The 135,549-nt window shown below is 40.7% G+C and overlaps 4 protein-coding genes across 4 annotated transcripts; 3 read left to right on the forward strand and 1 right to left on the reverse strand.

The window, feature by feature from the left end:
• Window positions 1-270: 270 nt before the first annotated feature.
• Window positions 271-36,341, forward strand: LOC108695711 (ovostatin). Its single transcript, XM_041570166.1, has 36 exons — window positions 271-400; window positions 5,966-6,149; window positions 6,802-6,958; window positions 7,428-7,480; window positions 7,624-7,644; window positions 8,050-8,218; window positions 11,900-11,984; window positions 12,311-12,437; window positions 13,436-13,550; window positions 14,748-14,863; window positions 16,244-16,402; window positions 16,735-16,965; window positions 17,321-17,378; window positions 17,533-17,675; window positions 17,906-18,055; window positions 19,879-20,049; window positions 20,497-20,644; window positions 20,854-20,938; window positions 22,180-22,411; window positions 23,133-23,256; window positions 24,003-24,121; window positions 24,577-24,628; window positions 25,027-25,110; window positions 26,445-26,621; window positions 27,290-27,371; window positions 28,354-28,513; window positions 28,745-28,819; window positions 29,737-29,899; window positions 30,228-30,448; window positions 31,231-31,446; window positions 31,690-31,814; window positions 32,703-32,793; window positions 33,950-34,012; window positions 34,570-34,672; window positions 35,263-35,317; window positions 36,169-36,341. The coding sequence occupies exons 1-35, from the start codon at window positions 333-335 to the stop codon at window positions 35,304-35,306; spliced, it is 4,371 nt and encodes a 1,456-aa protein (XP_041426100.1). The 5' UTR covers window positions 271-332; the 3' UTR covers window positions 35,307-35,317; window positions 36,169-36,341.
• Window positions 36,342-40,029: 3,688 nt separating this feature from the next.
• Window positions 40,030-78,407, forward strand: LOC108696036 (ovostatin). Its single transcript, XM_041570167.1, has 36 exons — window positions 40,030-40,141; window positions 47,407-47,590; window positions 48,216-48,372; window positions 49,027-49,079; window positions 49,206-49,226; window positions 49,585-49,753; window positions 50,639-50,723; window positions 51,015-51,141; window positions 52,142-52,256; window positions 53,496-53,611; window positions 54,154-54,312; window positions 56,050-56,280; window positions 57,197-57,254; window positions 57,409-57,551; window positions 58,151-58,300; window positions 60,556-60,726; window positions 61,147-61,291; window positions 61,502-61,598; window positions 62,560-62,791; window positions 64,371-64,494; window positions 65,287-65,405; window positions 65,838-65,889; window positions 66,275-66,358; window positions 67,089-67,265; window positions 68,367-68,448; window positions 68,979-69,138; window positions 69,278-69,352; window positions 70,166-70,328; window positions 70,610-70,830; window positions 72,338-72,553; window positions 74,382-74,506; window positions 75,300-75,390; window positions 76,119-76,181; window positions 76,767-76,869; window positions 77,431-77,485; window positions 78,291-78,407. Exons 1-35 carry the CDS (start codon window positions 40,074-40,076, stop codon window positions 77,472-77,474), a joined length of 4,380 nt encoding a protein of 1,459 aa, XP_041426101.1. The 5' UTR covers window positions 40,030-40,073; the 3' UTR covers window positions 77,475-77,485; window positions 78,291-78,407.
• Window positions 77,661-93,349, reverse strand: LOC108696038 (C-type lectin domain family 2 member B). The gene is made up of 5 exons (XM_018225019.2): window positions 93,244-93,349; window positions 86,793-86,903; window positions 84,123-84,310; window positions 83,897-84,003; window positions 77,661-79,314 (listed from the first exon to the last, which is right to left on the reverse strand). Exons 1-5 carry the CDS (start codon window positions 93,302-93,304, stop codon window positions 79,185-79,187), a joined length of 597 nt encoding a protein of 198 aa, XP_018080508.1. The 5' UTR covers window positions 93,305-93,349; the 3' UTR covers window positions 77,661-79,184.
• Window positions 93,350-114,297: 20,948 nt separating this feature from the next.
• LOC121395746 (serine/threonine-protein kinase N1-like) lies at window positions 114,298-119,506 on the forward strand. Its single transcript, XM_041570031.1, has 5 exons — window positions 114,298-114,577; window positions 115,228-115,319; window positions 116,819-116,995; window positions 117,482-117,544; window positions 119,266-119,506. The coding sequence occupies exons 2-5, from the start codon at window positions 115,294-115,296 to the stop codon at window positions 119,504-119,506; spliced, it is 507 nt and encodes a 168-aa protein (XP_041425965.1). The 5' UTR covers window positions 114,298-114,577; window positions 115,228-115,293.
• The last annotated feature ends 16,043 nt before the right edge of the window (window positions 119,507-135,549 follow it).

A 135,549-nucleotide genomic window follows, 5' to 3' on the forward strand; every position in this document is an offset into this window, starting at 1 on the left:
GGCTGGTGTTTGTGCCGCTCATTGCTGGTGATACAATGTCACTCTCAGGTGTTGCACAGAATGATACAATTTGTCCCGGCTGACACGGCTCTCCGGCACCAACAGGAGGGTCATCTGACTCCTATTCGCTAATCCTCGTAAAGGTCACTCGATTTCTCCCTCCATGTCTCCCTGATCAGATCATGCAGTTGGCATGGGAGCAGTTACTTATGAGCAGGACTTGGCTCCAGGCTGCAACTGACTTAATGAAGTTGCCGCCCCTCTGTCAGGTGTATAAAGGCAGGGAGTGTCGGGCAGGAGGTGTGTGAGCAGCTGCAATATACACTGTCCAAATGTCTCCCAGGGGGCTCCTCCTGTGTCTCTCCCTTCTGGGGATCATCGCTGGAGGGGCATCTAAACCGTAAGTACAACAGTAATGATCCCACCATAATACAATAACTCCTTTACTCTCCCTATTACACACATTCTCTTTCCTCTGTCCCACCTGTACTGAATTAAAACCACACATGTCTATTTCACGTAACACTTGTGTCCAATGTTTCAATCCACATTGGGACCTTTATCATCCTTGATAAAGGTGCCAATATATACATATATACATATATACATATATATATATATATATATATAACAGGTGCTATATTTATCCTTCCATCTGCTCTGGGGTATTATACATGGAACTTGCACTGTATTTATCCTGCCTTTGTTCTGGGATATTATACATGTACAATTGACACTGTATTTATCCTGCTGTGTGTTCTGGGGTATTATACATGGAATTGGCACTGTATTTATCTGCTGTGTGTTCTGGGATATTATACATGTACAATTGACACTGTATTTATCTGCTGTGTGTTCTGGGGTATTATACATGGAATTGGCTCTGTATTTATCTGCTGTGTGTTCTGGGGTATTATACATGGAATTGGCCCTGTATTTATCTGCTGTGTGTTCTGGGTATTATACATGGAATTGGCCCTGTATTTATCTGCTGTGTGTTCTGGGGTATTATACATGGAATTGGCTCTGTATTTATCTACTGTGTGTTCTGGGGTATTATACATGGAATTGGCCCTGTATTTATCTGCTGTGTGTTCTGGGGTATTATACATGGAATTGGCTCTGTATTTATCTACTGTGTGTTCTGGGGTATTATACATGGAATTGGCTCTGTATTTATCTACTGTGTGTTCTGGGGTATTATACATGGAATTGGCCCTGTATTTATCTGCTGTGTGTTCTGGGTATTATACATGGAATTGGCCCTGTATTTATCTGCTGTGTGTTCTGGGTATTATACATGGAATTGGCCCTGTATTTATCTGCTGTGTGTTCTGGGGTATTATACATGGAATTGGCACTGTATTTATCCTGCTGTGTGTTCTGGGTATTATACATGGAATTGGCCCTGTATTTATCTGCTGTGTGTTCTGGGGTATTATACATGGAATTGGCACTGTATTTATCCTGCTGTGTGTTCTGGGATATTATACATGGAATTGGTCCTGTATTTATCTGCTGTGTGTTCTGGGGTATTATACATGGAATTGGCACTGTATTTATCCTGCTGTGTGTTCTGGGGTATTATACATGGAATTGGCACTGTATTTATCTGCTGTGTGTTCTGGGATATTATACATGGAATTGGCGCTGTATTTATCCTGCTGTGTGTTCTGGGTATTATACATGGAATTGGCCCTGTATTTATCTGCTGTGTGTTCTGGGGTATTATACATGGAATTGGCACTGTATTTATCTGCTGTGTGTTCTGGGATATTATACATGGAATTGGCGCTGTATTTATCTGCTGTGTGTTCTGGGTTATTATATATGGAATTGGCTCTGTATTTATCCTGCTGTGTGTTCTGGGTATTATACATGGAATTGGCCCTGTATTTATCTGCTGTGTGTTCTGGGGTATTATACATGGAATTGGCACTGTATTTATCCTGCTGTGTGTTATGCTGCAGCCACAATGAAATAATTATAATGCTCTATGGATGAATTCCCTTGTTCTGGGGTATTATACATGGAACTGGCACTGTATTTATCCTTAGTTAAATAAGTTAACCCTGCAGGTGATGGGCACTCTGCCTAATAATTAATTCCAACCTCACAGAAGGGTGTAACAATGAACTAAGAAATACTATACTATATACTATTACTTTATTTCTGTCTATCCCGAGCTTATAGCGCTGGTTCAAATTTAACTACTGTTTATCTGGAGGAGAACGGATTATTGGAACAGAAGTTCTGTAGAGGGAGATAACTACAGAACCGTTGAAATTTCTTTTATACGTTTATTTGACATTGTACTTATCCTGCCGAGTGTTCTGGGGTATTAGATATAGAATTGGCACTGTATTTATCCTGCTGTGTGTTCTGGGGTATTATACATGGAATTGGCACTGTATTTATCTGCTGTGTGTTCTGGGGTATTATACATGGAATTGGCACTGTATTTATCTGCTGTGTGTTCTGGGGTATTATACATGGAATTGGCCCTGTATTTATCTGCTGTGTGTTCTGGGGTATTATACATGGAACTGACACTGTATTTATCTGCTGTGTGTTCTGGGGTATTATACATGGAATTGGCACTGTATTTATCTGCTGTGTGTTCTGGGGTATTATACATGGAATTGGCCCTGTATTTATCTGCTGTGTGTTCTGGGGTATTATACATGGAATTGGCACTGTATTTATCTGCTGTGTGTTCTGGGGTATTATACATGGAATTGGCACTGTATTTATCCTGCTGTGTGTTCTGGGGTATTATACATGGAACTGACACTGTATTTATCTGCTGTGTGTTCTGGGGTATTATACATGGAATTGGCACTGTATTTATCTGCTGTGTGTTCTGGGGTATTATATATGGAATTGGCCCTGTATTTATCTGCTGTGTGTTCTGGGGTATTATACATGGAATTGGCTCTGTATTTATCCTGCTGTGTGTTCTGGGGTATTATACATGGAATTGGCACTGTATTTATCCTGCTGTGTGTTCTGGGGTATTATACATGGAATTGGCGCTGTATTTATCTGCTGTGTGTTCTGGGTATTATACATGGAATTGACACTGTATTTATCCTGCTGTGTGTTCTGGGGTATTATGCATGGAACTGACACTGTATTTATCCTGCTGTGTGTTATGCTGCAGTCACAATGAAATAATTACAATGCTCTATGGATGAATTCCCTTGTTGACCTTTCACTGCATTTCTTTCACAGTACAAGAGCTCCTCTATGCAAAGGACATGCCCTGTTTTCTTAACTTACTCTTTTATATCAAATGCCTTTGCACATGGCAACTTCTCTCTAAAGTGCTCTGCACTTCCCTAATTAAAGAGAATATTCAAAATGTTTCTCAAGACACTTTTTGCACCAACAGTATCTGGAGAATGGCACATAAGATGCCAATAAACAAGATGAACCAGTTTTATATATAAATATATTATAATTAAGATGTTGGTATATTGCCCAATGTTGGTGCCACTTACACGAATCTATTTGCACAGAATGTTGTAACTGAATGGATAAATACACCCAGATACAATGTGCGTGTCACAACCATCCTGTGTGTTTGGATGATCTCCCCTTATAAAATCCACACTCGGCAGTTTTGTCTGATGCAACTGTGACTAAGTGACTTGGATTAAGCCTTGAAGCAAAGTGGTGGAGACCATGGGTGAAGCTCTTTATGGTGCAATGGTGAAGAAATTGCTGCTGATTTTCTTATTTGGAGCCTCAGGTAGATGGGTGGGGATGCAGGATTGCTTCCTCCTTTGGGAGTAACCCTAGTTACAGTATACCTACAGTTATGAGACTTGATTGTAATATTAAAATGTAATTAGAAGTGGGTACATACAGGTAGTATGGGTAACTTGTTTATCTTTGCCTTTTATAAAATAGGACTTTCCATGCCCCAGACCTTCAGCTTGAGAAGAAACACCAAACAATTTTTGTATACATGAGCCGGCACAAGCAGGACCACAGTCAAAAAATGCTGTCCAAAGTTTTGCCAAAAGGTTCCAACACCCTTTAACATAGTGTAAATGAAACCTCACGCGTTTCATGCCTACATGGGGCACTGAGCAAGTAGCAGAAAAATAAAGCAACATACATGATTATTACTTATACAGTAATTAGTAATTATCTACTTACAATTAAACCAAAACTAGACGGTAATAAAATATAAAAATATAAAAATAAACTGCTCAGTGAATTAAAAACAAAAAAAGGAGCTTTAGGTAACTGAATAATATTTTCAGAAGATTGTCATATTATGGGAGGGATCAAAGACATCTAAATATTTAGACCAGAGTGAATAAAACAAAAGTACTAGACTTTTTATTTCAAAAATTAAATTCTAGAGCTTTCTGGAAACTCATTTGACTTATAGCAGCTCTTATCTCAGTGAGCAATGGGACATCAGCTATAACCGAGATGGATTATTTTGACATTTAGCCTCCAATTAAGTTAAGCCTTAAATTCTTGTTTACCTAATGTTATCTAATATTATTACAGTAGATTTAAAGGCTTCAATTGGTTTGGTTGGCAAGTGACAGGGACAAAACACAAGATTTTAGCTTAAATCTGGATTTCTCCTGCACAGGAAGGTTATCATTCAGAAATATATGTTACCAAGATTTCAGATGGCACTCAAGTAAAAGGAAGGCAGATTTATTGCAAAATTCGTACACTTTATACGTTTTGGGAATGCTTATGATTAAGGGATCTAATTCCGAAATGTGTAAAGTGTACAAATTTTGCAGGTTACTGCAATAAATCTGCCTTCCTTTTACCGAAGTGCAGTCTGAATTCTTGGTACCATATATTATGAGCAGTGGGGACATTGTTGACTGAGCTCCCGGAAGTTTGGGAGCAGTCTCATGGAATTATGGGCTTGTTAGCGGCCCAATTGGTCAAGGTGAAGTGTTTATCATTCAGAAATACACCAGCCTCTAAGTGCTCCCTAATTTCATCCATGTCAGAAAACATAAAAATCAGTGCATGAAGTTTTGAACTTCTAGTATATTCTGCTCAAACGGGGCTGTCTCTTCTGCTAGCTCCGGATGCATATCTTTTGGGCAAGAAGAGGACCTTACTAAGTCCATGTGAAAAGCATTTTTGAGCGACGAGACATGATTCTTATTTGAAGGCAGTGTAGAAAGAAACCCCAGGGCAGTCCCAACCACAGACCACTTTCATTCTTATTGTGGCTTAACAGTGCAGTGCAGAGTTTTCTGATCAGCAAATGTAGACACAGGAAAGTGGATCCACATGAAAAGCTTTTCAAGCGAGGAGGCTGTAGCTAGGATCTGATCAGCAGTTTCCCTGGTGAATTAGATTATGTGCCAGGAAATTCCTGGGTATGACATGTAGATAAATATGTTTCTCCAACCTTAGTCTGTGCAGTCACAACTGTAAACAATCCAAGGTGGGGCTGGGTTTAGACTTCAAAGACTGACTCTGCTTTATATTAAACTGCTGAACTTTCTTTCATAGCAGTTCATTTTCTTTCTTTGTTAACCTATTGTTCCAACATGTTAACTAATAAACCCAAACATTCCAGTACAGTACCTCTTCCGCTTCTAATCCAAATACAGGCTAACTGTAACATAATCCTTTTGATAACATTTTCATTTAACCATTCTAAAGAAGCCACTCAGATAAGTATTGAAACTGTGTTAAAATACTCCAACACACTGATCCCTGATGTTGGATAAGTAAGCCATTAGCTCTACATTGCTATAGGGACTTGGATATCCCCATAAAGTGAGTCTCCTGGTGGGGAACACACATCTATATAGTAACCATTTAGCAAATGATATTGTGATGTGCAAGAGTTGTGTTTTTGATGTAACATCTCAAGAAGCAAAAAACATTGATCAGAATCAATAATCAAGTATGTATGGCAAACAGTTCTAATGTTTTGTATGTCATTTTGCCTTGTCTGTAGACAATATGCTCTGTCTATCCCTGCTCTGCTGAAGAGCGGAGAGACTACAACAGCGTGCATCAACTTTGTAGGTTTGACTGAATCCTTGAGCCTTAAAGTTAATGTTGAAGTCAGTGGAGTCAACACCACCATCTTTACTGATAATATAGAAGGAGATGAATTCTTCAAGTGCAAAACTTTCCAGGTTAGTGATTTTTCACTAGGATGGGAAGAGAAGGTGGGTTTGGAGTACAGTTTTAAGCAGTGATCCCCAAGCAATGCCTTCAGAGCAACATGTTGCTCACCAGCCCCTTGAATATTGCTCTCAGTGGACTCAGAACAGGTTTTTTTTTTAATTCCTGGCCTGTAGGCAAGCTTTAGTTGCATAAAAACCATATGTTCTGCCAAACAGAGCCTCCTATAGGCTGGCAGTCCACATAGAAATTACCAATAGCAAATCACAGCCCATTTTCGCACCCCTTGAAACTTTTTCCATGCTTAGGTTGCTCCCCCGGAAAAAGGTTGGGGACCCCTGAGGTTCTGTAAAGATTCCATTACATGTTGTAGAAATTATTGACCCCCAAATCCATGTAAAGTGTAAGGATACACCTCAATTTAGGTATAGGGACCCAAAGCCACTGATCAGTAATTAGCTGTGATCAGCTGCAGTAAGCGTAATCTAATGTAATGTCAGCCATTGAAGTTCAGACCTTTTACGATAACTTTGAAGAAGAATTTTTGTTAGCATTGGATGAACTGAAGAAAAAAAGCCTTGAAAAGGTTGTTGCACAAGCTACCAAAGATAAAGTATGTAGCAGCTTTGTATTGTGCAGAATATAAGCTTGGATCTCTTCTAGGTGCCAAAAGTTGAGCAAACATCCCCTGTATTTCTTACAATGGAGGCTACAGGCGCAACTTCCAGCATAGTGGAGCGTAGATCTGTGGTGATTGACAAAATGGAAACCATCCACATCATTCAGCTGGACAAACCTATATACAAGAGAGGACAAAAAGGTAAGAAAGTTATGCTGAAGAGATCTGGTCTTCTCTCGTGTGTCACTGCTTCATTCAGTAGATGTTATTTATTTTCTGCCCCACGGGTGGTAAGGTTTAGTCATGTCAAGTCATGTAGGCACGGACATACCAGTACCATGGATAGTGGTTGCTTTGTTAAGGTTTAACACTTCAATCATTTGGCTCAATGAAACAATGACATCTGTTTGTGTACAGTCGATATGATGATGATGGTAGAATTACAGTGGTAGAGGTTGATGTTTCCCAAAAGTTACATTTGGACACATAGGCATGCATTGATCTTTCTAATGAAGAATCTTACCATACAATTGATCTTATGAACGGCCGTATCTCTAAGACCATGATCAGCCGGAACACTGAAGATCCCTGTGTTTTCACCTTGACAAATATCGAATCATCAAAATCCTTACTCATATATGCTCAGACTATTCATTTACATTTCATGCAGTGATGGCTCGTGTGATTTCATTGAATTCCCAGCTGAGGCCGGTGCCTGAGACGGTGAGTGCAGTTCACTTCAGGGTTGGGGGATGGGAAGCCATATTGAATTTATCATTTCTAGCCATAATGAATTACATTTGTATCACAGAGCTTTGCCTAAAAAAAACCTAATGTTCTCCTTTTTTTTTTTTGTCCTTCCCCAGTATACATTAATCTATTTAATGGTAAGTACATCTACATCAACCATCTGATCTCTATCCAAAGTGAAATGATAGCAGTCTTCTTCTTCTACCATACAATCACTCCCTCGTATCCCTACAAATACATTGTGCCCTACTTTCTTGAAACACATGAAACTTCTTGCTTTGTAAAGAGGGTGACATTGATCTGTAATGTACATCTGGCACCATTGGGTTACAAGGTTTATAAACGCAAGGAAAGGATGGAAACCTATCTTCTATTGTCACGCCATTTTGCCAAAACATTCTAATGGAGTGTTTGGCACAGTTACATGATTAATATACTTTCCATAATATAAAGACTCTTTCTTCCTCGCACATCCCATCATATCTGGTATTGTTTCAAACTGAATAAAGAAATAAAATAGAATAAATGTTTTCTTCCCTGAGGACCCTTATGGCAGTCGATTGAAACAATGGGAGAATGTGGTGTCTGTGAGAGGCGTCGGGGCGTTCAACTTCGTGCTGTTGCCTGATGCATCTTTAGGGGGGTACACAGTGATTGCAGAGAAGAAATCCGGGGGTTCCATCAGCCAAGTTTTTGATGTAGAAGAGTATGGTACGTGTATTTAATAGGATACAGACTCCCAAGTACAATAGAATCCATATGCATGGACACATTATTTACACTGAAAATCTGTTCTGGTGAAAGAAATACCGGAAACATGGGGGCTTAATAATAACGATTGGTTCTGTAATATGGAACATTGCACATAAAATATATTTAATGAAGTATAAACATTCCAAAATCCAATGCAAGATTCTACTAGTAACACAGATTAATGCTGGCTTAGTTAAGTACACGCTATTGTCTTATTATTATATAATACCTTATTATTACAAAATGCTGATTCACTAATAATTTTCCATTTTAATGAGCCTTTTGTGAAATTGACACTTGTAGCTCACAAGTATTGGATCCGTGACAAATAATTTGGGGTTTAACCAGAGCATCCGTGGCTTTGTTCCAAATCAATTTAGCAGGCTTATTTGCATAAAATATATAATAGTGAGATTTTGTTCTTTGTATATATATATATATTTATAACAGGTGGCATAAAGGTGATAACTAAGATAATCATAGCAAGCTTTCAGAATGTTTTAGTTCCTTTTTTAAAATGAATATAACAAAGCTGTGATGTTCTCTGGTATTTATACAACATTCAGCTCATAGATCAAACGACCAACAAAGAGCAATGTCCATATCTGTGTGAGGTGTTAACAAAGTCATATACAGGGGGACATGCAAGGAACAAACAGATAAAGTACAAGATAATGTGGATCAAAGTGGCTGTACATAAATTAGGGCTAAATTAATGGGGTGTATAAAAGGAATTCCATATGAGCAATTAGTCTGGTGTCCCAACAACTTTTCAGTCCCTTCTCCAGAGAGCTGAAAGTTTTCATTAATTTGTATTTCCTTTCGTTTTCTGTTTCAAAATTCCCCTTAAGAACTAAAGGTGGCCATACACATCCGCACATTTGCAGATTTCGCCAAACGATCGGATCTCTCCCCGATGTGCCCACATTGAGGTGGGAGATATCGGACTGATCCGATTGTGGGCCCTAGGGTCCAACGATGGGATCATAATGCAGACAATACAGGCGGTCAGATCGCGGAACCAAATCAACGAACAGATTGAACAGGTTTTAACCCTGCCCCATTGACATCTGGCCAGATATTGATCAGGGAAGCCTGTCGGAGGGTCCCACACACAGACCAATAAGTTGCTAACTTGGTCTGTCTGCAGCTTTTATCGGCCCGTGTATGGCCTGCTTACGATTCTGAAATCATTTATGGAGTGGTGAAGGCTGTTGAATTGGAATGAAAACTTTCAGCTCTCTGAAGAAGGGACTGAACCTGGGCCTTGAATTTATTACTAATTATGTGCAGGCCTGGATTTGTGGAAAGGCCACCTAGGCCCGGGCCTAGGGCGGCAGGATTTTAGGGGGGCGGCATGTACTGGGTACAATCATTTTTTAAATTTCCCGTGCGACAATCCCCATTGATTTAGTCCAGATGATGAAAATTTACACGAATAAAGGGGAGGGGACAGGGGCGACAAACAGCAGTGGGCCTAGGGGCACCCACTATGTAAATCCGGCCCTGATTATGTGGATTAATGCCTGCACCAAGTGACCAACACAAACAGTTGCTGGGACAGTAGACTAACTGCTCATATGGAATTCTTTTTATTTAAATCATATGAAAAGAACATTTTAGACTCCTAAACGTCTTTATTTAATCCCTGTGAATATAATGATTTTAATCTCTAAATCCACTGGACCTCACCTTTTTTGAAGGCTAAAAGCCAATCCTCAACTTTCTGTGGTTTGGGAGTATGTTCTATGATCTTCAGATGTATTGCCTTTCTCTAAACAATGTTTAGAAACTGGCAAAGTGCTGTTGCGAGTATTAATTGTTGATCTGTGAGATTCTGTCCTTCACCTTTTGGACTGTTTCTCCCACATGAATGAGATTACATGGACAGACCAGCATATATACAACAAAACAGGTGTCACATGGATTATATTAACTCTGGTTTTCAATTTACACCGTTAAATGTCAGATCCATTGGAAATTTGCCAATTTGCCAACAAGGAGATTTGTTGCATCACTGGAAAATAATTCAGGTTTTGCAGGTTCAACCACGCCAAGCATCATTCACTTTTTTGCATATAAACAAAATATAATTGTGCAAGTTGTATAGGCATTGGTATTGGTGCTGTCGTCCTCTTTATGGATAAAAAGGTCCCCTGCTATTTGTCTATAATGTCCTTTAATGTACTTGTAAAGTCTAATCATGTCCCCTCACAAGCGCCTTTTTTCCAGAGAAAACAACCCCAACCTTGTCAGTCTCCCCTCATAATTTAACTCTTCCCTCCCTCTAACCAGTTTAGTTGCACTTAGTCTCTGCACTCTCTCCAGCTCATTTATATCCCTCTTAAGGACTGGAGTCCAAAACTGCCCCCATACTCCAGATGAGGCCTCACCAGGGACCTATAAAGAGGCAGAATTATGTTTTCATCCCTTGAGTTAATGCCCTTTTTTATACAAGACAGAACTTTATTTGCTTTAGTAGCCACAGAATGACACTGCCCAGAATTAGACAACTTGTTATCTACAAAGACCCCCAGATCCTTCTCATTTAAGGAAACTCCCAACACACTGCCATTTAGTGTATAACTTGCATTTATATTATTTTTGCCAAAGTGCATAACCTGCATTTATCAACATTGAACCTCATTTTCCAGTTTACTGCCCAGTTTTCCAGTTTAGACAAATCACTGTGCAAAGTGTCAGCATCCTGCATGGAACCTATAGTTCTGCACAATTTAGTATCATCTGCAAAAATAGAAACAGTACTTTCAATGGCCACCTCCAGGTCATTAATAAACAAGTTGAAAAGCAAGGGACCTAGTACAGAGCCCTGCGGTACTCCACTAACAACACTGGTCCAATTAGAATGTTCCATCTACCACCAATTTTGTAATCTGTCCTTCAGTTAGTTCTCTGTCCAAGTACAAATACTATGTTCAAGGCCAACATTTAAAATTTAAGCAGTAACCTTCTGTGTGGAACTGTATCAAAAGTTTTAGCAAAGTTTAAGTAGATCACATCTACAAAATAGAATAAAGGCACACACCCTTAAACCACAATTGTGGGGTGCTAATCCATAGGGGACTCCCCATGAGAGTCTCCAAAAGGTATTACAAATATTACAGAAAACGGATTGCACACCCAATTCCAAAAATAATGAATTTATTACAAAAAAGCAAAAACAAGAAAGAATTACAAAATGATACAAAAATGATATAAAGAGGTGAGCCCAACGCGTTTCGACCTTAAGGGTCTTCTCAGGGGCACAAATAGACAACAAAAAAAGTAAAAAGGCCTTTTTTTGTCTATTTGTGCCCCTGAGGAAGACCCTTAAGGTCGAAACGCGTTGGGCTCACCTCTTTATATCATTTTATATAATTTTTGTATAATTTTGTAATTCTTTCTTGTTTTTGCTTTTTTGTAATAAATAAATTATAGAAATCATGTGATATACATTCTGGCATCACCTGTACTACTGTATATTTTATCTTTTTATATCTCAATGTTAGGTTTGTTTCTGCTGGTTGCCCAGGCACAAGATCAGCTATTGGTGTACAACAGAAAGAAACATATTTAGTCTTGCGTATAGGGCATTGTAGGGCCCCATACCTCTCTCTGATATAATGTTCTGTGTTACAGTGTTGCCTCGATTCAGTGTGACAGTGGATGCTCCCAACACAATATCAATCTTGGACCAGACCACATCTATCAGTGTTCAGGCCAAGTAAGTGAGCTTTCATGCCTATTGTTACATTGCAATTAATTATATTTCTCTCTGTATCTGTGTAGGCTTAATAGTTCCCATTCATCTTACTAATCCTTCATGCCCTGGGCAAGTTTACTAATTCTGCTGCCCTACAAACTGAGGCCAGTACTGGTGCACCGTCAGAACCACTAATGGTCATTCAAATGCACATCTTTTATTGACAGTCCATTGCATATTTTGCATTGGGGATGTAATCTGTAAAATTGCCCACTATTTATTAAAATGAAGTTTATGTTAATGTATCTCTTTCCTCTTAAAATAACACAATCCTTGCTCTTCCCCAGATATACATATGGTCGGCCAGTCCCAGGGAAAATAAGTGGCAGAATTTGCAGACAATATAGTTCCTATTATCCTGGAAACAACTGCAATAGGAATCCAGAAGGCCTTTGCAGTCCTATTACAGGGGAGGTAAGGTTTGTGTGAAATGTTGGAGTACAATTGATACATCTTGAAGCCTGCACACTAGCACATCCATAAGACATACAGTATCACAACAAGAGTTCTCAATCTGACATACTGTATATGGAGAAGTGAAAGTCCAATTAGACCCCGTAGAGGTCATTAGCTATAATAGTCAATAAACCACCAATACAACCATTTGGAGGGCTCACCTATGAACCAAGAATGATTGAACTGTATGGACAATTCATCCTACATGTGGGCAGTATTTCTTCTTCAGCTGTGTGTGGAACAAGGACTATATTGTCCTATTCTTAAACCTTCTTATCAGAGAGTCCCGTGGACTAAATATGCAGAGTTCAGGGTAAAATTGCAGGATACATGTCTAAAGGCATATCAAGTTTTGGCCACAAAGAGGATAGATAAATACAGGTGTAAGTAGGGTCAAAAACCTTAGTTGAAGGTTAATTAGCCCCTGAAACTGACCTTGGTGTAAGTATGATGCTATGCGTCTCTCTAAAGTAGGGACTTAATGATATCTGGTTACAATAAAAAAAAAAACTGTCAAGCTAAGATTCTGTGACTTAAGTATGTGTTCCTTCCTACCTTCTATCCAATTAACCTTTCTCCTATCCGGTGGGGTTCCTAACAGCATGATCTGTTCAACATCAAGCATTGACTAGAACTAATGCCATTTTAGACTTTATTTCTTCAAATATGGAGCAAAAGCAGATTGACTCCACTTCTTCCCTACCTTTATATCACAGTGTGAGACAGGAAAGGTCCTAGAATCCTGGATCTGCTCCAATTGTGTGGGTCCTGCAACTGCTTTCATTAGAGAACCTGCACAAAGTTGAGCTTCATTTGGGTCTTCCACTTGGAAGGTGTATTGGGTCAGAAATTGTTGAGTGCCATTCTCCTTTGATATGGAAGAACTTCATCATGTTTGCTTGCTTATGCTAATTGACTTCACAACACCAATCTGAACATAGTGCTCTGCATTCCAGATGGGTTCTGATGGGAATTTCATCAACAATATTGACTTGAGCCTGTTCCAGCTAGAGCGAAGTGGATTTTCAATGGGCCTTAACCTTGATGTAACTGTGATGGAGGAGGGGACAGGTAACAAGTTTGTGTGTGTGTAGTAGGACACAAAAACCTGGTTGTATCCTAATATGTGACTCCTACCTTCTTTTCAATTAACCTGTTAAACTCTTGCAAACATGTGTTACCTTTATGTTCAAGGTCTTTTTTTACCTCTCTGATAAGTTATTATGAGAAGTTAGGCTCTTCAGTTAAAGGATAAGTAAACCTTTCAAATAAGTGAATGCAGCCTCTTTCTCCTGACCACTTCCTTGACTACTTGGTGGTCAGACTGGTGGGAAACTGACCAGCAGGTGGCGCTGTTGTAACAGAATTCATTCATATTAAAGGGATACTGTCATGGGAAAAAATTTTTTTTTCAAAATGAATCAGTTAATAGTGCTGCTCCAGCAGAATTCTGCACTGAAATCCATTTCTCAAAAGAGCAAACAGATTTTTTTATATTCAATTTTGAAATTTGACATGGGGCTAGACATTTTGTCAATTTCCCAGCTGCCCCCAGTCATGTGAATTGTGCTCTGATAAACATCAACCACTCTTTACTGCTGTACTGCAAGTTGGAGTGATATCACCCCCTCCCTTTCCCCCTCCCTTTAGCCAAACAAAAGAACAATGGGAAGGTAACCAGATAACAGCTCCCTAACACAAGATAACAGCTGCCTAAGATCTAAGAACAACACTCAATAGTAAAAACCCATGTCCCACTGAGACACATTCAGTTACATTGAGAAGGAAAAACAGCAGCCTGCCAGAAAGCATTTCTCTCCTAACGTGCAGGCACAAGTCACATGACCAGGGGCAGCTGGGAAATTGACAAAATGTCTAGCCCCATGTCAGATTTCAAAATTGAATATAAAAAAATCTGTTTGCTCTTTTGAGAAATGGATTTCAGTGCAGAATTCTGCTGGAGCAGCACTATTAACTGATTCATTTTGAAAAAAATGTTTTTTCCCATGACAGTAACCCTTTAACATCACATGTATCCCTTAATATCTTGGAATAGAAGCAAAATAAACAATGAACGTACATTGCAAAATATCTTAGAATAGCCCCCACATCAATTTTACATTCACTTATTTTAAAGGTTTACTTATCCTTTAAATAACTATAGATTATTAGCACCAAAAAGTAGGTTTGCATAGCCTAAAGTGGCAAAACTTAATCTTAACTTGGTGGCTTGAGGTTATTTTCTAAGTCAATGTTTCCCTGTTACAGGAGTCCAGGTGAAAGAATCTCGATTCATCTCTGTAACCAGTCAAATTGCCCAGGTTACCTTTGATAATGAAGTCATGCTGCCCTTCTACAAACAAGGGATTCCATATTCTGTCTCTGTGAGTGTCAATGAACCCTCGTCTTCTGCTGGTCTCTGAATAAATGTAGAGATGTGTAGTAAGGATTCAGATAGCAAACGTGCAATGTTTTCATCTAAGAATTTAATTGAAGCAGTGAAGGCAAATACTACGGGGGCTATTTACTAAAATCCGAATTTATCTCATATTTTATTTAAAAAAAAACACAAACAAACTCCCATGCTCGATTTTAGCTTATTTATTAAAAAAACTCGCTTTAGTTGGATTGTGGAAAAACTTGATTAAATTGAAAGAAAACTGGAATCAGTCTTTTTCTGTCTTTTTCCCAATTGCTCGAATTTTTTTCCTGAAAACAGACCGACAGGTCTAAAATGGTGGAATTTCTAATTTGGGCTTTTTGCAACATTGGGGTAGAGGAAGTTTTTTTTTTTTCCTCTAAAAATTCGAGTCTTCTAATGACAAAAACTAGATTTTTTTCAAGATTTTAACATTTGGATTTAATAAATACATCTCCTACATGTTAAGAATCAGATATCCCAGAAAAAATGAAAATTTAGCCATGCACCCTACTAGTTATTCAAAGTGTTTCATGTACAGCAAATAATGATGGCACACGCAGTTAATTCAGGTTTTATTCAGGTGAGAAAAGTGTAGGATGTATGGGGGGTTATTTACTAAAATCTGAATTTATCTCATATTTTATTTAAAAAAAAAAACATGACCAAACTCCAATGCTCAATTTTAGCTTATTTATTAATAAAAAAATAACTTGATTTAAACGGATCATGGAAAAACTTGATAAAATTGTGTGAAAACTCAATTTTCCTTTTTTTTTTTTTTTCCGAATCGCTTGAATTTAGATTTTTTTTTCCTGAAAGCAGACCGACAGATCTGAGATGGCAGATCTTCGGATTTTGGCTTTTTGCAGCATTGGGGTACAATAAATCTTGAAAAAATTCAAGTTGTTTTTTCCTCTAGAAATTTGTCTTCTAGTGACAAAAACTAGAATTTTTCAAGATTTTAAAATTTGGATTTAATAAATACATCTCCTACATTTTTAGAATCCGATATCTCGGAATAAATTAAAATTTAGCCATGTAACCTACTGGTTATTTAAAGTGTTTCATGTACAGCAAATAATGACGGCACACACCGTTAATTCAGGTTTTATTCTGGTGAGAAAAGTGTAAGATTTATGCTCCGTATTTCAGTTTCATGCTGAGAATTTTGACAGGCAACCAGAAAAACCCTTGAGAACAAATATTTACGCCTTATTCCATGAAACCTAATCAAACCGTAACCGCAGTATTATGCCGTAACAAAGAGCAAGTATATGGCCAACCATTACACGACGGCTCAGATTATTTATTTCTTTTATGTCTATATGAATTACTTTTCCAGATGACACTGGTCGATGCTTTGGGAAAGCCAATCAAGAATGAAACCATTGAGTTGCGTCTGGCTGGGAATTTTCTTCAGAATCTGACCACAGACAGCGCTGGCAAAGCGACATATGAGATTGACACCTCCAAATATGAACAAACCCAGTTGGATATTCAGGTGAGAATCTTCTTTATTCCACAGTTTTACTTTTACTCAAACGTCAGTTGGTCTTCATTGTATATGGTGTTCAAATGATTAACCTTCTGTTCTACCTCTTCTTTCTATCTGGTTATCAAGGTCACACCAGAATACCTGTAAGACTTTGCTTTTATTATTTTTCTTCTGTTTTATTGCTTCCTTCTTCTATTCATTCCATTCTGGTTACCTGGAGGCAACATCACCCAGCTGTTCAAAACAAATGTGTATTTTGTCTCCAAGAAATAGTTACTATATATGTTTTAACAATTGTGAGTAAGTTCTTTGTCATCTTTACTCTCTACTCTTCCCAGGCCAATTACAAGAACACTGAGACATGTTATGATTCCAATTGGGTGATGCCCAGTTATTCCAATGCTTATTATTCAGCCATGAGGTTCTACTCACGCACGGGAAGCCATGTGCAGTTGAACGCTCCCCAACAGGAATTGAGCTGCGGGACAGGACAAAGCTTGCAGGTGTATTACTCCCTGAGCAAAGAAGGTCTGGGGGAGAAAAGCGACAGGATTTCTTTCTACTACATGGTAAGTGATGATCATGGAGCAGAGGACCCTTGTAGATAAATATAGCAAGGGCCCTCATGATCTGGAGTGAAATTCTTTCTCTAGTACTACTGTGAGTGAGGGATTGGATAGGGTGCTTGAGAAGAAACAAAGTGTAAAAGAGTAATAGCCTGAAAAAAATCCAGTACAGCTCCATAGGTTAGACAGGCTGTATATTCATCCGCTTCAGATTCCGAACCACCTTCCTCTAGAACAATGAATGTGAATCCTTTGTATATACTGTGTTGAGCAATGCGTTTTGTACAGAACATTCCATACTTTTTAAAGGACATTTATTGGTGGTTTTCTTTAATCCACCCTCCATTTAACTCTACAGGTGATGTCAAAAGTCAAGATTGTGGATTTTGGAAGCCGCTCGGTTGATGTGAGCAGTTGTGAGTATATCATCAAACATCACTTGGAAGATCCTGAGAAATTATTTTAGATATTTTTATTATTATTATTACCATATATCACTGACATGATAGGCTGGTCATAAAGTGCCTATACAAAAGTCTCCTCTTTAAGAGTCTTCCTCTCTTCTGGCAGCTCAGCGCGGTTCCTTCAGCTTTGATGTTCCCGTGTCTTCAGAGTTGGCCCCCGGTGCTGACGTCGTTGTGTACAGTATACTGGAGTCTGAAGTCATTGCATCCACTGCCCGTCTTAATGTGCAAAAATGCTTTAAAAACAATGTACGTGATAATCACCACCTTTTTAACTCTTTTGCCACCCAGTAGACCGTAGACAAAATAGGGTGTTTAAGCAAAATACCTGTTTAATATGAAAAATACCTTATAAGGATTTCTTAAGCACACAAAGTACAATAAGATTTGCTAGAATTGATAAACCCATGTCCATGTTATGACTAAATGGGAGGGTTGCCCCGTTTTTCTTTTAATCTGCAGTGTTTTGTGTTCTAAAGGTTTCCATGAGTTTCTCTGAGGCTGAAGGAATGCCGGGATCAAAAATTATGTTGAAGCTAAAAGCCGATGCCAAATCCCTGTGTGGACTCCGCATTATTGATTCCAGCCTTCTCCTCCTCAACCAGAATGGACAACTTACAGCAGAAATGGTGGGTATGGAGAAATCTGGATATTTCTGGCAGTGCACTTGCACCTAATATATTTACTATACCTGCTATTCCACAGTCACACTCACTTCCCAGAGACTATTATCCCACTGTTACTATAGACACATCTCTCCCTACTATACCTGCTATCCCACAGTCACACTCCCTTCCCAGAGACTATTATCCACTGTTACTATAGGCACCATCTCTCCCTACTATACCTGCTAATCCACAGTCACACTCCCTTCCCAGAGACTATTATCCACTGTTACTATAGACACCATCTCTCCCTACTATACCTGCTAATCCACAGTCACACTCCCTTCCCAGAGACTATTATCCACTGTTACTATAGGCACCATCTCTCCCTACTATACCTGCTATCCCCACAGTCACACTCCCTTCCCAGAGACTATTATCCCACTGTTTACTATAGGCACCATCTCTCCCTACTATACCTTGCTATCCCACAGTCACACTCCCTTCCAGAGACTATTATCCACTGTTACTATAGACACCATCTCTCCCTACTATACCTGCTATCCCACAGTCACACTCCCTTCCAGAGGACTATTACCCACTGTTACTATAGACAACCATCTCTCCCTACATATACCTGCTATCTCACAGTCACACTCCCTTCCCAGAGACTATTATCCACTGTTACTATATGGCACCAATCTCTCCCTACTATACCTGCTATCCCACAGTCACACTCCCTTCCCAGAGACTATTATCCACTGTTTACTATAGGACACCATCTCTCCCTACTATACCTGCTATCCACAGTCACACTCCCTTCCCAGAGGACTATTATCCACTGTTACTATAGGCACCATCTCTCCCTACTATACCTGCTATCCCACAGTCACACTCCCTTCCCAGAGACTATTAATCCACTGTTTACTATAGGCACCATCTCTCCCTACTATACTCCCTACTATACCTGCTATCCCACAGTCACACTCCCTTCCCAGAGACTATTATCCACTGTTACTATAGACACCATCTCTCCCTACTATACCTGCTATCCCACAGTCACACTCCCTTCCAGAGACTATTATCCCACTGTTACTATAGGCACCATCTCTCCCTACTATACCTGCTATCCACAGTCACACTCCCTTCCCAAGAGACTATTATACACTGTTACTATAGACCACCATCTCTCCCTACTATACCTGCTATCCCACAGTCACACTCCCTTCCCAGAGACTATTACCCACTGTTACTATAGACACCATCTCTCCCTACTATACCTGCTAATCCACAGTCACACTCCCTTCCCAGAGACTATTATCCACTGTTACTATAGGCACCATCTCTCCCTACTATACCTGCTATCCCACAGTCACACTCTCTTCCCAGAGACTATTATCCACTGTTACTATAGGCACCATCTCTCCCTACTATACCTGCTATCCCACAGTCACACTCCCTTCCCAGAGACTATTATCCACTGTTACTATAGGCACCATCTCTCCCTACTATACTCCCTACTATACCTGCTATCCCACAGTCACACTCCCTTCCCAGAGACTATTATCCACTGTTACTATAGACACCATCTCTCCCTACTATACCTGCTATCCCACAGCCTATGACTGCAACTGTAGGTGCTGCTGTGCTTGTTGCACAGACAAGAGGTTAATTTGGTGCATTACTGACCTATACCACTTTCTACCTGCAGTCGGTGCCATGCATTTATACTAAGTCACAATTTTGCCTTAAAAGCAGTTGTTTCCACTGAGTTTGACTTAGGTTAAAGTGGGCCAAAATTTAAGAGTTTTGTTTTATGAAATGTTGACCGTTTGTGTCTCTTTCAGGTGTACAATTCTCTGAGATACCTCAGCCTGAATGGATATTATGTGGGAGGATATAGTGTAGAACCACCAGCTCCACCGTGTATTGATCCCAGCCAAAGAGTCATGATGAATGGTTTATTTTATCAGCCTGTGAGCTTTCCAGGGGAAGGATACACATATAATGACTTCAAAGTGAGTTTTTGCTTAACATATACACATAATATATACCTGCAGGGGATCCTACTGTACCTCTAAAATAACAAATATGAGGCCACTACAGGCTGCCTGTACTTCCAGGGTTTCCCTGTACCTGTACTGCCTGCCTGTACTTCCAAACGGATGACTTTGTGCATTTCATCTGAGCACTGGAGCAATTCAACAGCCACCACTGCCATGCGATCTTCTCTTCCAAACTAGAGACCTCTGTGGGCCTGTGGTGTTACACCTACTCACACTTTAGTGGCTGTGTCTCATTCTCATTCATTTGTTTTGGTCTTCAGTAGATGACAAAATAACTTTCCTTCCAGTGTTCTAGAATATAAGTTGTTGAAGTGGGTGACTGGTAGCCAAGTGCTGAATAAAATGTATTATTCTAAATAATTATATCTAATTAAATGAATTTTTCATACTTTTCCCTAGAGTATCGGCTTGATATTTGCTACCAATGTATCACTGCACAAACCGGAGGTGTGTGGGGGAGACGTGTGGGGAGGTGGCAGACCGTTTATAAATTTGGCACGGCCGATGGCAGAGCGATTTAGTAGCGTAGCAGATGGAGCCGTCACAGGTAATCTATACTATGTGGAAGTGGGTAGGGAAGAAGAATGTGGGTTCCTTTTAAAGAGGATTTATGTGAGGGTAATAACAGGGTCAGATACTATAGAGAATCCCAAACTTGTTAGTTGGTGGGGGTGCTACAAGTTGGAAGGCAGCAGTAGCATGATATACCTGATTACAAGGACCAGTGGTCATGACATTATTCTTTGTCTTTAACAGGCGTCTCTGCGGCCAAGGCCTCACCAGTTGCAACAGTGAGAAAGTTATTCCCTGAAGTCTGGAGATTCGACTTGGTCAATGTTGAGTGAGTATCTGTACATTTCAGAAGCCTGATACACATGAACGGACAACACTGAAGCTCTGACCCCTTTCAACAGCTGGAAAACATTGGACATGTTTACCAGAGAGGGAAAAGAGAGTTCAACTCAGTTTACAGTTTTCACTCTTTGATCAGCATCCCCTATTGGGTGGATTCCAGTGGTGATAGATTCTTCTGGCTCTCCAGTAAATGGAGCTCAACAAAAAACATATCAACATGTTTGACTGTTATACAAGGCCCCCTGTGGTGACTGCCAACCAAGAGCATGTGCTCTGAGAAACAGAAAATACAAGGGGTAGTGGGAGCACTCCAGGCTAAAAAATATGTTCAAATACAATGGAATTGCAACTGACGTTAATCAATGCACATTTCCTGGTCCCCTGTCTCACAAGTTATTCAGTATATATACAAGTGCCTGTGTGAATAAAACAAGGGTTTTCAGTTACAAAGTTATGATCATAAAATTGATAAGCCCCCATACCACGTCAAGGTAAACCCCATACGGTGGTCCCTAACTGTTTACCTCTGGTCATAGTGTAAAAGTAGTAATCCTTGGGAACAATGTCTACTGACCTGACTTTGGTTTTAATCAAAGGGCTAGATCAGGGGCGATCCTGGCACCTCCGCCGCCTGAGGCAGAAGCAGTTGCTGCTGCCCCCCCTCCCCCGGAAATTCGCTCTTAAAGTACCAGGAGCAGCATTTTTGCTGCCCCTGGTACCTAGTGGGGCGCTGCCGCCTGAGGCGACAGCCTCAACTTGCCTCATTGGCGAAGCACCCCTGGGCTAGATCCTCCCCTGCCGCTGACTAATGTGGTGATTGCCAACCAAGAGCATGTGCACTGAGAAGCAGAACCATGTCAGATTCCATTGGTCCAAGGTTAACTTGCTCTCAGCATGGGAACCTTGGACCAAATGTGAAGTGGCCAATTATGGTTCCACTGAGAAGTTCTGCATTTGCAATCTATGGGAGACCCTTCAATTTTAACCTGTTGGGTTGATGTAGCTGAGAAGGGGGGCAAAAAACCTTTTATCAAAGTCATTCAATTTTGAAATTATTTTTTAAATAGTGTGTTCTGGCCTTTCATTTTCAATAATCCTTTTCCTGAGCCAGAAGAACGATTAACAAGGACTTCAGAAAAGATCTTCAGTTCTTCAAAATGTAAACCTTTTCCCACACTGCAAAGAACCACTATCTACTAATACTTCAATTTGTGTTTCCTCTCTCAGCATAACAGGTTCACTTTCCATCCCAGAGAAGGCCCCAGACACGATTACCCAATGGCAGGGTTCTATGTTCTGTGTTTCAGAAAAGACAGGATTTGGGTTGACCAAATATCCATCCAACTTCACCACCTTCCTCCCTTTGTTCCTGGAGCTTTCGTTACCTTATTCCTTCACTAGGGGAGAAACTTTGGTGCTGAGGGCATTTGTGTCCAACTACTTGAATCAATGTGTCAAGGTAATTGACTGCAATTTCACCCAAACACATCACTCTGGGTGCTCTTTTGGCCTATGCATCTACAGTTCCTTGTGTTTTAAGAGAAGGTCAGGTTTTGTATGTTATAGATCATGCGGGTTTTCTCTTTTGATATTTTTTTTAAATATTTGCCTCTTTAGAATCACAGGTTTGTTTGGTCAGTACAGTAATCCAAAGCAACCAATCAACAGTGGAATATTGAAGACAAATACCTGGTTGTTGGTTTAGACTTTGCATTTTAGTCCATCCCAGTTTACTAGTTTTACTGTGTAGAGCAAAATCATGTTAGTTATATAGATTTAATATGGTTGTTTTTTATTCAGGCACCACTTTAAGGTCTAACCTTTGGCCAGGCCCCCCTAATTTCATAACTCGGTCACAAAAATAGTAAAACATCAGTGTATCTGCCACTTAGCAATAGTTAAATGAATGTCCAGTTCAGTAAATAAATGTTCATCTTAAATCACTCCCTAATTGACCTTCAAGCCTGGTTCTTAGTTGGTGTATCCAGGACAGCAAATAGGTTCTCTCCTGTTGCCCAAATAACCCTTCAGGCTGGACCCACCCAGCTACTACTTAATGCCCCTCAGGGGTGTCAAGGCTCATGGTTTGGGAACTACTGCTTTATATTCTAGTGGATTCCTGCTCCTCGTTGTATACCCTGCTCTATATCAGACTCCCTTTGTGGCGTGTTTTCTTGTAGGTCAGCGTGACACTGAAGGCATCAGCAGATTACACGGCCACTCTACAGGAAGGGAAACAGAACGCATGTTTGTGCCAAAGAGAGAGGGCTTCCTACTCGTGGAATGTGAACGCTAAATCTCTTGGTAGGAGGCCGTACATCCTCCCCACTATCTACACTGTACCCTCTTATATTTTCAATGACAGAAGCATCATGCCCACCTTTATTGTGTCTGCTGGTGGCTCTGTACCCTACGAACATCCTTGCAGTTTTATCTGCCTCCAAGAAAATGGAGCCCCGTGTAAAACCGTGTCATAAATGACCATCCTTGGCAATCAAGTATAGTTATAAACTATGCCCATCCTGACACAAGGCTTCAGTTACTGTCTGGAGAACTTCTGCCTCTATAACTGTTGATAGGTTGAGCATTTTAAAACAGTTTATCCATCATGTCTAGTCTTACATAACGAACTGACCATTCTAGAGCCAATTCACAATGAACTGTTACTGTTTCATTGTATTACCTTGTCATCTCTCAAGCTCAGTCATCCCCAACCAGTGTCTTGTAATCAACATGTTGCTCACTACCCCCTTTGAGGTTGCTCCAAGTGTCCTTAAAGTTGGTGCCCATTTTAAATCTCTGGATTGGATACATAGGCACTGTTTCACTCCATGTAGAGCTCTCAGCAGGCTAGCAGTCCACATGGGGCTACTAAATAGCCAATCACAGTTCTTATTTTGCATCCTCAAGGAACTTTGTGACTGTGTGGCTCGTCAACACGTTTTCATCTGAGTATGGCTCCTTTAGTTCTTCATTTATCCATCCCATCCTGTAATTCTAGTACTGAAGCGCCTAAACATAACATGCACCATTTCTTTTTCACCTTATAGGAGTGATAACTTTTACCATGACAGCTCAGACCACCCATATCGGAGCCACATGTGAAGGCCCACCGGACACCACCCAGCCACCTCGGAGTGATACTGTAATACAGACCATCATTGTAGAGGTGGGAATGAAGATTCTATACAATTACAGTAAATGTAACAACTGGATCCATACCTAATCAATGGACAAAGAGGCAGCTAGACAACACTTGTCTGTTGATAAGGGCCACCGGTTGCCTAAAATAACTCAATGAGTAGGGTTTCCTTTGTTTTTCATGTGGCAAGTAAAAGGCATAGGAAAATACTTTCTGTGGTCATCAGATTCCTAACATACACAGCAACTATACAGTATTTTTGTGTCCATGTTTTTATGGTGGGTTCTCATGAGTAGAAGGTCTACATTGTACAGAGCTTAATTCTACTGAAACATGCCTTGGTCCCCCATACAAGTACAACATGGCTGCACTGTTAAGGCCTTTGGCTGGTGTGACTGGACAGGGCATGAACAAAGAGCACTAGGGATTATATAAGGGGCAGTAGGTTTCAGAGATGTTATTTTTCTTTCCCTTTTTTTCAGGCGGAGGGAATTGAAAAAGAAATTACCTACAGTAACCTGGTCTGTGTGGAAGGTGAGTCCCCACTGTCGACCACTGTAAACTTTCCATCATAGTATCAGTACAGTTTCAAAATTCTGTTTATCCACCATTATAAGCCCCATGGAAACACAATCATCCATACTATGGTTAGGAGGACACATTTTAGCTGAATTTTTTTAGCTGAATTTTGTTAAACCTATAATATCATATAATTAATAATAACTTGTGAGACAGATTTATTAAACACCTCATAGAGGGATATTTTATTGCAATGATGGCTCCTTTGTTGATTGCAAGACGTGCCAGCCATTTTAGTCTATAGTATTTGCAAATCAAATTCCATAAAGTGTCTTTATTAATTGTCAGCTCTTCATAACAAGGTCACCAATGTCTGGTTGCACCTTCATGATTATCTCTCCATTCTTCTGCAGGGACAAAATCTGTGATTCCAATCAGCATTAGTCCACCACCCAACGCAGTTGCAGATTCCGTGCAGGGATCCGTGACCGTTATGGGTGAGTAGTTCACGCTTCCAGAGAAATATCTATTTATATATCTAGTTATTCAAGGCATTCGTTAGCACTAGCAGCTCAGGAACCTTGAAAAGGCACAGATATTTGGCTATAACAGGCCAGGTATTTAGTGGGCCATACACTCTCTATGGATCCTGGGTTGCTCGAAAATGCTATTACAATAAAATTGTTGAAAAAAGACCAGCCTGCAACTTTCAATAACACCCAAACAGCCAAAAACGTATTTAAGAATAAATAGAAAAACTCAGGTGAATCCCTCGCCAAACCTGGATGTGGTGCACCCCTAGTTGAAGGCATCTTTCCCAGTTAAGGTGACTATTGTCAGGCATGGCTACAGGTGAGTGGCTGGCAGATAGGAGCCTTGGTGCTTGGTATCATGATGTCTCAATGTTTGGTGTTAGAAGAACCAGAAAAACATATGAACTCAGAAATAGATTTAATAAGGAACTTAAGCAGATGAAAATGATGAAAAATATAACCTGAAGATAAGTCTGCATAACAAGCCAAAGGTCGGGGGCAGGCTGCAAGCTGAGGCAAGTCCATGTAAACAGGTGAGAGGTCTTTGGTGGGCAGCAGGCAATACAAGTCTGTGGAATAGGCCAGAGGTCAAAACAAGGAGATCAGAATAAAGACTGGGTAGCAGGAACAAGGAATTAACAGGACTGAGGGGCAAGCAGGAACTAGAAGGCAAATCTGGAGCAAGGAACAAGGCAATCAGGAACTTGGGCACAAAGGGGGCTAGAACACAAATATGAGTCAATGATCCAGCAATAGCTGGGATGCAGGCAGTGGCTTTTATAGGGTCTTGATGGTAAGATTGTTAGCACCTGGCCTTAACAAGATTAGAGGTGAAGACCGAGGAAACAACAGAGAGAGATTATGGTTAATTAGACTATTATCAGCATTCAACATCAAAAGCCTCTGGTGGCTCAACAGGAAAGTGCACTGTATAATTACCAAACGGGCCAGGGGTTGAATCCGCAAGAGACCTGACACCTACACAGAATAAAAATTGCTTAGACAGTTAAGTTGATTTCAGCCTTACAGTCCTATCATTACTAAATGTATAGATCAATTGGGAGGCTGTTTAAATAGACCACCCTATAACCCCAGCTACTGTCTGCATCTATAGAGGCATCGACATACCCAAGCTGTCACTTTCTTGCTATTGAGAGCCACTAGTCTGGGGACCTCAATGTGGGTTGCCAAATGGTATAATATTCAACCTTTCACACTGTGTGCCATTTTGTGTGATGGAAACATTATTTATTATTTGTCGTTGTGTTGTTGAGTTATACAATTCTCCCACTGTGCAGGGGACCTGTTGGGTCACGCTGTTAACAATCCAGATTCTCTGATCCAGCTGCCAACGGGCTGTGGGGAACAGAACCTTGTTAAGCTCATGCCCATACCATCTGTTCTGGGATATCTAAATTGCACAGGGCAACTAACAAAAGAGATCAAAGACAAAGCACTGCAGTACATGGATATTGGTGAGAGAATATTTACCTGTTTTAATATATACATTACTTCTTATTTGCATGGAATTTAATATTCTGGTTCTGAAACAAAAATAATGCTACTTTCTCAGACTATTGTTGCTCTTTAGAATTCCATTTCATATTAAAGATGAAGAAAACTTTGATGCACCCAATGCTTATTGGTTTACTGACTCCATTGAACTAAAAGCATAAAGTCAACCCTCTATATAGGTAGGATTATTTTCAGTCTTCCATTGGACTGCAGTGGTCCCTGGTCAAGCCATTTCAAGCATGAAAACAATAATTAGCCTTCTGGTCATTATACTGTACAGTAGGTGATGTCCATAAAAGTAATCTAAAAGTCTGCTGGGCTTGGTCACCATAGTTATGGATGGCCACAGCTCTTTTCTCTCAAGGGAATTTGCAGGATGTTAATCTTTTGTGGGTTGACCAAAGATGGGTTGCATGGGTTGACCAAAGAAAGAAAATGCAGTCAAGGAGACAAATGCCCATTTTTTTCATTCATCACAGTGGTCCTAATGGGATTTGTCACCATGAAAAGGCCCTAAAGCATCCAGTAACTAGTGCAAGGTATCCTTATCACTGAATAAAAAAAATCTAAGGTTCATGTGCAGGAGAATAATGTTCTATGTGCTAATTGTTCCTCTTTACTTTCTCAGGCTATATGAGGCAGCTTGGCTACAAAAGATGGGACGGAACATTCAGCGCTTTTGGACAAAGTGATAGTGAGGGAAGCTCATGGTGAGTATGGTGCAAGATAAGCTGATCATCCATGTTCTGTAAACTTCTATGACTAAGATGCTGTAGAGACATTTGAATGTGGCTCATGGGTAAAAATGATTGGGAACACCTGTGTCAAGGAAAATAACATTCTGGAAAAGAAACATGTTAAGGCTCAAATACATATTTATTGTAGGGGATGTGAGGTGTTAATCATCCCTACTATGAGCAAGTGTAACCATGGGGCCATGGGTAGTCATTGATGTTCCTATTTCCTAGTCTATATAAGAGGAGAAATAGATCTAATGTAACTTTACCCTTAGTGAAGTAAGAGATCCGGGACCATGTCAGTGAGGTACAGATAGTGGCAGGTAGTGGAATTATAGAATGCTCTAGGAGTGGCTGGTTAGTAAGGACAGCTTTAAGCTCCGCCGAAGAAGCTTAGGGTAGAACATGGTGAAGTCTTAGGGGCTGATTCAGTAAGGGTCGAATATCGAGGGTTAATTAACCTCGATATTTGACTAGGAATTGAAATCCTTGGACTTCGAATGTCGAAGGATTTAGCGCAGATAGTTCGATCGAACGATCAAAGGATTATTCCTTCGAATGAACGATTAAATCCTTCGAATCGAACGATTCGAACGATTTAAATCCAACGATCGAAGGATTATCCTTCGATCAAAAAAAGTTAGCCAAGCCTATGGGGACCTTCCCCATAGTCTAACATTGACTTCGGTAGCTTTTAGATGCCGAACTAGGGGGTCGAAGTTTTTTTTAAAGAGACTAAAGATTTTTACTACGAATCCTTCGATTCAAAGTCGTAGTCGAAGTAGCCCATTCGATGGTCGAAGTAGCCCAAAAAAACCTTTGAAATTCGAAATTTTTTTACTTCGAATCCTTCACTCGAAGTTAGTGAATCTGCCCCTTAGTGTAATACCTATGGTGGGATTAATACCATTTGTGAAGTGTGTGTTTGTATAATTTTTGTTTTGTTTTCCCTCAGGCTGACAGCCTTGACATTTCACACTTTTGAACAAATAAAGTCCTATACATTGGTGGACCCAGCAGTCCAGAATCAGGCACTACTTGCCCTAGCAAAAATGCAGGACCTGAAAAGCGGGTGTTTCAAAGCCACTGGAAATCTGTTTCACAGTGGACTAAAGGTGAGTGTAGAAGATCAATCTGGGCACTCTGGGAATATGGGGGACCTGAGAGTCCAAAGACTGAGAATGTTATGGTTATTATAAGGAGATCAGCTAAGTGATGGGTTTTGTACAGAGATAACAGGCCAGTCCAGAATTTAAGTCCAGTTGCTAAACGATTACTAAATGGTGAACAGCAATTAAGGAAATCTGTGTCTGCTGGGGAATGACTTGCTGTATTTTATTCTGCAGGGCGGTGCCGATAATGAAATCAGCTTCACAGCCTATGTTACTGGAATACTCTCGCAAACAACTTACCCAGCAGCGGTAAGTTCTAAATAGGAATCTACCTCTTCTACACACACATTCACCACTGTAGAATTTACCTCCAGCAAAAAATACCCCTATGAGTATTCTCTGAGTTTTTTATTCCTTTTGAGAAAAAATTAGGTTTCCGAGCTTAGAGATCCATGGGACAAGTGGATTTCTGGCTGAGAAGTCTGGGAGCCATTGTTCTTTCAAAGACCAGGCTTGGTTGTCCAGCATCTGCTGAAGTTACAGCATGATGTCTGCATTCATAACATGGAATTGTAATGGGACTGTGTATGGGGAATTATTATATATTTATGAGCAGTGATCCCGAACCAGTGACTTGTGAGCAACATGTTGCACTATAACCCTTTGATGTTGCTCCCAGTGGCCTCAAAGTAGGTGCTTTCTTTTTCAATCCTGGCTTGAAGGAAAACTTTAGCTGCACAAAAACCATGTGTACTTCCAAACAGAGCCTCATGTAGGCTGCAAGTCCACATAGGGGCCACTGTCCATAACTGGCACCCCCAAAAATTGTTTGAATGCTTGTGTTGCTCTCCAACTTTTTTTTACATTTGACTGTGGCTCACAGATTGGCGATAGCAATAGATTGGCGATCCTTGTTGGATGTCAAACTCAACCCAAATGGCGGCCCAGCCTGGGTTCATTTGATCTTTTTTGACATTCTCGCCAAAGAACCAAATCAAACAAGAAGTACCTGCCACCTTGTCAGATTGATATATAAATAATTAATGATCAGATATTTATTGATTTGGGTCCCAACACATGATTAAATAGGCATCCAACCTGATCAAACCTGCCAGTCCAGTTATGGGCATTTGTACTTCATCTGTTTCTATTTTATAACCGTGGATATAAATATTTTTTATTCCATGTCTCAAGCTATTTTATTCAATTTTGTTCTCTTTCTGTAGCAAACCCTACTGCGTGGAGCTGTGGGCTGTCTGGATGAGGCTTCTAGGAGAGAACAATCACTGTACAACTTGGCACTCATGTTCAACACATTCGCTGTAATGGGAAATTTAGAGAGGCGCAACTATATTTTGGCACAACTGAAGAGTAAAGCCATTCAAAAAGGTAACTTAACCCATGGATATGGTCTCATCAAGAGCAAGATCCTTGTTAACAATCCCTATGTTTCCCTCATCTTGGCATATTCTGTTCCTCAAGATGTCCCAAAATGATGTGGTTTAACTACTAATGAGCTGTAGGAATTAACAGCCATAATGAATGCAATTTGTTTAATGTTTAGATGTTTAATTTGTTCAATAGAAATATTTTGATCCTTTATCCATTGCATTCTATGGTTTCTGTAATAATATTAGGTCATTTGGAAGAAACTTGAGATGATGAAATGACATGGTAGAGACTGATTATGTTTGTTTGTCTCCCCCTCTCCAATCAGATGGTAGCATCCACTGGGAGCGAACTGACAAGCCAAAAGCAGAGATGTACCCATTCTTCTATGCCCCGGCTCCTTCAGCTGAAATAGAGATAACTGGCTACATCCTAATGGGCATGACATATGGGCCCACCCCATCCCAGGATGATAAATCTTATATGGCTCAAATAGTGCTATGGCTCTGTCAGCAGCAGAATTCACAAGGAGGATACCGGTCAACTGCGGTAATTAATTATTCTATAATACTATAACAACTGGATGCTTTCTGAAGTCAGAGGGGTGCATTATCCTTTTAAATACATGAATGATAGTTCCCTGTATAATTTAGCCTGCAGCCTTGTGCCTTTATATGGTCACAGAAAAACCCTCAGTGACTTCTAATATCCTTATCATTTACAGTAGGGGGTACATTATCCCTTATAATACATGAGTGATACTCAGAGTTCCCTGTATAACTCAGCCTGCAGCCTTGTGCCTTTATATGGTCACAGAACAACCCCTCAGTGACTTCTAATATCCTTATCATTTACAGTAGGGGTACATTATCCCTTATAATACATGAGTGATACTCAGAGTTCCCTATATAACTCAGCCTGTAGCCTTGTGCCTTTATATGGTCACAGAACAACCCCTCAGTGACTTTTAATATCCTTATCATTTACTCTAGGGGGTACATTATCCCTTATAATTAGGGATGCACCGAATCCAGGATTCGATTTGGTGTTAGGCCGGGATTTGGCCTTTTTCAAAAGGATTCGGATTTGGACAAATCCTCGTACCTTTGTCACAAAACAAGGAAGTAAAAAAATTTCCTTTGGTTCGGTATTCGGCAGAATTTTTCATGAAGGATTCCGAGGTTTGCCCGAATCCAAAGTAGTGGATTCCATTCGTCACCACTTATACTACACGTACATGAGTTCTCTGTATAACTTAGAATATATAAATGAAAGTGAAACATTTTTTAGCTTTATCAGTATTGAAACTAAAGTGTTGCCCCTTTGTACAGGACACGGTGGTGGCTTTGCACGCTCTCGCCAGATATAGTTGCCTTGTATACAAGGAAGGGGCCACTAACCAAATAAAGGTGACTTCAGGAAATACAGTCATCGCTAACTTCAACGTACTACCGAAAAACCGCCTTCTCGTCCAGAAGAAGCCTCTGCCGAAAATACCTGGAAATTACGGATTAGAGATCAACGGGAAAGGCTGCTGTCTGGTGCAGGTAAACAAGCAATATCATATTAGAATATGAATCTCCTACTGGGGGTAACAGTGTCATATTAGTACAGGGATCCAATGCTGGGGGGTAACAGTGTCAAATTAGTACAGGGATCCAATGCTGGGGGGTAACAGTGCCACAGTTCAACTGGAATTCCCTGCTGCAGGTGTCAAACTATCTTCATTGTTGATTATGCACAATGTTCTATACCAGAATCCTGTACAGGTTGTTTTTGGTTTTTTCCAGTGCTCTGTTCAGTACAATGTGCCCGTGATTAAAGGAAACTCCGCCTTCTCTCTTTCTGTAGAGTCAGACCGTAAAAGTTGTATTGATGGAGTGGCCTATACCATGCCCATAACCATGTCTCTAAGGTACAGTGTCCAACCTGTCCATATGACTTGTCTTAGTGATATTGTGTGTGATACACCCTGTGTTGTAAGGTAATTGGATCAATGTAATCACACATTTGGACCTGGGCACTGCGAGTTCCTCTGATTATCAGACTGGACACAATGGAGAGGTCATATTGATGCAATTGATGTGTCCAAGCACCTCCATATTGTTGCAAATTGGATCCATCCTGACTTTCTATGAATAAATTGCGTGAGCGCCTGTTTACACTAGAGAACCGTGGAAGTTCTGATAACCTTGGTTGGGGAGTAGCAAGAAGGTTCCCACAGTGGGTTGTGCCAACCCCAGACATGCACTCGCCACTTTGATGCAACCTGTACTCTAGAAATACTAAGACGTTGCACCCAATCAAGTGCAAAAGCAGCGACACAGGTGATCTGTTTGAAAGAAGGTGCCTATCATGTGGTGGTAAAAATACTGGCACAGGGCTGAAAAGTGCCTGAAACTGCCCAAGGGCACACAGGATAGTGTTAGTACATCCACTTTAAAGCCCTGAAAAACAGCGGATGTGTCATTAGCCTCAGGGCAATGGAACACAAGCCTTTTCTCTAATGGTGGAGTTGGTGGAGAAGCTCCTGACACCACACATGCCACCTCCCTTTGACTTTATAGTAAATGCTCCGTCTGTAACCTGAGTATATTAAGCATATATGATATACTGTTGTATGATCTAGATCAGGTTGCTATTTAATGTTAATCCAATGTCTATATACTGTATAAACATGGCACCAGTAATGGACATCTTGGCCTGGGCCCCTCCACCACTACGGGCTGCCCTGTATGAACCTTCCTACAAACATGTTTTTCTTCATCTGCTTTTTATTTATATCTGACTTTCTCTTTGACAGTTACAATGGCAATAAGAATCAGTCCAACATGGCTGTTATAATCTTCAAGTTGTTGTCTGGATACACACCGGAATATCAGTCTTTGCAAAAGGTATGGTTGGGAAAAATCAAGGGCAGGTCATTGATCAGAGCTGCAAACATTACATTGTGTCAGACTTGCAGGGTTAATGCACCCAAGTGCTGAATCCAAACATCTCATAAACCGGGCTCACCCTCAGGTCTTAAAGGGGCTGATCACCGTTGAGTTAACTCTTATTATGATGTAAAGAGTGAAATTCTGAGACAATTTGCAATACCCTAGAAACCACGCAATGACTTGAATAAGAGACTGGAATATGAATAGGAGAGGCCTGAATAGAAAGATAAAAAGTAGCAATAATAATACATTTGTAGTTGAAAGCTGCAAAGACCAAAAATTCTTTGGAGCAGGCAATCAATAGGCTGTGACTAAATGTTTGTAACATGAAACGCATAAGGCTGTGGACACCATAAATTATTTCACCTTGATTCAACTGCCTGGTGGAAGATTGCCTTTATTGAGTGCCTGCTCCAAAGAATTTTCAGTTTGCTACTTGGAGAACCCACCTTTAGAGTGAAAGCTGGAAAGAGTCAGAAGAAAAAGGAAAATAATTTAAAAAAGAAATAAAAAATTAAGGTCAATTGAAGAGTTGCTTAGAATTAGCCATTGTATAACATACTAAAAGTTAACTTAAAGGTGAACTACCCCTTTAAACTAACATACATTTATTCTGCTCTTCTGTTATTCTGATGTTAGAGGTTCATTTCTGCTGGCAAACTTTAGCAAAGCAATAGTCTACTGGCATTCCACCTGCAGGACAGTAAACCTGCCACTTGGTTATTTAGTTAAGATCCATGAAGGAGACGGATTCTATCAGATGTGTAATCAGATGTTCGTGAGCTACAAGTGAATGTTCTACTACAAAAAGTCTTGTATGAGTGCTGTAAATTGGGGTGCAGGGCGGTTTTGAGAAGTAGTGCAGCATTAGTCAAAGACTTAGTTCCTTCTACACTGTGTATCTTTGGGTTACAAAGGACAACACTTGTGAAATAAGTTCTCTAAACACGACTGGAAGTTCTCTAGATCTGTAACTACAACCTACGTTTCTTCAAATCCACTAGATCATTAAACTTCCACTAGAGACTTCCAAGCGAAACGCAGACTAGATAAAGTCTTTTCTCGATAAAAGCTGTACCTTCCCTCACTGATCTTTCTGTTATTTCCACAGCTAAGGGAGACGGTTTCCAAAGTTGAACAGAACAATAATCGTCTGGTTATATATCTGGAATCTGTGAGTTAACTAGAGTTGTTACCTCTATTACCCGGCCCAGTACATCATTCTACTAATCAAGTTTTTTAGCTTACAACTCCTGTCTGAATTTCTCCACCTTGACCCAAGTTAGACTTGCTTTTACTTCCATGGCCTTTAAATTCCATTGAAGAGCAATTTCTGATGACATCTTCCCCCAACATTCTTGTGTCTCTATGATGCCCTGTTCTTCTCAAATCCATCATACATTCATTATTTATTGGTACATAGCTACTAGCTGATTAACAATTCTACAGATTCATTTCTAACCTACAACACCTGCTTGAATTCTCCCATATTGACCTTATCATTGAGTTAGACTGAGTCAAAATTGTTCTTACTTTCATGGTCTTTATATTCCACCGAAGAGAACTTTCTAATTATGACACACATGACACATTCTTGTGTCTCTATGATGCCCTTTCTCAAGTCCATCAAACTTTCATTAAATGTATTGGTGCCTAGCGATTAGCTGATTATGAAGAAGGTGAAGACAATGATGAAGATGGCCAGGGATTCACTTTCTCCTCTTTTTGCAGGTCTCTAGCAAGCTCATTACCTTGTCCGTGACTCTAGAGATGAATAACAGAGTGCAGAACTTCCAGCCGCAGTTTGTTTATGTCTTTGACTACTATGAAGCAGGTATTTATTACAGTGTATTAGTGATTGCTGAGACAAGGGCCACATGATAGGCTGTATGTAGCATCATTATTACAAAAAAATTTTTAAAAAAAGTCTGCCTGGGATGAGACCTGAAAAAGATCAGTTTAAATTAGGAATCAACTCCATGAAAAACCATGTCTTGCATGAGTTATACAGTTCAGTTCTCTGATTCTCTGCTCTTTTTGTTTCTTGACAGACAAGAAACAAAAGTGATGGTCTTTGGTCCTGACTCATAAGCAGTGGGTTTACCCATTGTGTAAAAACAGGTTGATCCCACTGCTGTTTTTGAAGCATAGAGAGATCAGTGTAATGGGTGAACTCCAATTAGCCATTGAGTTGAAGACCATGTCTTGTCCTTTGTTTGAATATGAAAGAGAGCAGCACAACAGTAGGAAGTATAGGGAATCGTACATTGGCACCACAGAGAGACTGAAATGACCTACCCACAGTGGGTTCTTTTAAATGAGTTTGGGTTTCATCCAAAGTAACAGGACAGTAAGACAATTACTTTAATATTTGCCAGTTTCATCTTAATTTCTTATATAATGTTTTTTCCTCCTCTGTCTTAGATGAAAATGGAGTTGCCGAGCTCAAACATTCGTGTGCAGCGTAGTGAGCACAGAGGTAACATGTAAATAGTTTAATGAAATGGATTCCAATGTTAAAGGCAGTCCATATAGTCACTAGAGGATGACTGCTAAGATCATTACAGTACAGCTCTGATACTGGAGCAGAATGCCAGTCATTAATTCAAATTAGACTGTTGTGCCAAAGTTGTAGCAGGGTGTAGTAAAAACAATTCGAACTTGCTTCAAGTGCTGTTGAGTGTACAACTCTATCCAGTCCAACTACCATATTGCCTATAAATGTTGACATCTGGTTCAACAACAAGTTGGATCTAAAAGTAAGTCATGGACATGACTGAAAAGATGGTGGTGGGGTTTCCACATTGCCCACATGAAGAGTAACACTCTGTAACCCTGACCACAACAGCTCTGCCCTTACTTGAACTATAAATCAGAAAGCTCCCAGAAAAAGGAGGAGAGCTGACTATTCTGTTTATTTCTGTGGGCAGCAAAAAGCCATTGTGGTAACTCATTATTTTAACCTCGTATTTACTGACTTGTTTTGAGTCCAATGGCATATTTCTTTGAGACCCCAGACTGTGACAGGGCCCCGTGGCAAGACAATATCATTGATAAAATGTGAATGAATGAAATATATTGATACTTAGCTCAGTAATCTGTGGTTCTCCTGCAACTGAGCCACTACCCCCAACATCACATCACATGTTGAGGGAGATTGGGAGTTGTATTTTAATAACAACTGGAGGGTGTGAGGTTGGACACCTAGACTGATGCTGTAAATGTAGGCCCTTACCAATACGCATGACTTGGTAACCTGTCTCCTCTAACTTCATCCCTCATGTTTACTAGTATTTCTGTTAAATCACTCTGCTTTAATTATCCCCCCAGGAGAACTGGATTGTGACGATATGATAAAATCTGAAGAAGGAGAATGTTTCATGTCATGCCAGTTTATGTTGCTGCTCTAATAACATTTGCCAGTGCAACCAGATGCCACAGACTTTAAGGCCATTCCTCCTGTGCCAAAATATCCTCTCCAATAAACACCATCTGACAACGTAGTCCTCTTGTCCTGTTATTATTAGGAGCTTCACATCAGAACCTGCCACTGCTACTAGTGATTTATAAAAGTAGAGGACGGGGATTTGTTAATCATATAAATTGTGGTCTCTGCACTTGAACTTCAGCTCACAAAGTTCCTCAAAAAAAAAGGCTGGTTGTTATGGGTAACTGCATTGGTGCAGTTTAAAGCTAGTGTATGTAAATCAGACCCAGGACTACAAAATCATTGGCAGTTAGCACAGATGTCCAATCGAGAGGGATCTGTGTACAACTAGCCAGGCCAGATCTGCCCCAACCATGTCCCAATTCACCCAGACCACACATTCCTTTCGGTGTCCTGCTCAGGCTGCTTCTGAGGATTTTTGGGTACATCTTCTTTTGACTTCAGTGGAGGGGCAAACAAAGGATTTCTGAGGAAATTACTGACATTGGGAACTTGGGCTGCTACTGTGACAGGGTGAGGGAGAGTTAAATCAGGGTGACTGTCAAAAATTCCAGGTGACTGTCTGAGATAGGTAACGACCAATGAAGTCATGTGCTGCAATGGTCCTGGCCTTGTACATAATTCCTTTGTGCCAAACCAACTACAGATCAAACAGGAACTGGATTTTGTAGGCACCTGTGAATAATTAGTGTTGCCAAAGACCCATCACCTACAGCTGTAAGGATATGGTACCTTCTCTGCTATTATGTAGAACATCTCTAGAAGAATCTCACCCTACTGGGACCCATGGGATGGGGTAATGATAAAGAACCTACTTATACTGTAGGTAGCTATGTTGTTTCATTTTTTCATGCAATTTCTTCAGGGATGGAGAACTCATTTGCAACGTTCTTCTGGGTCACCCGGACCTGATTATCTGCTGAAGCCTTTAAAATCAGAAAGATGTTGCATTCATGCTGAAAGCAGGGTTATCCAACTAGAGGCCAAATGTATCGGCGCTCCAAGAGATTCTTAAGTTCTCCAACATGCCTAAGCCCTGCATTGAGTCAAGCATTTCAGTGTCACTGTATCCATGTCCCAAATACCGGTTAATTCCAGCAGTCGCTCCACCCCATGTTTTGTGTTAGTAAGGAGAATCTGCTTTTCTAGAGCCTTGCTTGGTTCTATGTCAAAGTTACAAATACGGTGTCCTTAATTTGAGAAATCCCACTATAAATCTGGAGTCCGGATTGAAGGGGTGAATTGTGCACAGCAATAAGATGGTTGCATCTGTTCAAATCATGTTGCCAAACGTTGTGTAGTTTAAAAAGACAGATTTTTTTATATTTAATTATGAAATTTGGCATGGGGCTAGACATGATGTCCATTTCCCAGGTGCCTCAACCATGTGACTTTTGCTCTGATAAACTTCAGTCACTCTATACTGTTTAAGTTGGAGTGATATCACCTCTCCCTTCCCTCCTCCCACAGCAGCTTTTTTTCTGCGTGGGTGCTATTCTCATATCTACCACTAGGTACTACTAGCACAACTTGGGTCGCATTGAAGTACAATGAAAAGGGGAGAAACAATAGCTGTCTCAAAGCAGTTCCACCACAAAGTGCTGGCCTCTTCTCAGAGTCAAGCACAATGCACTGAGATGGTGACTCCACACCAATATTACAGCTAAAAAAAATACATTTGTTGGTTCAAGAATACACATTTCCATGATAGAGTGAATTATTTGCAGTGTAATTTAGAAAAAAAAGAAACCATAAAAATCATGACAGAATCCCTTTAACATAAAACAAACATACACTGGATCAGCAAAGGCTGATTGACTTAAAGGAGAAGTGTTAGGCAACACTCCTACATGTGAACTAAGAGCAGGTACAATTTTAAGCAAAGATATAGCTCAGAGGAGCACTGGTCTAGGGTCTCGGGTTAACAATTATAATCAAATAGGGAGGTTCTAACCAACTGGCCATCCCCAGTGATAATGACTTTCCTTCTCTTTTCATTATTTTATTTAAAATTTGTCAAGATATGAGCAGTTATTTTCACAGCAAATTGAAACAAGAATAGCGGTAGTAGTTGGTGATTGTAAGCAGAGGAGCAGAATTTCGTGATTGTAAATGAAGCCATCAAGGAGTGGAGCTGAAAGAGGGAGACGTTATAGAAGAAAGTGTAAATATCCAAGGGGATTGGTATGTGAATCAGTGGAGTACAATTAAAGAAGCGGTGATGTCTCTCATGTGCCCTACACAAAGACCCACAGATAAACACAAACAATATATTAGAGTGGAAGATTCTGTCCAATGTTCAGATGATTATCATGAGGTTCTTTGGGGCTACCATCATAATCTGTCCAATGTAAAAAGAACATTCCTTCAGGTACAGGGGACAAAATGAAAGCCAAGTGGTCAGAAGTGAAGTTGCAATTAAAAGTAATATTATTGATATCTATTTTCTGAATCATATCTTCAGCATTTTCCTTTCTGCTCTACATGCGCTGTAAACGTTTGTATTGGAATTTTAGTGCACAGGACCTGTATGGTCAGAAAGACAGTGTTCATGTGAAATTCATACAATAATCTCCAAATCACCACAACATTTTTCTGCCTTTATGCCATAAAAAGCCCATAGCAACCCTGTAAAGAAAGCGATGTTCTGAGTTTTATTAATTATATTTTATTGTGAAGTTTTCAATATAAACCATACAATCCAAAGGTTTGACTCCAGTTATAGGCAGGGTCTGAACAGAGGTGGGCGGATCATTTTTGAGCTTCTTAGTGGACAGGGATGTCAGGTGTGTTTCTAATACACAAAAGATAAGGGCTTCCAAGGTGCAGTCTCTTTGGACCCTACTTACTGGATGGGGTATATGGTGCTGAAGAGTCTGAGGCAGGAGGCCTAAAAAGAAGAAGAAGAAGACAACCTACTATATAAGGTGATACTAGTTAGTGTTAAACACAATGAAAAGTCCATCAAAGTGTATACTGACCATGTTGTCTTCTCTGTGCAGTAGGTGCCAATTGGAAATTAACTTACATGGTGCCTTAGAGTAGGGATGGGCGAATTTTTACACCTTGTTTTGCCGCGGAAATGATGCCCATAGACTTGTATGGCGTCACGCGTCATAGACTGTAATGGGCGTCAGCGACATTTTGCCAGCGGCGAATTTTGGTGAAACGAAACGGGTCAAATTCGCCCAAGCCTACCTTAGAGTGTCACCATGATTAGGTATAATGAATCCCTAAACTTGGGATCCCCTCACACTAGCTCATGTAATGGCTCACATGTGAGATTGCCTGAGCTTAGCAGAGAAGTTAGGAGAGAATCTGGGCAGAGTAGAAGATGTGAAGAAGAAGAAGTAGAAGAAATGCCTTAGGCATCACCCATGAGGATCACCACTGTGAGGGCTTTGTGTACTGGACACCTGGTATTGAGTACTATAGTTGGTTGTAACTAATACCCTGCCTGTAACACAAATCATTGTATGGTCAGTGTAAAAGTGATTGCTAAAGGAAAACAATGCCTAAAGTTTTGTGCCCCAAGTGACTAAAGTCACTGCCTTTCAACCCTGGGCAGTTCACCTCCTCCAGAGTGCAATGCTTCCATTGTCTCCCATTTGTCCCTGCTCCAATGTATCTCCCACCTGTAATAGGGGTAATATTATTAATTTTTGTTATAAGCAGGAGGCTCCCGGCTGCACCTGACTTAATGAAGTTGCCGCCCCTCTGTCAGGTGTATAAAGGCAGGGAGTGTCGGGCAGGAGGTGTGTGAGCAGCTGCAATATACACTGTCCAAATGTCTCCCAGGGGGCTCCTCCTGTGTCTCTCCCTTCTGGGGATCATCGCTGGAGGGGCATCTAAACCGTAAGTACAACAGTAATGATCCCACCATAATACAATAACTCCTTTACTCTCCCTAATTCATACATTCTCTTTCCTCTGTCCCATTTCTATTATATCCCCAGTGCTCTGTCCCCTCTGTCCTGTTTATATTATATATATATTGATATATATACTGATGTAAATGTGACTGGACTTGTCTCCAAATAATCATTCAATTAAAAAATGCACATGTTTGGTACGGACCAGAATTACCTTGCATCACTGTCAAAGCAGCAAAATATATTTATTTCACATACCACGTGTTTCAATTCACACTGGGAACTTCATCATCCTTAATAAATGGCCCAATGTGTATAACAGGTGCTGTATTTATCCAACCATGTGGTCCGGGGTATTATACATGGAATTGGCACTGTATTTATTCTGCCGTGTGTTCTGGGGTATTATACATGGAATTGGCACTGTATTTATCTGCTGTGTGTTCTGGGGTATTATACATGGAATTGGCACTATATTTATCCTGCTGTGTGTTCTGGGGTATTATACATGGAATTGGCACTGTATTTATCTGCTGTGTGTTCTGGGTTATTATACATGGAATTGGCGCTGTATTTATCTGCTGTGTGTTCTGGGGTATTATACATGGAATTGGCACTATATTTATCCTGCTGTGTGTTCTGGGGTATTATACATGGAATTGGCACTGTATTTATCTGCTGTGTGTTCTGGGTTATTATACATGGAATTGGCACTGTATTTATCTGCTGTGTGTTCTGGGGTATTATACATGGAATTGGCACTGTATTTATCTGCTGTGTGTTCTGGGGTATTATACATGGAATTGGCACTATATTTATCCTGCTGTGTGTTCTGGGGTATTATACATGGAATTGGCCCTGTATTTATCCTGCTGTGTGTTCTGGGGTATTATACATGGAATTGGCACTATATTTATCCTGCTGTGTGTTCTGGGGTATTATACATGGAATTGGCACTGTATTTATCTGCTGTGTGTTCTGGGTATTATACATGGAATTGGCACTGTATTTATCTGCTGTGTGTTCTGGGGTATTATACATGGAATTGGCACTATATTTATCTGCTGTGTGTTCTGGGGTATTATACATGGAATTGGCACTGTATTTATCCTGCTGTGTGTTCTGGGGTATTATACATGGAATTGGCCTGTATTTATCCTGCTGTGTGTTCTGGGTATTATACATGGAATTGGCACTGTATTTATCTGCTGTGTGTTCTGGGGTATTATACATGGAATTGGCACTGTATTTATCTACTGTGTGTTCTGGGGTATTATACATGGAATTGACACTGTATTTATCCTGCTGTGTGTTCTGGGGTATTATACATGGAATTGGCACTGTATTTATCTGCTGTGGGTTCTGGGGTATTATACATGGAATTGGCACTGTATTTATCTACTGTGTGTTCTGGGGTATTATACATGGAATTGGCACTGTATTTATCTACTGTGTGTTCTGGGGTATTATACATGGAATTGGCGCTGTATTTATCTGCTGTGTGTTCTGGGGTATTATACATGGAATTGGCACTGTATTTATCCTGCTGTGTGTTCTAGGGTATTATACATGGAATTGGCCCTTTATTTATCCTGCTGTGTGTTCTGGGGTTTTATACATGGAATTGGCCCTGTATTTATCCTGCTGTGTGTTCTGGGGTATTATACATGGAATTGGCTCTGTATTTATCTGCTGTGTGTTCTGGGGTATTATACATGGAATTGGCACTATATTTATCCTGCTGTGTGTTCTGGGTTATTATACATGGAATTGGCGCTGTATTTATCTGCTGTGTGTTCTGGGGTATTATACATGGAATTGGCTCTGTATTTATCTGCTGTGTGTTCTGGGGTATTATACATGGAATTGGCCCTTTATTTATCCTGCTGTGTGTTCTGGGGTATTATACATGGAATTGGCCCTGTATTTATCCTGCTGAGTGTTCTGGAGTATTATACATGGAATTGGCACTGTATTTATCCTGCTGTTTGTTCTGGGGTATTATACATGGAATTGGCACTGTATTTATCTGCTGTGTGTTCTGGGGTATTATACATGGAATTGGCACTGTATTTATCCTGCTGTTTGTTCTGGGGTATTATACATGGAATTGGCACTGTATTTATCTGCTGTGGGTTCTGCTGTATTATACATGGGATTGGCACTGTATTTATCCTGCTGTGTGTTCTGGGGTATTATACATGGAATTGGCACTGTATTTATCTGCTGTGTGTTCTGGGGTATTATACATGGAATTGGCATTGTATTTATCTACTGTGTGTTCTGGGGTATTATACATGGAATTGGCACTGTATTTATCTGCCGTGTGTTCTGGGGTATTATACATGGAATTGGCCCTGTATTTATCCTGCTGTGTGTTCTGGAGTATTATACATGGAATTGGCACTGTATTTATCCTGCTGTTTGTTCTGGGGTATTATACATGGAATTGGCACTGTATTTATCTGCTGTGTGTTCTGGGGTATTATACATGGAATTGGCACTGTATTTATCCTGCTGTTTGTTCTGGGGTATTATACATGGAATTGGCACTGTATTTATCTGCTGTGTGTTCTGGGGTATTATACATGGAATTGGCACTGTATTTATCCTGCTGTTTGTTCTGGGGTATTATACATGGAATTGGCACTGTATTTATCTGCTGTGGGTTCTGCGGTATTATACATGGGATTGGCATTGTATTTATCTGCTGTGTGTTCTGGGGTCTTATACATGGAATTGGCACTGTCTTATGTTCTGCTGCAGACACAATGAACTAATTCTAATGCTTTATGGATGAATTCCCTTGTTGACCTTTGTCTGCATTTCTTTCACAGTAGAAGAATTCCTCTTCTCAAAGGACATGTACTGTTTTCTTAATCTTTTTATATCAAATGCTCATGGCAACTTCTCTCTAAAGTGCATCAAACTTCCCAAAATAGAGAGAATCTTTGGAAATGTTGCTCAGGACAGTTTTCCCACCAAGCGCATTGGAGAATGGCACATAAGATGCCAATAAACAAGATGAACCGGTTATAATGAAGATGTGGGTATATTTCCCAACGCTGGCACCACAAATTTATTTGCATAGAATATTATAACTGAATGGATAAATACACCCAGATAAGCATGTGGCAATCTTCCTGTATGTTTTGATTATCTCCCCCTTGTAAAATGCAGCAGTTTTTGCTGATACAACGTGATGCAATTTAGTGACTTGGATTAAGCCTTGGAGCAAAGTGGTGGAGACCATGGGTGATGCCCTGTAAATTGCTACTGATGTTCTGCCCTGCAGCCTCAGGTAGATGGGTGGGGATGCAGGATTGCTTCCTCCTTTGGGAGTAACCCTAGTTATACTTGAGACTTATACTAGAGACTTGATTGAGACGTGCTGATTGTAATATTAGAATTCAATTAGAAGTGGGTGCGGTTTACTTGTTTATCTCTTCCTTGTTATTTGAAATTTGCATATATGACTTGTAGAAATGAACTAGGTTTCTTTAACATTATTTTATTAAAAGGTTTCAACACCCATTGATATAGTGTAAATGAAGCCTGATGCATTTCATGCCTACACGGGGCACTTAGTCATTGAGCCTATAACTAAGTGCCCCATGAAGACACGAAATGCGCCAGGTTTTGATCTTTATGAGTTATCATAGACAACTTTCAAAAAAAGGAACAAAAATACTCATACGGCAAAAATCTATTTATGAATAAGAAAAACAAGTAATAATAAACTGCTCTGTAAATGGACATGAAACCATGAAAGAAGTTGACATTTTCTTCCTTACATTTTTTAAAAGAACAACTATAACCGAGATGGGTCATTTTGAAATGTTGTAGCCTCCACTTTTTATTACATTTATTTAAAGACCTCATAAGAAGAGAAGGGGTAATTTAGCAATCCAAATATTTAGATCATCTGTTGACTATTGAAGAATTATTTTACATTGAGGATACTCAGCTATTTCTGCAATTAAATTAGGCAAACAATGTTTTTACAAGCAGAAGAATATGTGCGTGTAAATAAAGAATCAATACGTCAGTTCCCATTTGTCTAGCTTCCCGCCAAATTCTTGTATTTATGACATTCTCACAAACAATTACCGTATATACTCGTGTATAAGCCGACCCGTGTATAAGCCGAGGTACCTCATTTTACCAACAAAAACTGGGAAAACGTATTGACTCGCGTATAAGCCTAGACACAACTAAGACCCTTTATGCTACAATCACTACAGCGCAAACGAAATCACTGAAAATTTGTCCCCCCCCCCCAGTGGATTTATATTACAGATATTTTTCAGCTGAGACAAAATATACTTTCCACTAGCAATTATACACACATAGACACACATATACTTTACACACACACTCTTCCCACAAAATAATCACACACACATACTATGCACACAAACTCCCCACACATATACTATATACACACACAAACTCTCTACCCAAACCATCATACACTATATACCGTACACACACTCCCAACACAATAATGACAAGGCTGATAACATACCGGTATGTTAATGCAGAGCTGAGAAAGTTTTTAATACCGGTAGTTGTTTGTGTCGGACACAGACTGCCAGGGGCTGCTGAGGTCGCTCTCCCCGACTCTCCGGCTCCTCCTCCCCCATTGGCCGGAAGGTGAGACCCGGCGGCAGCAGCTGGAGACGAGGGAAGAGCCGCGGAGAGACACAGACGCTCCCGGCGGAAGTGGAGAGAGCTGCGCAGATATGGCTCGGAGCAGAGAGAGGTGAGGCGGCCGGGAGCACAAGGCAGAGGCGGCCGGGGATCGGGTGTAAATTGCGGGGAAACGCGAGGGGGGCGTCCGGCTGCTGCTCGAGCTGTGGGGCTTCCAGGGACTCGGGCTGAGGACTCGGGGGTGGCGCCTCCTGAAATTTACCGGTGAGGCAGCCTTCCTACCGTATTTCATCTAGAAGAGGTACCCGCGTATAAGCCGAGGTCAATTTTTTCAGCACTTTTTGGGTGCTGAAAAACTAGGCTTATACACGAGTATATACGGTAGACACTTTGAGAAAGGCCTCGGAGGAGGCCGAAACGTCAGACTCGCATGTTTTAATATACTTTTTATTCAGTAACTAAGACCTGAGAGTGCGGATCCTTCTCTTGTTTGGTATATATACAGTATATACACACAGGTATGGCATCCGTTAGTACAAGATTAGTTACCTGGGAGCACTCCGATCTACTCCATACTCCATGTGCCACTCGTAAAAAGCTACCCCGGGAACAGCTCAAAAGTCCAGAACCTTTAAAAGTAGAACCGGTGCACCATGGAGGGAGAAAAATGTGTAGACTTGAAAGCCGCTTTAAAAATCCATATTTATTATTCCATTTTCATTCCATTAAAAAAGACAAAACATCGCATATGAAGGAACCATAGCTCAGGGGTAGGCAACCCGTGGCTCCGGACCCTCATGCGGCTCTTCATCCTACTTGCTGCGGCTCAGTCTTGCTGCTTTGCCTTGTCATCTATACAGCAACTTGAGTGTGCGACTTCAGTAAGCTAACGGTTATGTTACCACAGTTGCACACTCAGGAAGCCGCCAGCAGGTGTAAGGGCTGTATAGACGTCTCAGGAGTGACCGAGCCACAGCAAGATGATCATGGTCTTTACCGCCATCATACACAAGACATAAGGGAAGATCAGCACGGAGCTTCAGAAACAGAAGTCACATGCAACAGATGAGAACACTAGCATTTAATTGGGCTATTCAGTGTTTAATTTATTTCAAAGTAGGCCTACACACGTACACACTGCACTTCTGTTTGTTGTATTCTGTTGTTGTTACAGTTAAAATTAAAAAAAGGTTAAAACTTTTATAAGTTTTATAAGATGTGTTATGTTTTGCGGCTCCAGACTATTTTTCTTTAGTGGAAGAGGGGGCAAAATGGCTCTTTTGAGTAAAGGTTGCTGACCCCTGCCATAGCTTAACGCGTTTAGTGGCTATCCAGCCACTTTCTTCAAGTCTACACATTTTTAAATGCTCGCCCACTGGGTTTTAAAGCACAGCCAGTACAGCCCCCAACTATTTCTATTTTTATTGTGGCAGCATTTTCTGATCAGCATATGTAGAGCCACGGAAATGGATCCACATGAAAAGCATTTCAAGCGAGGAGGCTGTAGTTAGGATCTACGTTCCAGGAAATTCCTGGGTATGACATGTAGATAATGTGGCAAGCTGGCGGCTTGAACACGTAACTCTTGGGGGGATTAGTCAATGGTGGGCAGGCAGCATAGGACAAAGGAGCATAAAGACAGGGACACACAGCTTCTTCCAGGAAAACACAGGTTTATTTTCCCACTTTGCACAAACAGTCAATAACCACAGACACAGGGGTGACCATTGTGGCAAACAAACATAAATCATAAAATAAAACCTAGCCCATTGGGCACTACCTTCCAACACTGGAGCAGTCCCTGACTAGGCTGGGCCCCTTGTGGACTACCAGCAAACAAAACAATTGTTGTGGCTCACCCCTGTACTCACAGTCTTTGAGTGGACTTCTTAGCCTCCTGGCTTTTCCTCAATGTCCCACACAGACAACAAAATCTGGCTCTTAGTCACAGCCACGGGCTCCCTCTGCTTCATGCAGTAACAGGCGGAACTCCCAGCTCTTCTGGGGGTTCCTAACACAGCCAGGTCTCCTACCTGCTGTGCCCTGTTGAGAGACCCACTCTCCCATTCTAATTAACTTTAAATAGCCTTTCCACAGGACAGCTTTCCTGTGGAAGGTGAACTCCAATCTCTGGACTGGCTCTATGGAATGGAGTCCCTGGCTACTAAAGTCTTTAAACAGAGCACTGATTCTCTGTTTTATAACTCCCTTCCTGAAGCCTCTCTCAGTCCCTGGGGGCAAATTAAAGGCTAGAGTGACCTTTTTCTTGTCACTCTACCACAATAAATATGGTTTATCCAACCTTGACCTGTGCAGTCACAACTGTAAACAATCCAAGGTGGGACTGGGTGTAGACTTACTCTGCATGGAAATTCTCTGCATGGAACTTTCTTTGGGCATTCATATTGTTCCAAAACTTTATCTAAAAAAAACAAAACATTGCAATACGGTATCTCTTCTAGCTTCTAACCCAAATACAGGGTAAACTGTAACACAACCCTTTCTATAAAGTCTTTCCATCACTAATCAGAATCAATAATCACAGATACGGCAAACAGTTCTAATGTTTTATATGTAATTTTGCCCTGTCTGTAGACAATATGCTCTGTCTATCCCTGCTCTGCTGAAGAGCGGAGAGACTGCAACAGCGTGCATCAACTTTGTAGGTCTGACTGAATCCTTGAGTCTTAAAGTTAATGTTGAAGTCAGTGGAGTCAACACCACCATCTTTACTGATGATATAACAGAAAACGAAATCTTCAAGTGCAAAACTTTCGAGGTTAGTGATTTTTTTCTGAAGACGAAAAGAGGAGTTGGGTTTGGAGCATGATTTTAAGCAGTGACCCACAACCAGTGGCTCCAGAGCAACATGTTGTTTACGAGCCCATTTCTCTCAGTGAACACAAAACAGGTTTTTTTTTTCAGTTTCTGGCTTGTAGGCAAGTTTTAGTTGCATAAAAACCATGTATTCTGCCAAACAGAGCCCCTGTAGGCTGACAGTCCACATAGGAACTGCCAATAGCAAATCACAGCCCATTTGACACCCCTAGAAACTTTTTACATGTTTATGTTGCTCTCACAGTTAAAAGGTTGGGGACCCCTAAAAGTTCTGTAAAGATTCCATTGCATGTTGTAGAAACTGTTGACCCCCAAATCCATGTAAAGTGTAAGGATGCACCTTAAATTAGGAATAGGGACCCAAAGCCACTGATCAGTAATTAGCTTTGACCAATCAGCTGCAGTAAGCCCAATCAAAGAAGCCATTGAATTTCAGACCTTTTACTTTAACTTTGAAGAAGAGAAATTGATAATTTTTGTTAGCATTGGATGACCTGGTGAAACAAGCTACCAAAGATAAGCAGCAACATTGTATTGTGCAGAATAAAAGCTTGGATCTCTTCTAGGTGCCAAATGTTGAGCAAACATCCCCTGTATTTCTTACAATGGAGGCTACAGGCGCAACTTCCAGCATAGTGGAGCGTAGATCTGTGGTGATTGACAAAATGGAAACCATCCACATCATTCAGCTGGACAAACCTATATACAAGAGAGGACAAAAAGGTAGGGAGGTTATTGTGAAGAGATCTGGTCTTCTCTCATGGGTCACTGCTCTATCCAGTAGATACTGTACTCATTCATTTTCTGCCTCATGGATAGTGGTTCCTGACTTATTTCCCAAATGTTGCATTTGAATGCATGGACAGAAAGCTCATTGATATTTCTAATGGAGGATCTTTTCTTTAATATGTTGTTCGTTCTGCTAACGCTGCCTCATTCTTGATCCAACCCAACTGATCTTGTAAACGATCATATCTCTGAGACCATGTTCAGCCAGGATACTGCAAATCCCCATGTATTTACCTTGACAAATATTGAATCCTTGATATCCTTGCTCATCTATGCTCAGACTATATCTATAGAAATAAGTCAAATCAACTGGACTTGCTGTGTTTTTCTTGAAGACGTTTCACTATTCATCCAATTCAGAATAACTTGTAAATAGGATCTTGCTTCGCTATATATCCTCTGGAGCGGAGCAAGATCCTATGTACAAGTTATTCTGAATTGAGAAAGCCAGTTGGATGACTGGTGAAACGTCTTCAAGAAAAACACAAGTCCAGTTGATTTGACTTATTTCTATAGATATACCATGACCTGGATGAATGAGAACTTTCATAAACATGTGCTCAGGCTCTTAATTTACATCCCATGCAGTGATGGCTCGTTTGATTTCACTGAATTCCCAGCTGAGGCCGGTGCCTGAGACGGTGAGTGCATTTTATTTTAGGGTTGGGGCAAGGGAAGCCATATTGAATTATCATTTCCTGTCATAATTTATCATTTCCAGCTTTGCATAAAAACCTAATTTTCTCCTTTTTCTTATCTTTCCCCAGTACACGCTGATCTATTTAAAGGTAAGTACATTTATGTCAACTAGAGCAATCTCCATCAAACATGAAATCATATTTTATCATACAATTACTCACTGGTATCCCAACAAATACAGTGTCTCCCATCTACCACCTGCTTGAAACACAGGCCACTTGTAAAGAGGGTGACATTGAACTGGTACCATTGGGTTACAAGCAGAATAAATGGAAGGAAAGGAGGGAAATCTAACCTCTATTGTCACGCCATGTTGCCAGAACACATTTAAGTGGTGTTTGGCACAGTTGCCTGGTGAATAATGTCTTCCTCTAATATCTCATCATACCTGGTTTTGTTGCTAACTGGATAAAGAAATAAAATAGAATAAATGTTTTCTTCCCTGAGGACCCTTATGGCAGTCGATTGAAACAGTGGGAGAATGTGGTGTCTGTGAGAGGCGTCGGGGCGTTCAACTTCGTGCTGCTGCCTGATGCATCTTTAGGGGGGTACACAGTGATTGCAGAGAAGAAATCGGGGGGTTCCATCAGCCAAGTTTTTGATGTAGAAGAGTATGGTACGTGTATTTAATAGGATACAGACTCCCAAGTACAATAGAATCCATATGCATGGACACACTATTTACACTGAAAATCTGTTCTGGCGAAAGAAATACCGGAAACATGGGGGCTTCATAATAAAGATTGGTTCTGTAATATGGAACATTGCACATAAAATATATTTAATGAAGTATAAACATTCCAAAATCCAATGCAAGATTCTACTAGTAACACAGATTAATGGTTTAGTTAAGTACAAGCCATTGTCTTATTATTATTATATAATTCCTTATTATTACAAAATGCTGATTCACTGGTAATTTGTCATTTTAATGAGCCTTTTGTTACATCAACACTGGCAGCTCACAAGCCCCAACAGGGAGAAGTATTGCATCAGTGACAAATAATTCAAGTTTTGCGGGTTTAACCACATCATACATTGCCCCGTTCCTTATCAAGGTATCAGGCTTATTGGCATATGATCAATAAATATAATATATATAATACATAATTGTGCAAGTATTTTATTTATTTTATACAGTGTATATATATATATATATATATATATATATATATATATATTTATATATAAATAAAAAACTGTGTATTCAGAAAAAGACTATTACAGAGGGTCAGCGCATTTTATTACATACATTCTAGTATCACCTCCAAAATGTATGTGCATGGCCTGATCAGTCAAAACAAGATTTTTTAAGAAGATAAACTATTGTTTTATAACAACCGTGGGCAGAAGCGTTAGAACAAAAGGGGTGCAAGAAGGTATGTCGTCTGGGATTGTAGAAGCCTATTTGGTATAAGGCACTGAGACTAACTCTATGACAGTTATGTTACGTAGGGATCTGTACTTCTCTCTCGCCCTCATATAATGTTCTGTGTTACAGTGTTGCCTCGATTCAGTGTGACAGTGGATGCTCCCAACACAATATCAATCTTGGACCAGACCACATCTATCAGTGTTCAGGCCAAGTAAGTGAGCATTCATGCCTATCTGTGTTGGCTAAATTATTCCCATTCATCTTACTAACTCTTCATGCCCTGGGCAAGTTTACTAATTTCGCTGCCTTACAAACTGAGGCCAGTACTGGTGCACCGTCAGAACCACTAATGGTCATTCACAAGCACATCTTTTATTGATAGTCCATTGCATATTTTGCATTGGGGATGTAATCTGTAAAATTGCCCACTATTTATTAAAATGAAGTGCATGTTAATGTATCTATTTCCTCTTAACATAACACAATCGTTGCTCTTCCCCAGATATACATATGGTCGGTCAGTCCCAGGGAAAATAAGTGGCAGACTTTGCAGAAAATATAGTTCCTATTATCCTGGAAACAATTGCAATAGGAACCCAGAAGGCCTCTGCAGTCCTATTTCAGGGGAGGTAAGGTTTGTGTGAAGCCTGTACACTAGCAAATTCATAAGATACATCAACAAGATGATCAAAAAAGCTCTCATCAGCCAGTCCTGACATATATAGAGAAGTGACATATATAGAGAAGTGAAAGCCCAACTTGACCATAAACACCCATCCATTAGCCATAATGGTCAGTAAGCCACCAACATAACCATCTGGAGGGACATAGTATGGACTGACCCTATGTGTTTGACCTGCAAGGACAATCCATCCTACATGTGGTCAGCATTACTCCTTCTGCTGTTGGTGGAACAAGGACTATACTGTCCTACTCTTTTGCGTTCAGTGGACTTAATATGCAGAGTTTAAAGTAAAACTGCAGGTTATGTGTTTAAAAGCATGCCACTTGTACCAACAGTACTTCATAAGTTTTGGCCACAAATAGGATAGCTAAGTACATGTGTAGCTCAGGTTAAAAAATCATAGTGGAAGGCTAATTGGCCCCTGAAGAACTGACCCTGGTGTAAGTAAGATGCTAAGTTCCTCAAACGTAGGGACTTCATGATAAATAATAACCCTAACCCTAATAACTGTCACTATCAAGCCAAGTTTCCATTACACTGTCCATATTTGACTCCTACCATCTCTCCAATTAACCTTTCTCCTATCCGGTGGGGTTCCTAACAGCATTGGATGTTTAACATCAAGCATTGACTAGACCTAATGCTGTTTTAGACCCTATTTCTTCAAATATGGAGCAAAAGCAGATTGACACCACCTCTTCCCGGCCTTTATATCACAGCGTGAGACAGGAAAGGTCCTAGAAACCTGAATCTGCTCCACTTGTGGTTTCATTAGAGAACCTGCACAAAGTTGAGCTTCAATAGGGTCTTCCACTTGGAAGGTGTATTGGGTCAGCAATTGTTGAGTGCCATTCTCCTTTGATATGGAAGAACTTCATTTTGTTTTCTCACCTATGCCAATTAACTTCACAACACCAATCTGAACACAGTGTTCTGCATTCCAGATGGATTCAGATGGGAAATTCAGCAACAATATTGACTTGAGCCTGTTCCATCTAGATCGAAGTGGATTTTCAATGGGCCTTAACATTGATGCAACCGTAATAGAAGATGGGACAGGTAAAACATTTATGTGTGGGTAGTAGAATAAAAACCTGGTTGTGTGCTAACAAGATACCTGTCTATGTAAGATGGGTTTTGCTCAGTAGCTAGCTTTTGCTAATTAAGTGCTGCTGTTTTTATTTAATTTAATGGATAGGATTTTGCTGTATTCTACAAATTTATAAAAAAAAAACCTCTTGTGAACATATGTGTTACCTACATGTTTAAGGTTCTTTTTACACCTCTGATATGGATAGTTATTATGAGAGGTTAGGATCTTCAGTTAAATAACTGTAAACTATTAGCATGAAAAACTTGGTTTGTATAGCCTAAAGTGGCAAAACAGTGCAATTAATTTGTGTTACAGAAATGGAGATTGTAGGTAAAGATTGAGGCTGCTAATTACTGGGCCTTTAAGTGACATTGAGCATAAAAGAACTAAAAGCTGATATAAAAGCTAGACTTTTATCTTGATTTTCCAGTTTTATTTTAACTTAAAGGGCATGTAAAGGCAAAAAAACAAAATCCCATTTTTACTTTCTTTAATGAAAAAGAAACCTATCTTCAATATATTTTAACATGTACCATTTTTATAAAAAAACCTGACTGTATGCAGTAAAATTCTCCCCGCCTTACTTCCCAGCCATGCAGAACTCAAGCAGCTTTGTTTGTTTCCCTGTAGAGCAGTCGGCGACTGTGTAAAGATTTGTATTGGATTTTATTTTTGCCTTTACATCCCCTTTACTGTTTCCAACTCCAGCTGCAGGGACAAAGATCATGAAGCCAGATTTAAACAGATTAAACCACTGGTTCTGCAGAGTTGGAGAAAGTTTGTATTAAACAATACAAAAACTATAAAATTCACGTTAGATTACATGACAACACAGGACCCAGTGCAGTCTGTATATTCTGTTTATAAATATTGCTGTATCGGCTTCTGGCAGATATTATTTGACTTGTGCTGTTTTGATAATTTATGACAATCCCTAAGCAGCCCAGATCACACTGAGCATGTGCACAGTCTTGGTCTTGCAAAGATGTATAACAAAGTTACAAGATGGTGACCCCTGTGGCCAACTTTGAAAGCATAAATCATTTGTTTGATCAGGCTTGTGGTGCAGTAAGTTCATGTTTATGTTTAGTATACAAAATACAGCATTTCTAGCCTTTTTCTGTTTTAGACTTTACTTCCCCTTTAACTTATGTTATTCTTATTGGCTTGAGGTGATGTTCTAAGTCAATGTTTCCCTGTTACAGGAGTCCAGGTGAAAGAATCTCGATCCATTTCTGTAACCAGCCAAATAGCCCGGGTTACTTTTGATAACAAAGTCATGCTGCCCTTCTACAAACAAGGGATTCCATATTCTGTCTCTGTGAGTGTCAATGGACCCTTGTGTCCCGTGTTGTGCTGGTCTCTGAATTAATGTAGCTCTGGGTGGGAGGTGCCAGACTCACTTCTCTCTCCAGGGTCGTGCTAATTAACCTTGTGTCTCCAAAGTAAATTAAATTGGAGACAACTGACTTCCTTGCTGAGTGCCTCTTGAATCATTTTTTTTAATTCTTTTAATTTTATTATTAACTTGTACTTATAAAAATACCAATATATTCTTAAGCACTGTACAATAGAAGGACAGACAGATATAAATACATTATTGATGAAATAGGAAAAGGCAGCCCTGCTCAACAGAGCTTACATTCTAAAAAGAAAAGAGGATATGAAACATTGGAACTTCATTTAAAAAGTAGGGTTTGATGCCCTTGGACTTCACACCTTTAACTTTAATAATTTTTATGACATTAGTGAAATAGCTGGAGAAATGTTCTCTTTGGGCTGTGCACTTTGCTCCATGCTATTAATGTCACCAGTCAGCCCGACCTCTCCTGGTGAATAAGCCCCATCCTATCGCTCTTACAGATGACACTGGTCGATGCTTTGGGAAAGCCAATCAAGAATGAAACCATTGAGTTGCGTCTGGCTGGGAATTTTCTTCAGAATCTGACCACAGACAGCGCTGGCAAAGCGACATATGAGATTGACACCTCCAAATATGAACAAATCCAGTTGGATATTCAGGTGAGAGTCTTCTTTATTCCGCAGTTTTACTTTTATACAAAAGTCAGTTGGTCTTCATTGTATATGGTGTTCAAATGATTAACCTTCTGTTCTACCTCTTCTTTCTATCTGGTTATCAGTAGGGATGTAGCGAACGGCGGAAAAAATGTTCGCGATCATATTCGCGAACTTGCGTCCAAAAATGCGAACGGTTCGCGAACGTCACGAACCCCATAGACTTCAATGGGAAGGCGAATTTTAAAAGCTAGAAAAGACATTTCTGGCCAGAAAAATGATTTTAAAGTTGTTTAAAGGGTGCAACGACCTGGACAGTGGCATGCCAGAGGGGGATCAAGGGCAAAAATGTATCTGAAAAATACATTGTTGACACAGCGCTGCGTTTTGTGCTGTAAAGGGCAGAAATCACACTACGTCACTCAGGTGATGTTTCTGGACACGGAATGTGAAAAAGCTCACACAGCTAGGTGGCACTTGGTTAAAGACTGGGCAAACAATGCCTGCAAGGGCAACGTATACAGTAGTGGATACGGAATATATTATTGCTGCTGTAAAAACATCACTCAGGTGATGTTTACGGACACGGAATTATTATTGTTATTTAGACAGAATGTGAAAAAGCTCACACAGCTAGGTGGCACTTGCATACCTCCCAACTGTCCCTCTTTTGACCACTCAACCCCCTGTCCCTCTTTTGTACTGGAAAGTCCCTCTTTTATCTGCACTGAACAGCCAGAAAAAAACCAGTTTCTAACTTAATTAGCTTTTGGCAGAGAGCTCAGAACAGCTAACAGGTGCAAATAAGATACTTTGTAACAGTTTTGACTCTGGTTGGTGCTGGTAGTGGTGAACTACTAGGAGGAGCAGCACACCAGTCCCACTCCCCAACACAGCTAGACTAATAGCACTGGGCTCTTATAGTAGCAAAGTAAAAAAACAAAAAAGAAAATAAAAGCAGTCCTTACAAGGACTATTGGGTTATTACAGCAGTCAGCAGATGAGAGATCAGCAGCAGGACAGCTGCCCACAGCAGCTACATACAGAGCACTGCAGTAGAAGGTAGATTACTAGCCAGCAAAGCTACCTAACCTAAAATGTCCCTCAAATCCCTGCAGAGTTCTGTCCCTACAATACAGAGCAGTATCAAGTAGATTACTAGCCAGCAAAGTTACTATCAACTGTCCCTCAAATCACTAACAGCTCTCTCCCTACACTAGCTCTTCCAAGCACACACAGGCAGAATGAAAAAACGCTGCAGGGCTTCAGTTTATATATGGAAGGGGAGTGGTCCAGGGGGTGTGGGGGTGGTCCAGGAGGGAGAGCTTCCTGATTGGCTGCCATGTATCTGCTGGTCTGGGGTGAGAGGTCAAAAATAAGCGCCAGCTAAGGCGAACCCAAATTGGCGAACGTCGCGCGACGTTCGCGAAAATTCGGCGGACGCGAACGGCCGATGTTCGCGCGAATTAGTTCGCTGGCGAACAGTCCGCGACATCCCTAGTTATCAGGGTCACTTAGCCCAAAATCCCAGCATGTCTGTAAGACTTTTCTTTATGATTATTTTATTGCCTCCATCTGCGATTCATTCCATTCTGGCTACCAAACTTCTTTATGGAGGTAACTGCGCCCCAGCAGCCAGCTGGACAATTGTGTGTTTCGTCTCCAAGAAATATTTACTTTGTCTCTATCAACAACTGTAAGTTTGTGTCCTTCTTTGTCATTGTTACTCTCTACTGTTCCCAGGCCAATTATAAGAACACTGAGACATGTTATGATTCCAATTGGGTGATGCCCAGTTATTCCAATGCTTATTATTCAGCCATGAGGTTCTACTCACGCACGGGAAGCCATGTGCAGTTGAACGCTCCCCAACAGGAATTGAGCTGCGGGAAGGGACAAAGCTTGCAGGTGTATTACTCCCTGAGCAAAGAGGGTTTGGGGGAGAAAGGCAACACGATTTCTTTCTACTACATGGTAAGTGTTGATCATGGAGCAGAGGGGATGTGGGTAGTGATGGGCGAATTCGGCAGGCTCGAATTTGAGGCAAATTTTCGCGTTTCACCACCGGCGAATAAATTCCCAAAACAACGGTGAAATCTCGCGTCAAAAAAATGTGGATGCACGTCAGAATAGTTGATTGGGTCAAAACTGTCGTGCCCAATATTTAGACGCCCATTGACTTTAATGCAGGCGTCAAAATTAACGTGGGCGACAACATTAGCGTTTCGCAATTTTTCGCTGTTTCGAGAATTTTGCTTGAAATTTGAGAATTTTTTGGCGAAATGGGACAAATTCACCCATCACTGGATATGGAAGGTGAATACACTCACAAGAGGACCCATATGGAAAAATATAGCAAGGGCCCTCATAAACTGGAATGAGATTTCTCTACTACTACTGCCCTGCCATCTAAAATCTATGAGTGAGGGCTTGAATGAAGTGTCCTTCAAAGTGCTTGAGTAGAAACAAAGATTAAAATCCTGTGCAGCTTCATAGGTTGGACAGGCTGTAAGTTCAGCCTTGGCCGGAAAGTGTTCAACAGCTTCAGAATCAGAACCTTCCTCTAGGACAAGGAATATGAACTTAAAGTTCTGGGAATCAGAACATTTTAAGGCAAAGGCTGAAATTTGGGGCAGCAGAATTACAAACCATTGGAGATTAACGTGAATGTGAAATTTTACCAGCCATGACAATAAGGGAAAAATCAGTAGAGTAAATGAATGTTGTTGGCAACACAAGGGTTTGGATGGTGTTTGTACATATTCCTTTCTATATACTGTGTTGAGTAGTCACCCCAATTCATATAATACAGAACGTTACAAAAGACATTTATAGGTTGTTTTCTTTTTTCGTTTTTTTTTTTAAATCTACCCTCGACTTAACTCCACAGGTGATGTCAAAAGTCAAGATTGTGGATTTTGGAAGCCGCTCGGTTGATGTGAGCAGTTGTGAGTATCTCATCAAACATCACTTGGAAGATCCTGAGAAATGATTTTAGATATTTTTATTATTATTATTTCCATATATCACTGACATGATAGGCTGGTCATAAAGTGCCTATACAAAAGTCTCCTCTTTAAGAGTCTTCCTCTCTTCTGGCAGCTCAGCGCGGTTCCTTCAGCTTTGATGTTCCCGTGTCTTCAGAGTTGGCCCCCGGTGCTGACGTCGTTGTGTACAGTATACTGGAGTCTGAAGTCATTGCATCCACTGCCCGTCTTAATGTGCAAAAATGCTTTCAAAACAATGTACGTGATAATCAAGTCTTACTTCTTTTGCCACCCACTAAACCATAGCTTCCAAAACAGGGTGTCTAAGCAAAATACCGGTTTAATGAGAAAAATACCCTATAGGAATTCCAATTTCTAAACCACACATATTACAGGGGCAGATTTATAAAATTATTCATATAGGATTTTTAGAATTGTTTTTATCATATAGTGAACTCATTGTTAATAAGATTCTAAAAATCCTATAGGAACAGGGGCGTAACTATAGAGGAAGCAGACCCTGTGGCTGCAGGGGGGCCCAGGAGGTAAAGGGGCCCCCTGATGCCCTTACTCATATACATTTCGAATAAATATTGGTAAAACAAGTCAACCTCTAAACATTTTTGGGATCTGAAAAATAATTTGCTGTGGGTCCCAGCAATATCTAGTTACACCACTGTGTAGGAATGAATATAAAGTGAGTGGCTTTTTTAGAGATGAGCTCTAATCTTACACTTTAAGAAATCTGCCCCTAAGATTTGCTAGAATTGATAAACCCATGTCCATGTTAGGACTAAATGGGAGATGTGTGGGTTGCCCCGTTTTTCTTTTAATCTGCAGTGTTTTGTGTTCTAAAGGTGTCCATGAGTTTCTCTGAGGCTGAAGGAATGCCGGGATCAAAAATTATGTTGAAGCTAAAAGCAGATGCCAAATCCCTGTGTGGACTCCGCATTATTGATTCCAGCCTTCTCCTCCTCAACCAGAATGGACAACTTACAGCAGACATGGTGGGTATGGAGCAATATGGATATTTCTGGCAGTGCACTTGCACCTAATATATTTACTATACCTGCTACTCCACAGTCACACTCCCTTCCCAGAGACTATTATCCACTGTTACTATAGGCACCATCTCTCCCTACTATACCTGCTATCCCACAGTCACACTCCCTTCCCAGAGACTATTATCCACTGTTACTATAGGCACCATCTCTCCCTACTATACCTGCTATCCCACAGTCACACTCCCTTCCCAGAGACTATTATCCCACTGTTACTATAGGCACCATCTCTCCCTACTTTACCTGCTATCCCACAGTCACACTCCCTTTCCAGAGACTATTATCCACTGTTACTATAGACACCATCTCTCCCTACTATACCTGCTATCCCACAGTCACACTCCCTTCCCAGAGACTATTATCCACTGTTACTATAGACACCATCTCTCCCTACTATACCTTGCTATCCCACAGTCACACTCCCTTCCCAGAGACTATTATCCACTGTTACTATAGGCACCATCTCTCCCTACTATACCTGCTATCCCACAGTCACACTCCCCTTCCCAGAGACTATTATCCCACTGTTACTATAGGCACCATCTCTCCCTACTATACCTGCTATCCCACAGTCACACTCCCTTCCCAGAGACTATTATCCCACTGTTACTATAGCACCATCTCTCCCTACTATACCTGCTATCCCACAGTCACACTCCCTTCCCAGAGACTATTATCCACTGTTACTATAGACACCATCTCTCCCTACTTTACCTGCTATCCCACGGTCACACTCCCTTCCCAGAGACTATTATCCACTGTTACTATAGACACCATCTCCTCCTACTATACCTGCTAATCCACAGTCCACACTCCCTTCCCAGAGACTATTATCCACTGTTACTATAGGCACCATCTCTCCCCTACTGATACCTGCTATCCCACAGTCCACACTCCCTTCCCAGAGACTATTATCCACTGTTACTATAGGCACCATCTCTCCCTCACTATACCTGCTATCCCACAGTCACACTCCCTTCCCAGAGACTATTATCCACTGTTACTTTATAGGCATCATCTCTCCCTACTATACCTGCTATCCCACAGTCACACTCCCTTCCCAGAGACTATTATCCACTGTTACTATAGCACCATCTCTCCCTACTATAACCTGCTATCCCACAGTCACACTCCCTTCCCAGAGACTATTATCCACTGTTACTATAGGCATCATCTCTCCCTACTATACCTGCTATCCCACAGTCACACTCCCTTCTCAAGACTATTATCCCACTGTTACTATAGGCACCATCTCTCCCTACTATACCTGCTATCCCACAGTCACACTCCCTTCCCAGAGACTATTATCCACTGTTACTATAGGCACCATCTCTCCCTACTATACCTGCTATCCCACAGTCACACTCCCTTCTCAGAGACTACTATCCACTGTTACTATAGACACCATCTCTCCCTACTATACCTGCTATCCCACAGTCACACTCCCTTCCCAGAGACTATTATCCACTGTTACTATAGGCACCATCTCTCCCTACTATACCTGCTATCCCACAGTCACACTACCTTCCCAGAGACTATTATCCACTGTTACTATAGACACCATCTTTCCCTACTATACCTGCTATCCCACAGTCACACTCCCTTCCCAGAGACTATTATCCACTGTTACTATAGGCACCATCTCTCCCTACTATACCTGCTATCCCACAGTCACACTCCCTTCTCAGAGACTACTATCCACTGTTACTATAGACACCATCTCTCCCTACTATACCTGCTATCCCACAGTCACACTCCCTTCCCAGAGACTATTATCCACTGTTACTATAGGCACCATCTCTCCCTACTATACCTGCTATCCCACAGTCACACTACCTTCCCAGAGACTATTATCCACTGTTACTATAGACACCATCTTTCCCTACTATACCTGCTATCCCACAGTCACACTCCCTTCCCAGAGACTATTATCCACTGTTACTATAGGCACCATCTCTCCCTACTATACCTGCTATCCCACAGCCTATGACTGCAACTCTAGGTGCTGCTGTGCTTGTTGCACAGACAAGAGGTTAATATTTGGTGCATTACTGACCTATACCACTTACTACCTGCAGTCGGTGCCATGCATTTATACTTAGTCACAATTTTGCCTTAAAAGCAGTTGTTTCCATCGAGTTTGACTTAAAGTGGGTCAAAATGTAAGAGTTTTGTTTTATGAAATGTTGTGTCTCTTTCAGGTGTACAATTCTCTGCGATACCTCAGCCTCAATGGATATAATGTTAGAAAATATAATGTAGAACCACCAAAACCACCGTGTATTGATCCCAGCCAAAGAGTCAGGATGAATGGTTTATTTTATGAGCCTGTTAACTTTCCAGGGGAAGGATACACATATAATGACTTCAAAGTGAGTTTTTGCTTAACATATACACATAATATATACCTGCAGGGGATCCTACTGTACCTCTAAAATAACCACATGGTACAAATATGAGGCCACTACAGGCTGCCTGTACTTCCAAACGGATGACTTTGTGTATTTCATCTGAGCACTGGAGCAATTCAACAGCCACCACTGCCATGCGATCTTCTCTTCCAAACTAGAGACCTCTGTGGGCCTGTGGTGTTACACCTACTCACACTTTAGTGGCTGTGTCTCATATTCATTTGTTTTGGTCTTCAGTAGATGACAAAATAACTTTCCTTCCAGTGTTCTAGAATATAAGTTGTTGAAGTGGGTAACTGGTAGCCAAGTGCTGAATAAAATGTATTATTCTAAATAATTACTGTATATTTAATTAAATACATTTTTCATACTTTTCCCTAGAGTATCGGCTTGATATTTGCTACCAATGTATCACTGCACAAACCGGAGGTGTGTGGGGGAGACGTGTGGGGAGGTGGCAGACCGTTTATAACTATGGAACGGACGATGGAGCGATTTAGTAGCGTAGCAGATGGACCCGGCACAGGTAATCTATACTATGTGGGAGTGGGTAGGAAAGAAGAATGTGGGTTCCTTTTAAAGAGGATTTATGTGAGGGTAATAACAGGGTCAGATACTATAGAGAATACCAAACTTGTTAGTTGGTGGGGGGTGCTACAAGTTGGAAGGCAGCAGTAGCATGATATACCTGATTACAAGGACCAGTGGTCATGACATTATTCTTTGTCTTTAACAGGCCTCCCCGCACCCATAGCCTCACCCGTAGCCTCACCAGTTGCAACAGTGAGAAAGTTCTTCCCTGAAGTCTGGAGATTCGACTTGGTCAATGTTGAGTGAGTATCTGTACATTTCAGAAGCCTGATACACATGAACGGACAACACTGAAGCTCTGACCACTTTCAACAGCTGGAAAACATTGGGCATGTTTACCAGAGAGGGAAAATAGAGTTCAACTCAGTTTACAGTTTTCACTCTTTGATCCCCTATTGGGTGGATTCCAGTGGTGATAGATTCTTCTGACTCTCCAGTAAATGGAGCTCAACAAAAAACATATCGACATGTTTGACTGTAATACAAGGCCCCCTGTGGTGACTGCCAACCAAGAGCATGTGCTCTGAGAAACAGAAAATACAAGGGGTAGTGGGAGCACTCCAGGCTAAAAAATATGTTCAAATATAATGGAATTGCAACTGACGTTAATCAATGCACATTTCCTGGTCCCCTGTCTCACAAGTTATTCAGTATATATACAAGTGCCTGTGTGAATAAAAACAAGGGTTTTCAGTTACAAAGTTATGATCATAAAATTGGTAAGCCCCCATACCATGTCAAGGTAAACCCCATACGGTGGTCCCTAACTGTTTACCTCTGGTCATAGTGTAAAAGTAGTAATCCTTGGGAACAATGTCTCCTGACCTTGGCTTTGGTTTTAATCAAAGGGCTAGATCCTCCCCTGCCGCTGACTAATGTGGTGATTGCCAACCAAGAGCATGTGCACTGAGAAGCAGAACCATGTCAGATTCCTTTGGTCCAAGGTTCAATTTTAACCTATTGGGTTGGGTTGATGTAGCTGAGAAGGGGGGCAAAAAACCTTTTATCAAAGTCATTCAATTTTGAAATTATTTTTTAAAAAGTGTGTTCTGGCCTTTCATTTTCAATAATCCTTTTCCTGAGCCAGAAGAACGATCAACAAGGAATTCAGAAAAGATCTTCAGTTCTTCAAAATGTAAACCTTTTCCCACACTGCAAAGAACCACTATTTTCTTATACTTCAATTTGTGTTTCCTCTCTCAGCATAACAGGTTCACTTTCCATCCCAGAGAAGGCCCCAGACACGATTACCCAATGGCAGGGTTCTATGTTCTGTGTTTCAGAAAAGACAGGATTTGGGTTGACCAAATATCCATCCAACTTCACCACCTTCCTCCCTTTGTTTCTGGAGCTTTCGTTACCTTATTCCTTCACCAGAGGAGAAACTTTGGTGCTGAGGGCATTTGTGTCCAACTACTTGAATCAATGTGTCAAGGTAATTGACTGCAATTTTCCAAGCAATTTCACCCAAACATATCTCTCTGGGTGCTCTTTTGGCCCATCCAAGGCTACAGTGCCTTGGGTTTTAAGAGAAGTTAAGGTTTTGTATGTTATAGATCATGCAGGTTTTCTCTTTTGATTTTTTTAAATTATTTGCATATTTAGTATCACAGGTTTGTTTGGTCAGTACAATAATCCAAAGCAACCAATCAACAGTGGAATAATGAAGACAAATATCTGGTTGTTAGTTTAGACCAGTGATCCCCAACCAGTAGCTCGTGAGTAACATGTTGCTCTCCAACCCCTTGGGTGTTGCTCCCAGTGGGCTCAAAGCAGGAGCTTATTTTTGAATTCCAAGTTTTTGGAGGCAAGTTTTGGTTGCATTAAAACCAGGTGTACTGCTAAACATAAAGCCTCAATGTAAGTTGACAATCCACATAGGGGCTACCAAATGGCCAGTCACTGCGCTTATTTGGCAGCCCAAGTACATTTTTCATGTATGTGTTGCTCCCCAACTCCTTTTACTAATGAATTTTGCTCATGGGTTCAAAAGGTTGGGGATCCCTGGTTTAGACTCTGCATTTTAGTCCATCCCAGTTTACCAGTATTACTGTGTAGAGCAAAATCATGTTAGTTATATCAATTTAATATGGTTGTTTTTTATTCAGGCACCACTTTAAGGTCTAACCTTTGGTCAGGCCACCTCTAATTTCATAACTCGGTTGCAAAAACAGTAAAACATTAGTGTATCTTCCACTTAGCGATAGTTAAATGAATGTCCAGTTCATTAAAGGGATACTGTCATGGGAAAAAACATTTTTTTCAAAATGAATCAGTTAATAGTTAATTGACATTTTGTCAATTTCCCAGCTGCCCCTGGTCATGTGACTTGGGCCTGCAATTTAGGAGAGAAATGCTTTCTGGCAGGCTGCTGTTTTTCCTTCTCAATGTAACTGAATGTGTCTCAGTGGGACATGGGTTTTTACTATTGAGTGTTGTTCTTAGATCTACCAGGCAGCTGTTATCTTGTGTTAGGGAGCTGCTATCTGGTTACCTTCCCATTGTTCTGTTGTTTGGCTGCTGGGGGGGGGGAGTTATAACTCCAACTTGCAGTACAGCAGTAAAGAGTGATGAAGTTTATCAGAGCACAAGTCGCATGACTTGGGGCAGCTGGGAAATTGACAATATGTCTAGCCCCATGTCAGATTTCAAAATTAAATATAAAAAAAATCTGTTTGCTCTTTTGAGAAATGGATTTCAGTGCAGAATTCTGCTGGAGCAGCACTATTAACTGATTCATTTTGAAAAAGTATCCCTTTAAATAAATGTTCATCTTTAATCACTCCCTAATTGACCTTCAAGCCTGGTTCTTAGGTGGTGTATCCAGGACAGCAAATAGGTTCTCTCCTGTTGCCCAAATAACCCTTCAGGCTTTACCCACCCACTACTACTTAATGCCCCTCAGGTATGGTAAGGCTCACAGTTTGGGAACTACTAAAATTCTAGTGGATTCCTGCTCCTCGTTGTATAACCTGCTCTATATCAGACTCCCTTTGTGGTGTGTTTCTTTGCAGGTCAGAGTGACACTGAAGCGATCAGCAGATTACACGGCCACTCTACAGGAAGGCAAACAGAACGCATGTTTGTGCCCAAGAGAGAGGGCTTCCTATTCTTGGAATGTGAACGCTAAATCTCTTGGTAGGAGGCCGTACATCCTCCCCACTATCTACACTGTCCCCTCTTATATTTTCAATGACAGATGCATCATGTTCACTTTTATAGTGTCTGCTGCTGACTCTGTACCCTAAGAACATCCTTGCAGTTTATCTGCCTTAGAGAAAATGGAGCCCAGTGCAAAACTGTGTCATAAATGACCATCCTTGGCAATCAAGTATAGTTATAAACTATCCCCTTTCTGACACACAACCTCAGTTACTGTCTGCACTCTGCAGAACTTCTGCCTCTATAACTGTTATAGAGCAACAGGTTGAGCAGTTTAAAACAGTTTATCCATCATGTCTAGCCTTATATAAAGAACTGATCATTCTAGAGCCACTTCACAATGAGCTGTTTCATTGTATTACCTTGTCATCTCTCTAGCTCAATTATCCCCAACCAGTGCTTAGTAATAAACATGTTGCTCACCACCCCCTTTGAGGTTGCTCCAAGTGTCCTTGAAGTTGGTGCCCATTTTTAAATCTCTGGATTGGATACAAGTTTTGGAAGCATAGAGGCACCGTTTTACTCCAAGTAGAGCTTCCAGCTGGGTAGCAGTCCACATAGGGCTAATAAATAGCCAATCACAGTTCTTATTTTGCATCCTCAAGGAAATTTGTGACTGTGTGGCTCATCAACACGTTTTACATCATAAGTAAATAAGGTTGGGGATCCTCTAGCTCCTTTAGTTCTACATTTCTCCATCCCTTTCCTTTAATTCTAGTAATAAAGAACCTGAAACATAACATGCCCCATTTATTTTTCACCTTATAGGAGTGATAACTTTTACCATGACAGCTCAGACCACCCATATCGGAGCCACATGTGAAGGCAGAAAAGACACCACCCAGCCACCTCGGAGTGATACTGTAATACAGACCATCATTGTAGAGGTGGGAATGAAGATTCTATACAATTACAGTAAATGTAACAACTGGATCCATACTTAATACATGGACAAAGGGGCACATAGACAACACTTGTCTGTTGATAAAGGACACCAGTAGCCTAAAGTAGCCCAATGAGTAGGGTTTCCTTTATTTTTCATGGCGCAAATAAGTAAGTAAGGCATAGGAAAAAAACTGTCTGGGGTCATCAGGTTCCTAAAAATATACACATCAACTATACAATATTTGTGTATCCATGTTTTATGGTGGGTTCTCATTCTACTGAAACTTTTCTCAGTCCCCCATACAAGAACAACATGGCTACCCTGTTAAGGCCTTTGGCTGGTGTGACTGGACAGGGCACGAACAAAGAGCACTAGGGATTATATAAGGGGCAGTTGGTTTGAGAAATATTATTTTTCATTCCCTTTTTCTCAGGCGGAGGGAATTGAAAAGGAAATTACCTACAGTAACCTGGTCTGTGTGGAAGGTGAGTCCCCACTATCTCCACTGTAAACTTTTCCTCATAGTATCAGTACAGTTTTAAAAATTTTGTTTATCCACCATTATAAGCCCCATGGTAACACGATCATCCATTCTATGGTTATGAGGACAAAGTTTAGCTGTTTGGTAAACATGTACAGTGATTTCACATAATTAATAATAATTTGTGAGACATATTTATTCAACACCACATTGGTAGATATTTTATTGCAATGATGGCTCCCTTGTAGAAAGCAAAATGTCCCAGCCATTTTAGTCTATAGTGTTTGCTAATCAAATTCCATAAAGTCTTTTTAATGATTCTCAACTCTTAATAACAAGGTCACAATGTCTGGTTGCACCTTCATGATTATCTCTCCATTCTCCTGCAGGGGAAAAATCTGTGATTCCAATCAGCATCAGTCCACCACCCAACGCAGTTGCAGGTTCTGTCCAGGGATCCGTGACCGTTATGGGTGAGTAGTTCAAGCTGCCAGAGAAATATCTATTAATTCAAGGCATTTGCTAGAACTAACAGCTCAGGAACCTAGTAAAGGCACAGGTATTAGGCTATAACAGGCCAGGTATTACACTCCCTCTGGATCCTTGGTTGATCTAAAATGATCTACAATGAAATTGTTGAAAGAAGACCAGCCTGCAACTTTCAATAACAACCAAAAAGCCAAAACATGATTTAAGAATAAAAAGAAAACTCTGGAATTCAGGTGAATCCCTCATCAAATCTTGGATGATGTGCACCCCTAGTTGAAAGTGACCAGTTAAGGTGACTATACAGAAATACATTTGGTTAGTCAGTTTGGTTGATTTCAACCTTACAGTCCAACCACTACTTAATGTATAGATCACTTGGGAGGCTGTTTAGACAGACCACCCTATAACCCCAGCTAGTGTCTCCAGTCTGCATGTATAGAGGCATCTACATATCCAAACTGTCACTTTCTTCCCATTGCTATTGAGATCCACTATTCTGATGACCTCAATGTGGTTTGCCAAACTGTATAATATTCAAAGTTTCAGTATGTGTTCCAGAAACCTAAACAAGAATTACTGCACTATTAGAAGCCAATTTCAGACTTGGCATCAAGGTCAATCGTTGCAGTACCTACTCAACCGTTTTGTGGGATTGAAACATTCTTCATTATTTGTCTTTGTGTTGTTGAGTTATACAATTTTCCAATTGTGCAGGGGACCTGTTGGGTCACGCTGTTAACAATCCAGATTCTCTGATCCAGCTGCCAACGGGCTGTGGGGAACAGAACCTTGTTAAGCTGATGCCCATACCATCTGTTCTGGGATATCTAAATTGCACAGGGCAACTAACAAAGGAGATCAAAGACAAAGCACTGCAGTACATGGATATTGGTGAGAGAATATTTACCTGTTTTAATATATACATTACTTCTTCTGACATTACTTCTTCTGACTTCTCACTGGTTCAACCAACATCTGGAATTTTACACAATGCCATGGATATTTTAGTTTTTGTTGAAGTCCAGGTACATCAAAGTCTTCTACATCTGAGCCTTCCCAAACAGGATTTTCATCTAAAAGGCAGCTAAAGTCTGACAGAAATGTGGGTTGTTTTAATTATTCATAAAGGATAGACCTGTAGTTTTCCACAGCCAGCAGTTATTGTCAACTATTGGCCTTAGGCATGACTTTTGCATGGCTTTCCTTCTTCTGTAATTCTAAGACATGCCTAACCATGGAGTGAACAGACTGGCGATTATGTGAATTCAGTGCACTAGACCTCAACACTGCACAAGCTCTCATTCCAGGATGGCTTTACTAATGAACGATAAGGATAAGAGGGGGAGCAGTTGGGGAAGTTTTATCTTCAATAGCAAACTTTTTTTGGTTCTGGAACTAAAATAATCCTACTTTCTTATAGACTAGAGTTGGCCTTTAGATGAAATGATTTTTTGGAATTCCATTTCATGTTGAAGATGAAGAAAACTTTGATGCACCTAATGCTTATTGGTTTACTGACACTTAAATTACATGAAACTTCCATACATCATATATATGCATCCTATTAAACTGGGCTGTTTTGAGCAACATTGAACATAACGCATAACACCAACCATCTATATAAGAGGGTAAAATCGCCCATTAGACTGTACTGGTCCCTGGTCAAGCCATTTGAAGCATGAAGACGATGACTGACCTTCAGGTCAGTACACAGTACTGCAGGTGATATCTAAAAGACTGCCGGGTCACCATAGTTATAAATGGTCAAAGCTCTTTTCCCTCCAGGGATGTTAAATTGCATGGGTTGACCAAGGAAGGTCAACCCATTGTCAAGGTGACAAATGCCCATTCTGCTCATTCATCAATGTGGTCCTGATGGGATTTGTCGCTATGAAAAGGATCTGTAGATTAAAGTATCCAATAACTAGTGCAAGGCATCCTTATTGTGGAACAAAAAAAGTCTAATGTTCATGCGCTAATTTACTTTCTCAGGCTATATGAGGCAGCTTGGCTACAAACGACAGGACGGAACCTTCAGCGCTTTTGGACAAAGTGATCGTGAGGGAAGCTCATGGTGAGTAGAGTGCAAGATAAGCGCATCATCCATGATCTGGAAATTTCTGATGACAATCTTGTAGAGACATTTAAATGTGGCTCATGGGTAAAAAAGTTGGGGATCCCTGGTCTAGTAAATAACATTCTGGAAAAGAAACATGCTAAGGCTCAAATACATATTTACTGTAGGGGATGTCAGGTGTTAATCATCCCTACTATGAGTAAGTGTAACCATAGGGCCATGGGTAGTCATTGTGGTTCCTGTTCCCTAGTCTATATAAAAGCAGAAATAGATCTAATGTAACTTTACCCTTAGTGAAGTAAGAGATCAGGGACCATGTCAGTGAGGTACAGATAGTGGCAGGTAGTGGAATTATAGAATGCTCTAGGAGTGGCTCATTAGTAAGGACAGCTTTAAGCTCCAATGAAGAAGCTTAGTGAAGTGTAAAACGCATTGAAGTCTTAGTGTAATTCCAGACACCTATGGTGGGAATGATACCCTTTGTGAAGTGTGTGTTTCTAGAATTTTTTTGTTTCGTTTTCTACCAGGCTGACAGCCTTGACATTTAACACTTTTGAAGAAATAAAGTCCTATACATTGGTGGACCCAGCAGTCCAGAATCAGGCACTACTTGCCCTAGCAAAAATGCAGGACCTGAAAAGCGGGTGTTTCAAAGCCACTGGAAATCTGTTTCACAATGGACTAAAGGTGAGTGTAGAAGATCAATCTCGAATATGGGGGACCTGAGAGTCCAAAGAATGAGAAATCTATGGTTATAAGGAGATCAGCTAAACAATGGGTTTTGTACTGTGTTAAAGGGAATGACTTGCTGTACTTTATTCTGCAGGGCGGCGCCGATAATGAAATCAGCTTCACGTCCTATGTTGCTGCAATGCTCTTTCACACGACTTACCCAGCAGCCGTAAGTTCCGAATAGTATTCTACCTCTTGCGCACACACATTCCCCACTGTAGAATTTACCTCCAGAAAACAATTACCCCTATGAGTATTCTCATAGTCGGTTTTCCATTCCTTTTGAGTTTAAATTAGGTTTCTGAGCTTAGAGATCCATTGGCTGAGAAGTCCAGGAGCCATTGTTCTTTCAAAGACCAGGCTTGTTCTCCAGCATCTGCTGAAGTTACATCATGGCTTCTGAATTCATAACATGTTGCACTATAACCCCTATTATGTGTCTCCCAGTGACCTCAAAGTAGGTGCTTACATTTTAATTTCTGGTTTGAAGACAAACTTTAGCTGCTTAAAAACAATGTTTACTTTCAAACAGAGCCTCCTGCAGGCTGCAAGTCCACATAGGAGCCACTGCCCGTATTTGGCACCCCAGGAACTTTTTGCATGGTTGTGATGCTCTCCAATTTTTTTTTACGTTTGAATGTGGCTCACAGTTAAAAAAAGATTGGGGGCCCTTGTTTTAAAACTTACATGTCAAATCCAAACTGATGACCCAGCCTGGGTTCATTTGATCTTTTTGACATTCTTGCCAAAGAACCAAATCAAACAAGAAGTACCTGCCACCTTGTCAGATTGATATATAAATTATTAATGATCAGATATTGATTGATTTTGGGTCCCAACACATGATTAATTAGGCATCCAACCTGATCAAACCTGCCAGTCCAGTTATGGGAATTTGTACTTCATCTGTTTCTATTTTATAACCGTGGATATAAATATATTTATTCCATGTCTCAAGCTATTTTATGTTCTCTTTATGTAGCAAACCCTACTGCGTGGAGCTTTGGGCTGTCTGGATGAGGCTTCTAGGAGAGAACAATCACTGTACAACTTGGCGCTCATGTTCAACGCATTCGCTTTATCAGAAAATTTAGAGAGGCGCAACTATATTTTGGCACAACTGAAGAGTAAAGCCATTCAAAAAGGTAACAAAACCCATGGATATGGTGTCTTCAAGAGCAAGATCAATCCTTGTTAACAATCCCTATGTTTCCCTCATCTTGGCATATTCTGTTCCTCAAGATGTCCCAAAATGATGTGGTTTAACTACTAATGAGCTGTAGGAATTAACTACCCTAATGAATGAGCTCTGTCATATTCATACATGTTAATAATATTAGGTCATTTGGAAGAACCTTGAGATGATGAAATGACATGGTAGAGACTGGTGCATATTATGTTTGTATGTCTCCCCCTCTCCAATCAGATGGTAGCATCCACTGGGAGCGAACTGACAAGCCAAAAGCAGAGATGTACCCATTCTTCTATGCCCCGGCTCCTTCAGCTGAAATAGAGATAACTGGCTACATCCTAATGGGCATGACATATGGGCCCACCCCATCCCAGGATGATAAATCTTATATGGCTCAAATAGTGCTATGGCTCTGTCAGCAGCAGAATTCACAAGGAGGATACCGGTCAACTGCGGTAATTAATTATTCTATAATACTATAACAACTGGATGCTTTCTGAAGTCAGAGGGGTGCATTATCCTTTTAAATACATGAATGATAGTTCCCTGTATAATTTAGCCTGCAGCCTTGTGCCTTTATATGGTCACAGAACAACCCCTCAGTGACTTCTAATATCCTTATCATTTACAGTAGGGGGTACATTATCCCTTATAATACATGAGTGATACTCAGAGTTCCCTGTATAACTCAGCCTGCAACCTTGTGCCTTTATATGGTCCGAACAACCCCTCAGTGGCTTCTAATATCCTTATCATTTACAGTAGGGGGTACATTATCCCTTATAATACATGAGTGATACTCAGAGTTCCCTGTAGAACTCAGCCTGTAGCCTTGTGCCTTTATATGGTCACAGAACAACCCCTCAGTGGCTTCTAATATCCTTATCATTTACAGTAGGGGGTACATTATCCCTTATAATACATGAGTGATACTCAGAGTTCCCTGTATAACTCAGCCTGCAGCCTTGTGTCTTTATATGGTCACAGAACAACCCCTCAGTGACTTCTAATATCCTTATCATTTACAGTAGGGGGTACATTATCCCTTATAATACATGAGTGATACTCAGAGTTCCCTGTATAACTCAGCCTGCAGCCTTGTGTCTTTATATGGTCACAGAACCCCTCGGACTTCTAATATCCTTATCATTTACAGTAGGGGCTACAATATCCCTTATAATACATGAGTGATACTCAGAGTTCCCTGTATAACTCAGCCTGCAGCCTTGTGCCTTTATATGGTCACAGAACAACCCCTCAGTGGCTTCTAATATCCTTATCATTTACAGTAGGGGGTACATTATCCCTTATAATACATGAGTGATACTCAGAGTTCCCTGTATAACTCAGCCTGCAGCCTTGTGCCTTTATATGGTCACAGAACAACCCCTCAGTGACTTCTAATATCCTTATCATTTACAGTAGGGGGTACATTATCCCTTATAATACATGAGTGATACTCAGAGTTCCCTGTATAACTCAGCCTGCAGCCTTGTGCCTTTATATGGTCACAGAACAACCCCTCAGTGACTTCTAATATCCTTATCATTTACAGTAGGGGGTACATTATCACTCATAATTAGCGATGCACAGAATCCAGGATTTGGTTTGGTATTCGGCCAGGATTTGGCCTTTTTCAACAGGATTTGGATTCAGCCATATCCTCATGCCTGGCAGAACCGAATCCTTAAAATCTTTATGAAACAAAACAAAGAAGTAAAAAAAAAATATTTTCCATCCCTCTCCCTGGTTTGCAAATGCAAATTAGGTGTTCAGATTCAGTTGAGTATTCGACCAAATCTTTCACAAACGATTTGGAGGTTTCAGACAAAGCTAAAATAGTGGATTCGGTGCATCAAACAGAGAACATGAGTTCTCTGTATAACTCAGAATATATAAATGAAAGTGAAACATTTTTTAGCTTTATCAGTATTGAAACTAAAGTGTTGCCCCTTTGTACAGGACACAGTGGTGGCTTTGCACGCTCTCGCCAGATATAGTTGCCTTGTATACAAGGAAGGGGCCACTAACCAAATACAGGTGACTTCAGGAAAGACAGTCATCGCAAACTTCAACGTACTACCGAAAAACCGCCTTCTTGTCCAGAAGAAGCCTCTGCCGAAAATACCTGGAAATTACGGATTAGAGATCAACGGGAAAGGCTGCTGTCTGGTGCAGGTAAACAAGTAATATCATATTAGAATATGAATCTCCTACTGGGGGTAACAGTGTCATATTAGTACAGGGATCCAATGCTGGGGGGTAACAGTGTCATATTAGTACAGGGATCCAATGCTGGGGGGTAACAGTGTCATATTAGTACAGGGATCCAATGCTGGGGGGTAACAGTGTCATATTAGTACAGGGATCCAATGCTGGGGGGTAAACAGTGTCATATTAGTACAGGGATCCAATGCTGGGGGGTAACAGTGTCATATTAGTACAGGGATCCAATGCTGGGGGGTAACAGTGTCATATTAGTACAGGGATCCAATGCTGGGGGGTAACAGTGTCATATTAGTACAGGGTTCCAAAGCTGGGGGGTAACAGTGTCATATTAGTACAGGGGATCCAATGCTGGGGGGTAACAGTGTCATATTAGTACAGGGATCCAATGCTGGGGGGTAACAGTGTCATATTAGTAAAGGGATCCCATGCTGGGGGGTAACAGTGTCATATTAGTACAGGGATCCAATGCTGGGGGGTAACAGTGTCATATTAGTACAGGGATCCAATGCTGGGGGGTAACAGTGTCATATTAGTACAGGGATCCAATGCTGGGGGGTAACAGTGTCATATTAGTACAGGGATCCAATGCTGGGGGGTAACAGTGTCATATTAGTACAGGGATCCAATGCTGGGGGGTTAACAGTGTCATATTAGTACAGGGATCCAATGCTGGGGGGTAACAGTGTCATATTAGTACAGGGTTCCAAAGCTGGGGGGTAACAGTGTCATATTAGTACAGGGATCCAATGCTGGGGGGTAACAGTGTCATATTAGTAAAGGGATCCCATGCTGGGGGGGTAACAGTGTCATATTAGTACAGGGATCCAATGCTGGGGGGTAACAGTGTCCATATTAGTACAGGGATCCAATGCTGGGGGGGTAACAGTGTCATATTAGTACAGGGATCCAATGCTGGGGGGTAACAGTGTCATATTAGTACAGGGATCCAATGCTGGGGGGTAACAGTGTCATATTAGTACAGGGTTCCAAAGCTGGGGGTAACAGTGTCATATTAGTACAGGATCCAATGCTGGGGTGTCATATTAGTAAAGGGATCCATGCTGGGGGGTAACAGTGTCATATTAGTACAGGGATCCAATGCTGGGGGTAACAGTGTCATATTAGTACAGGGATCCATGCTGGGGTAACAGTGTCATATTAGTACAGGGATCCAATGCTGGGGGTAACAGTGTCATATTAGTACAGGGATCCAATGCTGGGGGTAACAGTGTCATATTAGTACAGGGTCCAAAGCTGGGGGGTAACAGTGTCATATTAGTACAGGGATCCAATGCTGGGTAACAGTGTCATATTAGTACAGGATCCAATGCTGGGGGGGTAACAGTGTCATATTAGTAAAGGGATCCCATGCTGGGGGGTAACAGTGTCATATTAGTACAGGGATCCAATGCTGGGGGGGTAACAGTGTCATATTAGTACAGGGATCCAATGCTGGGGGGTAACAGTGTCATATTAGTACAGGGATCCAATGCTGGGGGGTAACAGTGTCATATTAGTACAGGGATCCAATGCTGGGGGTAACAGTGTCATATTAGTACAGGGATCCAATGCTGTGGGGGTAACAGTGTCATATTAGTACAGGGATCCAATGCTGGGGGGTAACAGTTTCATATTAGTACAGGGATCCAATGCTGGGGGGTAACAGTGCCACAGTTCAACTGGAATTCCCTGCTGCAGGTGTCAAAATATCTTCATTGTTTATTATGCACAATTTTCTATACCAGAATCCTGTACAGGTTGTTTTTGTTTTTTCCAGTGCTCTGTTCGGTACAATGTGCCCGTGATAAAAGGAAACTCCGCCTTCTCTCTTTCTGTAGAGTCAGACCGTAAAAGTTGTATTGATGGAGTGGCCTATACCATGCCCATAACCATGTCTCTAAGGTACAGTGTCCAACCTGTCCATATGACTTGTCTTAGTGATATTGTGTGTGATACACACCCTGTGTTGTAAGGGAATTGGATCAATGTAATCCAATCACATTTGGACCTGGGCACTGTGAGTTCCTCTTATTATCAGACTGGACACAATGGAGAGGTCATATTGATGCAATTGATGTGTCCAAGCACCTCCATATGGTTGCAAATTGAATCCATCCTGACTTTGTATGAATAAATTGCATGTGTGCCTGTTTACACTAGAAAACCGTGGAAGTTCTGATAACCTTGGTTGGGGAGTAGCAAGAAGGTTCCCACAGTGGGTTGTGCCAACCCCAGACATGCACTCGCCACTTTGATGCAACCTGCACTCTAGAAATACTTGACGTGGCACCCAATCAAGAGACACCGGTGGTCTGTAGTGGTAAAAAAATTGACACAGGGCTGAAAGTGCCTGAAACTAATCAAGGGCACACAGGATAGTGTTAGTACATCCATTCTCTATTGGTGGAGTTGGTGAAGAAGCTCCTGACACCACACATGACACCTCCCTTTGACTTTATAGTAAATGCTCAGTCTGTAACCTGAGTCTATTAAGCATATATGATATACTGTTATATCTAGATCAGGTTGCTATTTAATGTTAATTATATGTCTTTATATATATATAAACATGGCGCCAGTAATGGACATCTTGGCCTGGGCCCCTCCACCGCTACGGGCTGCCCTGTATGAACCTTCCTACAAACATGTTTTTCCTCATCTGCTTTTTATTTATATCTGACTTTCTCTTTTGCAGTTACAATGGCAATAAGAATCAGTCCAACATGGCTGTTATAATCGTCAAGTTGTTGTCTGGATACACTCCGGAATATCAGTCTGTACAAAAGGTATGGTTGGGGAAAATCAAGGGCAGGTCATTGATCTTTATGACCATTTGAACTAGGCAAAGCCTAAAGAGTCTACCAGCAACCCACCTGCAGGACAGTAAACCAGCCACTTGGTTATTTACCATAAAAGAGACAGATTCTATCAGATATGTAGTTTGTGAGATACAAGTGAATGTTCTACTACGAAAAGTCTTGTATGATTGCTGTAAATTGAGGTGCAGGGGGATTTTGTAGTGCAGCATTAGTCAAATACTTGGGGGTATATTTATCAAAGCCTGAAGTTAGAGGTCGCCACAGTCCTCTAGAGTAAAATTCCGCCACACTCCATTTATTTCTATGGGATTTTGAAAGGCGTATTTATCAAAGGATGAACTTTTACTTTCACCCATTAAAAAATATCCTTTAAAATATGCCATAGAAATAAATGGAGAGTGGCGGAATTTCACTCTAGAGGACTGTGGCGACCTCTAACTTCACTCTTTGATAAATATACCCCTCAGTTCCTTCTACACTGTGTATCTTTGGGTTAAAAAGAAAAACACTTATGAAATAAGTTCTCTAAACACCACTGGAAGTTCTCTAGATCTCTAACTACAACCTAAGTTTCTTCATACCCACTAGATCAATAAATGTCCACTAGAGACTTCCAAGTGAAACGCAGACTAGATAAAGCCTTTCCTAGATAAAAGCTGTACCTTCCCTCACTGATCTTTCTTTTCTTTCCACAGCTAAGGAAGACGGTTTCCAAAGTTGAGCAGAACAATAATCGTCTGGTTATATATCTGGAATCTGTGAGTTAACTAGAGTTGTCGCCATCTGTTACCTCTATTACCCGGCCCAGTACATCATATTACTCTTCATTTCACTTGGAATTTTAAAGCCCTTTAGCTTACAACTCCTGCCTCAATTGACCTGAGTTAGACTTGCTCTTACTTCCATGGCTTTTATATTTCATCGAAAAGCACTTTCTGATTCCTTGTGGCATCTTCCCCCATTATTCTTGTGTCTTTATGATGGTCCGTCCTTCTCAAATCCATCAAGCATTCATTATTTATTGGTACCCAGCTGTTAGGTGATTGATAAGAAAGTGAAGACAATGCTCAAGATATATTATTAGTTTACAACTCCTGCTTGAATGATCCCATATTGACCTTATTGTTGAGTTGAGACTGGGTCAGAATTCATGGTCCTTATATTCCACTGAAGAGAACTTTCTGATTATGACACACATGACACATTCTTGTGTCTCTATGATGCCCTGTCCTTCTCAATCAAACTTTTATTAAATGTATTGGTGCCTAGCTATTAGCTGATTATGAAGAAGGTGAAGACAATGATGAAGATGGTTAGGGATTTACATTCTCCTCTTTTTGCAGGTCTCTATCAAGCCCATTACCTTGTCTGTGACTCTAGAGATGAATAACAGAGTGCAGAACTTCCAGCCGCAGTTTGTTTATGTCTTCGACTACTATGAAGCAGGTATTTTTCACAGTGTATTAGTGACTGCTGAGCCAAGAGCCACACAATAGGCTAAATGTGGCATCATTATTACAAAAAAATAAAATCCACCTGGGAAGAGAGCTGAAAGAGATCAGTTTAAATTAGGAATCAACCCAATGAAAGTAAAACCAATGTCTGACATTAGTTAAACAGTTTGGTTCTCTACAGTTTCTGTTTCTTGACTGCTCTCTTTCCTTTGGACAGGCAAATGGATGGTCATGGGGCTTGACTCATAAGCAGTTGGTTTACCCATTTTGTAAAAACATCTTGATCAATATTCTGTTCTAAAGCATTGAGATTAGTGTAATTTGTGAACTCCAATTAGCCACTGAATTTAGGACCATGTCTTGTCCAGTGCTTGGCCATGAAAGAGTAGGAAGTATAGGGAATCATCCCCTGGCACCAGAAAGAAACTGGAATTACCCACAGTGGATTCTTATAAATAAGCTTGAATTTCATCCAAAGTAACAGGACTTACTTTCATAATTGCCAGTTCCATCTTAGTTTCTTATTCTATGTTTTTTTTCTCCTCTGTCTTAGATGAAAATGGAGTTGCCGAGCTCAAACATTCATGTGCGGCGTAGTGAGCACAGAGGTAACTGGACATGTAAATAGTTTTATGTGATGTCAATCAATCTGGTGTCCAAAGTCCAGTAGGGCAAATGGATTTCAATGTCAAAGGCAGTACATGTAGTCAATAGAGTGTAACTGCTCAGATCATTACAGTACAGCTCTGTTGCCAGTAATTAATTCCACTCAGACTGTTGTGCCAAAGTTAGGGCAGGTTTTAATAAATACAATTAGTTGGACAAGATAGAGTTGTACACGCAACATCAGTTGAAGCAAGTTCTACCATACTGCCTATTATTGTTGACATCTGGTTCAACAACAGTTGGATCTAAAAGTAAGTCATGGACAGGACTGAGAAGATGGTGGAGGGGTTTCCACATTGCCCACATGCCCACTGCCTGAAGGTGAGGGACAGAAGATATTTGGCCATATCCCTGGAACAGTCAGTAACGCCCTGTAACCCTGACCACAACAGCTTCACCCTCAGCTCTGCCCATACTTGAACTATAAATCAGAAAGCTCCCAGAAAAAGCAGGAGTACTGACTAACAGGGCCCCGTGGCAAATCATTGACAAAATGTGAATGAATGAAATATATTGATACTTAGCTCAGTAATCTGTGGTTCTCCTGCAACTGAGCCACTACCCCCAACATCACGTCAGCAGCAAAAACCTGTTGAGGGAGACTGAGCATTGTATTTCAATAACAACTGGAGGGTGTGAGGTTGGACACCTAGACTGATGCTGTAAATGTAGGCCCTTACCAATACGCATCCCCCATGTTTACTAGGGTTTCTGTGATATTACTCAGTGCTTTAATTATCCCCCCAGGAGAACCGGATCCTGATGATATGATAGAATCTGAAGAAGGAGAATGTTTCATTGCCAGTTTATGTTACTGCTCCTGTGCCAAAATATAATCTCCAATAAACACCATCCGACAACTCAGTCCTCTTGTCCAAATTGTTATTATTGGGAGCTGCTCATCTGAACCTGCCATACCTTTGTGATTTATTAAAGGGTAGGAACCATGATTTGTTAATCATATTAATTGTGGTCTCTGCACTAAAGACCTGAACCTCAGCTCATAAAGTTCCCCAAAAGAGGCTGGTTGTTATGGGTAACTGCATTGGTGCAGCTTAATCGAAAGGGATCTGTGTACAACTAGCCAGGCCAGATCTGCCTCAACCATGTCCAAATTCGCAGAGACCACACATTCCTTTGGGTGTCCTGCTCAGGCTGCTTTTGACGATTTTGGGTATATCTTCTTTTGTCTTCAGTGGAGGGGTAAACAAAGGATTTCTGAGGAAATTGCTGACATGGGGAACCTGGGCTGCTACTGTTACTGTGACAGGGTGAGGAAGGGTTAAATCAGGGTAACTGTTAGAAATACCAAATGATCTGCTGCAATGGTCTTGGCCTTGTACATAATGCATTTGTGCCAAACTAACTACAGTTCCAATAGGTTTTGTAGAAGAAATAGTGTTGCCAAAGTCCCATCATTTACAGCTAAGGATATGGTACCTTCTTTGCCAATCTGTAGAACATCTCTAGAAGATCCATTCTCTCAGAATATCACCCTACTGGGACCCATGGGATGGGGGAATGATAATGAACCTGTAGGTAGCTAATTTCTTTCATTGTTTCATGCATGTTATTCAGAGATGGAGAAGTAATTTGCAATGTTCTTCTGGGTCACCAGAAACCTGAGTGTGACGTCTCCTGCTAAAAAATCTTCCTGTAAGTGTTTGTGTTAATTTTGTTACAAATCCACCTTCTGTCTCCATAACAAGCAGCGCTGTCCAGACGCAGGTTATTCAGCTGCACACACTGGGCAGCCCCCTCAATCCTGAACCTGTAGGGGAACAAACATCAAGTCAGGTCTTAAATAATAATAGACCTGCATGTCAATATGAACACTAACCATAAAGGCATACAGTCACTGGATAACATGGGTTATCTGTTAATGGTGCTGCTCCAGCAGAATTATGCACTAAATCTGTTTTTAAAAATAGCAAACAGGCTTTTGTATCCAATTCAAATGTTGCCATACTACATCAAACCTACCGATCTTAAACGAATCAATCACATATTCCGAACGTTTATCTGGAACAGCAAACGGCCTCGGATCAGCTTGTTCAAATTAGAACAACCTAAGACACATGGAGGTGTTAACCTCCCCAATATCAAAGAATATAACACCGCAGCACTATTGCGGTACGTTGGCGACTGGCTCCTTAATCAAAACCAATATGCCACACCGTCTTTAGACCAATACTTAAGTAAGGACTACTCTTTGAATTACTTACTACACCTGCCTTTCGCAGATACCCTGCCAGACATATGGGATAACCCCCTATTTACAGACACTTATAAAGCTTGGCACGTAACGAGGAAAAAACAGGGTTTATCGCCATACTGGTCTCCGTATTTAACTTGGATAGGGAACAAACAATTCCCGATAGGCATACGAAATCCAATACTTCTACAATGGCGCAATAACGGCCTTCACACCCTCAAAGACTTACTCGGTAGTAACCGGGCACTACTCACTCAAACTCAACTCACAGAAAAATACCCATTTACCATTCCACATATATTTCTAAGGCTGCAACTCACCCACTTTGTCACCCAGGCCATGACCCATCTATCAGACAAAGACCTCGATGACCCGCTATACAAGTTATGGAAAATCGATACCACCACTCAGTCCACATCACACCTCTACCAGGCTATACGCACAGTCCTTGACATAGATGACGAAATCGACTCGACCTTCCCATGGATAAAAAATATCCCTGACGCGACAAACTCAGAAATTTTACGATTCCATGCTAAAATAATGAGGCTGCTCCCGGCAAGCAGATACCAGGAGATGGCCCTCCAAATATTACATAACTCTTACCTTACCCCAATTCGCAGACACAAAATAGGTAGTCTCTCCACTGACAATTGTTTACGATGCCTCTCACCGAAGGCAGACTTACTCCACACCCTTTGGTCTTGCCCCAAACTACAACCTTTTTGGCGTGAAGTAACCGCACTTGGCGAACAGATAATAGGGAAACCTCTCCGACCACTAATTGAATGGGCCCTATTCAGCTGCACCTCAAATTATTCCCAACTGGCAAAATCGGAGAAAACAGTGGTAGGTATACTTGCTGCAGCAGCCAGGAAGGCGATATTGCAACAATGGTTAAGCCCAGATCCCCCACCACTCTTGATGGTCAAACATAAACTGCATCATGTATTCCATATGGATTGGTTGGAAGCAATGACCAAAAAGGAACAGAACACGACAAAATTCTTTAACACATGGATACCTTATATACTGACACTTCCACATCATGCCAGATATCTCACGATCTACACATTTCGGCAAACTACATGGTATAATGAAGAATCCCTCAGAGAACACCCACTTGTGGTGGCGGCATCCCAGTATCTCGACAACTGGCATCGTGAACTGGAACTACTGGTCTTCGCACCCCCCAGGAGTCACCAGATCAACAGGTTATTGGCATCTTATCCACTGAGTCCCATATAACACCCATTACTATATTATGAGCTGTATGTTTTGTGAAGTGCTTATATGTTATTGATGTTACTATAATGCATACTGTTACACTTGTGTAACATTCGCTTTTATTACTTATTTTCAAGCATTATTGTTATTTGTTTAAATGTTAATAAAAGCATGTTTGAAAGAAAAAGAAAAAAAAAATAGCAAACAGATTTTTTTATATTTAATTTTGAAATTTGACATGGGGCTAGACATGATGTCCATTTCCCAAGTGCCCTTAACCATGTGACTTGTGCTCTGATAAACTTCAGTCACTCTTTACTGCTACACTACAAGTTGGAGTAATATCATCCCCTCCCTTTCCCCCACAGCAGCTTTTTCCTGTTTGGGTGCTAGTCTCATACTTACCACTAGGTGGGGCTAGGGAGCACAACTGAGGTCGCACTGAAGTACAATGAAAAGAGGAGAAACAATAGGTGTCTCAAAGCAGTTCCACCATGAAGTGCTGGCTCCTTCTCAAAGCTCAGAATCAGGCACAATGCACTGAGATGGTGACTCCACACCAATATTACAGCTAAAAAAATACATTTGTTGGTTCAGGAATAAAATTTTCAATGATAGAGTGAATTAGCCAGTGTCCATTATTCATTAGTCATTCCAACTGGGTAAAAATTTAAAGGGACTGTTCACCTTTAAATTAACTGTTAGTATAATGTAGAGAGGGATATTCTAAGACAATTTGCAATTGGTTTTCATTTTTTATTTTTTGTGGTTTTTGAGTTATTCAGCTTTTTATTCAGCAGCTCTCCAATTTGCAATTTCAGACATCTGGTTGCTAGGGTCCAAATTCCCCTAGCAACAATGCACTGATTTAAATAGGAGAATGGAATATGAATAGAAGAGGCCTGAATAGAAAGACTAGAAATAAAAAGTAGCAATAACAATACATTTGTAGCCTTACAGAGCATTTGTTTTTTAGATGGGGTCAGTGACCCTCATTTTAAAGCTGGAAAGAATCAGAAGAAAAAGAAGGCAAATTATTCAAATACTATAAAAAAGAAAAAATGAAGAGCAATTGAAAAGTTGCTTAGAATTAGCCATTAAACTACAGAGTTTATTTAAAGGTGAACCACCCCTTGAAATGGCAGTTGGAAAGAAAAAAAAGGACCATACAAAACAACAGTAAAGCTGTAAAAAAATAGAAATGACTAAATAATGTAAGAACAACCCTAAATTGTGCTTCACTAGATCAACTGTAAATAGATTAGACTGCCGGGTGTTGTTGCATTTAACCAATCACTGGGTACAGGGGGCACCGATAAATCAAATATGTACAGTAAATTCTTGATAACTCGCAGTTGTCCTTTCAGTGGGTCTTTGGTGGCCTCCACCCTAAGTTCTAGTTGATGGAATAATTTGGCTCTTCTTGGAACATAAAACAGAGGGAGATCTTTTGCTTTACTGCAAGTGTCCTACATCTTGGAGGTAGGGGCATTACTGTTGTTTTGGGCCTTTAGAAAGACTTCTAATGTCTTTTTTCGTGTATCCCAAATTCAATCTGTGGGACTGTCCCCCACCGCAAAAAAATTATCCTGAAGCCCACCTGCAATGCTTATTTACTGTCCTGGGTAACACTTGTTGGATATTAGAATTCTTCTTTTTGGACTTTAAGGCTGAGAGTAAATATTTTGTTTCTTGAGGGCATCTCACGCACCATTTGCCTCATTGTCCCACCACTGGTCCAATACAGCACAGGTGGGTATTTGTAGACTCAGATCCACAGACTTTAGTTCTTTTTGAAGAAAAAACAAGCTTTCTGTGGCTGAATCTGAAACCCCAGTTTTACTAATTTCAGTTGGCAAGCCACAGCTGCACAGCAACTGACAGTTTGGGTTACACCAGCACTGAACATAATTGTCATCTACGTACAACATACAAAACAGATTGTTTATTAGTTTTGCCCAAGTGTTTGAGACAATTGCAACATTACTGCCTGCCCATCTGTCCATGTATGGGCACCTCATGGGCCAGTCCAGCAGATTGTCCTGCCATCCCATTGGACCTCAGACCTGGTGTAGGGTCCTAGTGCAGACATCCACACCTATACAGCAACATCAAAGAGTTTTCACTATTCTTCCTTGCCAACTGCTGTTGCTATGATTCAACTACCAGTCCATAGACAGGGACAGCAGAACTTACCATGCTCTTAAAGGAGAACTAAAGCCTAACTAAAGAAGTAGCTAGAAATGTTGTACATGATGTTTTGTGCTTCTGTACCAGCCCAAGGCAACCACAGCCCTTTAGCAGTAAAGACCTGTGTCTCCAAAGATGCCCCAGTAGCTCCCCATCTTCTTTTCTGCTGATTCACTGCACATGCTCTGTGCTGCTGTCACTTACTGAGCTTAGGGACCCACTCACAATATACAGTACACACAGAATAGAAATGTCACAATATAAGGCTGATTAGTAATTAATACACATAATTACTACATGGCAGCACAGAAACCAGTGCAATTAGCATCAGAATTTAATAATCCGCAAACCTGTAGCATCAGCTTATATTACAGCCAGGGAAGCTCATTTTCTGCTGGATAATTAGTGACGAGCCCTAAGCTTAGCTTCTCAACAGCCAATCAGAGCCCACTGAGCATGTGAGTGTCACAGACACTTTCCAAGATGGTGACCCCCTGTGACAAGTTTGAAGTCCTGGATCATTGCTGCTATTGACAAGCTGACACTTTAGCCTCGTGCAATAAGTTCACTATATAAAATATGCCATTTTTACCCACATTTATTTTTAGGGTTTAGTTCTCCTTTAAGAAACCCAATGTGCTGGGGCTCCATTTAGTCCATCTCAGGCAGGAGGATGTTTCTAAACCCAACATCATGGTGACCTTTACTGTTCAGCACTTACATGTTATTGAATGAAGATCCATTTGCCCAGACCCAGGACTTCCTCTCAATGTCTCTGTACAGCCCGATCCAGTGATCCTGGAAACCCTTATGTCTTCTTAGAAAGTCCTACAGGCAAATAAACATTTGCTTTAAAAATAATCACTTTAATGAACATCCGATCTAGTTATATATAACATGGCTCCCCTGCTGGTAGTCTATATAATATAATATAATATACTACTCACCAGTTCCTCCTGGGAGTCGATGAGAGAGAGAGATGCATTGTGGGAGGCACAGAAGTTCTGGCTGTTGTTCCACTCATCATATGTCTCAGAGAAATAATAACATTTCCCCCGGTACCAGATCCAGTCCTCCTCACAGGGGTTGGTACGTTGAAAATGTGCAGTATATTCCGGTTTCTGTTCCCTGGTACCTGACAAGGTTTATACAAATCATATGGCCAAAAACATCAGAAAGAAAAGCTGGGTTTTTCCAGTTATTTTTCTATAGACTTTATTTAAGGGTATAGGCAGGGGTGTAACTACAGAGGAAGCAGACCCTGAGGTTGCAGGGGGCCCAGGAGCATAAATAGCCAAGTAAGGCCCTAATTAGTGAGTCATTTAGATTTATCTCGGTAGAATTGGTCAACTTTGCCCACATTTTTGGGCCCTAAATTGAATTTGGTGTGGGGCCCAGTAACATGTAGTTACGCCACTGGGTAAAGGTACAAGACAATACAGGTGTTGGGATTGATCATCATCTGAGGAAAGGGGCCCTTCCATACTACATTTTTAGGGTACATGATCCTTTCATAACCCTCAGTGGCGTGCATATGTTCAGGCCCCCCTCCCTGCAAACAAAAATTAATGAGAGAGAGACCCGGTGCGCACATGACCCGCTACATAACAGCTCCACCCACTTGGTCCTGCTCCGCCTCCACAGCGGTAAGTAGCAGTTGAAAGGGGATTTTCTTTTTTTTTCTTGACAATTTTCATTTTCCAGTATTTATTTTACAGGGACAGTGAGAAGGAGGAGAGGGAAAAGAAAGGGTGGGGGTTAGCGAGACGAGACACATGATAGAAAGGGGATTCTCTAATAATTACATATTAGACCTCAAAGTCCATGCCCCCCCTTTTCCCCCTTCAACCATGGACCCTGCTTTATCTATAGTTACACCAGTGATTCCACCCTCCCCCAGACCTCCTGATAAAAAAACATTATCAGTAGTGATTGGCGAATTTATTCGCCAGGCATGGATTTGTGACGAATTTCCGCATTTCGATGCCTGCGACTGCTTTCACGAAAATTCGCAGTGGAGAAAAAATTGTCGCGCGTCAAAATTATTCTTTGACTTTAAATGCATTTGGACAAAATAGTCGTGAGTTATTTTGAGGCCCATTGTCTTCAATGTGTTTCATGAATTTTATCGCCGTTTCAGGAATTATTCAGCGAAGCGAAACGGGACAGATTTGCCCATCACAAGTTATTAGTATACATATAAAGCTGCTCATAGAAGCAATTTTGGGACCGTGTGGGTTCCAAATAATGGTCCAGACAATTGTTGTAGCATGGTGATTGGTGGTTGGGTAATTTTGAGTTGACAATAGTCATTGGTGACTGTCGCTACTATTTCCAGGACGTAAATTGCGTACGATTGTTGTCTGTCAATAATGGCCAGAACATCATTTGATTCGCTATTTTTCCTACTTTCCTGCTACAATTTAAGTCTGAATGGTTAGTTTTAGGGATGCACCGAATCCAGGATTCGGTTCAGGGTTCAACCAGGATTTGGCCTTTGTCAGCAGGATTCAGATTAGGCCGAATCCTTCTGCCCAGCCGAACGGAATCTGAATCTGCATATGCAAATTAGGGGCGGGGAGGGAAATCGTGTAACTTTTTGTCACAAAACAAGGAATTAAAACAATGTTTTCCACTTCCCACCCCTAATTAGCATATGCAAATTAGGGTTCGTATTCGGCCGAATCTTCCCCCGAAGGATTTTGGGGTTCGGCCGAATCCAAAATAGTGGATTCGGTGCATCCCTAGTTAGTTTTAGACCGTTGCATTGAAATGTGCGACTCCAAACGTTCTCCATACAAAGAATAAAATGTGAACGTCTATGGTCAGCTTAAAGGCATGGTTCACCTTTCAGTTAACTTTTGGCATGTTATTGAATGGACAATGCTAATCAACTTTTCAGTTGGTCTCCATAATTTGTTTTTTTATAGTTTTTTTTAATTACTTGCCTCCTTCTTCTGACTCTTTTCCAGCTTTCAAATGGGGTCACTGACCCCATCTAAAAAAAACACAAATGCTCGGTTAGGCTACACATTTATTGTTATTGCTGCTTTTTATTACTCATCTTTCTATTCAGTCCCACTCCTATTCATATTCCAGTCTCTTATTCAAATCAATGCCTGGTTGCTAGGGGAATTTGGACCCTAGCAATCCTATTGCTCAAATTGCAAACTGGAGAGCTGCTGAATAAAAAGCTAAATAACTCAAAAAATAAAAACCAATGGCAAATTGTCTCAGAATATCACTCTCTACATCATACTAACAGTTAACTCAAAGGTAAACAACCCCTTTAAACCCTCTGTATAATGAACTGCTGTTTGTGTATACAGAGATTACCATCTCCCTTTATGGAATGGAGGAGAGAGATGTATGGATTCAAGAAAAAGGTGAAACTTTCTTGCTTTATGATGGCAACAAAATGCATTGTTTTTAATGAAAACAATTGTGAAAATACATTCACAATTTAGAGTATTTTATAGCTGACAACTTTCAGCACAATATAGAGGAGCTGCCTGGGACATAAGGAACAGGGACTTGAGTGAACACAAACACTGACACACAATGACACACAATGACACAATCCCATTCATACAAATATGAGCACGTGCAGAACTCACCTTTGTTACTCAACACCACAATCAAAGTCACCGACACAGCGACCAAAGCGGCAACAGCGCACAGTAACAACAGCAACAGAACGCAAGGAGAGCAGCGGTTTCGATTTGTACCTGTCAGAAATAAAAGGAAAAGTTTGTAGCAACTGTCAGTAATGAGCAGCGTCTTGTATACACAGTAGATAATGCCATTGTATCCTACGGAGCTTATGTACTCTGTATTCTGTGCCCCCTGGCTACACAGCTTGTTTATATAAACTATAGTGACGTTTCGGAAGCAAACAGACCAGTTTTACCAGTGCAGAGCAACACTACATTATATTGTCAGTGCTTTAAATCACTTTCATTTTTTTGGTGTCAGTGTTCCTTTAAGTTGAAAGCTCTAGCTCCACAAATACAGTGATCTGCACCACAATAAATACCATCCTCAGTATATTGGGTCCTGGTGATGGCCCTTCTGCTTTAGGTGCAAAACTGTCAGTGTGACTACAAGTCTATGCACAAATTGTTTCCTATAAAGAAAAAAAAACGGACCCGTGGGCTTCAGAGCCGATAGCAGGTCTAAGGGTGGTCATACATGGGCAGATTAAAGCTGCCGATATTGGTTTGATTTGGCATTCCGACGGTTCTCTCCAATTGAAATCAGGCAAAAATCAGGCAGATATTGATCAGAGAGGTTTGATTTCTCTGGGGATCGAGGAAGGCATCGGCTAGTAGATTCGGCCCTCGTCCCGTCGGCGCCCATTGCCATTGTTGTAATCCGATCGTTTGGCCCTAGGGCCGAATGATCGGATTAAACCGATATCGTCCAGCCTTTGGTGGGCATATCGGGATATCGGATCTTATAGTGTATGGCCACCTTTAGCATTAATTCTTTGGCTTCACTATGTGGACTTGATGCTGAGGAAACCTAATGTTGTCTGGCTCCAGATTTGGCTCTGTTTTGGTTCATGACCTTGTCTTGCTGTCCAATTTCCAACTTCACCCCCCTCATTTGCCATCATTTGCCAATGCCGGTCACAAAGGGCTTGAACCGAAACAGTGACCTACAACTTTGGGTTTCCCCAGGATCAGGTCCAGATAGTGCTGATTAATCAGGGCCTTTGGGTTATTATATTAATTATTGGTAGGCAGACTATGTTTGCCCTGATAGAGACTTAGTTGTTTTTATATACATGGTTATTTTAGTCTGTATTTACTGTATATGTATGGGTGCTCCCTCTGAAGTCACACACTTATGTTTTAAAACGCCAATTTAACACCTGCGACGCTCTTGAAGCTGAGGTTAATAGGGATCACCGCTTGTTTCAAAAAAATCACTTCCCCGCTCTGCAGCTTTTGGCAATGGAGTACTCCCGCTCCACATATATAGAAATCTGCAGTTAAAAATAAAAGCACAAAAGACTAAAGGGGCAAATTCACTAAGATGCGAAGTTGCGCCAGGCGCAACTTTGCCACACTTCGCCAGGCGTAGTTTCGCCAGCGCTCCGCAAATTCACTAAAATCCGAAGTTGCGCTCAGGGGTAGCGTAAGGTTGCGAAGCGTTGATTCGCTATGTAAAGCGAAGTTACGCTAGCGAAGGCTAATTTGCATACGGCGCCAAATTCAAATTTCAATGGAGGAATACGTATCAGCACTACAAATGCCAAGAAAACCTTCAAATCATCAAATAAAAATTTTATTATGCCCTACACATGTGCCCACTGTCTAGGTAAGTTGCCATGAGTCAGGAAATGTAGGGGGGAAGGAGGGGAGCCCCAAAAAAATTTTCGATCTTTTTCAGCCTATCACCCATAATGTAGAAAACACGCCAGCGTTTTTTGGGACTTAGAAAAAATTTTGACTTTTTTTTAAACAATCCCTATCTACTCTATTGCGCTTCGCCTGGTCTGAGGTGGCGAAGGAAGTCTAGCGTAAAAGGCAGCGTTCAGTACACTGTGCAAGTTAGTGAATTTGCGTAGTTACGTCGCTAGCGAAAATTCGCCAGGCGTAAGGGTGCGAAGTAATACTAGCGAAACTACGCCAGCGTTTGTTAATGAATTTGCGCAGTAACGAAAATGCCAAACGCTAGCGAATTAACTCTAGCGTTCGGCGCTTCGGGAATTTGCCCCTAAGTGCAGTATTTAGTTTTAGTTCAACATATCCACGCATACAAAATTACACTCACAGGATAAAAAAATAGTAATTGCATATCCGTGCGTCTCTCTGTCCCACTCCGCGTGTGTTTAGTGCCCAGAGCCGGTCCCACTCCCGTGCCAGCAGTCGGTCCCCCTGTGGTCCGGATTTCGAGCTCACTCAAATCCACACTTGTTCTTCTTCACTGTTTCAGACGTACGGACTCCTCACTTTTGTCCAACGCGTTTTGCGGACTTGAGAAATCGGATCTAAGTCCGTGAAATGCGTGGGACATAAGTGAGGAGCCTGTACATGTGAAACAGTGAAGCTGTTGAACTAAAACTAAATACTGCACTTAGAAAAGATTCCCTTTCTTTTGCGCTTTTATTTTTCACTACACACTTATGTTTGTCTGTATTTTTGTTTCAGATTTTGAAAACCCACAAGATCCTTATAGAACTGAACGTCTCCTGCTAAAGCTGAACTGTCCAGTTCAACCCAACTCCCTGTCTTGCTTTTGCCTGATCTACAGTGGAATTCACCCCAACCTTCAAGGTCAAAGACATATGTAATCAACATGCTGAACAACAAATTAGCAGCTCATTCAGGCTGCACAGAAGCCGGCACAGTTGGGCTAATGGTTCCCAAAGTGTTTTAGCCATAATGAACCAGTTTATTGCCTGGGCACCCAGTACAAGAAAGGGAAGCTGAATATAGATCCCATAATAGTATAACTACTATATAGATTGGGACATAAATAGGGTTGGGTGAATCAGATTCATTTCACATTGCAGAAAATGTGCGAAATGGCAAAAAAGCTGCCATACTCGTTAAAGTCAGCGGGTGCTTTATCATTCAACAAACCGCGCAACATTTACATTAGAGTCTAATTTTTCACAGCGAAACGCTGCAAAATATTTCGCTTATACCTAGATAGAAATTCTAATTTAGTACCTTGACCCTCTGCCCAAATAAGATGAGATTATCTGATAATTTGCAGTCTCAGATACACTGGGGACCTAGAGGCCAGGTAGTACCTTGACATTCAGCTTACGGACCCTGTCTAGGAATAAAAATGTCAATTACAGCACAAAGTTCTATCATTGTGTATGTGGTAATGATGCGACTTTGTAGGTGGTTTTCGTTTATTTTCCATGATTTGCCTCTATAAGTGACACTTGGGATGCCAGCAGGTTGTTAAGGGCAGTGACATCAACAATGAGAATTTTACACTAATTTATAAATTATAGAATGTCTTTTCATTTAGGCATTCCCCCCTATATAACACTTTATAGTCATCTAATTGGATTGTGACTTTCCTGCCCAAAAGAGTCAGCACACACCTGAGATTAAAAAGCAGTTATTTTTGCAATGGTGGGATGTTTGCTTGGCACCATATCAACGATGAACTGGAATCTCCTGTTATTAAAATTGGGGCAATTGCTTCTGTCATCAAATCAGAGCAGACTACCCATTAGAGATGGGAAAATTCACTCTTGTCTGGGCACCAAGATTTTTGTTGAGTTAATGAGATCAATAAAAGATTGGCAGTAGGGGGAAAGAGACAGGGTCGGACTGGGCCGGTGGGACACCAGGTTAAAACCCGGTTGGCCCTGACCCTCATGTGCTCCTCCAACCCAGACCTGCTCCTGTCTACAGCCTGTTCTGCCTCTTGATTGTGTCCCCCTCCAGTCCCGATCATGGCAGCAGCTATAGCACAGGTATGTGTGGGGCCTGTAAGGGATTGTAACAGAGACAGGGGGTCTGGAGGAGGGGTGGGGGGCCCTGTGACGGAAGCCCTGATGGGCCTCAGACCCTCCAGTCCAACGCTGGATAGAGAAGATGTTATGCTAGAAGCATAACCAAGATGGTGGAGATAATATTGAGGCTCTACTTTTCTATGTGTAGACTTAGAGGCTCATTTAAGAACATGTGACCAAGAGTTTAGTAAATAAGCTTGTATTTTTAGTAAATATTGCCTTCAGCCAAGGACAGCTGTGTGCCAGTAACTTCACTCATTCGATGAAGCACACAAACAATACTTTTTTGTATAAAATACATACAAGTATAAATCCTAGTATGTATAAATATAAATATTGTTTGGAATTCACAGTGGAATAAATTAACACTAAAAAGAGATGTCTATATATAGACAGAAACATAACGTGCAGTAGTGTCCCATGAAAAAACATACGGCCATTGTATAGTATAGCGTCACCCAGGCAGAGCGCAGTACAGGAGATGGCACTAGTCAGCATATGGCATCTATTAGTATTTCTGTTGCCACCTCATACACAGCAGATTGTACCCTGAGTGTGATAATTCTCCAGGCAGGATTTAGTGCAAATACCATGGCGTGTCCTGGGTAAATACACTTTCAGCCTATTGGCCCTCAGTTCAGTTGCCCTTTTTGCAATAACAGGATTGGGCAGAGAACCAATATCCTGCACTACCCTGTTCCCTCTGATAAGAGATCGTGCTCTTTGCTCATTGGCTGAGCTCATCTCATGGGAGTTTTTGGGTAGAGGACGGTTAAGGGGAATCATTTCCCCCCAGTTCTCCCCCTCAAATGGGACAAGAGCAAGTGGCTCATGTCCCCATAATGGTATTTCAGATCATAAAAACTGCTGATTCTCTGCCTCTCTCCTGATGCAATTCTCTCCCAGGGTTTTCCCTGTAATTTGGGATCTTTTTGGATTGAAAACTGTAAAATTATTTTCCCTGCTGATTTAAAACCTTAGTGGCAAGTTCTGTGGTTTTGCTCCCCGTCATATTATTATGCATAAGCAGTGCTGCTGGATTTCTGCCTCAGTAAGTTACAACCACAGAGCTAACACTCTATTTTGCTGTGAAAGGTCCAGTGAAAATGAAAATAAGTCCCAGGCACCTGCTAAAAGTGTTGAACCTGAGCCCCATGAATAACAGGGCAGTGGCATACGGATAAAGCTTTTGTTCCCCAGTGATGTCACATTGTTGTAATATGGGAACAAAGACTATTCTGATTAAGATTTACCGTTCATACAGATATTGATATATGTATATATATATATATATATATATATAAATGAGTGTTTAGATAGTTATATGTGTGTATGTGCAATGTGGAGAGGTTAATGTCACTATGTAACTAACATTTGTGTTGATTCCAATCTCTATAGAAACAGAATTGCTGTTAAAATCGGCTAGTTGTTTTAGTTTTTATTTTAAACAATAGTGTGATAGTTCCCCAGCGACAAAGACAAGTCTATTAATCAGCCGCCTTATCTTACATTCCATCATAAGTCTTAGACACCAGGGCAGAGGATAGAAAGGGACAGACAAACACGGCTTTCAATTGCAATACATATACAAATAACTTCAAAACCATAGGAAAAGTGTAATGAATGTATATTGTAAAGTTGCTTAGAATTATGTTTTCTGGTATTAGGCAAAATACTAGACTACAACATTTCTTTTAAGATAATGTATCCTGGTGGTTCCGGAGGTGAGCGCTGTTTCTCCATCACTATACTGTATATATAGTGAATAAAGTACCCCCTCTTGTAAAATATGAGGATATTATAAGTTACCGAGGAGTTTCATGACCATATAAAAGTACGAGGCCGAAGGCCGAGTGTTTTTATACAGGTCATGGAACTCCGAGGTAACTTATAATATCCTCATATTTTACAACTGGGGGGACTTTATTTATTATAATACACAAATTTTAGTGAGTCATGTGACAGAAATGACATCACTACTCACCGTTTATAACTGATGACATCACTACTCACCGTTTATAAGGATATAATTTACAGGATATTCATGGCTTTTGTGTATTATATATATATAATACACAAAAGCCATGAATATCTTGTAAATTATATCCTTATAAACGGTGAGTTCTGATGTCATTTCTGTCACATGACTCTCTGAAACTTGTGTATTATAATAAATAAAGTACCCCCAGTTGCAAAATATGAGGATATTAGAAGTTACCTGGGAGTTCTATGGCCTGTATAAAAACACTCAGCCTTCGGCCTTGTACTTTTATATGGTCATGAAACTCCTCGGTAACTTATAATATCCTTATATTTTACAAGAGGGGGTACTTTATTCACTATATATGTGTGTGTTAGTATGTGACATCACAAAAATACTAAATTAATAATATTACTGCAAATGCCACTGGCAACGCTTCCCCAAAAACTAATTGTGATACGGAGTACAGAAGAGTCAGTGATACAGATAATGTATATATGTTTATATTTGTGTTATTCAATGACATTATTAAATACATTAGCAGTATCAGTTGTATGTATTACACGTACCCGCTGTGCCCACCTTCCCCCAGTCTTACCCCTCTGCTTCTCTCCAGGCTTCACCAGCTCCTCTGTCTGTACCCTCACGTCCTCTGCCATCTCTGCACTGCTGTGTACTGACTACTGAAACTGTTCTTGTATTTGTAGTTGAGGGTGGAGCCTGTTCAGTGATATCACTGCCTTGGCTCAGTTACACATGTATAAAGATTGTTTCAGAATATAACTGCCTGTAGTGAATTTAATGAGGCAGTACCCTCCCCCCCCCATTGTTCAACATGAGTGCAATGAATAGGGCTTGTGCCAAACAGACTTTTTGTCTATTGTAAAAATTCACAAAAAATCTATTGTTTTTTTTTTCCTAAAAAGGTCAAAGATACTTCTTCTTTGGTTGTTGCATGATAGGTAATTGTCATGGTCGGCACCCTAATTCAGAACCGATGCTAAGCACCCTGGTCTCGGCTCTTGCTTCAGCCTTTAGCAGCCGCCTTTCACCTCGGGAGGAGCCCTCAGCTAATCGGATGCTGCCAGGTCTTAATAAGAGAGTAGTCAGATCAGGCCGGGTCGGGGCAGGCAGAGTACAAACGGAGTAAGGCAGGCAGGTCAAACCAGGAGATCGATCAGAGGGGTTATAGAATAAGCAAAGTCGGATATCAGGCAGGGGTCAGGATACAGATGTCAGAATAGTCAAAAGCCAGGCAGGGGTCACAACAAGAATCAGGATCAATAATACAGATAGAACAAGCGCTCAGTAGCACCAGCAACAAATCCTATAACGGGCAAAGTCCTGTAGCCCAAATGAGCCTTTTAAACATTTCAAATTTCGCGCCTGCGCCTTTAAATCATGAAGAGGCGCGCCGCGTGCGACCTAAGGAACCGGCGCCTGCGGCAGGGAAGATTGGCACGGCGGGCGTCCCCCCACTAGACCACCACGGTGAGTTGTTGCAGTGATAAGGTTACTAATGCTTTAATAATTCTCTGCATCATAAACTCCTGCTTATCTGTAAGCAAGAACAGAGTAAGGGGAAGGGGTTGTTTATGCAGAGCTCATTATCTCTAGTTACATTAACTCAGTTATTTACAGGGGATGTAGCAAGTGTGAAAGGATGTTTTGTATGAATGCCAGTGGAGATGGGATTTTTAAGTCTCATTCCTTTTCCCATCCATGAACTACTTCTGAGTTATATAAATGTATATATCAAGCAGGATCATCAAAAGTAGGGTGAAGTCACATCCACTAAACCCTATAGCACCACAGATAGTAGAGCCTATGACACTGACATGTAAGTACCATCGTTTTTATGTATGTATATACAGTGCATTATATATATATATATATATATATATATATATATATATATATTCAATTGGGTGCTTTTTTACAGTGATGAGTAATAGCACGTGACAGTGATGATTATGATATTCTGAGAAGGGGATGAGCTGTTAATGATGATCGTTCAGTCCCATGATCCTCAGAAGCAGTCAGACTACTAAGTGCAGACAAGGGTCATGGCCTGTGTGGAACTTTGGGTGGTTGGGTGCAGAGCAAGTGTAGCCAAGACGAGCTGGATCTGGAGGGGTCTGTGTTGGTGCCTCTGCTTATGATTTGTGTATTTCAGCCTTTACATCAATAGACGGGTCATTTATGATGTCCCCAGGCACAGCCAAAGCATTCTCCTTATCGCTGATGCATGGGGGCTGACTGGGCTCTGCATCTTGTGTTAGATCAGAAAATCCAATGCAAGATGAATCACATCTTAACGACCCACAAGCGAGGGGACACCAATACACACCTCCCGACATTTAAAAAAATTAACAGAGGGACAAAAACATGAAAATGTTTGGCCACGCCCATTTTATGGCCACACCCCCTAATTACCATGTCCATGTTACAATATTTGGCAGGTTATGAAAGTTTAAACACATTTATGGCAGTTTTAGTGCAGTGTTTTACGTGTTATTACAGTTTTGCTAATGAAAGTGAATTGAACTTTAAGCTGCAAGTCACAGTTTCCCCAAGAGACCTGCTTATCTTAAATAGTTACAATTGTAGCTTTGCTTATCTTAAATTGTTAAAACAAAGTATCCAAGTGCAGCTGCTGAGTGTTCTGGGCTCTCTGCCAAAATGACTCTTATATCTTTTTCTGGCGTCAGTGCAGGAGATCAAAGAGAAAGTCGGGATGATTCAATAAGAAACTCTGGACTGTGGTCTGAGCTGTAAAAATCAGGACTTTTCCACAGAAAACGGGAGTGGGGAGGTATGCAATGTGCCATCCACCCCCCTGATGATTATATTGCTAATTGCTGCCAAACCCCTCATTATACAACCCCAAGTAGAGGAAATAATTGAGGCTTTTTTTTTACACAATAACCTGTACAACTCAGGTTTTATGACCTCTGATATCACCTTCCCAGAGAAGACTAGTAATACTAGTTATTACTGTGCTGTCAGGGCAGGAGAAGGTTCATTTATAAACACTGCACATGGGCTGTACCTGGGAAATTGATTCAAAGACTTTGGACTTCTCTTTTTTTTTTTTTTTGTATTTTTCCTGTTTGTATGGACCTTTTTGCTTTCGCTTCATGGCAGTCACTATATTCTGAATTTGTTCATATTCACATTCCCTGTATGTAACTAAATGAATCTATTGCTGGCACCTTCCACAGTTAACCGTTGACACTGGGTTAGGCTGTTTTCAGTGTTCCCCACAGCAAACCCACTTAATTGCACAAGAGGTTATGGTTTTACCTTATGCTTGTGTGGTTATTACTTGATAAAGGGCCTTGCCCGAAACATGTCGTACGAATAAAACTATTTGCAGTTGATCTGCGAGTGCCTGGCTCTACTTCCTTTACACAGCTGAATATGTGGGTGTTTCAGGGCCACTATCCAACTGCCAGCTGTACAATGTGTGTATGCCTTTAATGATGACGAATACGCGGACGCTCCGTTAGACACATGACATTCTGGAAGTTTGTTCTGCTGGTGGAGAAACATCTGTCACCACTGCCTGACTGATAGAATTGAGCCACAAATCAATAGTGATCATTGGATTTCAGCCCAAAAACACTTGGGGGCAAATTCACTAACATTCGTAGTTTCGCCAGCGCTCTGCAAATTCACTAAAATCTGAAGTTTCGCACAGGGGTAGCGTAAGATTGCGAAGTTGCGCTAGCGTTGATTCGCTAAGTGAAGCGAAGTTACGCTAGCGAAGGCTAATTTGCATACGGCGCCAAATTCAAATTTCAATGGAGGAATACGTATCAGCACTACAAATGGCTAAAAAACCTTCAAAACATCAAATAACATTTTATTTTGCCCTACACATGTGCCCACTGTATAGTTAAGTTGCCATGAGTCAGGAAATGTAGGGGGGAAGGAGGGGAGCCCCAAAAATTTTTTCGATCTTTTTCAGCCTATCACCCATAATGTAGAAAACACGCCAACGTTTTTTGGGACTTAGAAAAAATTTAGACTTTTTTTGAAGCAATCCCTATCTACTCTATTGCGCTTCGCCAGGTCTGAGGTGGCGAAGGAAGTCTGGCGTAAAAGGTAGCGTTCAGTACACTGCGCGCGTTAGTGAATTTGCGTAGTTACGTCCGTAGCGAAAATTCGCCAGGCGTAAGGGTGCGAAGTAACACTAGTGAATCTACGCCAGCGTTCATTAGTGAATTTGCGAAGTAACGAAAATGCCCAACGCTAGCGAATTAACGCTAGCGTTCGGCGCTTCGGCGCTTAGTGAATTTGCCCCTATGTGGCACATTTACTTAGCTTGAGTGAAGGACTAGAAGGAAAAAAACCTTCGAATTTCGACTACGACTTCGAATTGAAGGATTCGAACTAAAAATCGTTCGATCATTCAATAGTCCTGTCTCTTTGAAAAAAAAACTTCGACCACCTACTTCGCCACCTAAAACCTACCGAGCACCAATGTAAGTCTATGGGGAAGGTCCCCATAGGCTTTCCTAGCAATTTGTGATCGAAGGAAAAACGTTCGATCGATGAACGAACTGCGGTAAATCCAATCAACTTCGATATTCGAAGTCGAAGGATTTAACTTCGATGGCCGAATATCGAGGGTTAATTAACCCTCGATATTCGACCCATAGTAAATGTGCCCCTTAAATGTGCACTTCCAGGGCAAAACAAGCTGAGAGTGCAGGTGCTAGATCAGTGCTATTCACATTCAGGCAACTGACTGAACAAGAGACATTGCCCAATATCTGCTATGCCAGGGACTTTATATCTTTGTTTACTTGTCTGCCACAGATAAGAGGAACAACCAGGTTCTGTTTTGTTGCATATATTGTAGAAGAAATTCAGATGGCACACTGTAAATCCTTATCATCTTGTTGTTTCAACACAACAACATGATCACACTGTTTCTGTGACCTCTAAAAACAACATGTGATTCATTTTATCATCTGCTATTTCAGACATTTTACTGTAGTGACACTGGCTTTAAAGGACAAGGAAAGTGTAAAATAGAATAAGGCTAGAAATGCTGTATTTTGTATACTAAACATAAACATGAACTTATTGCACCACAAGCCTAATCAAACAAATGATTTATGCTTTCAAAGTTGGCCACAGGGGGTCACCATCTTGTAACTTTGTTATACATCTTTGCAAGACCAAGACTGTGCACATGCTCAGTGTGGTCCGGGCTGCTTAGGGATCGTCATAAATGATCAATACAGGACAAGCTTGAGTTCTGCATGGCTGGGAAGTAAGGCGGGGGCTCCCCCTGCTGTTCATAAGTATGATTGTTTCCCTGCAGAGCAGTTAGGGACTGTCTGACAATTCCTATCCACAGCAGTAAATGAAGGGAGAATATCACTACATACATTCAGGTTTCTTATAAAAACGGTACACATTTTTTAATTAAAGTATATTAGAGATAGATTTATTTTTCATTAAAGAAAGTAAAAATGGATTTTTGAGTTACTTTATGTAAACAAAATAATCTGTCTAACGGCATTTTTGTTCTGGGGACTACTTATGTGTCGGTTGTTACAAGATTCACATTTACAGTCTCCTAGGGTACGAACTCGGTGTTAGCTCCCCTAGCTCTTACTCTACCTTGGCACTTACTTTGGCAAGCTAAGGGGTACCCCTGGCTCTCAAAGAACACCAGTTTGAATGATAGTTATATTGGCAATATGGAACTACTATTTTTACAACAGGGACACCCCCAGTCTTGTGATAATGTTATAATTGTTAATTATATTGACCTCACTGCTGTGATATGTCTTTTTTGAGCTATGTACACTGTACCGTTTCTATGCTTGTTTACACTCTGCAATTATTCTGCTGTATGACAAAATTTCATAAATAAAAATATTTAAAAAAAGAAAGTAAAAATGGGATTTTATTTTTTTGCCTTTACATGCCCTTTAATATTATTATTCCTATTTTCCATTGGTTAACTTTCCACTTAGGCTCTTTAGTCTTCATCTCCCATACTGATTTCCAAACTGCTGTCTGGTTGCTAGGGTACTTCGGCTCTAGCAACCAAAATGTCATGCCTGACTGCTGTGCAAACAAAATGAAATATGAAATAACACACAAAAAAGAAGAACAATTGCAAAGTCGCTTTGAATATCACTGTCCACAACATACTAAATGTCATTTAAAGGTGAACTGTCCATTGCAGTGTGTAAACAAGTTAGATGAAAAACAGAAATCCTATCAATATTAGCCATGGGTATAACTTCATTCTGATTTCTGTCTTTTTTACTTACTAAGCGCTCTCTATTCAACTCTTCCTGCACAAAAACAGAGACAGTGCAGTTACCGTTCATGAATTTAGTGACAATAACTCTGACATTATTAATCCACCCTGGCTATGGAAAAGAGTTGCCTGTCTGAAAAGGTAATTAGCAGCAGAGAAGGAAAAGGTGTAAATGGGTGAAAGGTTTAAAACACTTTTCATCTTAACATGTGAAAAGAGGTTTTACAGAAATTAATATTATTAGGTATCCCCTGTACTAAGCACAATTCAGCAGGAACAGTCCCCTAAGTTTGCTCATAGTCTGTACAGAGAGATCCCATAAAACTATGGCAGCATAGGTATTCCCTGTACTAAGCACAATTCAGCAGGAATAGTCCCCTAAGTTTGCTCATAGTCTGTACAGAGAGATCCCATAAAACTATGGCAGCATAGGTATTCCCTGTACTAAGCACAATTCAGCAGGAACAGCCCCTAAGTTTGCTCATAGTCTGTACAGAGAGATCCCATAAAACTATGGCAGCATAGGTATTCCCTGTACTAAGCACAATTCAGCAGGAACAGCCCCTAAGTTTGCTCATAGTCTGTACAGAGAGATCCCATAAAACTATGGCAGCATAGGTATTCCCCTGTACTAAGCACAATTCAGCAGGAACAGTCCCTAAGTTTGCTCATAGTTTGTATAGAGAGATCCCATAAAACTATGGCAGCATAGGTATTCCCTGTACTAAGCACAATTCAGCAGGAACAGTCCCTAAGTTTGCTCATAGTCTGTACAGAGAGATCCCATAAAACTATGGCAGCATAGGTATTCCCCTGTACTAAGCACAATTCAGCAGGAACAGTCCCTAAGTTTGCTCATAGTCTGTACAGAGAGATCCCATAAAACTATGGCAGCATAGGTATTCCCTGTACTAAGCACAATTCAGCAGGAACAGCCCCTAAGTTTGCTCATAGTCTGTACAGAGAGATCCCATAAAACTATGGCAGCATAGGTATTCCCTGTACTAAGCACAATTCAGCAGGAACAGCCCCTAAGTTTGCTCATAGTCTGTACAGAGAGATGCCATAAAACTATGGCAGCATAGGTATTCCCCTGTACTAAGCACAATTCAGCAGGAACAGTCCCTAAGTTTGCTCATAGTCTGTACAGAGAGATCCCATAAAACTATGGCAGCATAGGTATTCCCCTGTACTAAGCACAATTCAGCAGGAACAGACCCTAAGTTTGCTCATAGTCTGTACAGAGAGATCCCATAAAACTATGGCAGCATAGGTATTCCCTGTACTAAGCACAATTCAGCAGGAACAGCCCCCTAAGTTTGTCATAGTCTTTGTTGTTCCTGTTGGCTTGGGACTGTCTTCTGAGGAATGTGTTGGGCCTAGAGTTGCCTGTTGAAGAGTGCAGCCCAGTCTAACCCCTGTAATACCAGTGAAATACTTTATTAGTATGTAATGGCCTTTAATTACTTACAGTTATAGATAATATGAACTGTGGTGCCCAGGGACAATCCTGTCCATTTTGCCACCTGAGGCGGTGTTCATTTTGCTGCCCCCCTCCCCATGGCACTCACCTTTCAGTGCTGGAGGGGGTCGTGGTCGGTCCAGTTGCTAGTGCAGAGTGCAATTGCTCTCTCTGCACTAGAAGAGCCGAATTTCTGGGTTGAAAAACGGAAATTCGGCTCTTAGTTACCAGGAGCAGCATTTTAGATGTCGCTGGCAATCAGGTGGGCGCTGACACCTGAGGCAAGTGTCTCAACTCGCCTCATTGGTGGAGCACCCCTGCTGGTGCCTCTAGTGCACAGAGACAACTGGCACCTGTAAACAAAGAACTCGGCATTTTGTGCATTTAATGCCAAATTTTAATTATCCACAAGTTACATTCTATGAAAATATTACTGCCTAAGCCCAACCCAAGCAGCACTTCGATCTACAATGGCTCCTCTAGTAATGGCTACACATTGCAAGACAACGACCCTGACTAAAATATTAACTTACCTTAAAGAAAAGACTTCTCATGACGTCCTCGGCACCTTGTTGGCCTGACCCAAGGCAATTTTGGGCCTCTTTGCTAAACAGCCACAAGAGAATGAACATTGGTTACACATAAATAAAAAGGATAATCAGATAATCTGAATATAAACATCCAATGAACAGACTGTGTGACACTAATGGTTCTGGCAACTTACTTTCCTTATAATCAACACAGAGTCTTCATCTAGGCCTTGTGAAATGCGACATCTTCATTGATGATTTTCTCAATTGCTGCCTCTCTACGTTTTGCTACGAATGGTGCCTACACAAGGGAAATATGTTTGTTTAGAACAGAAGATCACCCAAAGCAATGCAAGATGGTTCCCAACCCAACTCTTCAAGGAGAAATGATTGGGAGTAACTGGTGGTGCTGGAGAGAGTAGGAAGGGGCTGTTGCAAGGAGTCTCAGGTAGGAGAGTTGAGCTGAGGAACCGTATCTTTTCTTTTAAATGAAGACGCCCAAACAGTCACCATGTAGCATAACAAAATTCACAGTAAAAAAAGAAAAACCATCTACCAGGAAAGTTACATTTTATCCAAGCTCCAGTGCCTCTTGACCATGGGAAAGATCAGTCTGATAAAACAAATGTACATGAAATACGCAACTAAAAAACTCACGATCTGCTGTGATTCCCGTATTGAGTCTGTTAATGGCTACTTACCCTGTCAACAAGTATTTTGTAAATAATGATTCACAAGGACCACCGGTCCCCTGCTCTAGTTTACATAGTACATAGTAGGTTAGGTTAGAAAAAAAGACGTCCATCAAGTTTAGCCTTTTAACTTTTTTTTTTTTAACCTGCCAGTTGATATATAGGAATTATCTCTAAATATTTCCGGGGCCATGTAAGTTAAAGTTCCACAGATGCTGCTGGTTCTGTCCAAGTAACCGATTCCTTAAAAACAATAACAAATATATTTCATTAGCTGCATAGTTTACCCTTAAGTGGGTCATATAGAGTGCGCCGGGGGCCCTGCAAAAAAAAACTTCAGAGGGGCCCGGCACACTCCAATCCCCAATCCTCCCTCCCACTTCCCATCCTGCTCCGCCCATGTCCTGCCTCCTCCCCAACTCCTCCCACCAAACTTGCATCCCCCTTCCTTACTGCAGGTAAGAGAGCGGCTGGGGAGGAGGGGGTATTTTGCTATAGAGGAAGCAGACCCCACAGTCTGGGCTCCCCTGTTCCCTGGGCCCCTGTCAGATCTGCTTCCTCTATAGTTACGTCAATGCTCAGATCCCCATTAGGACTGGTTTCATCTTACCCAGGATTCAATCCTGCATCACTAGGGTTGCCACCTGGCTGGTATTTTATTTAAAAATGATGGCTGAGCCCAATGTTATTAATAGGGAAAAAAGTTAAGTATATCTTTATATATCCAGAAAAGGTGGTAACACTATGCATCACACAGAACAGCACAGCACGTTACTCTATTCATTTCAATGGGAAAAGGTGTGATCTGTTTAAAAGAAGTGACATGGTGAGAGAAAGTGATCCTCAGGGCCACCATCAGAAGTCACGGGGCCCCGTACAACAATATTTTATGGGTGATCCTTGGTCCCCACCACCCCAGCCTGGCTCCTGAGCCCCACCCCAGATCCCATCCACCCACCACAAAAAGACCACACAGACATCAGTCCTAAAAATCGTAACCCCCCACACACACACTACACACTGTCACCTTTTGAAGCGGCTGAGACCAGGCAGGGGGCAGGCCGTGAAGCCAGAGGGTGGGCCTTAGGCGCGGCGATTGCTGATTGCCGTGTCAATCAAGGGAATCCTGCCTGATTTTCCTCATTTGGAAAACCAGGCAGGAAGTTTTGAGTAGGTAGGTAAATAGGAAGGTAAATATATAGGAAGGCCGGGTTTTTTTTGCAGAAAAGGTGGCAACCCTACCTACAAGTTAAAGAACAATATTGGTGGCCTAGGACCCACATTCATTGGTCGTGATGGTCCACCTTTAAGAGGGATATAAATGAGCTGGAGAGAGTGCAGAGACTAAGTGCAACTAAACTGGTTAGAGGGACGGAGTTAAATTATGAGGGGAGACTAAAAACAAGAGCCCCCCTCCTTTAGACTTGTGAAATAGAACTTTCATATTAAACAGCTGTAGGGGAGCTGCGTATTCTCATCTCTCCCCTGTGTTGTTCTGAGCATGGAGGGGAGGAGTCCCAGGGAGGAGGGGGAGGAGTCTCCTGTGAGCTGACAGGAAGGAAGTGCTGCTGTGAGAGAGAAGCAGCAGAGTGAAAGGGAGGTGCTGGCAGGTCCCACATATTAGTGTGTGTGACAAGTCAGTAGGGAACCCCAGTGGCAGAAAAGCTCCCTCTATTTAGGGTCAGGGCTCTGCAGAACAAAGCTGCTCTTCTCAGGGCATGGGAAGCCACAGGGAGGTGGGGCTGTTGGAGGGTGTGGGGCCCCTGACATGGCAACAAGGTGGGCCCTAGACCTCCCAGTCAGACACTGAACATGTCAGCAAGTGATCACCAGTAATGGACTTCAGGCTCAGCATTAATTGCATAGAAAGAATTTCAGAGCCACAAAACAAACAACTGTAGCACCTATTTGGCAGGATTTCGTCAAATCCCCAGTAGCAGAGAAGAGCATTGCTACATGTGACTTACACACCAGGGTCAGGGCCTTCGCCATGTGGAAGTGTTCCCTCTATGGTGTAGTGCAACTACATCCCTCAGGCTACTGTGCACACAAAACATACAAACAGGGCCGCCATCAGGGGGGAGAGTTGTAGGGGGCCCCGAGGGTAAGGGGGGCCGCAGCCACGACAAACTTACTTGATTAGCCGGGCCCCCCATCTTTCTGAGAGCTGCTGACTTCGGGAAGGTATGGACGTTTAAGGGGCCCTGGCTACCAATTTTCTTATAATGTGGGGGGGGGCCTGGCCACCAATTTTCTTATAATGTGGGGGGGGGGGCCTGGCCACCAATTTTTTTTTCTCATGTGGGGTCCTAGCCAACAATATTTTTTTTGTTTTTTTACTTGTGGGTGGGGAGGGCGGACCTGTAGGTGGGGTTTGCGGTGGGCGCAGCCAAGGGGGCCCAGGAAATTTTGGCATATGGGGCCCTGCGATTTCTGATGGCGGCCCTGCATACAAAAGATGGGCGCCAGGAGGTTCTTGCAGTAAAACAGAACAAGGTTTATTACTCTGCACGAGGCAAGTGACATCAGGTTTGTACTCAGGCAGGAGTTGAGGCAACAGCACATAGAGAGGTCACACAGATCTGCAGGCAGCTCACCTAGAGCAGACACAGGCGTTTCATGAGGAAGAGCCTCCATTAGGCATTTGCAGAATTCACACACATTCCCTCCTGGAAGTTGTCAGGAAGCAGCTTGTACCCTACAGTCCCTCCTCACTGAGGTCCCTGACTGGAGGCAACACACAGAGCCTCTGGGAAGCTCCTCCCTTACTGCAAATCCTTGTTGGAGCTTCAGCTGCTCTTTCTCTCTCACCTCTCTGCCTTTCTCTCCTAGAGAGACTATGACAAGTCTGCCCTAGTGTAACTATTCCTCATTCACGGGGTTTCCTGGTCCCCTACTTGGTCACATGACTATTTCTGGGCTATTGCACTCAGTCCCTCTGAGCACATCCAGCTGGATCAGCACCCAGAGGAGAAAGAGGAAGTGGCCACTCCTTACACTCACTATAGTGCAGTGTAGCAGGAAGTTGTCACACCTCTCCTGGCAGATCACTCTAAGAAAAATGTGGGGCCTTAAAGCTGCAGCGCACATTAACCCGTAGGGGCCCCTACACAACCTTCCCTGTGGTTACTAGATAAGCTCTGCCATGAGCTCTTGTTTAACAACATCTAATCATCAACCAATACATTGTCTGCTGGGAGTTACAGTAATCACAGATGTCTGTTTGGAGACCAACAACACTAACCCCGACCCTAAATGCTCAGTGACTGGACTGCAACTTGTCCCTACTAAACTCCTTTATTGTACGATCCCTACATTTTTATGTATTTTCACAATGTACCTCAATTTATACCCAAACCAATCTCCAATTGTGTGAGCCAACCAGGGATACAAATATGGCTCATATAGAAGCAGAAGACACAAAAGAATCCCCAAACAACAACCACTATTTAAAAGAATTGTTCACCATGAAATCAACTTGTAGTAAAGAGTGTAATTGGTCGTCGTTTTTTGTATTTTATTCAGCAGCTCTCCAGTTTGCAATTTCAGCAAGCATCAGGTTGCTAGGGTGCAAATTCCCCTAGCGACCACACAGTGATTTGAATAAGAGACTGGAATATGAATAGGAGAGGCCTGAATAGAAAGATGAGGAATAAAAACAATACATTTGTAGCCTTACAGAGCATTTGTTTTTTAGATGGGGTCAGTGACCCCCATTTGAAAGCTGGAAAGAGTCAGAAGACAAAGACAGATAATTCAAAAAAATTATTAAAAATAAATAATGACGACCAATTGGAAATTTAGAATCAGCCATTTTATAACATACTAAATGTAAACTTAACATACTATAACATTACTATAACATAGTAAACGTTAAAAGGGGTGGTTCTAAACCCCAGAGGCTGCGTGAAATCCATGAAAACACCAGTATCTGTCCCCTGCCTCCCTATCTCTTTTTAGCACAGTTGGACAGTACTAAATGTGTTGCAGTAGCAGAATAGGAATATTTCAGTTGGACCACGGGCTACAAATTCTTGCTTGGTTTCTTAAAGGGGTTGTTCACCTTTAAATAACTGTCAGTATGACGTAGAGAGGGATATTCTGAGACAATTTGCAATTGGTTTTTATTTTTTATTATTTGTGTTTTTTTAGTTATTTAGCTTTTTATTCAGCAGCTCTCCAATTTGCAATGTATAGTAGGCTGGTTGTTAGGGTCCAAATTTCCCTAGCAACCATTCATTGATTTGAATAAGCTACAGGAATATGAATAGGAGCAGCCTGAATAGATAGATGAGTAATAATAAGAAGCAATGACAATACATTTGTAGCTTTTTATACCCTTTTGAAAACTGCCTTTTCTCCGTACCGCAGATATTAAAGACCAGCAAGTTGTTCCCAGATATTGTTTAAGGTTTTTTAAAGAGAACATTTAAGTTACAAAAGGATCTGTAGCTCCACATCAGATATTATGATACTACAACTCCCAGAATCCCTGGCAAACACACTGAATGCTTATGAGTTTGGGCAGTTACACCCAACAAGTACAGGAAGGCAAAGCTAATGAAAAGCAACACCTTAATGACAAGGGGACTCCTCAATTGAAAATGAAATGGGGTAAAATGGCCCACAGAATTTATTCAAATAAATCTATTTATTCAAAAAAATTCTAATTATTTAATTAAAATTACCTGCTCAGGCAACGTCCTACCGCTGCTGTGACAAATAAGGGGGCCATTTACTAAAATCTGAATTTAGCTCATATTTTATTAAAAAAATAAAAACAACTACACTCCCATGTCCACTTTTAGCTTATTTATTAATAAAAAAACCCTCAATTTAATTGGATTGCAGAAAAACTTGATAAATGGAGCAAAAACCTGAATTGCTCTAATTGGGGTTTTTTCGATCAAATTTTTTGAGTTTTTGCCCAAAAACCCCACAAAAGTCGAATTTTCTGGCTAATCCCAGCACAGACCACGAAAACTTCAAATTGATTGATACTGTAGGTGCCTCTCCCATGATTTATACAGGACCTCAACAGATCTGAGATGGTGGATTTTCAGATTTTTGGGGTTATTATATATATATATATATATATATATATATATATATATATATATATATATATATATATATATATATAAGGATATTATTAGTTACCGAGGAGTTTCATGACCATATAAAAACACGAGGCCGAAGGCCGAGTGTTTTTATACAGGTCATGGAACTCCGAGGTAACTTCTAATATCCTCATATTTTACAATTGGGGGTACTTTATTTATTATAATACACAAATTTTAGTGAGTCATGTGACAGAAATGACATCACTACTCACCATTTATAACTGATGACATCACTACTCACCGTTTATAAGGATATAATTTACAGGATATTCATGGCTTTTGTGTATTATATATATATAAAACCCAAAAACATGTTGAGGGCTTTCTTTCTCTAGAAATTCAAGTTTTATAGTGAAAAAAAATTAGATTTTTTTTTTTGAGATTTTAACATTCAGGTTTATTAAATAACCCCCACAATGTAAAATACATGATCATATAGCTGCTTTTTTGAGCCAATTATGCCACAAGAGGGGAAAAAAATCCTTCCTGACCCCAATAGCAAGTGGAAATATTAAAGGGGTGGTTCACTTTAACATTAACTTTTAGTATATTATACAATGGCCCATTCTACACAACTTTTCAATTGGCTTTTGTTTTCTTTTTTTTTAATTATTTGCCTTCTTCTTCTGACTCTTCCAGCTTTCAAATTGGGGTCACTGACCCCATCTTAAAAAACAAATGCTCTGTAAGGCTACACATGTATTGTTATTGCTACTTTTTATTTATCATCTTTCTATCCAGGCCTCTCCTATTCATATTCCAGTCTCTTATTCATATCAGTGTATGGTTGCTAGGGGAATTTGCACTCAACCTTTGATAAATATGCCCCTACAAAACCAAGTGAAATCAGGGAAATGTTTTATGTATAAAATAAAGGTGGGACCACAAACAAACAACATAAATAAGTAAAATAAGGGGAAACTTGAAATTGATGTTTTACTGTAGTTCCTTTTTAACATAATGTTGATGTTATTAAACATATTCTTATCATTGTTCATCTCAATTCAGTTATTAGTTAACATAATCTTTAGCCAATAGGAATACTTCCTGTGCACCTGGAATAACATGGCGATGTCATAATAGTCAGGCTTCGTTGCTATGGCAATGGCATTATGTCACAATGACCTAAGCAGCCTGCTGACCTCACCAACTGAATAGTATCAGTTGCTGATTAGCCACCAATCGAGTTGCATCAAGACTCTTAGGTGCTAATCAGTGACTATTTAAACAACCAAATTACAACAATCCGTAAGTACATAGATATTTCTAAGCTGCCTACATTACTTTATTGCTAATTAGATGGTTAATTACCAATAACCAATGCAATACAAATAATTATACACTAAGGGGCAGATTTATCAAGGGTCGAATTTTGAGTTTATGGGAGTTTCTAAAAACTCCCATCAACTTGAAATTTTTTAAAAAAACAAAGAACAATTAAATTTATTGAAAAAAATAAAAAAAAATGGGTGAATAGGATCGAGCTGCAAATTCAAATCAAATTCAAATCGAATTAGATCAAATTTGTTTTGAGTTTTTTCACCAAAAATCTTTTTAAAAAATTTAAATTTTTTTTTTTTTTTTTCAAAAGTCCACCAAATTAATCCAAATTAATTGTAGGAGGTTCCCCCATAGGCTAAAACACAAATTCAGCAGGTCTTAAATGGCGAATAGTCAAATTTGAATTCTTAAAGGGACAGTATATAATAAATGTCAAAATTCAAATTTGGGATTTTTTTTAAATTCAAATCAAATTTGGACGATTTGCTATTTGAATTACACTAAAATAAACTCAAAATTCGAATTTAAAAATTTGAATTTTCAATTCGACCCTTGATAAATATGCCCCTAAGAGTAGATTAGAAATCGACTTAATTATACGTAATACCCACACTTACAAAGATAATTTTTTTTGTTTAATATATTAGTATTTTAGAAATAAAATATTATTAAAGGGTTCATGTTAAATTTGATATCCTTAAACTCTGTTTTTCTTTTCTAATTTAAGATTAATCAAAATGAGTAAAAGAATTCGAAAAATCTTCAGAAACATATTTCAACGAAAGAACAAGGTAAGACTAAAATGTTGGAATTATTTAGGGACCAGGGACATTTACAAGGGTACAGCCATCATGATGGTCTCAAGGAGACTTGTCCCTATTCCTCTATGTAAATGATAAAGATTAGTGATGGGCGAATTTTGCTAATTTCCCTCTAAATTCATGAAACTGGCAAATATTGCGCAAAACATTGATTTTGACACTTTTTGACACAAAATGGGCGCTGGCGTCAAAGTTGACGCCAGCTCCCATTAAAGTCAATGGGCATCCATTTACCATCGCCGGCATCTAAATTGGCATCGGAACCGTTGCTAGTGTCGAAAAGCCTTTAACACCGGCATCGAAATCGAGACGCTGTTGAATTTTCACCAACAAATTTTCACAGCAAATTCGTGAATTTATTCGCCAGTGGCAAAACGGGCAACTTCAACGCGAATTCGCGCCTGGCAAATAAATCCGCCCAACACTAATAAAGATTTATTTAAAGGAAGTAACACAATACACAACATTCATTTTGCTTTCACTACAAACCAATAGCCTGTAATTCATTCTAATGCAACTCAATTGTATAGGAATAAATCTGTATATATTTACTTTTTCACCCATAAATGTACAATGTTTATTATACAGACATCAATACGATTCTATAAATGCACTAGACATTTTTCTGTTTGATCTTTGTGTTAGGATTAAATTAAATTTTTTGTCTTTTTCTCTTGTTTTTCTTCATTTATTAAGGACAACATTGAAATTCAGGAGAAAGAAAAATCCCTGAGCCCAGAACCTACAGTTGAGAAAGCTCCAGGTAAGGAATCTATAGATTTATATATATTTATTTATATTATGTACTTTTTTGATAAAAGTATTCCCTTTCTGTCCTACTGTTTTTATTCTAAAGAAATGTTTTATTCTCTATTTTACAGAAGGAACCAAGAAGCCTGGAAAGCTCAAAAAACTCAGAAAGAGAATTTCAAGACTCTTTGGATGTAGGACGAGGGTAAGGGTGAAAACTTCTACATAGTAACAAGGGAATGGGAACATAAATCATCTGCCAATCACAAGCCCGTACACAATTCCAGGGCAGAATCTGATTGGCAAGTTCATTTATTGGAGCTCACTGCTTTAGTGGTTGGTATTTAGCCCTTGAGCCAATACTGTTTGTGGGAGTCTTTAAGCCATAAGAGCAACACAATATACAATTTTCAAATTACAATAATTAATAAATGATTAATAAATGATTAATTGTGACTTTCGCTTGTCTCTTCTATAGCAATGCAGTAGCGATTTTGCAGATGAACAAGAATTTCTTCAAGAAGATGTAGAAGAACCAGAATTTCCCCAAAAAGATGTAGAAGGAGCAGTTACTCCAGGTAAAGATTTTTAAGGAAAAATAAAGAGCAAATACGATCACAACCCTGCCTAACACATTGTGTATCCCTAGATGCTTCATTTCCAGCTCAGTGCATCTAAATACATCACTCACATGCAAAATAATTCTAAATACACTCTAATATAAGGGATTGAGCTGTTCTAGGCAGTGATAGTTATGTCCTTATATACATATTTCCTACTGTAGTATTAGAACCCCCTTACTGAAAACTAACTGGGATTGTGGTCTTTTAACAAAGGCTCTTGGTCTCTCCCAATTGGGATATATATGGTGGCGGAAACAAATAATTGCTATTGGAACAGCCACAGAACCCAATATTCTCAATGTTTGTAAGAACACACTCTGTAATATTAGTATGGCTGATATTATATATATTTGTTTTTATTTTCCCAGTTCCTTCCCAGGAAGAGGAAGATATTGAAATCATTAAGCTTGATGACAGATGGATGGAGGATGAGCAAGAGCTCTTTAGGCCGCTCACTCCAGGTAAGATTAGTAAAGAATTGGAGTCGCTGATCATGAGCCCATTTATGTACATGGCAAGGTTACCATGACCTGGTAGCACATCAAATGCCTGGAACTAAATCAAGTCCCACTCTGTCTGTAAATCCCCTTAGACCAATATCCATTTGCCCAATCATTTTATCTGTACAGTTTCTAATGATATTTGCTACTAAACAATGATCTATTTATTCTTATTCCCCAGCTCCTTTTAGGAGACAGTGTTGGATGGAAAATGTAGATCCTGCTTGGAACCTGCTGGTGAGTTTGGTGTGTGGGAAGGATAATAAGATGCTGTTTTATTATTCCCATGGTATTGAGTGAGTGTTCTTCTTGTATCCATTGTAATTTTATTTTCTCCATTAATGCTTAATGTTATCTTTTTTATTTGCCCTTGCTTTAGGTCTCTAGTAGCAACGTAGCATCTATACAGGTTTTCTATGAGGATGATGATATTGAAGTCATTGTGCTTGATGACAGAGAGTGGATCGAGGAAGAGAAAGAGATAATTAGACCGATCACTCTAGGTAATGTTTGTAAGCAGTAGGATTTTCTGATGTTAAAGAGCAAATAGGATCATTATGCCATTTATGTAAATGAAATGTAAGATCTGGGGAAATGTAAGGTGCTTATATAGATATATACATATTTCCTACTATAGTCTTATAATTGGAAGCCAGTGGTTTTGTTGAAACCGGGCTTGGTCTGATACCACTAGACGGGCTGATTGAAAATTGCCAGTAATGGAATATGCCAGACTATTCCTACACAAGCCTTAAACTGTTATGTCTACTCCTATTTTCTAGTAGTTGAACCATTGTTTTTTTTTTCTCCAGCTTTTAGGAGACAGTGCTGGATAGAAAATGAAGATCCTGCTTGGAGCAAACTGGTGAGTTTTGTGTTTGGGAAGAATGATAATAGAATAATATCTATGAGAATTGAATAATATCCATGGGCAGTGTCGGACTGGGCCGGCGGGACACCGGGAAAAACCCCGGTGGGCCCCGGGCTCTTGTGGGCCCCGCCGGCCCAGTTCCGCTACTTAGTGGGGCGGCGCGACCCCACTTTGTTTGGGGTCGCGGTAGACTAGAAGGGCTGCGCATGCGCACAAACGCGGCGCCGCGCGCATGCGCACAAACGCGGCGCTGCGCGCATGCGCACTAGCCGCCTGCAGCACTCCGGAGCGGCAGTGGCGGCTGGAGGGGGCCCTGGGGCAGTAGCCCCGGTGGGCCCCATGCCTCCCAGTCCGACCCTGTCCATGGGGATTTGATTTTGTCTAAATTATAATGATATTAGATCACATAAAAGAACCAGGCTGCTATTGGCTATTTGGAGCATTATCTGTAATTCATTAATAAACTATATTGTATTATAGTTGTAATGACTTCATAACTTGCTACTTATAAACTGAACTTAGTATGGATCATATACTATGAACAATGGTTTTATTATTCTCATGGTATTAAAACTGTGTACTTCTTGCATTCATTTTAGTTTTATTTTCTCCTCATTTTCTTAACACTCTTTTTGTGTGTTTTTCCCTTGCTATAGGTCTATAGTAGCAGCGTAGAATATACACCTGTTTTACACCTGAAAGATGATGAAACTGAAGTCATTTCACTGGATGACATAGAAAGAGAGTGGATCGAGGAAGACATTATTAGATCGATCACTCCAGGTAAAGTTTGTAAGAAACCGGATATTAATGTAAATGCAGGGGAAGAGCATTTCTAAATGTAAGGTCTTGGCCTGCCCTGAGTAGTAATATGACAGTTAAATACATATTTCCTACTACAATGTCCTTTTCCATTTATTAGAAGTCAGCAGAGAATGTGGTCTCTTGATCAGAGGGTCTTCGTCTGACACTACTTGAAAGCTTGTTTGTTTGTTTGTTACAACCGCTAGTAATGTTATAAGCCAGACTTTACCCACAGCAGAAGCCGGTTATGTTTTCACCTTATTTCTGCAAAGAGTTACCATAGTAGTATTTGACTGTGGCAGTATTAACATTTCCTAATAGCAGATCAAATGCCTGGAACTAAACCAAGTCCTGCTCTGCCTTTAAAACCCTCTAGTCAATAAGAGATGCTGTTCCTTTGCCCAATCATTTTATCTGTACAGTTCCTAATGGTGTTTGGTACATAGAGATGACCATTATTTGTTTTTTCCCCTAGATCATTCAAGGAGAAGTTGCTCAATAGAAAATGAAGATCTTGCTTGGGAGCCACCGGTGAGTTTCTTTTTTGGGAAGGATAAAAGCCTGTTTACTCTTGGGGGAAATTACCTTTATACAGGTCTAACAACTGCAAGATAGGGGATAGGGTTAGGATTAGGCTTAGACTGACATTTAGCTTTGTACAGTGAGTCTCAGTGCTACTTACTACAAACTGTGTCCATACACTCATCACCACAACTCTACTGACACTATATTATTTTTCTACTGACTTAACCTGGTACTCATGAAATGGGCTTTATCTTTTCAGTACATTGTAGACTTTGGTTTTATTAAATAGTGTAATTTTTAGCACTAGGTTCTTAACATGCTTTTTTCTTCCTCCTGACTACAGCGCTGTAGCAGCAACATCACACCTCTGCCTTTTGGCTCCCAGGAAAATGATGAAGTTGTGCTCTTTAAACTTAATGAGAGTCAAAGAAAGTGGATCGAGGAGGAGCACGAGCTAATTAGAATGATTGGAGATGAAAATAAAGAAGAGAGGGCAGAATTTTATTCAGTGAATCGAGATAGAAAAGAGGAAGAGAAGATGGAAAATGTAGAAAGGATAGATAGCGAGAGAATAGCTCTGACCCCTCCAGGTGCAGTTTTTTAAAATAAATATTTGTTATTCTGAGTTTTATTCAGCACAATGATCATCACAGTTAGATCCCTATACTAAATATATATTGGGCTAGACCTCTCCATTTCTGCACTTTATATATATATATATATATATATATATATATATATATATATATATATATATATATATATATATATATATATATATATATATACATTCACATCACAGACAGAGTAGTTAAACTTTAAGTACATGGAAGGTGCAGGTATAGGTTTGGGATCAGCCCCTCCTGGACAGAAGTCCTGTGTAGACAAGAAACCTATATACTTTAGGCAGGGGTGTAACCTTTACACAGGGGTGTAACTAAAGAGGAATTAGATCCTATGGCTACAGGGGCCCCAGTAGGTATAGGGGCCCCATGAAGCCCTAATTAATGATCAATTTCAACATATATTGGTAAAAAAGGACAAAATCTGTATTTGTTGGGGGCCCTAAGATTAATTTGCTGTGGGGCCCAGTAACACCTAGTTACGCTACAGACTTTTTATTCACACTCACTTCCAAAATATTCTAGTAGTTGCAGCGGCTTCTTTCTGAACCATATCTTTTTTTTCTTTTACAGGACTTCTAAGCTTTGCTCATCCTGAGAACCAGGGGGTAAGTTTTCTTATTTGATACTTTAAAACAAACTTCCAGGAAATTTTATTCTTAAATGACATTGTGAGCTTAAATTAATGTTATTCCCTTCTCCTCCCTAGAATACTCGCTTTGATTCTACGATCCAAAGGATTGATACTGCCCTGAACCACACAAGGTATGGATATAAGATCTGTCTGTTGCTTTCTTGGGGTCCATTTTGGGTGGCACATTGCATGAGGTCTTGTTGATGGTGGATATATGTTCCATTAGATTGCCTGTTATACGTTTCTTTTTCTTAGTCTAGAACTGTGAAAGTTCTACCAGTGAAACAAACAAAAGGGTTAATCAAGTGTATTTATTTGCTTTCAGGCTTGTGTGTGGAACCCCACCATCTATCGATGACTTCAACATCCAGTCACTTCTTGGTGAGGGATCATATGGAAAGGTGAGTTACTTTGCCTTTAAATACGATAGATCTTTATGAACATTACACTTGGACGGTTATTTACTTAAATCCAATTTTTTCCGATTACTTAAATAAAAAATGTCCAACCAAACTAGAATCAATCCTAATTTATTATTGAAAAAGCACAATTTCATTGGATTGGGGGAAACTTGAGAAAATTGAACAAAAACCAGAAAAGCCCAAATTTCTTATATTTTTGCCTGAAATAGTCCGATTTTTGGGATGCCGGATTTTCAGATTCAGACTTTTTGCAGCATTGGACTTTAGTAAATCCCAAAAATTTGAGTTTTGCACCAAAAACTCCAACCGGACTTTAGTAAATAACCCCCTTGCACTTGAAACACACAATCAATATATTGAATAACATCCTACTCTGACACTTTTGGCACATTATGGGGGACATCAAAAGTCTGCATAAAGTTCAGTATCCCCTAGTGGCTATAAGTTACTATGGGTTACTAGGCCCGGTGCAAACTGTCATTAAATGAGCCCCTAAAATACCAGTTTTGCAGATATGCATTACAGACACATTTGATTAATCTACATGAGCAACTCTTGTTGCTAATTCATTTAATTGTGTGTAAGATGAAACATGTATTGTGTATAAACGCTGCACTTTTTCATTTCAGGTCTATAAGGCAAACTACAGAAAAACAGGAAGGGCCGTTGCCATTAAGACTATTGAAAGCTTTTATATGGATGAACCTACGGCGTTTGCTAGGTGAGTTATTCTTAAATGAGAACCAAATCCTAAAAACGAATATGGCTAAAAATACCATATTTCATATAGTGAACTTATTGCACGAGGCTAAAGTTTGAGCTTGTCAATAGCAGCAATGATCCAGGACTTCAAACTTGTCACAGGGGGTCACCATCTTGGAAAGTGTCTGTGACACTCACATGCTCAGTGGGCTCTGATTGGCTGTTGAGAAGCTAAGCTTAGGGCTCGTCACTAATTATCCAGCAGAAAATGAGCTTCCCTGGCTGTAATATAAGCTGATGCTACAGGTTTGCTGATTATTCAATTCTGATGCTAATTGCACTGGTTTCTGTGCTGCCATGTAGTAATTATGTGTATTAATTACTAATCAGCTTTATATTGTGACATTTCTATTCTATGGGGCCGATTCACTAAGCTCGAGTGAAGGATTCGAATGAAAAAAATTCGAATTTCGAAGTATTTTTTAGGTACTTCGACCATCGAATTGGTTAAATTCGTTCGAATTCGAACGAAATCGAACGAATCGAACGAAAAATCGTTCGACTATTCGACCATTCGATAGTCGAAGTACTTCCCCTTTAAAAAAAACTTCGACCCCCTACTTCGGCAGCTAAAAGCTACCGAAGTCAATGTTAGCCTATGGGGAAGGTCCCCATAGGCTTGCTAACCTTTTTTTGATCGAAGGATTTTCCTTCGATCGTTGGATTAAAATCATTCGAATCGTTCGATTCGAACGATTTAATCGTTTGATCGAACGAAAAATCCTTCGATCGATCGAACGCAGGATTAGCGCTAAATCGTTCGACTTCGAAATTCGAAGTCGAACGATTTTAGTTCCCAGTCGAATATCGAGGGTTAATTAACCCTCGATATTCGACTCTTGATGAATCGGCCCCTATGTGTACTGTATATTGTGAGTGGGTCCCTAAGCTCAGTAAGTGACAGCAGCACAGAGCATGTGCAGTGAATCAGCAGAAAAGAAGATGGGGAGCTACTGGGGCATCTTTGGAGACACAGATCTTTACAGCTAATGGGCTATGGTTGCCTTGGGCTGGTACAGAAGCACAAAACATCATGTACAACATTTCTATCTACTTCTTTAGTTAGGCTTTAGTTTATCCTTTAAGGACTGAATTTCAGGCGTTATATATATAAAATTTATAAAATATATATAATTTGCTGCCCTGTATACATGTGATGCTTTTAAAATAGGAAAAGGCTTCACATAAATTCAAATATTGGTTATTATTTATTATTTTTGGGGATCACACCGTAATTGTCACAGCTGGGTTTATATTTGAATTGTATTTGATTCTTAATACAGCTATGGAACTATAAACCACAGACCCATTACTTTGAGTTCATAAATGATATATTGGGGGGGGGGTTACTTAATAAATGGGCCTCCCCATTACAGGCTCTGCCCCAGTCTCAGTTGTAGAACTAGTCCTGTGTATGATTCTCCTGTATTGAAACTGATGATGTTATTTCTTTGCCAGTGTTCTCCGAGAGCAACGGATCCTGCTATTGGCCAAGAAGGAAAATTGCCACTTCCTTACTAGATTATTCGCCTCTTTCTCTACGGATCATTATACCTGCCTGGCAATGGAGTTTGTAGAAGGAGGAGACTTGGTATCCCATTTGGTCAGAGACGGAATGTCACAGGAGAGAACTAGGTAAGTACCACTGGGAGTTTTAGGGAAGGTGTCAGGTTATATCCTTATGTTATTCTCATCTTGCACCTAAATAGCACCATTGCCATTGGGGTATCCATAGACAGTGTATGGGAGATTGTTTCTTTCCCACTAGAAAAGCTGGAACTTCCAGTATTTCCCTGGGAATTAGTCCCATAATAAGAGTCGAGAAGAAAGTGCTTTGATCATTCATGGCCCAAGGAAAACTGTCACCAACATTTTTATAAGAATATCTGGATCCCAAGAAGTAAAACCCAGCCCTCCATTCATTTCAGTGGGAAGAAAGAGTATGGCTGTGCTCTAGAGGAATTAATAAAGATTTCCCTACCATTAATATCCCAATCCAGGTGCTCCATAGGAAGGTGACGCAGGCAATGACCTGCTGAATATTTACGTTCAGAAATAACTGCCATTTGTTGCACTTATAAATGAATTACTAAAATATATTTGTGTTTGTTTATCTTTTAGATTTTATTCCGCCTGTATTGTACTTGGGCTGCAGTTTTTGCATGATCGGAACATCACCCATAGGTAAGTACTACTGAATGTTACACACAGCGTTGGACTGGGGGTCTGGGATCAACCAGAGCATCCCACATACCTCCCCCCCGGCCCCAGCCACAACCTAGGGTTTCCACCTTTTCTGTAAAAAAATACCGGCCTTCCTCTATCTTTATCTTTATTCCCTATTAATAACATTGGAATCAGTGACCTTATTATATATTTATCTTTATTCCCTATTAATAACATTGGGATCACTGACCTTCCTATATATTTATCTTTATTCCATATTAATAACATTGGGATCACTGACCTTCCTATATATTTATCTTTATTCCCTATTAATAACATTGGGATAATATCACTGACCTTCCTATATATTTATCTTTATTCCCTATTAATAACATTGGGATAATATCACTGACCTTCCTATATATTTATCTTTATTCCCTATTAATAACATTGGGATCACAGACCTTCCTATATATTTATCTTTATTCCCTATTAATAACATTGGGATCACAGACCTTCCTATATATTTATCTTTATTCCCTATTAATAACATTGGGATCACTGACCTTCCTATATATTTATCTTTATTCCCTATTAATAACATTGGGATCACTGTACTTCCTATATATTTATCTTTATTCCCTATTAATAACATTGGGATAATATCACTGACCTTCCTATATATTTATCTTTATTCCCTATTAATAACATTGGGATCACAGACCTTCTTATATATTTATCTTTATTCCCTATTAATAACATTGGGATCACAGACCTTCCTATATATTTATCTTTATTCCCTATTAATAACATTGGGATCACTGACCTTCCTATATATTTATCTTTATTCCCTATTAATAACATTGGGATCACTGACCTTCCTATATATTTATCTTTATTCCCTATTAATAACATTGGGATCACTGACCTTCCTATATATTTATCTTTATTCCCTATTAATAACATTGGGATCACAGACCTTCCTATATATTTATCTTTATTCCCTATTAATAACATTGGGATCACAGACCTTCCTATATATTTATCTTTATTCCCTATTAATAACATTGGGATCACTGACCTTCCTATATATTTATCTTTATTCCCTATTAATAACATTGGGATCACTGACCTTCCTATATATTTATCTTTATTCCCTATTAATAACATTGGGATCACTGACCTTCCTATATATTTATCTTTATTCCCTATTAATAACATTGGGATCACTGACCTTCCTATATATTTATCTTTATTCCCTATTAATAACATTGGGATCACTGACCTTCCTATATATTTATCTTTATTCCCTATTAATAACATTGGGATCACTGGCCTTCCTATATATTTATCTTTATTCCCTATTAATAACATTGGGCTCAACCATTATATTTACCGGCCAGGTCAGTAAAATACTGGCCAGATGGCAACCCTACCAAAACCCCCTTCCCCAGCTCCCCACCCCAGTCACAACCCCCCTCTCCCAGTCCCCTGCCCCAGTAACAACCCCCCTGCGCGTTACATCTAATCATGATGGAATAGGGGTCAGTAGAGGAGTCCAGGGAGTGGCACAAGGAGTGGGTCTGGGTTTGCAGGCCCACTGGGTTTTTTCCCTGTTGCCCCACAGGCCCAGTCTGACCCTAATTACACAGCCATGTCCCCATTTCTGCCTTATTTAGCTTCTTTCTACTTGTTTTTCTTTAGTTTTATTTTAAAATGTTCATTTGTTTTCATTGCAGGGATTTAAAACTAGAAAATGTATTGCTGGATAGAGACGGATACGCCAAAATTACTGACTTTGGAATTAGCAAAGAAGGTAAGATTTCTAGTTATAATTCCATAGCACTGAACTCTAGACAGGGGGGATTTATTCAATTCATTCAAACCAAATGGATGAGCGAATGGACACAAGAACGAGTGATGTATCTGCCTCTGACACACAAACACAACTTTCCAATCTCTCATTTTATTTCAAGATAATAAAGGAAGTGACGCTGGTACTTCTATGTATTTGTCACTTGTAAGAAATAAACACATGACTCATGGGAAAACTGATTAATGTGTCCAGTTAATAGAGTCGTTTTAAGGCGGCATGATGGGCAGAGGTAGAACTGCTACTGGAATTTGTACATTTTCCCTGTGTCTGTGTTGGTTTTTTCCCAGTCGAGTAACTAGATATTACTGGGCCCTAAAGCAAATTATTAAAGTCCCCAAAAATATCTAGAGGTTGATCTATTTTACCAATTGAAATTGTATATGAATTAGAGCCTCATGGGGCTCCTACACCTCCTGGGCCCCCTGCAGCCGCAGGGTCTGCTTCCTCTATAGTTACTCCCCTGTTTCCTCCACTTACCCCAATTTCTTCCCTCAGTTTAAATGTACCCCCCTTACATACAAGTTCATTGTAACTTAATTGAAACTAGTTAGTGAATCATGTCTGTGACTCAGGGGCAGAGACCAATGAAAATGATCATCTATGTTCACACTCTATAAATACAGGAAAATAATAATGAAATGTAGAAATGATCTAACTTGTCTCACTTTTTACTTTCTTCTTCAGGAATGAGTTTTACAGACAGAAGCCAAACCCAATGTGGAACTTTACCGTTTATGGCTCCGGAAATGTTTACACGGTATCCCTACACAAGATCAGTGGACTGGTGGGGATTGGGCGTGTGCATTTATTTAATGCGCCTCAGTGAGGTAAGTGAACTTCAATAGATTCCATGGATGGAGCCGAGTTTGCCCATAGATTTAGCCCAAGTCGTTTTTTTAAACGTCTACTTATTATTGGGGTTATGGACTTAATCCTAGAAAAACAGGCCCATATATGACAGTGCTTTGCTATTGTTGCAAGTTAATTAACCCAAGTGTTGTTTTTGTCTTGCAGTTGCCCTTTACAGGAAACGACCCTGATGAAATTATTTATAACATTGTCTACGGAGAGCCGATATATCCGCCATCTCTATCCCCGGAAATCTCAAATATAATAACACAAGTGAGTTCTAATGTGCAATGTGAGACGACCCCTTCCATTATCACTCACACCCACACTTATATTTGTCCTTACTGTTACACACACAGTTTTACATTCTTATTATCAAATCATATTATACTCTTTTCCCACGATTTCCCGGGAATTCCTGGCCAATTTACTAGGTGGAATAAAACTACCAAAAATTAGGCAATTTGGGGAATTAATCAGGGAATCAGGACTGTGGCATGGAAATGTTTGTAGAGGCATGGGACCTGTTATCCAGAATGCTCAGGACCAGGGTTTTCCAAGTTACTGTACATTGCACCTATATCCTTAAATCAACCTAACGATCGTTTAAAGATAAAATAAACCCAATAGGCTGGTTTTGCTTCCAATAAGGATAAATCATATTTTAGTTGGGATCAAGTACAAGCTGCTGTTTTATTATTACAGAGATAAAGGAAATTATTTTTAAAAATTTGGATTATTGGTATATAAAATGGCCTTTAAATAATTTGAAGCTTTCTGGATGACAGGTTTCCGGATAACAGACCCCATACTTGTACTGTTTTACTAATTATTTGATTTTAATGGAGTCTATAGTTGATGGCCTTCCTGTAATTTAAGCTTTCTGGATAACAGATGCCATACCTGTTTGTTTAGCATTTTATTCTTCCATTAAATAAAATAAATGTACAGTTACTATTTCTGAATGTCCAGCCTATAGCAAAGGTCCATAAATGATTCACCTTTTGAGGACATTGTGGTGGTCAAGTCCCCAGTTCCATAGGTTACAAAAGTCTTTGGATTGAAATGGTCTGGAACCCACTTAAAATCTTAACTTGTTGCTAAGACGATGCTGTCTGTTTCATTCATTTTAATTTGTATGTTTTTTCTTTTTTGCAGCTATTGACCAAAGCCTCATATCGTCGCCTTGGGTCTGGCATAAATGGTGCTGAGGATGTAAAGAAAAGTGATTTCTTTGAGGTAAGTTGTTTAGGCATCTTGATGAGCCTCCATGTTTGGAGCGATTGAGGAAAGTCCCTCTGTTTATGACTTTTATTTGATATTACTCACATCCTCTATACAGTTCATCTGGATTCATTTTACAAGCAGAGAATTGCTTGTAATTGCCGTTTTCTTTCTCCTCTTTTCTAGGGATTAGACTGGGAGGCTTTACAGAAAAAAGAAGTCCCGCCTCCATTTGTTCCTAAAATAAAAGTTCCAGAGACCTGCACTGAAGGATTTGCATTGGAACCACCACAAATGACATTACAGCTCTTAAATGAAACCAAAATGGCCTTAAAGGAATTAGATTATCCAGTATGTCCAGAATCTTCAGAAACGGAAACCTGAAAAAGTATTCCTACGGAAAATGGCATAAAAGGAAGGTGGATCTAAGAGATGGATAGAAAAACAGAGACCTCGGAACGTGATGTTCAGGAATTATTCCAGTTATGGACGGACAACCTATGAAGAACATCAAGAGACTTTTACTTGTACCTGGATAACTGATTGAAAGTAGGGATGGGCAAATTATTTCGCCTTGTTTCGCCGAAAAAATGACGCCCATACACTTGTATGGCGTTGTGTGTCAAAATAAAAAGATGCACGTCAAAAAAAATTCGCTGCGCGACAAAAAATTTTTGACACCCATAAACTTTAATGGGCGTCGGCGTCATTTCGCTGGCGGCGAATTTTTGGCGAAACTAAACGGGTCAAATTTGCCTATCCCTAATTGAAAGGAGTGAAGACCAACCTACACATACCAAATAAAAATGGATGCCTCACGTCCAATTTAAAATACATTTGTTTAAACGAGTATTATTTGTTTGTACAATGTTCCTTATCTTTACGCCATGGCCTTTCTCACAGACTGTGAAAAAAAATGTTTTCACCATTCTGTGGGCCGAGGGTGTGACTCCAGACCAATAGCATGCTTTCCTTACTTGTTTCTATGGTAGGCCTAACCCCACAATGGTAACTAAAACACACACCCAGCCCACATATAAGTAAAATATATCCTCCCCATGTGAGTGAATTGACACGTTTTGCCAGGGCTGCCATCAGGGGGGGACAGGGGGTACAAGTGTTCCGGGAATCTTGTTTCCTTCAGTCTGGGAATTCATAATTATAACAAGAAGGCAGGAGCCATTTTGTGGACACTGTTATTAAGACAAGTCTTGTATCATCTCAGAATCTTGTTTGTGCACCAGAATGGGGGACCTGATGTCCATCCCCATGTCCTGGTTACACAATTAAATGGTGAAGAGAACGGGGGAATGTGGGGAGAGCAGTGACATGTAGGAAGTGCTGAATGGAAAGTGAAAGTAATTGCCTAAGGCATAGAGGAGGGGCAGACAATATTTGATTGACAGCTGAGATTTTTAAATGAGTTTACAACAGCTATGAATGCTTTAATAAAAATAGAAATTGGATTTCATGTTTGATTTGAAAATGACTTTTATTATACAGATTTTTGTGTCTGGGTGACAGGTCCACTTTAAAGGGTTGTTCACCTTAAAGTTAACTTTTAGTATATTATAGAATGGCCTTTTCTTAGCAATTTTCCAATTGGCCTTCATTATTTATCTGACTCTTACCAGCTTTCAAGTGGGGGGGTCACTGACCCCGTCTAAAAATACATTTTATCACTACGTTTTATTATTCATCAGTCGTCTCCTATTCATATAGGAAATGTAGCTGAGATTGTGTTCCTTGTGGTGCTACAGGAGTCCTGTGTCTGGGCTACAGAGGAGACACATACACTATGACTGGGGTCAGACACTTCCCTGAGCCACAATCACACACAGAGGAGAGGTTGGAGGGGGGTTTATTTGTAGGACCCAGTGATACACACAGCCTGCCAGCCAGGAGCAACTTCACATTATATTTCTCATGGTTTTATCTCTGAGCTGCTGAGGGGAATCTCCACTTATGTGTCAGTTACTTCAGAGTCCTGAGAAGAACTCCTTGTGGCTCCCCATGTCCTGAGAAGAGCAGCTTTGTTCTGCAGAGCCCTGACCCCTTTCCTTCCACACCCTAAATAGAGGGAGCTTTTCTGCCACTGGGGTTCCCTACTGACTTGTCACACACACTAATATGTGGGACCTTCCAGCACCTCCCTTTCACTCTGCTGCCTCTCTCTCACAGCAGCACTTCCTTCCTGTCCGCTCACTGGGGACTCCTCCCCCTCCTCCCTGGGACTCCTCCCCCTCCTCCCTGGGACTCCTCCCTCCTTGCTCAGAACAACACAGGGGAGAGATGAGAATACGCAGCTCCCCTATATTTATATAATGTCTAACAATTCTCTATCTCTGCTGCTCACCCTTGTCTTTAGCTTCACTCTTTTACCTCTTCCCATTCTCTCCTCCTTACCCCTCTTTCTATTTGACTTTTCTTTACATTTCTCAGCCCCCCATTAAGTATTGTTACCCCTCATGTCTTCCCCCTAATGTGCGCTCTGTCCCTGCCTCCACATATCTCAGCTCTATCATCTCCACTTGCCAGGAGTTGCATTACTGGCACATACAGCTTGTTTATTTGCTGGAAGTTTAAGTCCCGGTACAGCTGTGTGGGGATTGGATAAGCTGGAAAGGAAGTTCCAATTTCATCCTCCAGTCTAACCAATCCCCACACGGCTGTACCGGGACTTAAACTTGACACTAGAAATCTAATGAAGGAGGGGGAGGAGCATTGAGTTTCTTCCTTCACTGCAGCAGCTTCTGTCTACAGGGTCGGACTGGGGGGCCCGGGACTATTGTCCAGGGCCCCCTCTGACCCCGCCCCCCTACTATGACACGCTGAGTGCGCAAGCGTGAATTCGGCGCTCGGCGCTTCTCAGTGAAAACTACGCAGATGGTGCTGTGCCTATAAAAAAACCTTTTTTTGTCAAATACGATCGGGACAGGGGACTGGCCCGGCGGGGGCCCATTAACGGTTGGGGCCCACCAGGTTTTTTCCCACCAGGCCAGTCCGACACTGTCTGTCTATCACTGTGAGAATTAAAAATAAGTGAATGTCATTAAATACCTGAGTGATCTCCTGGAACACTCAAGTTTCCCAACACACGACACGTTCCAGCTGCCCTTTTATTAATATTTCCAATTTCAAGCACAATTTGACTCCCTCTCTCCTCAATTAATCTCTCTCACTATACAAGATCCTCCACTCACCTTCCCCGGCTAAGATAACAGCTAATATTTAGCAGAACTTGCTGCTAAATGGCCCCAAACCATCCCAAGCAGCAGCGGAATAGTGGGTTTCTCATATCCCTGAACTCACCTCTGATGAGTGGGAAGAAGCAACTTACAATATATACAAATTCCTGGTCTCACTCAGAGATAAATTCATCGGTGAAACTGCATGAGATGAAGAGAAAACCCACAGTCTCCTGCCCCAGATGCGGCACTGCCTCTGATTTCTGGTCCTGTCAACAATCCCACAGATTCTGGACCAAAGTGATAGACTAAATGGCAAATAACTGGTCACAGCAGCAACTGGGGGTCCTACATGACATAATCCCGCAGTGACAGAATGGAAAGATCAGATTAAATACCGAATTAGTATATAAAATAGGGCACAATTACTCCCAATGCGAAACACCCCATTAGCATTTCCCACTGAAGTGAAGAACAGACAAGTGACTAGACTCTCCTCAAAAAAAAAAAAAAAAAGGCTCATATAGAGTCAGGCAAATTGCTTACTTATATATGTGACTTAGAAACGACATACCCCTTACTGATAATTATTTTGCGTTAAATGTTTTGTCTATTTTGTATTTTCTAATTTTGTTGTTTTGAAAATAAATAAAAATCTACCTTTTACAAAAAAAATAAGTGAATGTAAAATTGATGAGGGGGCTTTTCTAACCACTTTTGTAATGTACATTCATTATTTATTTTGTTTTTATTCCAAGATATTAAAGGATACATGTGCTGTTAATATGAATGAATTTTGTTACAACAGCTCCACCTGCTGGTCAGTTTCCCACCAGTCTGACCAGCAAGTAGTCAAGGAAGTTGTCAGGAGAAAGAAAGAGGCTGATGTTCTTCTGCTTAGGAAAGACTTGAGAAATGTTTCTAATTGTTTTCCTAAGCACTTATTTTTAAGGTTTGCTTATCCTTTATTATTAGATGTCAACTCACGTGTATTTTTGGGAGTCACCCTGATTGAAAGGGGTGGTTCAACTTTTAGTATGTTATAGAACGGCTCATTCTAAGCAACTTTTGAATTTGTCTTCATTATTTATTTTTTATAGTTTCTGAATTATTTGCCTTCTGACTCTTTCCAGCTTTCAAATACGGGTCGCTGACGCCATCTAGATGCGTAAGGTTACAAATGTATTGTTATTGCTACTTTTTATTCCTCGTCTTTATAGTCAGGCCTCTCCTATTCATATTCCTGACTCTTATTCAAATCAGTGCATTGTTACTATGGTAAGTTTGACCTTAGCAACCAGATGGCTGACATTGCAAACCAGCGAGCCGCTGAATCAAATAAATGAAAAACCATGAATAAAAAAAAATCAATGCTTTGTTACTTTCCATGGTTTGTAGAATAGTGACCACTAGGTGGCAGTGTGTGATTGTTAGTGAGTATCTGCAGCATGAAATTCTATGGACTGTGTTAATCCTTTTGTTCCATCCATTCGCCCGAACCCCTATTTTTCCACCTTGGTTGGTTACGGGTGTCATTTTTCCCTTACATTATATATATATATATATATATATATATATATATATATATATATATATATATATATATATATATATATATATATATATATATATATATATATATAGTAAATATAGCAATGTTGGAGTATGTGACCTGCAGTGTGAGTTTCTTATGTATCCAGTATATACTGTCATTGTGCATTTTGGAAGCCTCTCAAGGATAATTATAGCCCTGGTCCCTTTCCAACAGGGGTCTCTGCGCTGATGCCGGACATGGTGTCTTTACGGCACTGCTGTAAAACCCAGATCTACTGAGCTCACCTGGGAGCCACTAATGATTACAGGAAAGATAGGGTTAAAGTACAAGGAAATTAAAACTAAAGACGTAGCTAGAAATGTTGTACATGATGTTTTGTGCTTCTGTACCAGCCCAAGGCAACCATAGCCCTTTAGCAGTAAAGATCTGTGTCTCCAAAGATGCCCCAGTAGCTCCCCATCTCCTTTTCTGCTGATTCACTGCACATGCTCTGTGCTGCTGTCACTTACTGAGCTTAGGGAGCCACTCACAATATACAGTACACATAGAATAGAAATGTCACAATATAAGGCTGATTAGTAATTAATACACATAATTACTACATGGCAGCACAGAAACCAGTGCAATTAGCATCAGAATTGAATAATCAGCAAACCTGTAGCATCAGCTTATATTACAGCCAGGGAAGCTCATTTTCTGCTGGATAATTAGTGACGAGCCCTAAGCTTAGCTTCTCAACAGCCAATCAGAGCCCACTGAGCATGTGAGTGTCACAGACACTTTCCAAGATGGTGACCCCCTGTGACAAGTTTGAAGTCCTGGATCATTGCTGCTATTGACAAGCTCAAACTTTAGCCTCGTGCAATAAGTTCACTATATAAAATAGGTCATTTTTTAGCTACATTCATTCTTAGGGTTTAGTTCTCCTTTAATTGAGCACGGCACATTTCTATTGTTTCTGGGGATAATTCCACAGCCAATCAATGCCCTTAGTTTGATGCCCTGCCAATCAATGTGACCGGAGCAAGAGAACTGAGCAGAGAAGTGTCAGGAGATGCTTCAGGCATCAGCAATATACAGTAACGTTTGCAGCCCCAGCCTGGACAGAACAGGGGGCACTCACATTACACATTCATGGTTTTAGCTGCTTATAAATATCATATAAAATGAATTGAAAAGGAAAAACAAGGGCTTTATTAAGTGGAGCTTAGTGAGTCTGTGCCGCTGCCTGTGCCGGAGTCATTGTGGCTACAACACACAGAGTTTAGGCAGAGACGGCCCAAGGCAGGGGAAGGGTCGGTGACTCAACATATTTGTGCAGATCAGAGACATTCCTGGTGACGGGATAATGGGGCCTGAACCGGTTGTTCTGGCGCCCGGGGAGAGATTACTGGTTACACACGAATAAGGGGACGACTGTGACCCCCCGTTGTGCTCCACTTAGTACATAGGAACATGCGGCCTCAGGGCAGAATCATGGGAATTGTGTTCACTTTAACAGCAAGACCTGCCCCTTTTGGGGTTCACAATTCAAGACCCTCAAAAATGACGACTACTGGAAGACATGGCACCACGATGTGTTTTCGCAGGATCTTCAATTCTTAGCAACTTTTCAATTGGTCTTCATTATTTATTTTTTAGGGTTTTTATTGCCTTCTGGGGGTCACTGACCCCATCTATAAAAAAAGCAAAGGCTACAAATGTATTGTTATTGCTACTTTATATTACTCATCTTTCTATTCAGGCCTCTCCTATGTATATTCCAGTCTCTTATTCAAATCAGTGCATGGTTGCTAGGGAAATTTGGACCCTAGCAACCTGTCTGAAACTGCAAACTGAAGAGTTGCTGAATAAAAAGCTAAATAAGTCAAAAACCACAAATAATAAAAAATGAAAACCAATTGCAAATTGTCTCAGAATATCCCTCTGTACATCATACTGACAGTTAAGGTGAACTGCCCCCCTTTAACACCGACACACACCGACTAATAACACACATTGTGCCTATAGATTCCCTGTTTGCGTCTCAGGGTAGAACTACCCGGGCGATTTTACCTGCGATACCTTCCATCCTGCTGCGATGAGACTAATCGCAAGTGTCACGTCGGATGCGCAGAATCTAATGTAAGTAATACAAATGTCGCACGTGGAAGCGGATTTCATCCGTCACAACATGACTGTCGAATGAAGACTCAACATGCAGCGTTCAAATCTGACAGTTGTGTCGTGTCAGATGAAATCAGTTTCTATGTGCGGCATTTGTATTACTTACATTAGATTCCGCGCATCTGACGTGACGCTTGCGAATTGCGATTAGTCTCATCGCAGCGGAACGGAAGGTGTCGCAGGTAAAATCCCTCATGTAGTTCTACCCTTAAGATCCCCTTACATGGGCCAATAAAAGCTGCTGACAGACCGAGTTGGCAGCTTATTAGCCCTGGGTGTGGGGCCATTCGACAGGCTTCCCCGAAAGCCAGGCAGATCTCGATCAGGCAGGTTAAAAAATCTCATTGGATTGCGGCTGCATCTGTGTTTTTCAGATGCATTATTATGCGATCGTTGAGTCTACGATCGGATCAGTCGATATCACAATGTGGGCATATCGGGGAGAAATCTATTTGTTTGGCGACATCGCCAACAAGCAGATCTCTACGTCTATGGTAGTGTCGGATTGGCCTGGCGGGAACCCGGGAAAAAACCCGGTGGGCCCCCGCCAGGCCAGACCCCTCGTTCCGATATAGGAATGCCAAAAAATGTGGGTATTTCGGTGCCGTTCAACGCCGCTTGTGCATGCACGCCGGGCCTGAGCGCCGCCTCTCAGTAGGGGGGTGGGGGGCAGAAGGGGCCCTGGACAGTGGTCCTGGTGGGCCCCCCAGTCTGACTGTGGTCTATGGTCACCTTTAGGGTTCCTGCACCCAGTGGGTGATGCCGCCCTTATCAAACCCACTGAATAACAAGTTGCCCTTGATCCCCACAATCTCTCTGGTCTGTATCAGACACTGGAATGTGAATGTGGTGTTTGTGCTCCGGGGCTGTGGCACATCAGAGGGGGCAGGAGGCTGCTGAGTTATTATATAATTTCCACTCGTCACAAATATATTTCTACACCCCCCACTTGTAACCTGAGAGTAAATGATACAAAAGGGAAAACCAGTGTTGCAGCTCAATCCGCATGTGAATAAAAACAAATACCCAGAGCGGGTTTTACCCCCGATGCTGAACAGTCAGGTTAAAGGAAAGTCCATTCACAATCAGGAGATACTTTCCCTATAACCCGTCTGGCCAGATGTCGGGTGGAGATGGAGACACGAGGAGCGGAGCAGTTTGCCTGGCCTGGGGGTGACTCATGAGTCCTGGGGGGGCATATGTCCAGCACTGGAGCTTTCCCACAGGATAACACTAAACTCTGCACTGGTTATTGTTAGACGAGCTTAGAGCAACCAGCCCGGAATCTGCTGCAGGATTAGAATCTGTCCCATTAGTATCACGGGGGAACTGCTTTGTGCTCAGAAAGGAGCAGGTTCCCCAAGATGTGGCCCTTCACTTGGAAATGGGCCCAGGGTGCCGTATATTTTTGCACTTCACACCCTGCACCTGTGTTTAGCACCCATAGGTACAAAGTGCAAGAAATGCGCAGGAGGAGGGTGCAGGGAGCAAAACAAGTGGCACCTTGGGCCCATTCAGGGTCGGACAGGACTGTATGAAAAAACTCGGCAGGCCCGAGCCCCGGATCACAGGTCTGCTTCCCACGGGGGTAGGGTTGCCACTTGGCCAGTGTTTTCCTGGCCTGGCCAGTAAAAATTAGGGTTGATCCCAATGTTATTAATAGGGAAAAAGTTAAATATATAGGAAGGCCGGTATATTTTTCCGGAAAAGGTGGCAACTCTAGGTGTATGTGTGTGAGACAGGCCCCTGATACAGAAGCCCCTATGGATCCCCCAGTGTGCCCAGCTTCAATACATAAATACAGTGAATACAGAAATACAGTGAATACAGAAATACAGTTAAATACAGAGTTTCATTGCTCCACAGCATCGAGTTCTGCCCCCGGCACCCAATGAAAACAGTGTCCCAGACTCTAACGGGGGCCCCATTGTGTTCTTGCCCTTCAGTATATTTATAAATGTGCCCTCCAGTCTTTCTAGTAAAATGTTTGTCCTTTTGGGTGCATGGAAATCACCCTTTTTCTATTATTATAGATTATTATATTATTGTCTAGTGGGGCACCAAAACAGTTAAATCTGAGTGTTCCCTATGCCAGTGCATTACTCTCAGCTGACCACCAGGGGGCCCACTTGCACAAGGCACCTTCCCCTCTCATTAGCACCACGTTGCCTCATTATATCGAGAAAACCTAGTTTGGTGCCTAATTCTGACGTTTGTCTATAAGGCGTCAGTGTGGGACGAAGCTGGGCAGCCATATTGGGCAGAAAGCGGTGACTGTGCAGCTTTATAGAACAATAGATACAGGGAGTTATAGAACAATAGATACAGGGAGTTATAGAACAATAGATACAGGGAGTTATAGAACAATAGATACAGGGAGTTATAGAACGATAGATACAGGGAGTTATAGAACGATAGATACAGGGAGTTATAGAACGATAGATACAGGGAGTTATAGAACGATAGATACAGGGAGTTATAGAACGATAGATACAGGGAGTTATAGAACGATAGATACAGGGAGTTATAGAACGATAGATACAGGGAGTTATAGAACGATAGATACAGGGAGTTATAGAACGATAGATACAGGGAGTTATAGAACGATAGATACAGGGAGTTATAGAACGATAGATACAGGGAGTTATAGAACATTAGATACAGGGAGTTATAGAATGATAGACACAGAGAGTTATAGAACAATAGATACAGGGAGTTATAGAACGATAGATACAGGGAGTTATAGAACAATAGATACAGGGAGTTATAGAACAATAGATACAGGGAGTTATAGAACAATAGATACAGGGAGTTATAGAACGATAGATACAGGGAGTTATAGAACGATAGATACAGGGAGTTATAGAACGATAGATACAGGGAGTTATAGAACATTAGATACAGGGAGTTATAGAATGATAGACACAGAGAGTTATAGAACAATAGATACAGGGAGTTATAGAACGATAGATACAGGGAGTTATAGAACGATAGATACAGGGAGTTATAGAACATTAGATACAGGGAGTTATAGAACATTAGATACAGGGAGTTATAGAACATTAGATACAGGGAGTTATAGAATGATAGACACAGGGAGTTATAGAACAATAGATACAGGGAGTTATAGAACATTAGATACAGGGAGTTATAGAACAATAGATACAGGGAGTTATAGAACGATAGATACAGGGAGTTATAGAACGATAGATACAGGGAGTTATAGAACGATAGATACAGGGAGTTATAGAACGATAGATACAGGGAGTTATAGAACATTAGATACAGGGAGTTATAGAACATTAGATACAGGGAGTTATAGAATGATAGACACAGGGAGTTATAGAACAATAGATACAGGGAGTTATAGAACGATAGATACAGGGAGTTATAGAACGATAGATACAGGGAGTTATAGAATGATAGATACAGGGAGTTATAGAACGATAGATACAGGGAGTTATAGAACATTAGATACAGGGAGTTATAGAACAATAGATACAGGGAGTTATAGAACGATAGATACAGGGAGTTATAGAACGATAGATACAGGGAGTTATAGAATGATAGATACAGGGAGTTATAGAACGATAGATACAGGGAGTTATAGAACATTAGATACAGGGAGTTATAGAACATTAGATACAGGGAGTTATAGAACGATAGATACAGGGAGTTATAGAACAATAGATACAGGGAGTTATAGAACATTAGATACAGGGAGTTATAGAACGATAGATACAGGGAGTTATAGAACATTAGATACAGGGAGTTATAGAACAATAGATACAGGGAGTTATAGAACATTAGATACAGGGAGTTATAGAACGATAGATACAGGGAGTTATAGAACATTAGATACAGGGAGTTATAGAACGATAGACACAGGGAGTTATAGAACAATAGATACAGGGAGTTATAGAACATTAGATACAGGGAGTTATAGAACGATAGATACAGGGAGTTATAGAACATTAGATACAGGGAGTTATAGAACAATAGATACAGGGAGTTATAGAACGATAGATACAGGGAGTTATAGAACGATAGATACAGGGAGTTATAGAACGATAGATACAGGGAGTTAAAGAAAGATAGATACAGGGAGTTATAGAACGATAGATACAGGGAGTTATAGAACGATAGATACAGGGAGTTATAGAACATTAGATACAGGGAGTTATAGAACATTAGATACAGGGAGTTATAGAACATTAGATACAGGGAGTTATAGAATGATAGACACAGGGAGTTATAGAACAATAGATACAGGGAGTTATAGAACATTAGATACAGGGAGTTATAGAACAATAGATACAGGGAGTTATAGAACGATAGATACAGGGAGTTATAGAACGATAGATACAGGGAGTTATAGAACGATAGATACAGGGAGTTATAGAACGATAGATAACAGGGAGTTATAGAACATTAGATACAGGGAGTTATAGAACATAGATACGATAGATACAGGGAGATAGAACGATAGATACAGGGAGTTATAGAACATAGATACAGGGAGTTATAGAACAATAGATACAGGGAGTTATAGAACGATAGATACAGGGAGTTATAGAAGATAGATACAGGGAGTTATAGAACGATAGATACAGGAGTTATAGAACATTAGATACAGGGAGTTATAGAACATTAGATACAGGGAGTTATAGAACAGGGAGTTATAGAACAATTAGATACAGGGAGTTATAGAACATTAGATACAGGGAGTTATAGAACGATAGATACAGGGAGTTATAGAACATTAGATACAGGGAGTTATAGAACAATAGATACAGGGAGTTATAGAACGATAGATACAGGGAGTTATAGAACGATAGATACAGGGAGTTATAGAACGATAGATACAGGGAGTTAAAGAAAGATAGATACAGGGAGTTATAGAACGATAGATACAGGGAGTTATAGAACGATAGATACAGGGAGTTATAGAACGATAGATACAGGGAGTTATAGAACGATAGATACAGAGAGTTATAGAACAATAGATACAGGGAGTTAAAAAACGATAGCTACATAGGAGGGAGTTCTACCAGGGGGGTAACTACAGAGGAAGCAGACCCTGCGGCTGCAGGAGGGCCCAGGAGGTATAGGGGCCCGAGGCCCCTAAATAATGAGCAATTTCAACATATATTGGTAAAAAAGGACAACCTCTGGTTATGTTTGGGGCCCTAAAATTTATTTGCTGTGGGGCCCAGTAAAATCTAGTTATGCCACTGAGTTCTACAGAGAGGGAGCTGGAGGGTTAAAACAGAATCCTATGGTGGCACCTTTATAATGGCGTTTCCATGGTGAGTGCTTTTTACCCTTTGCTGCTGGTGTTTCTCAAATTAGAGGGATCAGTTAGGCTGAGCCCGGGCACCATCTGGCCTCCATTCTCCACCGACCTGAATGTATTTCACAGCCTCTCACTATCTGACACTCACATAACCGTCAACCTGGGAGAGCCCGATCCCTGCCCACTGCCCATTCCCTGTCTGCCCTGCCTTAAAGGGGTTGTTCACCTTTAAATTAACTGTTAGTATGATGTATAGAGGGATAGTCTGAGACAATTTGCAATTGGTTTTCCTTTTTCATTATTTGCGGTTTTTGGGTTATTCAGCTTTTTATTCAGCAGCTCTCCCATTTGCAGTTTCAGCAGTCTGGTTGCTAGGGTCCAAATTCCCCTAGCAACCATGCATTGATTTGAATAAGAGACTGCTGAATAGGAGAGGCCTGAATAGAAAGATGAGTAACAATAACAATACATTTGTAGCCTTACAGAGCATTTGTTTTTTTTGATGGGGTTTAAAAACTGGAAAAAGTCAGAAACAGAAGTTAAATAATTCAAAATCTACAAAATATATATAATGCAGTCACATGACTTGGGGCAGCTGGGAATTTGACAATATGTCTAGCCCCATGTCAGATTTCAAGATTGAATATAAAAAAGTCTTTTTGCTCTTTTGAGAAATGGATTTCAGTGCAGAATTCTACTGGAGTAGCACTATTAACTGATTCATTCTGAAAAAAAATGTTTTTCCTATGACAGTGTCCCTTTAAGGGACAGAAGGCCCAGGGAATGAGTTTATACGGGGAAAGGTACCGTTAATCAAAGGGGAGCAAACGAATGTAGAATAAATGCAGTATGAGAATTCTATTGGCTGCAGTGCTGTTTGCTGAGGAACGGGAGCCCGTGGCTAGAACTCTGCAGTCGTGGCTGACAGTCAGACTGGGGCTTGAATCCGCCTGTGAGTGACGGGTGAATCCCTGTGAGTGTCTGTGCCTCAGGCAGGTCAGATTGGAATCCCTGCAGCGGGGCCCTCGGTGCCGGCCCCAGACCAATAATATTACTGGGGTACTCGCTTTCCCCTCCCTGTGTTTGTGCTGGGAACTGTGTCATCTCATCATTGAGACACACGGGCAGATTCGGGGAGATTTAGAAACCCGGAGACAAATCTCCTCTTCTTCGGGGCGACTAATCTCCCCAAACTGCCTTACCTCCAGCTCGAATGAAAATCACCAGCGGCACCCGGAGTGCTTCATTTCCGAAGTCGCTCGAAGTTGCCTCACGCGGAAACTTCGGATGACTTCGGAAAACTAAACGCTCCGAGTGCCGACCATTCTAGCCGGCGGGAAGGCAGTTCGGGGAGATTAGTCGCCCCGAAGAAGAGGAGATTTGTCACCGGGTTTCTAAATCTCCCCGCATCTGCCCGTGTGTCTTTGCCCTAAATGAGTGAAAACAGAAGCCAAATCATCATCCTCCTCCGCGAAGGGCCTGTCACATGAATTGTGTTCTCATCATGAGTCTTTGGGTAACTGCTTTATAACTGACAGACGTACAGCAGCCCCCTGCCTCCCAGTTAAACCAATATGTACAAACGGAGAGACATGTTTGTGTTCCACAACTGCTGACGACTTTTGTGCACAAAGCCTGTGCCCCGGGGAGATGCCATTAATCACAACTGCCACGTTACACTGGGATACTTTAACCCTTTAAAGGAGAACTAAACTCAAAAAATGAATATGGCCAAAAATCTTTGTATTTCATACACTGAACTTATTGCACGAGGCTAAAGTTTGAGCTTGTCAATAGCAGCAATGATCCAGGACTTCAAACTTGTCACAGGGGGTCACCATCTTGGAAAGTGTCTGTGACACTCACATG

Source organism: Xenopus laevis, chromosome 7L (genome assembly GCF_017654675.1).
Source record: "Xenopus laevis strain J_2021 chromosome 7L, Xenopus_laevis_v10.1, whole genome shotgun sequence".
In the NCBI taxonomy this organism is placed as follows: domain Eukaryota; kingdom Metazoa; phylum Chordata; class Amphibia; order Anura; family Pipidae; genus Xenopus; species Xenopus laevis.

Bases quoted from the DNA above. Each gene is read 5' to 3' on its own strand.
- LOC108696036 (XM_041570167.1), top strand. From the start codon at position 40,074: ATGTCTCCCAGGGGGCTCCTCCTGTGTCTCTCCCTTCTGGGGATCATC. The intron at 47,591-48,215 runs GTTAGTGATTTT...GATCTCTTCTAG, and splicing joins TCAAGTGCAAAACTTTCGAG to GTGCCAAATGTTGAGCAAAC. The intron at 48,373-49,026 runs GTAGGGAGGTTA...CATCCCATGCAG, and splicing joins ATACAAGAGAGGACAAAAAG to TGATGGCTCGTTTGATTTCA.
- LOC121395746 (XM_041570031.1), top strand. From the start codon at position 115,294: ATGGATGAACCTACGGCGTTTGCTAG. The intron at 116,996-117,481 runs GTAAGTACCACT...TTTATCTTTTAG, and splicing joins ATGTCACAGGAGAGAACTAG to ATTTTATTCCGCCTGTATTG. The intron at 117,545-119,265 runs GTAAGTACTACT...TTTTCATTGCAG, and splicing joins GATCGGAACATCACCCATAG to GGATTTAAAACTAGAAAATG.
- LOC108696038 (XM_018225019.2), bottom strand. From the start codon at position 93,304: ATGGCAGAGGACGTGAGGGTACAGACAGAGGAGCTGGTGAAGCCTGGA. The intron at 86,904-93,243 runs GTAAGACTGGGG...TATTTCTGACAG, and splicing joins GCCTGGAGAGAAGCAGAGGG to GTACAAATCGAAACCGCTGC. The intron at 79,315-83,896 runs GTAAGTGCTGAA...GTTCCCCTACAG, and splicing joins GGATCTTCATTCAATAACAT to GTTCAGGATTGAGGGGGCTG.
- LOC108695711 (XM_041570166.1), top strand. From the start codon at position 333: ATGTCTCCCAGGGGGCTCCTCCTGTGTCTCTCCCTTCTGGGGATCATC. The intron at 20,050-20,496 runs GTGAGTTTTTGC...ACTTTTCCCTAG, and splicing joins ACACATATAATGACTTCAAA to AGTATCGGCTTGATATTTGC. The intron at 31,815-32,702 runs GTACAGTGTCCA...TCTCTTTGACAG, and splicing joins CCCATAACCATGTCTCTAAG to TTACAATGGCAATAAGAATC.